Genomic DNA, 144,179 nt, shown 5'->3' with positions numbered 1-144,179 from the left:
TTTGAAGGTCCCATCTATGAAATTCGCTCCCCGTTTTATTGGTCCATATAGGATCATTCAAGTGATAAATCCAGTTTGTTTCAAACTTCTACTTCCTAAGAATCTTCGTATTTCCAATGCCTTCCATGTGTCCTTGCTCAAACCTCTCATCATCAACCGTTTCTCGGCCCCTCCTTCAGCACCTCAGCCAGTTCAAGTTCATCAGGAGGAAGATTTCGAGATTACTCATGTATTGGACGTAAAAAAATTTGCGAGGAGTTCTTCGTTTCCTCGTTCATTGGAAGGGCTTTGGTCCTGAGGAGTGTTCATGGATCAAAGCTGAAGATCTCAACGCTCCAGCTCTTCTTAAGAAGTTTTATTCCAAATATCCGGACAAGCCCGGTTCCAGGTGTTCTGTGCCCACCTCTAAAAGGGGGGGTACTGTCACTCACCAGACTGTGAGTGCTTCTTCCCGTGTGTTTAGGAACCGTGGCCGTCCACCATCCTGAGTGTCACTCACCGGACTGTGAGTGCTTCTTCCCGGACTATTAGGAACCGTGGACGTCCTCTATCCTGAGGGACTGCGCATGCGCAGCCCTTTCCAAACCTTCAGTGTATGTTCCTTTAACTTAATTGGCAGATCAGGCAACCTCCCTATATTAAGCACCTGTGGTCAACACCACGTTGCCTGATCTTGGAGTCTCATTCCCCATGAGTCTCTGAAGGTGTTCCTGTGTTTCCTTGTTTATTCAGCCCTGCTGATTCCTGTGGTTTCCAAACCACTTCTACCTCTGTGGTTTCCAAACCACTTCTGCTACTGTGGTTCCCATACCACTTCTACCATCTACTGAATCATCGTGACTGTGAGCTGATTCCTATCCGCTGCCTCCGTGCACTACAGTCTTCTAATCACTTCAACTCTACCATGTATCATTGGGACTGTTAGCTGATGCCTATCCGCTGCCTCCGTGCATTACAGGCTTCAACCACATCCACTCACCTGTTCATGATTGTGACTGCCAGCTGATTCCTATCCGCTGCCTCCGTGCACTACAGGCTTCAACCTGCAACTCGTCTGTGTTTCATCATCGTGACTGCTAGCTGATTCCTATCCGCTGCCTCCGTGCACTACAGTCTTCAACCTGCAACCCGTCTGTGTTTCATCGTGACTGTTTGGCTGATTCCTATCCGCTGCCTCTGTGCGCTTCAGTCTTCAGTCCTTGTCAACGCTCCCGTGTTTCCTTGAGTCTGCCTCCACTATTGCTACCCGCTATTCTCCGTGATCAACAGTGCCTGTTCAACTCTGCTCTCCCGTGTCCCATCGTTACTGCACCTGCTGGTTGCTATTGGCTACCTCCGTGTTCCCGCAGAGACCCGCTGCTGCTACTCCTCAGCACTACTCATCCATCTACTGCTGATCCGCTCTCCACGCTTTCCTGTGTTCCCTGCTGGTCTACCTTCCCGTGCGCTGCACCTACTAGACCACCGCTTCACCCATCCAGGGACTTCGCATCCTGCCGGCCTCCTGCCGTTCAGGTATCTCTGCACTCCTGTCTGACTGCCTCCTGAACCACGGTATGCATACTTCTCATTGACTGTGCTGTGTATTGCATACCTTGCTGGACTGTGTTGGTTCTCCTCTGGAGTGTGCTATCCGCTGAGTCTATTGCCATCATTGACTGTGTTATCTTATGCTGGACTACTTCAAGAGACTTTCTATATTGGCAGTATTGTTCAGTCATTTATACATTTATATTGTGCATATTACTGTGGATCAAAGTCAAGGTGCCCGTGTATATATTGTGTTGCAGTCTCTCCCCGTGCACCTCCTCACATATATATTCAGTAGTACAACTTGCTAGTGGCAGACCACTGACTCCTGTTTACAGTTTCACCTGTTCCAGTATCCTCTCACATAGCAGTGGTACAACTTGCTAACGCAGACCACTGACTCCCCGGATATCTCCACTTGGATTCCATTCCTTCACTCAGACAGCGGTACAACTTGCTATCCGCAGACCGCTGACTCTCATCACCTCCTCGTTTCTGTTGGACATTCCTCCTCACTATAGCAGTGGTACAACTTGCTACCGCAGACCACTGACTACCTTCACGTGTCCTTTGTCCATACAGTTCCTCGTGTATTACTACCTCCATATTGCCAGTGCTGCTAGTCATAGACTTTCCTGAGCATCTCATCATCTGCTATTTCCTGTTCCGTGATCACCCTGCTACCAGAGTACCATATTACCACCTATACTGCTCTGGTAAGCCTATCACCTGGTGATCCCTGGGTAAAGACTCCTAGTGCCCGTGACAGTAAGATCAGGCCATGACAGACCCAGATACGGAACCTACTGCTAAAGAGATGCTGCAGCATCTGGTCAGTCGTGTGGAGCAACAGGATGCTCGCCAACAGCTGTTACTTCAATGTTACCAATCGTTAACCTCCCAAGGAACATCTGGACAGACTGTTACAGCTAGTATTGAAGCTCCTGTGCTTTCCTCCGTTTCCCCAGTGCCATCCCAGGTGTCTACAGCTCCTACGCTTCACCTGCCTACTCCGTCAAAATATGACGGGGACCCCAAAACTTGTAGAGGTTTCCTTAACCAATGTTCAGTCCATTTTGAACTCCAACCTCAAAATTTTTCTACCCATCGTTCCAGAGTGGCCTATCTTATCTCATTGTTTTCTGGACAAGCCCTGGCTTGGGCCTCCCCTCTGTGGGAAAGAAACGATCCAATTCTACAAGATAGTGCCAAATTCATTTCCACGTTCCGAAGTGTGTTCGATGAACCAGGTCGTGTGACCTCCGCTGCTTCCAGCATTCTTCGTTTGCGACAAGGCTCCCATACAGTAGGACAGTATGTCATTCAATTTAGGATCTTAGCCTCTGAACTTCAGTGGAACACTGAAGCATTAGTTGCCGCCTTCTGGCAGGGGCTCTCCGATAAAATTAAAGATGCACTGACTACCCAAGAGCTCCCTTCGTCACTAGAAGATTTGATCTCTCTTTGCCATCGTGTAGACATGAGATTTCGTGAAAGAGAATCTGAGAAAACAACTTCTGCTAAAGCACCTCTTCGTTTAAACCCTCAATTTCGTCCAGTTTCACCTTCTGTGATTCCCATGGAGATAGGACGTTCCAAATTATCTTTAGAAGAGAGGAAACGAAGAGTAAAGAATAGACTCTGTATCTATTGTGCTGATTCCACACATATGCTCAGTTCTTGCCCTAAGAAATCGGGAAATGCCAGGCCCTAACTAGTTCTGGAGAGGTGAAGTTAGGGTCCCTGGAGTCCTCTCCATTGTCTATGAAATCTAAAGTCTGCGCTTTCGATGTTACGATTTCCTTTGCTACTAAATCCTTTGAGTCACAGGCATTGATTGATTCCGGAGCAGCAGGAAATTTCATTTCTAAATCACTAGTGAATCAATGGTCCCTACCAGTGATCACTTTAAAAACACCCATTACTGTGACGGCTATAGATGGATCACGTCTCATCAATGGTCTCATCACCCAGAGTACGTCTCCAGTAACCCTTCAGATTGGTGTACTACACCATGAAGAAATTTCGTTTTTAATTCTTCCTGTTACGACAAGTCCGATTGTCTTAGGCCTTCCATGGCTTCAATGTCACTCTCCCCAGATTGACTGGCGCACCCCTCAAGTTACGTCTTGGGGGCCTGAATGTCACCATCGTTGTCTCTCTCAAGTTATTCCTCTTAAAGTACAGCAATCTTCCATCTCATCTTCCTCCCCGGGACTCCCTCCTCAGTATGCTTCATTTGCCGATGTGTTTGATAAAGCTCAGTCTGAACGTCTTCCTCCTCATCGTTCTTGGGATTGTCCGATCGACCTTCTACCTGGCAAGACTCCTCCCAGGGGTCGGGTCTATCCTCTCTCGTTACCTGAAACTCAAGCCACATCTGAGTACATACAGGAGAATCTCCAGCGTGGGTTCATTCGACCTTCCACCTCTCCCGCTGGAGCTGGGTTCTTCTTCGTCAAAAAGAAGGATGGATCATTACGCCCTTGTATAGATTTTCGTGGACTCAACGCCATTACTATCAAGAATCGGTATCCCATTCCGCTGATCACTGAGCTATTTGATCGCATCAAGGGAGCTCGGATATTTACTAAGTTGGATCTTCGTGGTGCCTACAATTTAATTAGAATCCGTTCCGGTGACGAATGGAAGACCGCGTTTAACACCAGAGATGGGCATTACGAATATTTAGTAATGCCCTTCGGGCTGTGTAATGCCCCCGCGGTTTTCCAGGGTTTCATCAATGAGATCTTTCGGGACTTATTATATGTATGTGTCGTTGTCTACCTGGACGACATATTGATCTTCTCACAGGACCTGCCTTCTCATCACCAACATGTGGCAGAGGTCCTCTCCAGACTACGGAAAAACTCATTGTTCTGTAAATTGGAAAAATGTTCATTCGAGTTACCCCAGATTCCATTCTTGGGGTATATAGTTTCCGGAGTTGGCCTGAAGATGGATCCAGACAAAGTAAATGCTGTACTACATTGGCCTCAGCCAACTACTCTTCGTGCCATCCAGCGTTTTTTAGGTTTTGCCAATTACTATAGACGCTTCATTCAAGACTTCTCATCCATTGCATCTCCCATTGTGGCCTTAACCCGGAAAGGGGCTAATACTAAGCAATGGTCATCTGAGGCTCTCCAAGCCTTTCAAATCCTCAAAGAGTCCTTCTCGTCTGCTCCCATTCTGCGACAACCTGATGTGACACTCCCCTTCTTCCTAGAAGTAGATGCCTCTAATGTGGGCTTAGGAGCTATTCTCTCCCAACGCTCGGAGCAACAAAAATTACATCCTTGTGCCTTCTACTCTCGGGGTCTTCTGCCCGCAGAGAAAAACTATACTATCGGGGACAAGGAGTTGCTGGCCATCAAAGCTGCATTAGAGGAATGGAGATACTTGTTGGAAGGAGCTCGCCATCCGGTGACGATCTTCACGGATCATAAGAACTTGTCATATTTGCAATCTGCTCAATGCTTGAACCCTCGTCAAGCAAGATGGTCTCTTTTCTTTTCCCGTTTTGAATTAATTATAACCTTCAAACCAGCTGCTAAGAACAAGAAAGCTGACGCTCTATCTCGAGCTTTTGTGACGTCCTCTGATGTAGAAGAGGTTCCCAACCATGCTATTCTAGACCCCAAATGTATTTCTCTGGCTGCTTCATCCACCAAAATGCTACCATTTGGGAAGACCCTCGTGCCTCCTACTCTGAGGAGGAAAATCCTTTCGTGGTTCCATGCCTCTCGTTTTTCTGGACACGCCGGTGAACATAAGACCTTTGAGATTCTCTCTCGTAGTTACTGGTGGCCTTCAATGAGGAGAGACGTCAAAGAGTTTATTGCTTCCTGTGATTTATGTTCTCAGTTCAAATCCTCCCGCAGAACTCCAGCAGGGTTGCTGCGACCACTACCCATTCCGTCCAAGCCTTGGACCCATATTAGTATGGATTTCGTTACTGATTTGCCACCAAGTAAGAATCACAATACTATTTGGGTAGTGGTAGACAGATTTTCGAAGATGGCTCATTTCGTCCCTCTGTCCGGTTTACCTTCCTCGTCTACTCTGGCTGAACATTTCATTAAAGAAATCTTCCGCATCCATGGATGTCCGTCTGAGATTGTGTCAGATAGAGGAGTACAATTCGTTTCCAGATTCTGGCGGGCCCTTTGTAAAACCTTGGGCATACGATTAGCACTCTCATCGTCTTACCATCCGCAATCTAACGGACAAACGGAACGAGTCAATCAAGATCTTGAGACTTTTATTAGGATGTTCTCTTCAGCCAACCAAGACAACTGGGTAGAATTGCTCCCTTGGGCTGAATTCGCCCATAACAACATGTACCATGAGTCATCATCCAAAACTCCATTCTTTGTGGTCTACGGTCACCATCCGTCTTTTCCGGAATTTCCTGCCCTCCCGCCCACCCAAGTTCCTGCTGTGGAGACTGCTTGTCAGACCTTCAAAAATATCTGGTCTCAGGTCAAAACCTGTTTAAAGAAGACATCTAACAAATATAAGTCTTTCGCAGATAAGAAGAGGCGGGCTATTCCACCACTAAAAATTGGAGATCGGGTTTGGTTATCTACCAAAAATATTCGTTTGAAGGTTCCATCTATGAAATTCGCCCCTCGTTTTATTGGTCCATATAGGATCATTCAAGTTATCAATCCAGTATGTGTTAAACTTCTTCTTCCTAAGAATCTTCGGATTTCCAATGCCTTCCATGTGTCCTTACTCAAACCTCTTATTATCAATCGTTTCTCGACTCCTCCCTCAGCACCGCAGCCAGTTCAAGTTCATCAGGAGGAGGATTTCGAGATTACTGAGGTATTGGATGCAAAAATTTCGCGAGGAGTCCTCCGTTTCCTCGTTCATTGGAAGGGCTATGGTCCTGAAGAGCGTTCATGGATCAAAGCTGAAGATCTTAATGCTCCTGCCCTTCTGAAGAAGTTTTATTCCAAAAATCCGGACAAGCCCGGTTCCAGGCGTTCTGTGCCCACCTTTAAAAGGGGGGGTACTGTCACTCACCGGACTGTGAGTGCTTCTTCCCGGACTATTAGGAACCGTGGACGTCCTCTATCCTGAGGGACTGCGCATGCGCAGCCCTTTCCAAACCTTCAGTGTATGTTCCTTTAACTTAATTGGCAGATCAGGCAACCTCCCTATATTAAGCACCTGTGGTCAACACCACGTTGCCTGATCTTGGAGTCTCATTCCCCATGAGTCTCTGAAGGTGTTCCTGTGTTTCCTTGTTTATTCAGCCCTGCTGATTCCTGTGGTTTCCAAACCACTTCTACCTCTGTGGTTTCCAAACCACTTCTGCTACTGTGGTTCCCATACCACTTCTACCATCTACTGAATCATCGTGACTGTGAGCTGATTCCTATCCGCTGCCTCCGTGCACTACAGTCTTCTAATCACTTCAACTCTACCATGTATCATTGGGACTGTTAGCTGATGCCTATCCGCTGCCTCCGTGCATTACAGGCTTCAACCACATCCACTCACCTGTTCATGATTGTGACTGCCAGCTGATTCCTATCCGCTGCCTCCGTGCACTACAGGCTTCAACCTGCAACTCGTCTGTGTTTCATCATCGTGACTGCTAGCTGATTCCTATCCGCTGCCTCCGTGCACTACAGTCTTCAACCTGCAACCCGTCTGTGTTTCATCGTGACTGTTTGGCTGATTCCTATCCGCTGCCTCTGTGCGCTTCAGTCTTCAGTCCTTGTCAACGCTCCCGTGTTTCCTTGAGTCTGCCTCCACTATTGCTACCCGCTATTCTCCGTGATCAACAGTGCCTGTTCAACTCTGCTCTCCCGTGTCCCATCGTTACTGCACCTGCTGGTTGCTATTGGCTACCTCCGTGTTCCCGCAGAGACCCGCTGCTGCTACTCCTCAGCACTACTCATCCATCTACTGCTGATCCGCTCTCCACGCTTTCCTGTGTTCCCTGCTGGTCTACCTTCCCGTGCGCTGCACCTACTAGACCACCGCTTCACCCATCCAGGGACTTCGCATCCTGCCGGCCTCCTGCCGTTCAGGTATCTCTGCACTCCTGTCTGACTGCCTCCTGAACCACGGTATGCATACTTCTCATTGACTGTGCTGTGTATTGCATACCTTGCTGGACTGTGTTGGTTCTCCTCTGGAGTGTGCTATCCGCTGAGTCTATTGCCATCATTGACTGTGTTATCTTATGCTGGACTACTTCAAGAGACTTTCTATATTGGCAGTATTGTTCAGTCATTTATACATTTATATTGTGCATATTACTGTGGATCAAAGTCAAGGTGCCCGTGTATATATTGTGTTGCAGTCTCTCCCCGTGCACCTCCTCACATATATATTCAGTAGTACAACTTGCTAGTGGCAGACCACTGACTCCTGTTTACAGTTTCACCTGTTCCAGTATCCTCTCACATAGCAGTGGTACAACTTGCTAACGCAGACCACTGACTCCCCGGATATCTCCACTTGGATTCCATTCCTTCACTCAGACAGCGGTACAACTTGCTATCCGCAGACCGCTGACTCTCATCACCTCCTCGTTTCTGTTGGACATTCCTCCTCACTATAGCAGTGGTACAACTTGCTACCGCAGACCACTGACTACCTTCACGTGTCCTTTGTCCATACAGTTCCTCGTGTATTACTACCTCCATATTGCCAGTGCTGCTAGTCATAGACTTTCCTGAGCATCTCATCATCTGCTATTTCCTGTTCCGTGATCACCCTGCTACCAGAGTACCATATTACCACCTATACTGCTCTGGTAAGCCTATCACCTGGTGATCCCTGGGTAAAGACTCCTAGTGCCCGTGACACTGAGGGTCTGCGCATGCGCAGCCCTTTCAAACCTTCAGTACCTGTTCCTTTTAGTTAATTGGCTGACCAGGCAACACTCCCTATTTAAAGCACCTGTTGTCTATCCTCGTTGCCTGATCTTGGAGTCTCATTCCCCATGAGCCTCTGAAGGTGTTCCTGTGTTTCCTCGTGTATTCAGCTCAGCTGATTCCTGTGGTTTCCAGACCACTTCAACTCTCCTGTGGTTTCCAGACTACTTCAACTCTCCTGTGGTTTCCAGACCACTTCAACTCTCCTGTGGTTTCCAGACCACTTCAACTCTCCTGTGGTTTCCAGACTACTTCAACTCTCCTGTGTTTCATCGTGACTGTATTAGCTGATTCCTATCCGCTGCCTCCGTGCACTACAGTTATCAACTCACTTCAACTCTCCTGTGTTTCATCGTGACTGTATTAGCTGATTCCTATCCGCTGCCTCCGTGCACTACAGTTATCAACTCACTTCAAACTCTCCTGTGTTTCATCGTGACTGTGTTAGCTGATTCCTATCCGCTGCCTCCGTGCACTACAGTTATCAACTCACTTCAACTCTCCTGTGTTTCATCGAGACTGCACCAGCTGATTCCTATCCGCTGCCTCCGTGCTCAACAGTTCCAGCTCATCTCAACTCTCCCGTGTTTCATCGTGACTGCACCTGCTGATTCCTATCCGCTACCTCCGTGTACCTGCAGTGCCCTGCTTGCCGCTACCCTTCAGTTCTACTCGTGTCTGCAGCCTGCTGATCCGCTCTCCGTGCTTCTACAGTGTTCCTGCCTGTGTCAACTCGCCTGTCTGCATTGGATCAACGCTCCGCTGCTGTCCTCTGCTTGGATATCGCTTCTACTCTTCAGTGATCTCCCGGTGACCAGTCCTATATACTACGGCTTCCTGAGTATTGTTCCATCGTTGCTGGTCTACCTACCTGTGCGCTGCACCTACTTGGATACCGCTTCCATTTTCCTGGGACTTCGCATCCTGCCGGCCTCCTGCCGCTCAGGTATCTCTGCACTCCCTTCTGACAGCCTGCTCTTCTGAACCACGGTATGCATACTTATCATTGACTGTGCTCGTGTACTGCATACCTTGCTGGACTGAGTTGTTCTTCTCTGAAGTTGCCTATCCACTGAGACTATTGCCATCATTTGACTGTGTTACCTTTTAGTCTGGATAGTTCCTGAGACTTTGTAGATTTGTGCAGTGCTGCTCTGTTATTACTACTTTGTGCAAATCATCGTGGGATCAAGTTCAGTTTGCCCGTGTATACTCTGCATTACATTTATCTCCCCGTGCTCCTCCTCACATATATATTTCAGTGGTACAACTTGCTAGAGGCAGACCACTGATTCCTGTTTCAGTATCCTTCCATATAGCAGTGGTACAACTTGCTAACGCAGACCACTGACTTCCCGGATACCTTCACCTGGATTCCGTTCCCTCACCTAGACAGCGGTACAACTTTCTAAACGCAGACCGCTGACTTCCATCACCTCCTCGTTGCTTCTGGACATTCCTCCTCACTATAGCAGTGGTACAACTTGCTACCGCAGACCACTGACTACCCTCACGTTTCCTTTGTCCATTCAGTTCCTCGTGTACTACTACCTATATATTACCAGTGCTGCTAGTCATAGACTTTCCACGAGCATTCTCTACCATCTGCTGTCTCCTGTTCCGTGATCACCCCGCTACCAGAGTACCATATTACCATCTATACTGCTCTGGTAAGTCCATCACCTGGTGATCCCTGGGTAAAGACTCCTAGTGCCCGTGACAGTTGTCTTGTAATAGCTGTGTAGAGGGTGGTAATAGGGGAGATTAAGAGGGTGGTATAGGAATACTATAAGTTTGTCTGAAGAGGTGGATTTGCAGAGAACGCTTGAAGGTTTGGAGACTAGAGGAAAGTCTTACTCATCAAACCTTAAACTATATCAGACTCTCCTGGAAAACCCATATTGCAGGGTTATGATGTTGGCCAACTCTTGTTATTTTGGGATCCCTTAGGTGAAGTCAGAAGCCTGTCCATCCCACCTAGTGTTAAAGTAATGCAGCTCTGCGCTCAACCCGCAGATGGAGCTGTTATTGAAAACAAGGCAGGATATTCACTCCAGCTCAGTATGCACACAGAGAACGTGGCATTGGGCTAAACAAAAGTCAATCCAGTTAAATCTCAATGCAGGTTTACAATACAGACAGAACAGGCTGGATACAGTGCCACAGATTTTTCTCTCCCTGCTGCCAGCACTGCCAACCTGCTGCTGCTGCATTCCAGTACTTGTGGAAGTCCAGAGTTAGGAGGGCTGCTTTGGAGCCCATCGGAGAGGGATGGCCCAGTCATGAATATTTAGAATTTAACAGAGAACTGCAATTAAACTACTGCAGTTAAGCATGCTCACCGAACAGTCACAGAAGCCCATAAAAATAAAGTTAGTTGAATGTGCCCAACACTCCAGTTTCTGCCCTCCCCTAAGAATGACTTACTGCTCCAGAGTACCCCCACTCTGCTCTCCTGAGCATGCATGGGGATCTGCGTGTGCGCAGTGGAGTTCCACTGTGATCTTTCTTATTATAATGCACTGAAAGCCTAAGAAAAGCACCAGCCCATGCACATGCTCAGAAGAGCATGCAGGTCCTTCAGAGAAGTAAATAATTAGGATGAGAGCGGAAATTGGAGTGTTGGGCACTTTAAAAAAAATTCTCTGGGGCCCTGCAATAGCTTGTTACGTCCCTAGTAAGCATATTTTTTTGTTTTTTTGTAATTTTTCTTTATTGAAAATTTTTGCAATATAATTAACAGTGGGTTACATAAGCATTTTCAAGTAAATCTATTTAAATATGAATATGATTTTTCTTAACGTTTTTCGGAGATATAGATTAAGAGTAGCAGAGAGAAAAGAGAGTAAAAAGCGCTACCACCTGGGCAACACTAGTAGGGACAAGAAAAAACAAAAGAGAGGGTGGGTGAGGGTCAGAGGAGGGGGGTATGGAGCTATCTGATGTTGAGAGTGATTAAGAAGAAGCACTACCCGCTGGAGAAGTAGGAGCTGAGTTTGTCAGTGGCCTTATTTTCCTGCGTCCTGAAATGCGCACCAGAGACACCATGTGGCACAGTAATTTGCAAAAGGAAAATGTAAGCCTTTTTCTATAATTACATTTTTTAAAGTTTTGCCTGAACGTTGATGATAACTTGGCAGAAAGATAAAATATATTGTATGTACCCCATGAACATGTAAAAGAAATCTATAAAATCTGATTAACATATAAAAAATGTAATTTAAAATGTGAGTTTCTTCATGGACCCTGGAAAATTGGTATACAATCTTTGAAAGTTTAAAAAGGGAAAAATTTCTGAACCACACTCATCAAGTAATATACGGTAAAATGCATAAGGTGATTTGCAATGGACACACATTGTTTTATTGTTAAACAGTTTAATCAAGCTGTAAAACGTCTACACATGATGAATTTTGCATGAAAATCCCATCTGCACAGTAAATTAAGATGTTAACTTGGGAAGAACAATCTAATTTGTTCTAAACATGCAAACTCAGCAACTCTGTCCTTTTATTCTGCTTATTACATGTGCCTTACGACAACATAAATTATGTTAATGAATACTTGCAACAATAAACAAACACACAAGGACTTGACATTACACAATACTGTACAAAGGTCATTTTAATGGTGCAAATTGTGGGATAACTTTGTGCAAAATCAAAGAAATTGGTTCACTGAACCTAGAGAATGAGAGGACAGCAAAGGAATACGGAATTTAAAATTGGGGGTTAATTGTATATATCCATTGCTTGTTTGTGTAATGTTTAGCAATATGGCACAGTCATCTTTCATATTTACATTTCCTCACTAGTTTTCCTTTCATGATAGCACCAATCTGCCACTGGCATGGAAATGGCAGCAGATATATAATTAGAAAGTGTTTGCTTCAGGAGAATGTTTTAAATTATGGTTTTGACGTTTCTCACAACTAAGTCCAGTATCCTCTGCCAACATTCTTTAATTACTGCATATCTTTTGGAGAATGGGACTGGATTACCATCAGTAGTCCATGCATGAGACCTAGCTTTAAAGGCAGACTTTAAGGAATACAAAATTGTGTCAATAATCCGTTCTCCCACCAACTAATAAAACTGCAAGGGTTCAATACCTTTGACTAACAGAGTTTGAGAGCTATTCATCCCCTCATGTGCCAGTAAAAGTTGCTACTTCAGGCATTAACATACACAACATGAACCTACATAGGCTCTACTTACTATTGTTGATGTAGCTGAATGTAATGTCCTCACAGTTGTTTAACACCTTCTATACTTTCAAACATTTACAGGCGCTTATGCCTGGAGACAAAACAGCTATTGGGTTTACCAGTATTGAATGTCTACTTTTCTACTATTGAACAATTAGCTGACACTTTTTATTTGCCTTTAATAAGTAATCATACACTTCTTTGTACTGTAATCCATGACTTACAAGAGTACATTGAATTAATTTTAGCACTAGACTAAGTTGTAACATGTGACATGATGCACAAAAATCAAAGTACAATGTTGATAGTCATAAATGTAACTGTAGTTTTTCTGCTGATAGACTTGAATGTAATAAGTAGTAGATACAAATTTATGTCTGTGGGATGTGTTCTGTTTTGTAAATTCACCGTACAGCAATTTAACCTCTACCTCAGACCACTGCTTGTCCTGAAAAAAGTACAAAGCAGATGTTTCATGATTCATCCCATTCATATACTAGATTAGTAGATATATATAGTGCTTGCCATTGCAATTTTGGCTATAAATAAAAGGCACATCAAATGGTTACAAGAAGTCTTTAGAATTGTCAGTGGATTTGGCACACTGCCCCATATCTAATGTTTGCTCAAGAGCTTGTGCAGTGTAAGACACAGGGAAGTAATAAGATCAATGTAGAGATGATTTACTGTGATGCCTCATTTTATCCAGTTCACAATCACATGTGTCAGCGAAAAAGTGCTGATAATTTACAATTACTCTCCTCCATGTGTATAGAGCGCTGTACAGAGAACTCAAATCAGTCCCTGCCTCATGGGAGCTTACAATCTAAATTCCCTAACACACACACACACACACACACACAGACAGAGGGAGGCTAGGGTCAATTTGATAGCTGCCAATTAACCTACGTATGTTTTTGGAGTGTGGGAGGAAATAGCACCCGGAAGAAACCCACGCAAACACAGGGAGAACATACAAACTCCACACAAATAAAGCCATGGTTGGGAATTGAACTCATGAACCCAGCTCTGTGAGGCATATAGGCTTCACTAGGCCATAGTGCTATTTAAAGCATATGCCAACAAAGCTGTGCACAAACAAAAGATGAAAACAAACCCTGAAAGGCGCAACCTAAGACAATGGTGCTCTCGTCTCAAAGGTATTGTACACGCGAAAAAAAAAAAGATACAGCGCCAAGGTCAGTAAGCACCAAATTTCTACAAATAAGTAAGTGTAGCTAGAAATCCATGATTCACTGTAAAAATTATATTCTAACAATAAAAATCCAAAATCAAATAATGCCTATACAAATGCATTGTTGGAAAATTTTGTGTTGTTACACACCTTTGTTCATCCAATCTACTTCCGCAACAAAAAATGCACAGGGGTGGTTTTTAGAATTCGCTGTGTTAGTGTGGGTGTCTTCATAGTGTCGCTTGTGTACAATACAAGGAGTCCCCAATTCATCCCTTGGTTGAAGATTCGGATGGAGGAACTTTGCTATAAAGGGCAAGATACATTTTGTCTTCGCCCCCTGCAACAAAATGCCAATTTTGTTGCCTGCGTGGGGCCAAAATGACGTGATTCGCCCCGCCCCCTTATACCCACCCACCACATCCCACCCCCTCCTGGATCTCCTGGAGGGGCTAGAATAAAAAGTTGGCAAGTATGACATACCCACACTACTGCATATCAGCAAGATCCATCAGGGATTGTTACAGAAATGCAGAGTTTAAAGGAATCTCCACATATGATACGCTCTTTAACTTTTCGGCTAATAAGCAACAATTCTCCCATCTAGTAAATGTTAGAATTCAATATATCTGCATATGGTAAATAGTGTAATAAACAGTATCTCTTCTGGATGAAAGTATAGACAGAAGATTAGCAACATACTTGCAGCAGTCTTGTATCTGTCTTGGTGCAGACAAAGCCAGGCTAGCCAAATGAAAAACTTTCTGCTTCACTTGCAAGATTGTGCTGCTCCAATGAATCCATCAATGCAGGTCCAATGAATGTGTGTTTTTGAGGGGAAGAGAGTTCATAACCATAATCACATGCACAGTTGTATGCAACAGTCACATGCTCACTGACAATCCGTATTTGATATTAATTGATCTACTACATCTGCGACAAATATATCAGCATAATAGTGTCTTTAGATGTAAATCAGAATTTTTCCCTTGATTATGTTTAAAACCATCTAAGCATTATATTAAATATCTTAAAAAGTGAAATCTTTGCTCATATCAGATTTATTACTATCAAACCAAAAGACAAGGTAGGGAAGTAATGATCAAATTGCATCAATATTGGTTATTCTGTGTATACTGTTTGGTGTACCACTACTCCCAGTCTCCATATTCCATCAATACCTAGTTTCTAAGATATACTCTTACTACTCTGAGTACAAGACCTGGGGGTATTGAGTACCTGTGAGAATATTGCTCTCTATGGGTAAGGAGGCTTGCTATCGGTGAGGACATCCAATTACCTAGTTCTAAGAGTTTATCTGGTTCCAGATGGAGCCATATTTGTGCACTTCCCAGGTGTCCTGTTGTCTCTAAGTTCAGTTTCCTCACTTCTAATTTAACCTTTTATATTTATTATTATTTGCAACTCCTGGTAGACTCTCTGAGGTCCCACATAAATAATTCAATCTATCTTTTACATTTTTTCAAGAGGCTTGTTTTATTGCCTGATTTGTTTCTCATCCTTGAAGTCCAATCCATATAAACTTTTATTCCACATCAACAAGAATTGGATGTTTATGAGTTGTTTATCCCTGGATGAGGATCTCTCAGAGAAGCACTTGGGGTTCACTGTAAAATCTTGTTTGTATATACTTTTACAATTATTTTTATTTTGTTTCTACAAATGAATTACAGGTGATGGGAATGGCCATGGGATACTGGTTTGCCCAGGGCTACACTAAGCAATATTTTGGAGCATTTGAATCCGAGTCTGGTCCTCTATGGTCATTAAATATATGATCTATTTATTATTTGGGATGGGGGTCAGGATTAAGCACTCATTAAGCTTGCTTATCATTTGGTTGCTTATCTGAGTAGTCAGAGTGTGGGAAAGCCGATCTGACTGGTTAGAAGCCCATATGGGGTTTAGCTGCAATGAAGTACATTGATAGAGTCATTCATACAATTTATGATTTGGCTGCAGCTTTCTCGATCTCTACATAGCAGTTACATTTAAGGGGTGATAAGGGAGACAAAGCCACACAGACTACAATCCTCTTACCTACACCCCGGTTGCTCACCCGATCCCAAGGGAACACAGTAAACCGGAGGTCAAACTTAATGACCACTCCCTCCAGTACGTCTGTCTTCACTGAACTTGGCCTTGGGTACCATATCTCGAGGGTCGATGTGAGATCCTTCAACTGTTTCGGTGTTCCTTCTTGTCAAAATGTTCCTTAACTTTAATGTTACTTTATCACTACACTTTAATAACATGGTCCTAATGCCTGCATTAAACTATACCACACAGGCTCTAGGCCTGACTTGAAATGCTTTATAGAATCAATAGACTTCCCTACCGAAGCCCTAAAAGCCCCAGGGCCTTGTGCCCTACTATGGAAATGGGCCTTGTGCCCAGAAGTATCACTAGGGCCTTATGCCCCCTTTCCAACTATGGAGCCTACGGCCTATTGCCTGGATGCCGCAGGGGCCTAGTGTCCGGTGTAAGAAAGAAAGGAAACTTTATGCCGGCGAGAGCCTGGTAGAGGAGTCGCCCAATAGGGCCCTAACTTCCTCTGATGTGTTCAGGGGTCTTCTCCAAGTGTTCCCCAATCCGCTGCCATCCTCATTGCTCCATCGCTGTCTTCCCGGCGAGCCTTCAGGAGGCAGAGTCGCTCTCAGCGCTAACAAGGGGTCTCTGGTTCCGCTGTCTGTTCGCCGGCTCCTTTCTTTCTTATTGTATTCTTTTTTCTTCCCCCGGCGTTCCCTCTTGGTCACGGCATCTACTACTCCGGCCCTGGCGTCTTCTGCCTTCCTTCTTTCTTCCTCAGTCCTGTGACATCTGTTCTCCTCTATCTCCACTGCAGACTGACCCACATGGCACAGGCCACAGCTGCTTAAATAGCTGCCAACATACTGACTCCAAATGACGCCACCTTAACGTTGTGTGTCACCGAAACGATCCCTGATTGGTTCGCCACGGTGCCAAAATTCAAATGATCGAGCGGGGAGCCCTGATTGGCTCCCCTTACCAGTTGTTCCCAATAGCGGCGCCCGTCAGTCCAGACGTGCACCGAGGGACCCTCTGGATGCATCGCATCCAGGTAAGTACCTCACATACTTAGCCTAGATTAAAACTTCCTTCCCTCCCACATTCCACCTCTCAATCCTTACGCGTTTTTTCATACGCATGAGTACAACAGGTATTTTAAGCAAATAAAATGGACTTGCCTTCAACTACTACAATGTGTACAGCGAGGCAGCTAGTTAAAGGATTTTCCAAAAAAATAATCTTCACTTTTGTATTTATTCTGATTAATTTCCTGCTTAAGTTGTCTTTGGTATCCTTGGCAGCGGTATAAGCTCATAAATTCACATACATTGAATGCACCTGGGAAGTTCAACTAACTCCTTAATAAGATTTTCAAAATAACAAGCAGAATCATAAAATATGTTCATTTATCATTGGTTGCACATGGTTTTAGATGTACAAGATACTTTGTAACCACAATGTAAGAACGACTATAATGCATCTGTTTTTCTTGCAATGATAATGAACTGATACAATAGTTAGCACTTTAGAGATCAAAGATAAGGTTCCCTCTGGTAGCAATAATCAGTCATTGTCAGTTCAGATCTATTACGACTTTCATTAAAAAACAAACATTGCATCAGATTCACAAACATCGTTGTATACATCTAGAAATAACCATTTTTAGATGTTTTACACCTCAATAACTTTATTATTACTACTAGTAAACAACAAAGTCAGTTAATACTAAAATAATCTGTCATTTTTTTATTGTTGTTTACAAATACTAGTTGCTCCAATGACAGAAGCACCAGGCTGCAATTTGGGACCTGACAAGAAGATAAAATGATGAGTATTTGAATATCAAATTTGATGATAGCAGAAAAAAATAGAAGTAGCAGATTTATTTAACATAAATAGACTAGGAGGCTCGTGTAGCGTTGGACATACATTTTTTATTGATTTCAGTACTGTGAATGTGCACACAATGCATATGCTTGCATCCAAATGCAGACTCGACCATATCTAACATATACTACTCTCTAAGCTAAAAGAGACACAACAACGGTGGAAAGGGGCAGGCAAGGTAGGGCAAGTTAATGAAATTGTGACATATTCAGAGGGACAAGCACGATTCCTGCTGATGATGGGGGCAGAGCTCAGAAAATCACTGCATTTTGGCCCCACCCCCATGACGCAATGACACAAGACGTGTCATTTTTCAGCGGGTATGGGGCCAAATGCATTTTGGGATCTAATTCTGCCCACTTCACTAGGAAGTGAGAGGTTGCCATACTCTCTTGGGAGTCCGAGAGTATGAGATACACATATAGGCCCTGGTTGTCATTGAGTCCATGACCCCAGCACAGTGAGGAAGCCATGATAATTGCTGTGCCACCATGATGCCCTTTTCATATGGGCATATTGCAATGTGAGAAAATACATTTATATAAAGTATGTAAAAGTAACACCAAAATGCATGATGCATTAAGGCACTTAAAGTAATCATGAACCTTCCATCTCTGGAACAACAGAACAGTCACATTTGATGTTAATTTCTGGAGTATGGATTTAATTTTCATTCTGGGACTCAGCTAATGTTTGTCAAAAGCTTAACAGCTTAACAGCATTTGTCTTCAAACCTGTCCTTAGGCCGTACATCTGTAAATCCACAGCTTAAAATCGTAGTCTGATAACAGCTAGCAAGACAAGCACTTATAGACATTTGTTATAGAGTTCTGATGTACCTCATACATGAGGTGGGGAAGAAGCCAACACTGATGAGCTAAACATTAACCTACATTTAAACCCAGCAAGATTGAGTTTAAAGTTTGACAAATGAATTAATCCATCCAATAGGACCTGTAGTCTTTATTTAACTTATTTATTAATTTCAGTTTAACTAGCCTAGTTATTAAAGACAGGTGATAGGAAAACCATCTAACAAGCTGATACTCTGCTGCCCAACGATACTGACGAGGCGCAGTAAGGCTTACCTTATCACTTTGTTGGGTCAATCTCCATGGATATGCGCTTACATGACCCTGATAGCAGGTTTATGCTTGTGCACTAAAACTGAAGGTTTGAAATCAATAAGATATCAAAACCATCAAAAAAAATCAAACCTTTACAATAATTCACAAGGGAAAAATGGTTTATTGAAATAATAAAGCATTTTTCCATAGAATATCTTTTGTTACCACCATCCTGAGACGGCAATAACAGATAAAGCATTGGATGGGGTACTTGCTTTGTATGGGGATGCTTTTTCCAGCTAGGCCCAACAAATCTTTTCTCTACTATTCCTGGCGGTGACACTTTCATAGATAGGGAGAAGCTCTATCTCTGGTGAAAACACTAATTTTGTGCCGAACATATGGCTTTTCTCTGTTTAATAAGTAGGCCTATAACTCTGACTTCTTTATTATCAGTGCTTTACATCATATTGCATTTAGTTTATATCACAGTCAACACTGTTGTACTTAAAACAAGTGTTCAAACTCTTTGTAATTGTGTATTTGGCTCAGAACCATTCAGTGGTAATGGGCTTATTTGTCAATTTGTGGTTTTATTATCAAAGTGATAGAAAACCTATTACTTTAATTTACCAATAAAGCCTTGACGAGGCAACTGAGTGATACTTAACTTACCGCTTTGTTGGGCTTGTATGAGCGGATCCACATATGTGTGGCCAGTGGTGGGCTGGCCTGGGGGGCAGGGTGGCATCGGCCCCCCGGGCCGCTCGGTCAGGCCGCTATTAGGGCCGGGGGGTAGGCCGACCGCCCGCCCCCTGGCTGCAAAATACAATTATTTCCCCTGCGGCCACATCTGATGACATCAGATGCGGCCACATCAGCGCACAGGCTGCCGCATCACATGACAGGGGATGCGGCCGCGTCCCTTTTCATGAGATGCGGCCGCCTGTGTGCCCCCCCCGCCACGCCTCTCCCAGCCCGCGTCTGTGTGTGGCCCAGTTAAATAAAGTATTTCTTCACCTATTATCTTCTATAGGAGTGGTTCCCAAACTTTTACAGTTTGCGCCACCCTAGGGGTCTCTATAATTTTTTCAAGCCACCCATTAAAAAATCATTACAGAGCAGTCCCATTTTATAAGTAGTTGGGTCAAAATAATGTAATAAGTATTTAGGTCAGGATAGAAATACTTAGTAAGTTGTATGCAAAAATAATATACATAAATCCAAGGGAAAAAAATATTTTTATATATTTTTTTCAATTATATTTCTGCCAAAGAATAATTTACAGCTAATACTAAGAGGAATAAGATCGAACAAAGTAAAACAACATGTACAAAAATCATTACACTGAGCGCTTTCATCCTCACACTCTGTGTGCCCATTCATCCTCACACTCTGTGCACCCTTTCATCCTCACACTCTGTGCACCCTTTCATCCTCACACTCTGTGCTCCCCTTCATCCTCACACTCTGTGCTCCCCTTCATCCTCACACTCTGTGCCCCTCCTTCATCCTCACACTCTGTGCCCCTCCTTCATCCTCACACTCTGTGCACCTCTTTCATCCTCACACTCTGTGCACCCTTTCATCCTCCCACTCTGTGCACCCATTCATCCTCACACTCTGTGCACCCTTTCATCCTCACACTCTGTGCACCCTTTCATCCTCACACTCTGTGCTCCCCTTCATCCTCACACTCTGTGCCCCTCCTTCATCCTCACACTCTGTGCCCCTCCTTCATCCTCACACTCTGTGCCCCTCCTTCATCCTCACACTCTGTGCACCTCCTTCATCCTCACACTCTGTGCACCCTTTCATCCTCCCACTCTGTGCACCCTTTCATCCTCACACTCTGTGCCCCTCCTTCATCCTCACACTCTGTGCCCCTCCTTCATCCTCACACTCTGTGCACCCTTTCATCCTCACACTCTGTGCTCCCCTTCATCCTCACACTCTGTGCCCCTCCTTCATCCTCACACTTTGTGCCCCTCCTTCATCCTCACACTCTGGGAACCCTTTCATCCTCACACTCTGTGCGCCCTTTCATCCTCACACTCTGTGCACCCTTTCATCCTCACACTCTGTGCGCCCATTCATCCTCACACTCTGTGCACCCTTTCATCCTCACACTCTGTGCGCCCATTCATACTCACACTCTGTGGCCCCTTTCATACTCAAACTCTGTGCACCCTTTCATCCTCACACTCTGTGCACCCTTTCATCCTCGCACTCTGTGCACCCTTTCATCCTCGCACTCTGTGCACCCTTTCATCCTCGCACTCTGTGCACCCTTTCATCCTCCCACTCTGTGCACCCTTTCTTCCTCACACTCTGTGTGCCCCTTCATCATACTTGCCAACTCTCCCAGAATGTCAGGGAGACTCCCGCATTTTGCGAGAGTCTCACGGACTCCCGGGAGAGTGTGTCAATCTCCCGGATCTGCCCACTTCCTAGTGAAGTGGGCAGAATTAGGTCCCAAACTGCGCATTTGGCCCCGCCCCCCCTGTCAAATGACGCGTTTGCGTCATTACGTCACGGGGCAGGTCCAAAATAACATGCAATTTGGAGCCACGCCCCCCATTACGCCCACCTCCCCCAGCAGGCTCCCGGAAAACAACTTTCTAAAGTTGGTAAGTATGCCCTTCATCTTCCCACTCTGTGCCCTCCTTCATTCTTTTGCCCCTCCATTGCTGTTTCCTATCACCATTTTCCCTCTGTTTCTTTACTTACCATACCTGCCCTTTTTACTTCTATTTCTTCTGTCTTCTCTTCTGCCTTCTTTCTTCCAGCTCCTCTCTCCTGCCGCTGCTCACTGAATATGTCGGACGTGATGACGTCACGCCCGACATTCAGTGAGAAGCGAGGAGGGAAGAGGATGCTGGGTCCTGTGCGCCGTCGGCTTGGTAAGTTATTTTTTGGGTGTAGGGGTTCCCCCTGGGCACGGCACCCCTGTGACAGTGCTGCAGCACCCTTGGGAGCCGCGGCCACACTTTGGAAACCGCTGTTCTATAGGAAGACTACCGCCGTCCTTGTTAAGTAGGCTTCTCCTTGCTTTTCTTTTTTTTTGTGTAAGAAGGTTCAGATCAGGGAAAGGGCTAATCTGTCCTGATAGTACTTATAAATATAGGGATGTATGGTTTTTGTGCTGTTCATGTCATTTATAGTTCTGTGGTTTATTACTATAGTTGTGTGTCTCAAATTGAATTCAGGGGAAAGGGGTGTCTGCAATGTATGTTATACAAAGCATCTTGTCCTATATGAGCTTGTCTCTTAATTCACTGTAACACCTTATGCTGTTTAGTCTACCAAAAATGCGTATCTCCACTTCTTACATTTGCCAATTAATAATAAAACTTATGCAAGCATTATGTACTACCTGATAGGTTCATCTCCTCTATTACTATATAGGATATTAGGATGTGGAAATTGCATAGCATATAGTGACATATTTTCTTTCCATATTGTTTAATAAATAAATATTTTTGTATTAAGGACATTCACATTTGGATGCCCACTGGCCACATGCGGCTACAGTTTATAATGAATTTTACGTGGCATCAGGATCTCTGGATACTGAGCACTAAAGCTGACTGCTGGTCCATGGATTATTGTTTTATAAAATAAAACAGTAAGAGAATATGTTATTGCAAATAGAGTGGTACTATAAGTGTCAGACGTTGTCTTGAATCCCGTTAATGGGAGATCCCTACCGCTTCTTCATATTAAGTGCAGCATCAGAAAGATGAAAACCCCTTGACCCTTGATTAGAAAAGCAACAGGCAATGAAAGATTGCTCAATGGGCTGTGTACACTATAAAGGAGTATTTATAGATACAGTATAGGAATGAAATTGCATGGTAACAGCTCAGCATTTTAACAGCATGACACTGCTGTTTGATCAGGAACAACGATTCTCCATTTTGGTGATATAAGTTTTTCTTCCTTTTGAATTATTCTGAACCACAGATAGTCTGAATCAATTTCAGTTATTCAATATACAGTACATCAGTATATTTAGCATAAACTATCCTGTCTTTGATAGAGATTAGACTTGACCATATATATTGCTCAAACTCTTGTTCAGCCACATCCAAAAAGTTGGAGGAAATGGGATAAGTCCCCATCAACAAGCTTTAACCACTCTGATCCAGTAGAAGTGTGTTGGGGCCACCACTAGTATCATCATCATCAGTTATTTATATAACGCCACTAATTCTGCAGAGCTGTATAGAGAACTCATTCACATCGGTCCCTGCCCCATTGGAGCTTACAATCTAAATGCCCTAACGTACACACACACACACACACACACACAACACACACTAAGGGCAATTTAATAACAGCCAATTAACCTACAAGTATGTTTTTGGAGTGTGGGAGGAAACCCATGCAAACACAGGGAGAACATACAAATTCCATACAGATAAGGCCATGGTCAGGAATCAAACTCATGACCCCAATGCTGTGAGGTAGAAGTGCTAACCACTAGGCCACTGTGCTGCCCAGTATGTTGGTTAATAACTCTTGTCCAACCCCCAGTCAGTTACTAGAAGGGCCAGGTTTTGTGCATATCGCCTGCAAACTCAGTCTGCGCATGCTCAGAACGTGATGATACGCAACAGAACGCAGCCACATCCAAGTCATCTTTGAGCGATTATTACTACAACCTACAGTTTCAGAGAGGGAACGGGCGGGGAATGGGCGAATACACATAGGCAATGTACAGTAAGGACTCTTCCGTGCAGCCACGTCCAATCATAAATGACTACATTATTGACATGTAACATTAATGGAATATATATTTTTTTTTTCAATGCATATTTTTGAGATTTTATATTCCACATATTGTATGTGGATTGTATGTGTCCTACACAATCATCATATTCAGCTTTTGCTAATCCATGCAAGACAGGGCAGTAGTAGTTGAAGTTAAATGCTTATGAATGCACTGTTCTGTGTCCAATTTTCATTTATTTTACTGTACTTTACTTCCTTAAACTGCACCAAACCTACAAACATGTTTTCCTTTCTTTCAGCTGTTTTGCTCGTTCGAATATCTATCTGTTTTTTCTGGAAAGCGTGCTTGGGTCAATGAAGAAAGCACATGTATCAGGAAATGGCACTACTGGCAGGAAAAGCAGAGGCCGACTTCACCTCATTCAGGTTCAAAAATGTAGAGAATCTATGTGAAGTACGGACAAGGAAAGGGGTGTTCTACAAAACAGCAAAGCTCCTCCGCCCAGGTGAGGAAAGATGTTACAGAGGACAAGTGGAGGACAGAGTACGACATGTAATTATCAATGTAGGGGGTATCAAATACCGGATCCCATGGACCACACTGGAAGACTGTCCATTGACACGATTAGGAAAACTAAAAGCCTGTAATAATTATGATGAAATCATGGATGTTTGCGATGACTATGACATCAACTGCAATGAGTTCTTCTTTGATCGTAACCCTTGTGCCTTTAGGACTATTATGACTTATTTGGCAGCTGGGAAGCTGAGAATATTGAGGGAGATGTGTGCCCTTTCCTTCCAGGATGAACTTATATACTGGGGGATAGAGGAAGAGCAACTGGAGTGGTGCTGCCTTAGAAAGCTGCAGCAGAAGGAAGAGGAACTAGCTGAGGCCAAGATGTATGAAGGTGAATTTGGCACCTCCAAGGAGAATTCACAAAGTGCCTTGCAGGACAGTGGGCGCTTGGCCCAATGTATGAAGCATCTCAGGGACATGGTGGAGAACCCTCACTCAGGGATTCCTGGAAAGATTTTTGCCTGTTTGTCAGTCTCTTTTGTGGCCATCACAGCAGTCAGCCTCTGTATCAGCACCATGCCAGACTTCAGAGAAGAGGAAGATAGGGTAAGTGTGACATTGTTTTCATTCACAGAAATGTTGCTTTGTAAACTGAACTAGAAATCTGTCAATTAGAATTTAGTTGTTTGCTATGAGTTTCAGCACCTTTTTGTATAGTCATCTATGCACCGATATTCATGAACAGACCCCTTTGTTGCTAGAAGTTGTTCTACCACTCCCAAATTTGCTTGCACTAGAGGTAGAACTATACCCTCATTTGAATTGTTTTGCAGCCTGGGGTGCTAATTAATGTCTGCTTTCATGACCATATGCACAAGTTGGGATCACCACTTGAAAACAGTGGAACATCGAAGTTAGAAAATGGTGAGTGCTCCCTTCTTCAGACCATAGGCCACCTGATCACAGACCTGGGTGGTCAAGCACATAATGGCCGAGGCAAGAGCATGCCTTTGATTGCATCCCTTAATTTCCATCAAAGAACACATACTGACAAAGCAAAATGGCGGCATTTGTTGAACAGCAGGCGTGTGCCCTGGCAGATAGGAGGAGTTGGGCAGAGGGATGGTAACCATTGAGTAGTACAGAGTAGGTACACCTAGAGAAGTATAAAAACAAGATATCATTTTGCTTGCTTTCTCCAGCGAAAGCTTCCTATGCTAATCATGGCTAAGCCTGTTTAATAAGAGCTGCAGCAGTAGGTGTTCAGTTGCAATCCTCCTTTCACTGTTGCCATCTCAGGAACTTAGTATCAGAAGATAATGAAAGGAAAAAATACTTTATTATTATTTAAATAAAGCATTTTTTTTCAAAGGTATAATTATCTGGGGTTTTTTAAAAATATATTTTAGATATTTATATTCATTTGTTTATATTTTTCCCCACAAAGTGGAACTGAAAGACCAAGCCTGGGGTTTTAGTTACACTATGCTTGCATGAGCCAGCTAGCCAGGACATGTATGTAGTTATGACCCTCGATACTCTCCCAGCAAAGTGATAAGTAACGCCTTACAGCTGCCGGCCAAATTCGTCCGCAGCTTAGTATCATTTATCTGCTCCAGTGATATTTTAATAATAAGCGGCAATATAAAATCTGTGTTATCACTGCAGATCAATAAATAGGGGCCTTCAGTGGTGTTAAAGCAGTGATGTCACAAGGATTTACCAGCAGAAGGCAGTCCCTGGATAGTGCAGGAGAATAAAATAGTCCTATGCTGTCTCCTCTCTCTCTCCTGTCTACCAGTGCTATTAGATCTATTTTAACTAGATCTAGTGGAAATATCTTTAATAAATCCACTTTATATTGAATCCTTTGGTGTAGGCAAAAGGGAAGACCTTTAAAACAATTTCCCAAGTTTAAAATAAGAATAATAAGAATACAGTATAAAAGTGTAAAAAAGTTAATAAATAAAAGAAAGATATTTAGTTGTATTTACATCCATATAATTAAATGTTTTCTTAAAAATAAACAACATATAATTCACATCAAAATGTACCCCAAACCTAAAACTTGGCTTGGCATGAAGTGTCTGTAGATGAAGTAATTAATATGAATAACTGCTGTTCATGCTTGGTAAGACCATTATAAGAATCATCATGTTTGTCTATTATTATGGAAAAATCTATCTTGAGCAGAGACAATAGGAACTGTGTTTCAATTTGAGAAAACTATACTCTTCATAAATACTGTGAACACTGTATGGAGCAGAAATGTAGCTAGTGAAACGAACTATGTAACTAACTACTGAATAGTAAAAGTCATCATTAAAAACTAGAGGGCTTGTGTAGAGTTGGATGTATCTCTTTATTTTTTTGCCTAAAATATGCTTTTCTGTACTGCACGTCTACACCAAAAATGCAGATGCATTCATATATAGATTTTGTTGCTTCTTATACTTACAACTCCTTAAGACTAGAGTGTGGATGAGGGAGGAAGGGGACAGGCAATTGTAGGCTGAGTGCAGTAAGGGACAGGGTTCATGTAATTGCGACTGAAGTAGAACTGGACGCAAACTCATATACACCTGTGAGGAGTCTTCTGGGTACTTGAGAGCTGGTGCTACAAGACTCAATGATGATGATCAGCAGTATTAACTAGTTGCTTCTGATTAGCACCTCTAGTTGATAGTACTTAGTTCATTAGCATGTATAATATATTAAATGACGTCACAGCCATTCATTCATGTTACTTAATTGAGATTTTCATTTGGACTGTGGCAGGAAAGAAGATTTCTATTTCAGTTTTAAAGGAAAAAGCAACATATGTTTGTATTTAATTTAATTGCATTTGTATTTATGCATGTCAGGGCACTATTCTCCCTTGTGTATATGACACTTCATTATATATTGAATTGTATACAAATTGAGTAATGCGACATTTGCATTTACTACTAAGCAGTGGTCAAAGTAGACATTTAGAAGTTGCAGCATGGAAATTTAGAAGAAGCAGTAGGATACCAGCCCATTGATCAGCCATATCTACTAATCAAACACAGCATTAAAACCACTGACAAGTGAAGTAAATAACATTGATTATCTCAGTAGAATGACACCTGTCAAAGAGTGGGATATATTAGGCAGCAAGTGAAAGCTCTTAAAGTTGATGTGTTGGAAGCATAAGGATCTGAGAAACTTTGACGAAGGCTAAATTGTGATGCATAGATGACTGGGTCAGAGCATCTCTAAAATGGCATCTCTTGTGGGGTGTTCCCGGTTGTTATGTGCGTATTGTCGCTAACCAATAACGATTGTCGAACCTCGATTTGTGTTTCCAAAGCACAAAGATTTATTCGCAATAAGTGGAATAATATGCTCAAGCGAAGTAATAGTAAATACAGCCGTTACTTATCGCAGGCGCTCTGGATCCAGTGCAGTCATTCAATCCTGAAGTCTGGGGACAAGATGTCTGCACTCTGGATCACAAGCTGCTGCTTATATACACAATCAAATACAGTAATACAATGAAGATGGTATAGCTTGCATCTATTGGTCCGGGTCTCAGGAATGTCCAAGGGGTCGTCAATCATTGGCTGGTTCATCCTAAGGAATCCAAATGAGGGGGTCATCTCTGCAGGGGGTATGCTCTGCTCTTCCCGCCAGGATTCCTTAGTCTTAAGTAGTTCATAATTCCCTATCATTCATAACTTGCGTATGCACTCTGCGATTTCCTCGCAGAGTGAACCAAACAGTAGGATATGTAATAAGGTTCATTATGATACCACTCATGATGTTATTCCTTTAACCCATTCCGTGTATTTCACTAATATGCATGTAACTCTGATATAACATATAAATACTACTATATTTCGACATAACTGACTATGTGTTGCAACTACCAATAATGTGTACTATTTTATAAGTATGCGTGTTTGTGCGAATGTATGGTAAAAGACAGATTACTGTTGCTGCCACGTGTAGTGGATGCGTACGCCCTTTCACGCCGTAGCGTGCCCTTGTACGTTGTAGCGTACCGTATGCATCTTTTTAGACAAAGACAACCAAGTTTGCTAGACTTTAATTGAAATTACTTTATCCAATTTGCTGACTTCGACAGTTCCACCCTTTGATAGTGTAATAAACTATCACCCAATCACCGTTTCAAGTTCAGGATTATACAATACTTCTTCACAGACCATGATCTCAGTATCTGGTACCACCCTTTCAGTCTCTTTCTCAGTGTTACTCCCATGAGACCGTTTTCCACACTTCAACACAGTAGGAACACATTTGACAACTAAACCAATTGCTAAGATGACACCCAGTATAAGGAGAAGGAGCTTACCTACACTCGCAATCATTTCCTGTACCCACTCCCCCAGACCGGAGAACCATTTTGCTGGGTTCAACCATGAGAACCAACCCGCCACCTTTTCCCCGACCTCATATAACGAAGAATTATGGCTCTTTCGAAATTCCCATTTCAGCTGCAAAATTTCATCCATCTTCCGGTCTATAACCTCTTTAGGGTCATCAGTATTATTAGTAATGTACGTGCAACATTTGACACCGAACTGGGTGGCCAGTGTCACACAGTACCCACCAGTAATAGAGGTGAGATAATTTAGTACCAGTCTATGTTGCACCAACTCCTTCTTGTACGCTTGTAGCTCCCTTCCAGTATACCTGAAAGTGTCAGCATACATCTCGGTGATATTATCTATTAATTTAGCTAGGTCTTGAATATATTTAAAGTTTAATGTTCCCCGAGCGGTCCTGGTGAGATCTAGAGCAACCATAACTTGGAAACCAGCAGTTTCACTAATCAATTTTGTAGCTATGGGTTCCTCACCAGGAATCATATTTCTCTTGCCACGGTGTTCATACTGTGTGTGTATGTATGGTGGTGATGTAGTCTTGTGAATATCTAACATTTCTTCATGAGTAATAGTCATGATTTCAGGAACCAGTTTAGCTAGGAAACACAAGCCCTTGGAACTCGGAGTCACCCAGGAATAAGCTTTCCTTCCACAAACAAAATACACATCATCAGGGAGAACATAAGGAACAGTATGCCCATGAATTATATCACACAGAGTTTTGATAAAACTACCCATGCCTAGTGTCTCCATCTGCTCTAGACACGTGTCGGCATTAATGATATTTTCACATTTATCTGTAGAGACTTTTCCAATGGATACCTTCTTATGTTTGGTTATACGCCCTAACTTGTGACTTCCATCAACATTCCTACCTAGTAGTGACCTTGTGAGTCTCTCTCTAAAATGAGTGTGGCGAGCCATTGTCTGATCTGATAGGTCAGCCTCCCAATTCTCCAGGCGCTTTGCATGAGATATGTTTAGGCACAGCAAAGATCTGCCTATGGAGTATTGTCGAAGCGTCAGACTAGGGGACCTAGTGTTATTGTACCTCCCTTCTATGGGCCTCCCACCCCTTAATTCGAGTACTTCGGATATGTTTAGAGGGAATGGCACTAGTCCTATGTTATGCTGCCCTTGAGGCACGTGAGAGCACACCCAACACTCGGTTTGGTTTAGCACCTTACCCACCAGGGAGTGATAATCCTCCAAAGGATGCCCGCCTATATTCAGAGTACTGGGGGACTGGCATCGTTGGATGCATCTCTCTTCAACTAGGGAGTTGCAGAACTTGCAGATACAATACTCATCAGACAATAGCCCCTCGCACTGCCTCCTAGTTCCTGAGCTAGCAGACCTTTTCATAACCCCTGGACCAAGTTTGATAATGGGCTGCTCAGGATATCCTATTAACTTTTCTTCAGCCTCCATTTCATCCGTATCACTCCCAGAACTCTCCTCCGTCCTCCATCCTCCTTCACAAAAATAGAATGTCCTAGAAAAAGTAAAAACAAGGGAAATCCTGGAACAAAAGAAAAACAAAAACCGCCACTCCATCGCTGGAAAGATAGTTCTGAGGCAACGTCTCTGGTTCAGGTGTCTCAACTGCAGGCTTTAGGTCTCCCGGAACAGGCTCACAAGTGACAGCTCTATGTCGTTGGTCTGAGTCTTGTCTTGCACTTTCTCCGGATTATGGACTCTCCTGCAGTGGGTGGAATGGACCCAAGTGTCTCTCTCTGCAACCTTCAGTGATGTAGTACTGGTCAGCAGCACTTGGTACGGGCCTTCCCAACGGTCTGTTAAACAACCTGAACGTAGGAAATTGCGGATCATAACATAGTCTCCAGGTTCAACATCATGACAGTTCGTTTCTGGCATACCAGGTGACAGCATTTTTAGTTTTTGTTGTTGTTGTTTCAGCTGTCTACTCATTCTTATAAGATATTGTACAGTCACTTCATTATTACACTTTAAGTCGTCTTGTGGACTCACGATCAAATGAGGTTGTCGTCCGAACAGTATCTCAAAGGGGGACAGATTAAGTGGAGGTCTAGGAGTGGTTCGAATGCTGTGGAGGACCAACGGCAAAGCCTCAGGCCATGCCAACCCAGTTTCAGCCATTATCTTACCTAGTTTGTTCTTCATAGTACCGTTTACTCTCTCCACCTTACCACTGGCTTGTGGTTGGTAAGGGGTGTGAAGTCTGCTACTGATTCCCATGAGTTTACACATATTTTGGAAGATATCACCAGTAAAATGGGTACCCCTATCACTTTCAATGATTCTAGGGATACCGAACCTACACACAAAGTCTTGTACAATTTTCTTTGTAGTGAACACAGCAGTATTAGTGGCTGCCGGATATGCTTCTACCCAACCGGAAAACACATCAATACACACTAACACATACTTTAGATTCCTGCACGGTGGTAATTGAATATAGTCAATTTGTATTACCTGAAAAGGGCCGTCTGTAGGAGGGATGTGGGATGGCTCAGTTGGAATAGTTTTCCCAACATTTTTCCTCAAACAAGTAAGACATGACATTGCTTTCTTACCAGCTTGAGAGGAAAATCCGGGAGCACACCAGTATGCTCTCACCAGTTTGCACATACCTTCTTTACCCAGGTGAGTCAGGCCGTGTGCTGCTTCAGCCAGGCTTGGATAGTATGTTCGGGGAGCTACAGGCTTACCTTGTCCATCCCTCCATAGTCCTGAGGACTCTTGACCACATCCCTTCGCCTTCCAGACCGCCTTCTCCTGCAGGGAACACAAATCTTGCATTTCAATTAATTTCTGGGTGTCTAATGTCTGAAAAACCATCATAGTCTCGGTCGATACAGTCATAGGTTGCCCTGCTGCCCATTTAGCAGCTTCGTCTGCCCTGTTGTTGCCCAATGACACTGGGTCTTCTTCAAAGGTATGGGCTTTGCACTTTATGACGGCTACTGTTCTGGGTAACTGTATCGCTGTCAGAAGTCCTTTTATGTGTTGTGAGTGTGCTACTGGTGTACCTGCTGCTGTCGTAAAGTTTCTAAGACGCCAAAGGGCCCCAAAATCGTGCACTACCCCGAAGGCGTACCTAGAGTCAGTATATATATTGGCTGATTTACCCTCTGCCAATTCACACGCTCTCCTTAGTGCTACTAGTTCCGCCACCTGGGCTGAGTGAGGTGGACCAAGGGGTTCAGCTTCTACCACACCCTGATCGTCTACAACAGCGTAACCAGTACATAGCTCTCCTGTCTCTGTCTGTCTATGGCAACTTCCGTCTATATAAAACGTAAAATCTACTTTTTCTAAGGGGGTGTCACGTATGTCGGGCCTTGCAGTAAAGGTCTGATTCAGGTGTTCCATACAGTCATGCTTGTCAGTATTCTTGCCTAACTCATCATCAACCAGGGTCTCCTCACCTCCCACCCTTTGTGTCTCTTGAGACACATACGGAAGGTATGTAGCTGGATTTAAGGTGTTACATCGTTTGATGGTGATGTTTGAGGGTGCCATCAGGGCTAGTTCCCATTTTGTGAATCTAGCTGAAGAAACATGTCTGGTTTGGGCTGAATTTAACAGAGCTGATACAGCATGGGGTGTATAGATGGTTGAATTATGACCTAATACTACATCTTCGCTCTTACTTACTAAAAGGGCCGTTGCTGCTACACTTCTGAGACATGTTGGGAGTGACCTTGCCACATTGTCTAATTGTGCACTGTAGTATGCTACCGGTCTGCTAGCGTCACCATGTTTCTGTGCGAGGACACCTGCTGCACAGCCATCAGCTTCTGTACAAAATAGCTCAAAAGTCTTTTCATAATCAGGTATTCCCAATGCAGGTGCTCTTGTCAGACTATCTTTAAGGTTAAAGAACGCTTGCTCTGACTCTTCTGTGTGTACAACACGCTCTGGTTTTGAGGAAGAGACTAGCTCCTGCAATGGTAATGCCAGAATAGAAAAACCTGGGATCCAGGACCTACAGTATCCACACATCCCCAAGAAAGTACGAATCTGCTTCTGGCTCTGCGGCAGGGTCATGTGTTGTATGGCCTCAATTCTGTCGGTTGTCAGGTGTCTTAACCCCTTAGTGAGGCAGTGTCCTAAGTATTTGACCTTAGTCTGACATGGCTGTAATTTATCCTTTGCCACCTTGTGCCCTGTTTGTGAAAGATGAAGCAACAACAATTTAGTATCATGCAAACATGACAAAAAAGAATCAGAGCATAACAACAAATCGTCCACATATTGAATTAGAACAGACCCATTGTGGGGTTGAAAGGATTGCAAACAGTCATGTAAGGCTTGGGAGAAAATACTGGGGCTGTCAATGAACCCCTGGGGTAGTCTGGTCCATGTGTATTGCACTCCCCTGTAGGAGAATGCAAAAAGGTATTGGCAGTCAGGGTGAAGAGGGACTGAAAAGAAAGCAGAACATAGATCAATGACAGTAAAATAACTGGCAGACGGTGGAATCTGCATGAGGATGACAGCTGGATTCGGCACTACGGGGAATTGGCTCTCAACAACTTTGTTAATTCCCCTTAAGTCCTGGACTAATCTATAGCCCCTCCCCCCACTCTTCTTCACAGGAAAAATGGGACTATTTGCTGTACTGGCTGTATGAATTAAAATCCCTTGTTGTAACAGCCTCTCAATAACAGGATATACCCCTAGTTCCACCTCCGGTTTTAATGGATACTGTGGGATTTTTGGAGCTATCCTACCACTTTTTAGATTGACCATGACAGGGGCTACGTTTGCCATCAGTCCAGTGTCCTGTCCATCTCTGGTCCATAGGGAACCTGGTATTCCCAGCAACATCCCCTTTACTTGAGATGGACTTTGTTCTATAACAGTAGAGTGTAACATTAACCTTTGAGGGGTGTCCAATATATCCTGTACCTCATGTGCGACCTTCTCCGGCATATCTAAGAACACACCATCAGAAGTACAGTATATGACACATCCCATTTTACATAACAAGTCTCTCCCTAGCAAGTTAGTAGGAGCCGCTGCAGCCAAGAGAAACGAATGCTTAGTATGCAGAGGCCCGATAGTAACTTCGGCGGGTTTAGTTAGAGGATAATGTAACACTTTTCCCGTTACCCCCATAGCTGGAATAGTTTTACTGGTCACCTGTAGGTTGAAAGGAGAGGTTATCACAGATCGGGCCGCCCCTGTATCTTCAAGAAAAGTTTGTTTCCTACCAGATATGTCAACTATCATTGTTGGTTCTTCACTCTGACTCTCAGTTAACCTCACTGGCTGTAGACTACAGGTATGACCTGACCCCTACCGCTGACTATTGATTTCCCGCGCAGCATTTGCTGCCGTAATATGCGCGGGTAGATGTGAGTCTTCTGGTCTATGTGAATCCCTCCTTGGAGGATATCTATGTGACCCACATTTCTGTGTATTGAGTCTTTCCTTTTTACACTCTCTAGCGTAATGTCCTTCCTCGTTACAGTTGAAACACCTGATCACTTTAGGTTTCCGGTTATATGGGTTGTATGCTGGTGGTCGTGTATGCACCCCTTCTAGAGCCTGTATACTTACCGTCATTAACCTATCACTTTTCTCTTCCCTTTTTCTAAAAAGGTTCTTGTCATGCTCCACAGCAGACTCCCTAAGAGAGTCTACCGTGACGCCTCTCCAATTAGGTAATGTGGTTTGTACTCTCGTCTTTAAGTTTTCTCTAAGGCCATCCATCAGTACCCCTACAGCTACCTCTCTGTGATGTGGATCCTCACTTATGTTGGATATCCCAGTGAATCTTGCGATCGCTGTTATAGCTCTAGCAAAGTAATCTGAGGCAGTTTCACTATCCTTTTGTTTAATGGTGAAAATCTTACTCCAATTTACTACTACTGGAAAACAGATGGCTAAGTGTTTGACAATTTGTTCTATATTCCGTTGGTTAATCTCATCAGTCAAGGTGTCATCTTCCTCCAACAAACAATCTTCAATAAATTTTTGTATGTTAGTATTGGGAGGAAGACACGCCCTCAACACTACCCGCCAATCCTTACTGGTTGGTTCGTGAGCATTTCCTAAGTCTTTAACAAATTTCTGACATTTAGCTAACTCTTTTCTAGGATCTGGGAATTCAGTCATAATGGAACGTAATTCTGATCTAGTCCAGGGACAATGCATTGTAACATTTCTTAAAGGAACTACACCATCCTTATCCGGTTTCCCATTGGGAACTGATATTGTGCGGATCGGGAACGCACCCTCTGGTACACTGACTTCAGGAGACACTACAGGATTTACTGGTCCTAGATTTAGAACGCTTTCACTCCTAGTGATCACGCTACTCTCACCTATCTCAGCCATTTTCTCATACTTGCGCTGAGCCTCTAGTACACTAACGGCATGGGCAATGGCCGAAATCACAGTGGGTTCATCTTCACTTTCAGATACACTTGATTTAAACTGGTTTAAAACAGGATACAACTTAGCAATTTTTCTATTTTCAGTTTTAACAACGGCTGTACTTACCCCTCCCACCACATAAGGTGGCGGGGGCGCGCTTGCGCTGAGTTCGCCACGCTTCGCAACGGTTACATCCGCCTTGCGCGCGCTTTTCGTCACGCCTACTTCCGGTTTGCATTCGCTGCTCTGCCACATGTTACTTTCCATTTGCCACAATTTTAAACAATCATTATGTTTATTCCTCACTTTCGTTGAGGTAATCAACCATACTTTATCTTTTACGGTATTTAGTACCTCTGCATTAAAACTTCCTATTGTTGGGAAAGGCCTATCACAAGTTTTGGTCATCTTGACCCACGTGTCACAATACACAGTTGCGTATGCACCATATTTCTTACACATGAGAAACTTCGCTGAACCAATAGGGCCTTCCTTAGGCAGTACACTGACCATCTCTAGCGTATGCTTAGCACCCATGTTGAACAATATACCTTCTACCCGGAACACAGACACACCGCAATGCTCTGTTCCTTCCGGCCAAATGTGAAATACAGACACACCGCAATGCTCTGTTCTTTCCACCTAATAATTTCAACTCTGTTGCTATACTCACCGCTAGAGATCTATAATGCTCAGTGAACATATTTCCTTTAGCCGCGTTCACTCGCTTTTCTCGCCCCTGGCGAGGATCCCTAATACAGAAATATCACTGTGGGCCCCAAGGGCTATCAGCTCCTCGATACCCTGGCTCAACCACAAAATCTGCTGAGTTTATTATCGCTGGGAGCGCAAGTTAATACAATCAACCTGCCTTTCCAGTATAATTCCTCCTAGCTGCTTCACCAATTCGCACTAACGGTGCGATCGGATCGCACTGCCTACCAATACTAATTATTAGCAAACCTTGCGATCTATTGGTAGCGCTTTGCGAAAACCCGGTTTTCGCATTCGGTATACCTACCCTGTATACCGTCCTTCAGTTGGGCAATCCGCCTCGTCAGACAGCAACTGAGCACAATCCACAATAAAACAGTGTATCTACGTTACAACATCACACACTATACACCTTTTCTGCGCAGAAAATCAAAAGTTCCCAACAACAGTAATAATATCTCAGAGGCTTTCACAAGTAATTATACTATACATGTACAATAACTATCAAAACGATTGTTTAACCACGTGGCAAGTCTACCGGAAGTTCGCGTACGCACAGCAGGAAATACACATACGCTAAGCAATGCAATACAGTTAAAACGCACAATGACAGAAAAAAGAAACAGTTTTCTCTTTTGTCCCTAGGTTCTAGTTAGCGTGCCCTAGATAATGCAAAACGGACATTCGGTTTCGCAACACAGAGTAAAATTCAGGTTTTGAACACCATGCGTTCTTACGTTTATGACGCGTCTCCACCCTTTGTTGAGGAACCGAAATCCGTTGGTCTTGCGTATCATCGGCAACGAAACCTCCAAAGCTCACGAGCCCCCAAATTGTTATGTGCGTATTGTCGCTAACCAATAACGATTGTCGAACCTCGATTTGTGTTTCCAAAGCACAAAGATTTATTCGCAATAAGTGGAATAATATGCTCAAGCGAAGTAATAGTAAATACAGCCGTTACTTATCGCAGGCGCTCTGGATCCAGTGCAGTCATTCAATCCTGAAGTCTGGGGACAAGATGTCTGCACTCTGGATCACAAGCTGCTGCTTATATACACAATCAAATACAGTAATACAATGAAGATGGTATAGCTTGCATCTATTGGTCCGGGTCTCAGGAATGTCCAAGGGGTCGTCAATCATTGGCTGGTTCATCCTAAGGAATCCAAAGGAGGGGGTCATCTCTGCAGGGGGTATGCTCTGCTCTTCCCGCCAGGATTCCTTAGTCTTAAGTAGTTCATAATTCCCTATCATTCATAACTTGCGTATGCACTCTGCGATTTCCTCGCAGAGTGAACCAAACGGTAGGATATGTAATAAGGTTCATTATGATACCACTCATGATGTTATTCCTTTAACCCATTCCGTGTATTTCACTAATATGCATGTAACTCTGATATAACATATAAATACTACTATATTTCGACATAATTGACTATGTGTTGCAACTACCATTAATGTGTACTATTTTATAAGTATGCGTGTTTGTGCGAATGTATGGTAAAAGACAGATTACTGTTGCTGCCACGTGTAGTGGATGCGTACGCCCTTTCACGCCGTAGCGTGCCCTTGTACGTCGTAGCATACCGTACGCATCTTTTCAGACAAAGACAACCAAGTTTGCTAGACTTTAATTGAAATGACTTTATCCAATTTGCTGACTTCGACACGGTATGCAGGGGTTAGTACCAACCCAAAGTGGTCTAAGAAGGACAACCAATGAAGCCATGACAGGGTCATGAGCGCCCAAAACTCATTGATGCACCTGGTCAGCGAAGGCTAGCCCGTCTGGCCCAATCCCACAGAAGAGCTACTGTAGCACAAAGTGCTAAAAAAGTTAATGCTGGCTATGATAGAAGATTGTCAGAATATACAGTGCATCGCTTATGGGGCTGCATAGCCACAGACTGATCAGAGTGCCCATACTGACCCATGTCCACCGCCAAAAGCGCCTTCAATGGGCACGTAAGCGCCAGAACTGGCCCTTGGAGCAGTGGAAGAGGGTGGCCTGGTCTGATGAATCACATTTACTTTCATACCATGTTGTCACCCGGGTACTTGTGGGCTGTTTACCTTTGGAAGAGATGGCACTAGGATGCACTATGGAAAAAAGGAAAGCTGGCGGAGGCAGTGTGATGCTCTGGGCATTGTTCTGCTAGGAAACCTTGGGTCCTGGCATTCATGGGGATGTTACTTTGACATGTAATACCTGTCTAAACATTGTTTCAGACCAAGTACACCCCTTCATGGCAACGGTATCCTCTGATGGCAGTGGCCTCTTTCAGCAGAATAATGCACCCTGCCATACTGAAAAAAATGCTCAGGAATGGTTTGAGGAACATGACAGTTCACAGTGTTTACTTGGCCTCCAAATTCCTCAGATCTCAATCCAATCAAGCATCTGTGGGATGCGCTAGAAAAACAAGTCCGAGCCATGGAGGCCCCACCATGCTACATATGGGACATGAAGGATCTGCATCAGAGGTCTTGTGGAGTCCATACCTCGACGGCTCAGAGCTATTTTGGCTGCACAAGGGGAGCTTTGGAACTTACACAATATTAGGCAAGTGGTTTTAATGTTGTGACTGATCGTTTTATATATATATATACTGCCTCAATTATTCAATTATTTAAAAAAGAAACTCGCATTGGCTGGATAGTTTGAAAATATATCCCATGTTGAAGGAATGTTTTAGGTGAGGGGAAGAGACTGGGGATGGCCCAGCACCTCAGAAGTGCTTGAAACATACCCATGATTACGCTCCATGACCCCCCTGACCACGCCCATTCCTACCACTGCGATTTACACTGTCAAGCCACATCTCTACACTATGTCCACATTAGTGGTGGCATAAGTATACACAATTGTTACTCCTGACGTAAGCCTGGTGCTTATGCTAGTGATGTAGAGTTGGACGAATCTTGAATGCATATAAAAGTGCTACTTCATGCATGCATTTGCTGCATATGATTGGGGCACAAATGCATCCAACTCTACATGAACCCCAAGGTATTTAAAAACAATGGATAGGAAATGCAGAGGAGTTCAAATAAAATCCAACCAAAAAGCTACATTGCACCTTATGTGGGGATTTAATCAAGATCAAGTTTCAAACCCTTTTAAAAGCTATCAAAATTCTGTAAATCATTGAAAAAAATGTGCAAAGGTCAATTCAATAGCTAAGTTTAAAAATCTTAGAGAAGCCCACTTTCATTTCAATATGCCCATTTTCTTAAATGTAAGTGCAATTGAAATTCACCCCCAATGAAATTAATGCACGGATTGAAATGAATATGAAAAGATCCGTCTATGGAATTTGCCTTTACTAGCTTAAATGGAGTTTTCAGTTGTTTTACAAATTATCTTTCTTTTTTTAGTGCGCGTTTGCATATGCTTGGAGTCCTCCTCAGCATTAATTGGCTTTTTATCACATCAGCTCAATTTGGAAGTGAGTAATTGAGTGGTTAATTAATTGGTTAACGTTTTGTTATTATGCTAAATATTGAAAGCCCCCACTGCAATTACTTTAATTAAATATTAATAGGCATTCCATATTGAGCAATATAAAGGTTTTATAGGAAATATAAATTAACCATTTAAATAAAGACTTCTGAATTCTTATGGAAATAATGCTGCTGGGGAGCTCTGGAAACATGAAAACTAACCAAAAATAAGGGATTGTTTGTAATACATCTGACACCTCCATCGTGGTATCCAAGTGCAAGAAATTTCCTAAAGTAGCCTGTTCGGCTGGTAACAGAAATCTTAGTAAACTGAGTGACAGAGTTATTCACATTAATTTTAATGCACAAATTAATTTCAAAAGTCTTAATAGGACACCCGTAGACATAACATTGAAGTGAATGGACCTATTATTTGGAATCCTTGTACATGCATACAAGTTTTGATTAATTTTTTAATCACCATGATTTTGAACTTAAAATGTCTGAAACCAGTGAAAACATTTTAGTGATTCTACAGTGATTGACAAAATCCATTTTTATAGTGTTATCTGTTTTAATCATATCATTGAGAAATTGTTGATTTCAGTAATTTTGCAATATCTGGTAATTTTTTGAGAGACAGGTAATAGGGCAACTTGGTTTCAATAAATCTAGTCCTATGTACCACTAAAAAATGTGGTAAATTTCACTTGGATGCCCTAACACAGTGCCCTAAAAATGTATCCATTCAAGCATAACTTAGCAAAAATGGTACGACTCCTCTAGTAAATATGAGGATAAAAGGTACGTGAAGGCTTGACAGATACTGGTAGTATATTAGTAGGACTAACAGGGTAATCTGTAGACAGGACCATCAATGCCCAACAGTTTTAACGATTTAGGAAATTAGTCTTTAATCTTTAAAGCAGTTGTCACTAAAGATATTATTTTCTGAATAGTCCCAGAGCCATGTGATGCACCTGAAAGACAGCCAAAGTTTAAAAAGGGAGGTTAAAAAAAGTTGTGTTAAATGTGTGCTGTGTTAAAAGTGACCTAATTAATATGGATAAATATATCCAAGGTCATTACAAAGAATTTAAACGTGACTTAAATGTCTTTCTCAAAAAGAATGTTATCAGTAGCAATAATTAATAAATTACATTATAGTGGTTATGACTACAGAGAATTTATCCAATTGCAATCATTGTGTCAGGAATGGATTTTTTCCCTTTTATTAAGTATTTGTCGCACTAAGGGTTTAATTCATCATCATCATTATTAACATTTATTTACAAAGCACCAACAAATTTTGTAGCGTTTTACAATTGGGAACAAACAAAGTAATAAAACAATACTGGGTAATAGGTAATATAGACAGATAGAGATGTAAGGGTCCTGCTCGCAAACGTACAATCTATAGGAAAATGGGAGTCTGATACATGAGGTGAAGTTCCACACATTGCATATTGCTCCAGCCAGAATGCAGAGTTAAAGAGAGCCTAGTAGGCTATATGACCCAGTCACAGCAATGTTGGTTAGGGGCACAGAGGGTTGGAGTCTAACATAAACTATGTAAAGGGTGGTAGTAGAGTAACTTAGGGAGGTTAAGAGGGTGCTTGAGGAATATTATATGCTTGCTAAAGAGGTGGGTTTCAGTGAACGCTTGAAGGTTTGAAGACAAAAAAAAGTCATATTTTGCAAGGGAGGGAATTCCAAAGGATGGGTGCAGCCCTAAAAAAGTCCTGTATCTGGATATGGGAGCATGTAATGAGAGTGGAATAGAGATGCAGATCTCGAGCAGAATAGAGGTGTCTAGTTGGTAGATATTTTTAGACAAGTGAGGAGATGTATGTAGGTGCAGTTTTCTTGATGGCCTTGTATGTTAGTAGAAGTATTTTATATTGAATTCGATAAAAAGCAGACAACCAATGTAGAGACTGCCAGAGTGGCCCAGGAGAGGAATAATGATTTGCAAGGAAAATCAATCTAGCTGCTGCATGCAAAATAGATTGTAGGGATGAGAGTCTGATTTGGGGAAGACCAGTAAGGAAGGAATTGCAATAGTCAATGCGGGAGATGATGAGTGCATGAATCAGAGTTTTTGCACTGTCTTGTTTGAGATATGTGCATATTCCGGAAATATTATTTAGGTGTATGCAGCATAATTAAAATATAGAGTCAATGTGGGGAACAAAGGATAGTTTTATTTCATAGATCACACCTAGGCAGCAAGCTTGCAGAGTGGGATTTATGATTATGTTGTCAACAGAAATAGAAATGTCAGGTAAGTAACTTCTGTTGGCAGGTGGGTATATTATTAGCTATGTTTTTGAAAGATTGAGTTTGAGTTGGCTAGAGGCCATCCAAGATGAAATGGCAGAAGTCAGTACAGTGGACAAAACAGATGGCGAGAGATTCGGAGAGGATAGATACATTTGTGTATCAACTGCATAGAGATGATACTGAAATCTAAATGAGCGTATTAGTTTTTCAAAAGAAGTGGTACAGATAGAGAACAGCAGAGGATCTAGTACTGAGCCTTGTGGTACTTCAACTGATAAGGGAACTAGAGCAGAGGTGGATACAGAGAAATTAACATTGAAAGAGCAATTAGGTAGGATGAGAGCCAAGATAGGACAGTGTCTTGAAGACCTAGGGATTGTAGCATTTGTGTAAGGACAGAGAGGTCAACAGTGTCAAATGCAACAGAGATATCCAGGAGAATTAGAATAGAGTAATGGTATGTAGTTTTAGTAGTGATCAAATCATTGAGGACCTTAGTCAAAGCAGTCTCTGTGGAGTGTTGTGAGCAAATGACTGACTGAAGAGGATCCAATAGGTTGTTTGCAGAAAGAAAGCATGTGAGGTGAGTGTAGGCAATTCTCTGCAGTAGGTATGGGAACTGGGAGATGGAATGGTAATTTGAGAGGGAGTTCTGGTCAAAATGTTGTTTTTTTACAATATGAGTATGAGTAATCTTAGTAGTTTGAATAATGAAGGAAAGTTATCAGTAGAGACAGGGACAGATTTTAGTTAGAGGTGAAATGAGCACAGGAGAGAGGGATCTACCAATTTGTGAAGGAATAGGATCAAGAGGACAGGAGGTGGAGTAGGAAGACTAGAAGGGGATAGATAGTTCATTTGTGGGATCAAATGAAGAGAGGGTGTCAGAGTGTGCTGGGAAGGAATTGATCTGATTTCTAGTCGAGGAAGATGATACCATTTCTATTTGGATCTTATCAATCTTGTTTTTGAAATAGCAAGCAAGATCCTGGGCACTGAAAGTAGTTGGATGGTTTGGGGTGGGAGGGTTGAGAAGATATTTAAATGTGTTAAAGATGTGTTCTGAGTTGGAAGCTTGAGCAGAGATGAGAGATTGGAAGTATGTTTGGTTAGCAATGTCCAGAGCATTTCGATAGAAATTGTAGATAGCAGTATATGTGAAGAAATCATTAGAGCTACAAGAGTTATACCAATGATGTTCTGGTTTACAAGAATGTTTTTGAAGATTTTGTGTTACTTTAGTGCGCCACGGCTGATATCAAAGTCAACATGGAGTATGAAGTGTTGCTGGAGCCACTTGATCAAGGGCGGTTGCAAAGGTTTGGTGAAAATGAAGTACTGCGATATCAGGGTTGGGGAATGTAGAAATTGGGGGAGAGAAGGTGTTGGAGAGAGGTTGAAAACTGTTGAAGATTAATAGAGTTAAGATATCTGCAAGTATGAGGAGGCTTGGTAGTGTTTGAAAGCAGAGAAAGTACAGGAGGTGAGCATGTAGCTAATAAGGTGATGATCTGAGAGGGAAAGGAGTGATAAGGGAATCAGAAAATGAGCATAGTCGTGAGAAAACAAGATCAAGGCAGTGGCCATCCTGATGAGAAGAGGATTCAACCAAATGGGAGAGGCCGAGAGAGGAGGTTAGAGAGAGTAGTTTGTGAGCAGCATTGGAACGTGGATTAGCAATGGGGATGTTGAAATCACCCATGATGATGGTGGGGAAGATAAGAAATTAGGGAACCATGCAGAGAAATGTTCAAGAAATTGTTGGTGTCGTCTTGAGGGGACGATAGATCAAAGCAGCACGCATAGAGAATGGATTAAAAAAAAATGTAAATAGCTTGTACTTCAAAAGATGTGAACATGAGTGACATTTGGTAGATCTGTGAATGTGTTTTGTGGGAAGAGAAGTAATCTAACCCCACCCCCTTGTTTGCCTCCAGGTCTGGAGATGTGGGTAAAATGGAGGCCATCATGCGAAAGGGCTGCAGGTGAGGCAGTGTTTGATTGTGTGAGGCATGTTTCTGTTAATGCCAGAAGGTTGAGGTTGTTTGAGAGGAAGAGATAGTGTATGGAGCAAAGTTAGTGTGCATTCCAAAGGGAGGGCTGGATTAAGGAAATGGAGGCCCCCGGGCTAAGGGTAATGTGAGCCCCCTCCCTCCCTCGATATATATATTACAGCATAATATAATAGCTCGGCTCCTCTCATCCTGTGCGCCCCCCTCCCTCGAGCACTTACCTCCTATTCCTTGTGGTCCAGGTCCGTCCTTTCGTCACTGCAGGCTGCAGTAGGGGTTTTTCGGTCATTCCCTGTAGTGCTTCCGCAGTGTGCAGTAAGCTCCCTACTGAGGAGATCACGTGAGAGTGAGACTGTGACTCATACTAAGAAGATTACTGCACACCGTGGAAGCACTACAGTGACAGCATGCAGCGTAACATTAGCTGTTAGCTGCCTGCCGTTCTCCATGACTTGACGCCCCCGTCCCGATGAATAATGCTAGCGGTACAGAAAATGTAAAAAAAAATTTTTTTTAAAAAAAAAATCAAGTTAAAATAGTTTCAAGAGCTTCCCCAGATGCCCAAGGCTCCTGGGCTCTGACCCAGAAAGGCCTTGGGTTAATCGGGCCCTGGAGACAGTTGATTTATTTGAGGTTTGCTGGATATCAGTAGTGTTCAGAAATATGTGTATGGGAGAAGTGAATTTTGCCTTCCTCTCGATTAACACAATTAAAATTTATGAAAGGTTGAACTTGATGGGCCTGTGTCATTTTAAGCCTTACTATGTAACTATATGTACCTTGGCGAGGAGCTACATATTACCACCGTCATGAAGGAGTTAACTTATTTCCATCTACTGTCTGAGCATCAGCAGCAGGAAGGTTTTGCTGCACACAATCCTATTCCACAAACTCATCTGTCAATAATCTTTTTACTGATGTGGTCAGGAACTGTAGCGTTCAAAGTGCACATTGTGTACAGCTCAATAGGGAAGCCAACACTTCCTAATTGATAAAGAGAAATTATGTGCCGTCTCTATACTGACATTATCATGGTATTTCTTTGAGTGAAGGGAAGCCAAGTTTGCTCTGGGGATATCTGTTGTTACATTGAAGAAAGAAAATAAAAATATTAAAATTACAAAATACATTTGTTTTTAGTAACTAACTGTGTAAATGCTGAGATCTATTATGCAGAATGCTTGGGGTTTTGGTTTTTGGGTTTTCTATCATTTGGAGCAACTTGAGTTAATGACTGGAATGTTCCTATCAGTTTGAATTCCCATATTTTTCTCTACCTGTCTATTGTAAAAAACCTTTTAGTATTAAGACTTTTAAATCTGTCATACTGTGTCCTGGTCCAGAGAAGTGTTTACCCACGGAGGGGGGGAAATGGGAGGGGGGAAATTGGGTGTCCAGAGACTTCCTTATTGTGTGTCACAAACTGATAAGAACATTTGAGTCATTAAGTTCAAGGACTCAATATAACACCTGGATTTATGACCCACTACATGGACACCCTTCACACCCCACAGCAGAGTAACTCATCTTTGAACTCCTAGGACTTGTACTTTTCCATCTGTAAGGAAAACCTTTGTTTTATTACCTTAGCTTATCTTAATGATGTATCCCCCCCTTCCTGTACAAATGTCTTGCTGTAACAGCTGTTAAATGTTGTGCCTTTTCCTCAGTCATTCATTTGTAAACGTGCCTGATGAAGGGGCCTCTGTGCTCTGAAAGCTAGCAAATATAATCATTGCTTTTTGGTTAGCCAATAAAGGTATCACTCCTATAATACTTTTGTCTTTTTTGACACAAAGGTATTTAACATCACATAGACTATGCTACCAACAATTAAAACCCCAAAATCTAAAATTCACTAGGTCATATACAGTATTAAAATATTTTTCTTGGTTTAATTGACACTGTGATATATGGTCTGGTCATGAAGGTACAAAATATGACTTGTCATGAAAGGGTTAATTAATAAAGTGTTAAGGGTTTTTTTGTGGCAGTTATAAAGTTGAAAACTATATAATCTTATTGTCTTGTTGATGTCTTAATAATCCTCACTTAATAGTAATAGCAAATAAATGATTATGAAGTGAACTGCGAAACTGATTAACATCAAAGAGTTACTATATGAAAAAATAATAATTGGTAGTTTGTAGAGAACAAAAACATTTGGGACATGAAGATTTTAAACTTACAATCCTACATGGGTTTATTTTTTTTTTCTCTAGTCAACAAGTACCTTTTAAGCAGGCATCTAATAGTCACATTTCTTAGCGGTCCTCCTCATTGTCTCCTTTTCAAAATCTCTCTGGAGAGTTCAATTTATGGCTGAAAGTCACACATGCCATGTAAAGGTAGAGGGGGAGTAGAAGAGGAATGATTTTACAGTACACAAAACAGACAGAGCTCAGAGGGGTACTCCAAAACCAGCTCACATCTAGAGATGTTCACTGACCCCTGTGTTCTGGTTTTGGTTTTGGATCTGTATTAACTTCGTGTTTTGGTTTTGGATCTGTATTTTTTAGAAAAATTGTTAAAATTACATAGTTTTGCTTTTATTTTGTTCATACATTATTATTAACCTCAGTAACACTAATGTCAAGTCATTTGCAGTCAATTTTGACCACCTCACAGGTCAAAATATTATTTTCATACACTTTCGGACAAATACTACAGCGACCTGGTGGATGCTAAGCGACAGAGCAATGACTCAAACACACGGCAGTTCCTAGCACATCTAGGAAACATTGGCACACAGCAGTGGCAGAAAAGAAAGGTGGTGCAAGATAGAATTGTCCTTGGATCATGAAACCAGTTATGGTTCATTTGATCGCTCCACCTGTTTCTTGGAGTAATTCTACAGCTAATACATAGCAACAAGCGCTGACCCCCCCCCCCCCCCCCCCCCCCGGGATGTGTGCTTTTATCAGACCCAGACCAATGCAGGGTGCCAGACAATGCACTAAAAAGAGCCATTGTAATTTCCAGCGAAAAGCAAGTTCATCACTGAGCTACGAATCAGCCCCAATTCCCACAAAATTATAATATAGTTTTGTACCTTTGATGTAAAGTGCAGATTACAAACACTTGATGAAACAGCAGCAAAGTGGAAGATAATACATATACACGTCTATTTAGACATCCATGCTTACATTACTTCTGCAAGCAGCGTTGTTCTTTGTTAATAAAACTGTTGTCTTTATACCGTTCCAAAAAATTTAAAATAATCCTCTACCATTCTTTGGATGTTGATAGTTGATAGTAGGATCAGGTGTAGTTACAACAGAGGTATTACTAATTCTGGTCAATTCTTTTACAGTAGGCAAGACCAGGGGTTAAATGTATCAAGCTGAGAGTTTTCCGGCGGGTTTGAAAAACCAATCAGATTCTAGCTATCATTTGGTTAGTACTTTCTACAAAATGATAGCTAGAATCTGATTGGTTGCTATAGGCAACATCTTCACTTTTCAAACTCGCCGGAAAACTCTCAGCTTGATACATTTACCCCCTGATGTCAAAACGTTGTGCTAAGTCATCTGCATCATCAATGGGTGTCTAAGATTTTTGCTAAGCACACAACAGTATATAGCACGTGTAGGTAACATTGCAACACAGCGGATGCTGAAATTTAAAGTGGTGCAACATGGAATTGTCCTTGGGCCCTCCCACCCATCCTTATGTTGGATCTTAAAAAGAACATGCACACTTTAACAAACCAAGCACTTCAGCCACAAAAGTGTCACTTCTTGTGGCTGAAGTGCTTGGTTTGTTTGGGCCCTCACAAAACAAGGTAACAATGGGCTTAAGGCACCTAAGGTAACAGTGCTGTTAATGAACTTTACTCTGGCAAGATGTTTCTGTCATCATCCTCAGCCTCATCCTCACCCTCATCAGTTTGTATATCATCCTCACACATTATTAACTCATCACCGCTGGAATCCACCATTACAGAAGTCTCAGTATTTTGATGTATTTGGCAGGAAAGGCCTTCCTCGTGGAAGTTGAAGTTCATTTTTATGAACATCATCTTTTCCACATTTTGAGGAAGTAGTCTCCTACGCCGATCGCTGACAAGGTTCCCGGCTGTGCTGAAAACTCTTTCCTAGTACACACTAGAGAGGGGGCAGCTTAGGCAATGCAAAGCGAGTAGGGACTGTCTGATGTGTCTATTTCTATGCAATCATGAAAATAATCCTCCACCATCCATTGGATGTTGTTAGTAGGATCAGGTGGAGATACGGCAGAGGTGTCACGTTTTTTGGTCAATTCTTTTAGACCAGACGTCAAAATTTGGTGCTAAGTCATCTGCATTATTCCTGGGTCTCTTGGAAAAGCTAAGTTTTTTCCTAGCAGCAGTTGAGCGAGAAACTGAAGGAGGAGAAGCCGTCCTGTCACGTAACACTTGAGCTGTCACCTTGCTCACCATGAGCTCCTTGCATCTCTTCAGATCTGGGTCAGTTGGAAACAAATAGAAGACATAGCTCTTAAAATGAGGATTAAGCACAGTCGCCAAAATGTAGTGATCCGATTTCAAGATTTCGATAACTCTTGCATCCTGGCAAAGCGAATGTAGTACTTGATCTACAAGTCTGACATACTAATTGCCTTGTTTCATCTCCTCCTTCAGTTTCTCAAGCTGATTTTCCAAAAGTCTAATTAAGGGAATCACATGACGCAAGCTAGCAGTGTCTGAACTCACTACTTCGAATGGTTTCAGCACCTTGCACAACATGGAAAGTATTCTCCACTTTGCTTGACTAATATACATCCCCCTCCTTTGCTAATGTCATGTCTTCTGGAGTAAATGTGGATGACTTTTCGCTGTTCTTCCATCCGCAGAAGCATATACAGGGTGGAATTCCACCTTGTCACCAACTCTTGCTTCAGTTGGTGGCAGGGCAAATTCAATTGTTCTTGTAGCTGCTGCAATCTCCTACATGCTGTTGCCGAATGCCGGAAATGTCCAGATATTTTACGGGCCACAGACAGTATCTCCTGCACGTCCCTGTCATTTTTTAAAAAGCTCTGCACCACTAAGTTTATTTTGTGAGCAAAACAGGGAATGTGATGGAATTCAACCAGCTGTAATGCTCTCACAATGGCGTTTTCAGAAATGACATATCCTGAGGAGAGTCCAAGCGGGATTAGCCATGTTGCAATGACATCCCTTTGTTTTTGTAACAGATTGACTCTTAGTGAAGCTGGTGATACACAGAGTAGCCTGTCTCTGCCAAATGTGATGTACTTGGGTACATGGTGCACCCAGTGGACTGTACAGTCATATAATATTTAGTTTGCCCAGTTCCGCCTGTTCACATATCTGTGGTTAAGTGTACAGTGGGTAGAATGGCATTTTGTAGCCCAATAATTACATTTTTACGAACCTTCTGGTAGAGGTGAGGAATAGCTTTTCTAGTGAAATGTTGTTGTGATGAAATCTGATAACGGGGACACAAGACCTCAAGTAGCTGTCTAAAACCAGCTGCATTAACAGTGGATATTGGACGCAGATTTAATACTAGCATAGTCGCCATGGCGTCTGTGATCCGCTTTGCGACTGCGTGACAGCTTTCATACTTGCTTCCTCTTGCAAAAGATTGTTTATCAGTCAATTGTTGTAAACTACTAGTAGTCTTTTTCTGGGTCTTCTTCTGGGATGAAGATTGACCCCCAGCAGCAGCAGCAGTGGGACTAATGCTCAAGAATTCTTCTGAGGAATCCAGGATAGTGGAGGAGTCATCTAGTCTTACCAACATGGATGCAGGACTAACTCTGATCGCTACTGACGATATTGATGAGGACGGTGTTGTGAATGTAGATTGCAGGTGTCGGGATGTAGCTGAGAGAAGGTATCTAGCTGATGATGGACTGCTTGTTGTTATTTTTTTAGCAGAAGTTTCTGATTTTCCCAACAGCTTGCCATGAACTTGCTTCATATGGTGTAACATGGATGAGGTTTCTAGATGGTTAAGGTCCCTACCTCTACTGACTGTGGCTTTACAAACGCTACAAATGGCTAGACAACTGTTATCAGGATTTGGGAAATAATAATTCCACACATAAGTGTTGGATTTTTTGGTCTTATGTCCAAGCATGACAATAGCCTTCTTCTTATCACGTGCAAGAACTGCTTCCACCGGTGCAGGACTTACACAAACAACATCCTCATCAACATCCTTATTAGCTCCCTTGTCGGCTACACAGACATCCCCCTCATACCTTTGCAATTCCAAAGTGGCATCCTCAATTTGTGTATCACCGACTACACTTGGACTGTTCAGGCACACATCTGCAGAGATGCTGAAAGGGGCCTTCTTTATGGGTACACTATCAGAATGATCAGGATTACACATAGCACACGTGGATACACTCTCCTCAGGGATTTGTGTCATTTCTGAATCTGAACATACATTTTCCTCTAATGCCTTACTGTTTTCCTCCATCTCGGCTTTTACACGTAAAAGTATTTGGATATCACTTTTGGAGTCTGAATGACAAGGTCTTGCTTGGTCACGACTGACCTTACCAGAAGATGCCTCAGTGACAGTTGCAGAACTAGCAGTCATACAGAAAGGCAAATGCCTCATTCTTTCTTGCTACTGCATGTGTAGAATGGCATGTTAGCAGTTTTTTTTTCTGCAGATAACTTTGCCTGGATTACAGGTCTTTTGTTCTTGACGAAGGTGAAAGGTGTTTTTTTACATCTTGGTTTCCCTGACTTACAAACACTATGCACTTTAACATAGGCTTTACCAGATGACGTAAAGGGATTACTAGAATCATGACTGCTGCCAGCAGCTGCTAGGTGCTCCTGGTCTTCTGTGTACTGCTGTGAATCCATTTTGATAACACTGTACACTTTGACTGCAAATTCAGGAGACCAAGCCTGGCAGCCCTAGTATTTGTATTTCAGCAATGACAATTAGCAATGGAGCAATGTAGCTTTCCCTTTTTGTGTGTAACCTATATAACACAGTATACTTTGACTGCAAATTCAGAAGACCAAGCCTGGCAGACCTAGTATTTGTATTTCAGCAATGACAATTAACAATGAAGAAATGGAGCTCTCCTCTTTGTGTGTAACCTATATAACACCGTACACTTTGACTGCAAATTCAGAAGACCAAGCCTGCAAGCCCTAGTATTTCTATTTCAGCAATGACAATTAGCAATGGAGCTCTCCTCTTTGTGTGTAACCTATATAACACTATACAATTTGACTACAAATTCAGAAGACCAAGCATGCCAGAATTAGTATTTCTATTTCAGCAATGACAATTAGCAATGGAGCTCTCATCTTTGTGTGTTACCTATATAACACAGTACAATGTGACTGCAGATTTAACCCAAGCCTGGCAGCCCTAGTATTTGTATTTCAGCAATAACAATTAGCAATGGAGCTCTCCTCTTTGTGTGTTACTTATATAACACAGTACAATATGACTGCAGATTTACACCAAGCCTGCCAGCCCTAGTATTTGTATTTCAGCAATGACAATTAGCAATGGAACAATGGAGCTCTCCTTTTTGTGTGTTACCTATATAACACAGTACAGTGTGGCTGCAGATTTACACCAAGCCTGCCAGCCCCAGTATTTGTATTTCAGCAATGACAATTAGCAATGGAACAATGGATCTCTCCTTTTTGTGTATTACCTATATAACACAATACAGTGTGGCTGCAGATTTACACCAAGCCTGCCAGCCCTAGTATTTGTATTTCAGCAATGACTATTAGCAATGGAGCAATGGAGCTCACCTGAATGTCACTGGAAACTTTGAAGAACACTGCTACCCCTCCTCTTTCTATTCTATCTATGATGCTTCCCAACTGCTCTACAGACTGCCAAGAACTGTGCTACCCCTTCGGTGTCCCTCTGTGAAATGGCTTTGGATCGCCATGGAGGGCGGTATTTATAGAATCCAAAATTCGCGAGATCCGACGACGTAACACAATGACGTTTTGCCTCGTTTACAATTCCGAGGGCTCGCGAAATTACCGAGCCGGCTTGATTCCGTACTCGGATCTACTAGGTTTGGGTGCGTTCAGTTCTCGGGGAACCGAGCCTGAACAATCTCTACTCACAACAACATGTGTCATGTGACTGTGGTTGCCATGTTAGTCACATGACAATGTGGAGAAATAAAAATCATTAATAGCAATCTGAGGAAACAAACTAAGGAAAATTGTTAATACCAATATTCTTCGTAAAGCCTGCCACAGTGATTTATGTAAAAAACTTGTCTAATTTTTTCACAGGATTTCTGCTTTAAATTTGCATGCTAAAAATTATGACTTATCTTCATTATGTGTAAAGTCAACAATATTTTCAATAGCTAATGGAATTAATGAACTTTGTATTGCTTGAACCATTTTTATGTTTTACATTCTTGTATTTGTGCAAAATAAAATCACCTATTTAAAACATAATCCAGCAAATTGTAAATGTTATCCATGTTAAACATACAGGGGCTCAGGTAGAGTTGGATGCAAAGTGCGGTTTGCTGCATATAATATGCATTTTACCTCTGTGCATGAACACAGAGCACTAGATACGGTTGCCGCCATATGTAGACTGAGTCACTTGCGGCTCCTTGTGATTGAAGAGGCGGAACCAGGGTAGAAGGGCGTATTGGATCAAATGCGACTTATGTATACTGAGACTCTGATGTACAGGCGTCTGTCAGGAAACAGGGATCTTAAAGCTGCTCAACAATCGATGTAAGTTACTAATTGATAATGATGGTAATCAGCTTCGATGCGTCTGACTCAACACACCTTTATTAGATGTGTCTTTTTTTGGATGTAATTTACGTCTGCATTTTAGACAGAAATTATATCGCACTCTACCAAAAAAGTTTATCTTATACCTATTGCCTTTTTATGTGCATATTATTCAACAACAATATTAGACTGGCTATCATACTATAGAATTAAAAGCTCTATTGGACAGATATTTATTTTTACAAGATGGTGTGTGTTTGTCAGGGATGGTCAATGTTCAGGAGGAAATGCTGAGATGACAAAGGGCAAATTTCACGTTACTTATTAAATGATGTCTCTAGCTGGATAGCTGACTGTATCTCATGTAAAAGCCTATCAATACATAAGTGCAAATAAAGAGTTTAAAACAGCTTCTTAAATAATTTTTTACCATCACTTAACACTGAAACCCAAATGATTAGTTATGGGAATATTGCCAATAATTTCTAAACTGTTCGCTCTGCATGTATCCAAGCACTGAAACTATTTATATCATTTTAAAATAATCTGACTTATGATATTTAAGTTATTTTTCTGCACTAATACAGATAATTCATTCAGTTACTTAACAATATGGTGAGGTTCAAATGTCCTTTGACTGCAAAAAAAGCATATTGGACATTAAGCACATATTATTGTTTTGCCATGGACACTAAACCAGATGTCCATTTTGCTAACAGAATGAGATTGCATCATTGAATATAGGTGATAAAGGTATAACTTATACTAAGTTTTTGCATTTGTGTATTGTATTATGTTGTGGTGCTGTGAGGAGGTCTAGAATATCCCTCTAGGGAAAGCGCCTGTTCGTCACTGGTTCTGGAGCTGATTTGTCTAAAAAAAATGAAAACAGCTAACATTCCATACATTTCAGACAGTGGCAATAAAAGGCTTAGACCTTAACCACGTTTTTCTAGTAGTGGTCCTGATACTGCTCTTACACATACTAGAATGCCCATTGCAAAAGCGAGTGCCCAACATGGTAATATATCTTCTGTAACTTCACATGCATCACCTCACTCATAGTGTAGGTCTGTCACCTTCAAAACAGCCACATCAGTGTATGAAAAGTACACTGAGGCTAAAGAACAAATTGAGCGTTCACAGAATCTTGAGAAGAGTCTAAGGGTGTCCATAATTGTTATATATGAGTCTGACATTTCAGATTGTGACACTGAATGTAGACAGTATTATTAGGTTGACAATACAAATGTAGACAGTATTATAAGTTCAGCAATAATATCCCTAACCCTAATCATATAATACTATTTACATTCAAATTGTTGACCTAATCGGTGGTAATCGTATTACCAATTACCACAATTCCGACAAGTGTTATACCTACAAAAAAAACCCGATGGCAGAAAAACACGAACTAAATAGACGCAGACTTTCCTGAAACACGAAGAGGCAGATGTCTGATGGCACCGTAGGCTGACAGGCAGTGATTCTGACTGGATAGCTCTCCGGCACTTCAGTGTGACGTGTGTGCGACTTAGATGAATGGTAATTTAAAGGGGCAATGTCTGTACCCCGCAGGCTATGCACAATACATTCACACACCTGGAACAATAGGTAAAGTTTAACACACACACATTCACACACCTTTAGACAATAGTTAGTCAAAACACACAAACAATGACTTGTATATTTATAGAACAGGCAATAAATGTAATGTATTGCACCAATATATTGTTACACTGTTTACGGTTTTATAATATATAATAAGTTTTACAATTAGAATGTTAATAATACAACACATTTTAAATGAAACTATATTTTGTGCATAGTTTTTCTTGAAGCTATTAGATGAATATTGGTCCTGTGGATTTAATGAAAAATAAGAATTATATATTCTTAGGTTAAATCACAATTATCTTTGCAAAGAGTTGGTTGCATAATTAACAGTATTAAATGGTCATCCATACATTTGCCAGATTATTAAAGAGATTAAAACCCCATAATCACCCCAGAAATCCTTTTACAGGAGCAAACACAGTAATTAAAAAATACTCAGTAATACAGACAGACAGAGAGGTAAGAAGGCCCTGCGTGCAAGCTTGCAATCTCCCTGTTACATTATTTGCAGCAAGTTCATTCAAGTAGTTTACCAAAAGGTGGAAAATCATGTATAATAACAACAATCCAGCATCAGCTAGCAGCCGACCGGTTAGACCTCTCATACAATATTCACTGTCAACACCTTCATCATCAACCTTCTCATTAGTCCAGCATCCAATTTTCAAATGCAAACTGACTCCACTAATGCAATCCATGATTCCCAAGAGGCATCCTTGTGCACTAATGCTGCTGCTGGGGGTGACAGAAGGAGACCAAGAAGATTAAGCATAGTTTTTAAACAACATTTGTCTGTGAAACAAGTATTTGCAAGTATGATCCAGATTCCTGTTGCACAGCGGATTAGTAGAGCCATGACAGCTATGTTAGCATTGGATGTGCGTCCAATTTCCACCATCAATGCATTAATTTTTAGCAGACTAGTTGAGGTCATGTGACCATGCTATCAAATTCCATCTCGATTCCATTTCTCCCAAACAGAAATTCCTCAGTTGTACTGGGTGGTTAAACAACAAGTCATTCAGTTCCTAAAAAATGCCAAATGCTATACCACAACTTTCCATGTATCGCAAGCTCTATACACCTAACTGTTATCAATATTGAGGGCTTAATTCATTAAGGCATGCAAAGCACACATATTGGAGCTGATTTATTAAGGAAAGGAAAGCAAAAAAAATTGTAACTTTGTATCTTGTCAAAACCATGTTGCATTGCAGGGGTGGGGGGGTAAATTTAAAATGTGATGGCAGATTTATAGTTGGGGTAAAGCATGTCTAGATCAACAAATTTCAGTGTAAAAATAAAGCTCAATCAAGTGTTTGTGTGCTACATGAAAAAAAATAGCCAGTATTTAACTTATGTGCAAATTAAAAAAACTAATTTACATCCTAGCATTGTAACATGGTTTGTCCAGGAGAAAGTCCCAAAAGAATGCACATAAAAAAATATATATATTCAATTAATGTCATCTGTTAATAATATAGTCATTAATAAAAAAAAATGTTTTTCTATTTTTTTTATCTCCATAAAATACATTTATTAGGATGTTATGAATGTCTACTGTACATAATATGCATTTTTACAGTTGCTCCTGATTGCCAACACATGTTCTAGCATGTATACACAGCCGTCATCACTAATAATCGGCACTTACAGCCGACCTGTAGCTGGTGCAAGTGATACGCCAAAAAAACACGTAACTTTGAGACACTCAAAGTTTGAATCGGATGTTGCTGCACGCGGTCGGGCTTTGCTTTCCCTTCTTGTACATTGGATAGGTGCATATGCCCAGTCCCATCCTTATTCTGCCCCTGAAACCGTAGGCTGTAGTAAGGGTCCTTTGCGCTCAATGAATTAGACGCTGCTGTATTCTCTGGCGTATGGTTTGTTTCTGGGCATACGCAGAGCAATTTTACACAAAATACGGTATGTATCGACATTTACGTGCCTTGAATGAGTCAGGCCCTGAATGCTTATGGTTGCACATACCACCAACTGCTTGGAATTCCAAAATCAACTTGCACGAAAACCTGTCTTAAAAGTACATTGGAATTGTTTTAAATCAAGACACTAATTAAAGTGAAGGGACACATTAATATTGTAACTAGTGATCTGTGTTATTCGTGAAGTAAGTGACACTTCTAGCGTATGTGTTGGCAATCTAGTATTGCACTCACTAATTAGTTGTGGACTGAAGTATCAGTTACATTTCCAGATTTGTTCTTATCATTGGGCCTTTAAAACATGTTTCACCACTAGTTATTTCTTAAGAATAAATACGGGACCCAGCACGCTGGATTATACATGCATGTGATTAGCAAAATAAAGCTCTTGTTCTGGTAGCTCATTAATTGCAAGATGTAACATATAATTGACACAGTTATTCTTTTATGACATTAATGATTTCTAATTGCTGACTAAAAGAGAAACAAGCATTCAGGATTGTGGACCAATCATCAAACATCTTACAAATGGTGACTCAAAAAGCGTGCAAAATCTTTCATCTTAGATGACCATTACGTTAAAAAACAAGCATTTTTTTAAGATAAGCAAATTATTGTCACTTTTGTGCATCTTGTTCTGTTGACTGATCTACTCGCAGACACTGTACATCATATAAAAATGTATTAAATAAAAATATTTTGCATAAATGTGTTCAGATCATCTCTATGATTTGTTTCATTAGATTATGTAGGTAATATGGTCCCTTTATTGCACAGCTTTGAGCAACATGTTGGTGATTGGGAATTTAGAGCACATTCTAACCTCTTTTATCATAGAAACAGTTGTTCATGGTTCTACATGGGCCCAAAACTTCCATAAGTTAAGACATTTTATATGCCCAGGTATTTCAACCCTAGTGGGAGAATTTAGTTAGCAACAACGTTCTGAGGAAAATTGCAGCTGCAGGATTTTTACGTAAACCCCATAGAGGTGCGAGGAAAAATGAGCTCAGATCTTACTGTAGTAATGGTAAAAATGCGCAGCCACGATGAGGAACATCACGGCTAATTGAATTCCCCCCCTAGGAATGCTGTGCTAATACATCTATTTGACTGCATAGAGCAGGCATTGTAAGTGTTTATTCACTATAGATCTATTATTCTCATTACCTTTTATTTATAGAGCACCAACATAGAACTTAGCGCTGTGCATTGAAGGGATCATGATACAAACAAATAATATACAATGACATGAAATAGCAGGTAAAGATGACACTGTCCAAACAAGCTTACAATCTAAGAGGTGGGTGAATAACTTAATACCTAGATGAATAGCAATTGTAGCTGTTGACAGTGATATATGTTCATGGACACAGACTCTGCGCTAATTCCTTCCTCCAGGCAGTTGGTGGATATAGGGACTATGCTAGTTCCTGGCTCCATGCAGAGTGCCAGTTCCCAGCAGTTGCAGTTGGACATTACATGTACAGTGGTAGTTTCTGACTATAGGTAGTTGGTATTTGCAGGCAAAGCACTAGTTCTCATCTCTGGGTCGCTGGCGACCTTAGGCACTGAGCTAGTCTCTAAGTCTAGGCAGTCAGTAACTGCAGGCACAGCACGAGCTCCCAGCTCTGGCCAGCAGGGAATCACAGATACTGTGCCATATATCCTGATGAAGGCATCAACCACAAAGCACAACCAACACTTGTTTTTTTTGAATGATGTGACAAATGTTCTATTATAAAATATGCACTCTATAAAAAAGTCTTCTCTATTGGTTACACAAACCTATATGAGGTGATTACATTGTAATTATACTCTACTTATTAGATTGGCTACGTTTTAAATGATTCATGGTATACTGTGGAAGTAAATTGGTTATGACCTAGAGAAAAACAGAAATGCCAGAGAAGACCTGAATCTCTACAATGCCTCAGAAAATGTTGGCACTTAAAGAATATAAATAAAAGAATAGTTCACTAACTAGCCACAATAGGTAACAAGCAACAGTAAAAGTATCAGATTCCACTTTGCCTGTGTCTTGAATCCTGCACTGGCCAATCTTCAACCAGTCCCAGGTACCACACTCATGAGCTACCTGGTATAGTGAAAACGGCCCAGGGTACCTAGGGCTGGGGCTGGTTTTGACTGTAGCAGGGTGTCACGGTACTAGGGTACCCTATGGGTATTTTGCATTGGCCAACAAGAGTGGACTATGCCCAGGGGTAAATAGCAAATACTCCCACAAAAAAATCTATGCTTACTGGGCTGGCTACCTTCAGCCTCTCAGTATTGTAGAAGTGGAAGCATGTTACACCCAGGCAAATATCCAGTAAACTAATATTTCAAGTTTATTATTAAATGGGATAACAACAGTGAATAAACCACTTTTAGGGATAGGGGTAAAAAAAAATACAGCGATTATAGCGCTTTTCAGAAAGTGGTAATAAAGTCATACTGCAGTGAATGTTACAGTAACAAATCAGACACAAATATACAGCTTTATACTGGTTTATAAATGGCCACTGCTGGGTACCCGTCCCAGGCTTGCCTCAATGCGGTGGTGGCTTCTCTCTTGTACTGTTATCCTTCTTCACTATTTTTGAAGTGCTTTTGAAGGGCACACAGAGCCACAAAACCTGCAGAGACCCTGAGGAAGGAAGGAGATTTGTCAATCCTCCCAGTGTTTCAGTAGTCCTCTGGCTCTCCAGTCATTCCAGCAGGAGCTATTAACCATCATCATACCAGACATCCAGCTCATAAACACACAGCAGTATAAGATGGAGCTCCACAATGTTCTCTTTGTATAGATCAATAAACAGTCACTGCCCCTGCCATACTTTATATACTACACAAATCATATTGGATGTTTGAGAAGGGTAACCAACTTAGGAGAGGGAATGGAGACAACCCATCAGGACTAGGTGTGACTGAGCCAATGGACAAAGGCTTTATGAGCATTTGCATTTCATTTCTTTCTTGGCTTTGCAATGGGACAAACCTTTTTCCCTTACAAACAACATTTCATTGCTCCAACACAAAGATTATTACATATTAATGTTTAGCATCAGAGGGAAGCTCAAAACAAATGGAGCAATGAGTTATCTAATTGAGACTCAAATAATATAACAACAATACAATATAACAAATATACAGTAATCTGTAATTTAACAAATAACTGTGCCATTGGCACATTTCCACACTATTTTTAACACATACAATCAGGCACCTCCTAGGGGTAAATTTATCAAGCTGTGTGTTTGAAAAAGTGGAGTTGTTGCCAATAGCAACCAATCAAATTCTAGTTGCCATTTTATAAAATGTATTACATAAATGATAACTAGAATCTGATTGGTTGCTATAGGCAACATCTCCAATTTTTCATACACGCAGCTTGATAAATTTACCCCCTAGTGTGCCTACAGCCCAATACTGTGGTTGTCAAGCTAACCCCATCCCCCTGCCTAGCTGAGAGAAGTTAATTTTGACTCCCTGTGTTCAATGACCCACAACATGCTGCTGGCAAACTATCTTTGTTTTGCAGCCCTTGTGTCAGTGCAAACATGAATTACAGTTAACAACATAATATATACATCCATAATATATACAGGGGAGGGCTGGCAAACTTTAGCCCAGGGGGCAAGACTCGACTCAGGAGCCTATTTTAAAGGGAAAGAATGCTTGTGGCCCAGTGATCAAGCCCAAGGTAGCCCATTTTGAGACCAGCCCGGGTGGCAGTTCCCCCCCTGCCTCCCAGCCCAGCCTGCCCCTGAATATATATTATGGTTACACAAATACATAATAAATGAACATAGCTGAGGAAAAAAGGCTAAAAAGTATATGATCACAGTCTAAACTTTGTGAGAAACGAGGCGCAGCAATGGTGGTGTCAAATGAACCCCTTATTTCTTCACAAAGGACCACATTTATGGTCTTCCTGTTGTAGTGAAAACCAGCTATCTATTACTGGGACTGGGTGAGGATTTGGTGAGGGGGCATGTTGTTCACTCTTTAATGATGTGATTTGTTTCCTTAAAGCAGCAGCACGGAGAGGCTTAACAAAAGCCTAGCATAAGAAGAACAATGGCCTGTTACATATGTACCTTTATGTGTGCGGTAAAATAAAAAGTATTGGCAGTGTGTCTTTAGCTTTAAATTCAGTAAATTATGATTAGTAGCAACAAATTGCTTAAACATTTGATTGCTCTTATACATTTCAATACATCTGCTCTTCTGACCATGCAATTTGTGATTATTAGAATTGTGTTGCCTTTCTTAGATTTTTAAGTCTATTTATTTCTTCCAAGGAGCAATCTTTTTTTAAAAAATGGAATAATAAAGTAAAATAAATAATGATTGAATGTACGGTTAATACAAGAAAGACATCTTCTGGTACTCTGTGTATTGTCTACATTCCTGTGACTATCTGCTTTATACATATACCCATTTGTATAGCAAGTGCTTTTTATCTGTTTCTAACAGATGTGACTTCTTAAATAGATGTTATAATGTAACAATAAGATTATACAAATCATTGTATGCTTCTATAATAGTGCATAGCAATATCCTCTATATTTATCTTTATACTTTCTTACAAGAGTTAAGAAGCAGACAAATAGACACTGTGTATATTTATATTATCTAGCGTGGAGCTTCTTTCATGAAGTTTTCTAAAACTTTTCCGAAACGCCAACATAAAGGCCAGGGATATTTGGTATTTTCCTGATCTTGTAATTTTCATATCTGTGTATTTCTGTATATTTCATTGGTGCTGCATTACAGGGTGGATACAATTTTATTAGTGTATCCAAGGAATATTGTGTTTTGGTAAGGTTGCATAAGGTTTTATTTTGGTAGTATACTGCTGCAATGCATTGAAAAAATACCTACCTGTTCTTTCTGCTTTCAATTCTTGTTGCTGCCACTCATGTGCTAAGCTCAGTTGTGCTTGTCTGGATCCTGGAATGTTGGGTCCCTGTTTGGAAACAGAATAGGTACATGAGATATAGAAATACCAGCAATGAGTGAACACGGTAGGTCTCTATGCAGTCCGACATTAAGTCAAAACAACTCATGTTTTATTATTAGTGCACTTTTCATGTAACCAGCCCGACTGATAAAATAATTTTATTCACCTTTAATAAAAAGACCTATTTCCCCCAAAAAACCCCAACATTAATTGTAATCACATTTATTAAATAAACCTATTTCCGACCACACATTAAGAACTTGCATTCACTTTTAGGAAATAGCAATCCTTTTTCCAAAACTCTGTCACACATTTAATTAATAGCGCCCAAACCACCCCAACATTAAATGAATCATCCCACCCTACATTAATAAGACTGCACCAACCCCACTATTAAATTAAATTGCCCCACAATAACCCCACAAACAAAATAAGACCCATAAATTAGACACCACCTACCTCACACATTACATTCCCACAAGCCCCCTGTGCCATCACAAACACATTACATTTCCACAAGCCCCCTGTGCCATCACAAACACATTACATTGTCACAAGCCCCGTGCCATCACACACATTACACTACCACAAGCCCCCTTGTCAACACACAGACACACAACATTGATATACACATATATATATACACACACACATATACACACACACACACACACCACTGACATCAGCACCTCTCACTTACCTTTAGGTGCACTTCTGCTGCATAGCTCCTCACTGCTCAGACAGGAAGTGAAGTGAGCACTTCCTGTCTGAGGTCAGTCAGCAACAGGCAGCCTCACGATTAGCTGCCTGTTGCTGTTACTAACCACCAATGATTTGATCGTCGCCCCCCCTCTGACTGGAGGGAAGATAATAAGTTCTGTTTTGGACATGTTGAGCTTTAGATAGCTTTGGGACATTCATGTGGAGATAGCAGAAAGACAGTCGGTTACACAAGATAGTATAGAAGGAGAGGTTAGGAGACGAGATATAGATTTGGGTGTCATCAGCGTAGAGGTGGTATTAAAGGCCGAATGAGCGAATAAGTGCTGCAAGAGAACAGGTGTACAATGAAAAAAGTAAAGGGCCAAGAACAGAGCCTTGTGGGATCCCAACAGATAGTGAAAGTGGAGGAGAATACATATTTTTATATTTAAAAAGTATTTATGCCCTGTCTGCACTTGCAAGCTCAAATGTTCACATGTGCAATCTGTTCAACCATGCACAACTTGTTCATTGACTACACATGTGTAAGAAATTGTTGGATCAGCTGTTGTCACTTCTTTTGTAAATATGCTATGTGAGGACTTATAGCATGGTAGAGAACTTCCAGAAAAAAAGTTGCAAATCGAATATGAAAGAGGATATCAAATCGAATATGGAAGAGGATATCAAACTAGTCAGATATTATTATAAGGTGACATAAATTTGGGACAGTGTACAAGGCCATTGCCGAAACTTTGCACATCCCTAAAAGCTCAGTGCTGTCCATTGTTCAGAATTAACACACTTATCATAGAAGCTACTCCGAAGCCAGCTGTGATATTGGACAAGCTGGACGTGTGATAGCTGTCTCTAGGTCTCACAGAGTGTAAAGGTCTCAACTCATTTCATTGGCAGAATGTCTACATCTGAATCTTGATGAGAGTCCTTGGGGTAGTAAAGTGCTTGTCTTCTATCAGGGGTTGACTCCTGCCCTCCTCACTACATGTACTTGCACAGTAAAAGAGAGACACACCTAGACATATGGAAAAAGCCAGCAGCGACATTTATTAATAGCATGTGGTAATGTCTGCGAAATGGCTAGGAGAATAGCATAATATAAACTTGCTACGTATGTTGGACAACTGTACTGCTAGGCAGGCCAGCTGCAGAGGTTGAATATGAACGTTTAATTATATATGAGTAACTGAATACATTTCAAACATGAACATATTATTGAAATACAAACGGAAAATCAGAATGAGCAAGTGCATACACACACATATGGTTTATGAAGTGACAACTCCACGCATACTTCTTGTTTGCTCATCTTTTATCCAACTCTTTGACTAGCTATCTGGCAAAACCAATACATTACATAGCATTAAACAGTAATAGTGCCCAAATTAGCTATTGCACCAGCCCATTTAGGGTCAGTGCAAGGTTTCTCGGTGCCCTAGGCAAAACTTCAGCCCGCCGCCCCTCCTCTCCCCAATTCCCACTTCCTAGACCCTCACACACTTGTCATTTTGTAAAATAAAATAGTAACTCTTACTCCCTCCTAGCTGGCTGGTAAGGCTGCAGTCCAGATGCACTGCTGACCAGATGTACTGATGTCTGATGCAGAATGCTGTCCAGGCTTCACTGTTGCCCAGGAACAAACACAGGATATCTAGAGAGGAGGCTCCAAATGTTAGACTTCAGAACAAACCAAAACAAAACAAAAATCCCCTGTTACACACTACATGTCCCCCGCTGCCCACCAGCTTTTCTCACACATGCCACACATACCCATCAGCTCTTGCCACACGCTACCTCCTTTTCACCAGCTTTTCTCACATGACTCTTGCCCGCTAGCTTTTCTTTCATATGCACCCCTTTCCTAGGCGCCCTAGCCAGCTTTTTTCTCACAGGCCCTATTGCCCACAAAATTTTAAATAAACAGTTTAATGCTGTATGTGTCACATTTAGATTACCTTTGCTTATGTGTTAAAGTATTCTGCAGCCTTAAATTAATTATACTAATAGATAGCAACAGGGGAGAGCCAAATAGTGAGCAAATACTAATAAAACACATGGCTAGTCAAACCTTAAGTCCTTTAAATGAATGGTATGTAAACTGTGTGGATTTCTGAATTTATCTGCCCCCCTTTCCCTCATTTTCTGGTGCCCCCCTCTCTCTGTATCTCCCCATATATTCTGATACCCCCTATCTCTCTCTCTCTGTCTCCCCATATTTTCTGGTGCCCCCTCTCTCCCCATATTTTCTGGTGCTCCCTCTCTCTCTCTCTCTGTCTCCCCATATTTTCTGGTGCCCCGTCTCTCTCTGTATTTCTCCCTATATTTTCTGGTGCCCCCTCTCTCTCTCTCTGTTTCCCCATAATTAATTTCTGGTGCCCCTCTTTCTATCTCCCCATATTTTCTGGTGCCCCCTCTCTCTCCCCATATTTTCTGTGTCTCCCCATATTTTCTGGTGCCCCGTCTCTCTCTGTATTTCTCCCTATATTTTCTGGTGCCCCCTCTCTCTCTCTGTGTTTCCCCATAATTAATTTCTGGTGCCCCTCTTTCTATCTCCCCATATTTTCTGGTGCCCCCTCTCTCTCCCCATATTTTCTGTGTCTCCCCATATTTTCTGGTGCCCCGTCTCTCTCTGTATTTCTCCCTATATTTTCTGGTGCCCCCTCTCTCTCTCTGTGTTTCCCCATAATTAATTTCTGGTGCCCCTCTTTCTATCTCCCCATATTTTCTGGTGCCCCCTCTCTCTCCCCATATTTTCTGTGTCTCCCCATATTTTTGGGTGCCCCCTCTATCTCTCCCCATATTTTCTGGTGCCCCCTCTCTCTCTCCCCATATTTTTGGGTGCACCTTCTTGCTCTCCCCATATTTTCTGGTGCCCCCTCTATCTCTCTGTGTCTCCCCATATTTTATGGTGCTCCCTACCTCTCTCTCTGTGTCTCCCCATATACTGGTGCTCCCCCTCTCTCTCTCTCCCCCCCATATTTTCTGGTGCTCTGTGTGTTCCATCTTTTCTTTTGTCCAGCTCTGTCGCTCCATTTTCTCCAGCCCCTCTCCTTACGTTTTCTCTATGTTAATATAATTACCTTTTCTTCTTTTCTCATCTTCTTCGCTTCTTCTTTTTTCCTACTTCTTACTTCTTGGGGCCTCTGGGCTCCTCTCCACTGACAGAATTGATGTCACAGCACCTCCTCTTTTTGTATGTCAGTACTGGGGTAATGGCGGGCGGGCGATTGCATCAAACTAATCAAACTAACAATGTCTCGTTCAGAGACAATGTTAGTATGGGTGCCCGGCCACCACTACCTCAGTACTGACATACAAACAGAGGAGGTGCTGCTGCCCGGCACCCTAGGCAGCTGCCTAACGCTGCCTAATGTTGGCGCCGGGCCTGAGTTCATTGCAGGCAAGCTAAATCATATACACAGTTAGTAGAAGAGCTGTCACAGGTAGTGAACAGGCTCTGCTGGTCAGTAAGAAGGCTTATAGTAGTAGGGATAACTACTGTCAAGAAATTCAGTATGGTAGTAGGTTTAAGGAGCTAGCACTCAGGTTCCGATGGCAAAGTAGTGTCTACAATTGAAACACCAGAAATGGGCAATGGTAAAAAAAAAACAGTCCCTGCTTTTCAGTGTACTGTCAGGCAATTACACAAAGGCAGTATTAGAAGGCAGTATCAGACATGGGATCACAATTTTAATGCATCATGTCACTCCTTAAAATTTCACATTATGAAAATATAGCGTAACTGTCTAAATCAGCATTACTGTCTTGTATGTAGTACCAGAATCTTACACTTACCACACATTTTGAAAGTCATTCATTTTAAAATCCAACTGCATATAAAAAAAACAAAACTAAAATGGACAGTGCCCCCCTTCCCCCCACACACACACACATGCACTCAATGAACTAACCAGCACAATAGCCTGGGCTGCTTAACATTAAAGCAGGGGGACAATGAGCATGGAGTATACCCAGGCCCTTTCAGAAGTTCATAGAGGCTCAGGGAAACCTAAATTAAGAGCCCCCCCCCCAGCCCCTATTTCCCATTAAAAATATATTTTAAATTGATTTTAATGGTTATTCTTACTACAATTCTCAAATAAAAGTGTATACATATGGAGATGTACTGGATTATTGGAGATTTCAAATTAGAAGTGCTTTTATAGCTTTTTTCTGCAAATGCAGAAATTACTTTTGTGCCATCTCACAGTTAATATTGGGCATGGCCAGCCCATTCAATCGCTCTTGCCCCATAGTTGCGTGATGGTAGTTTTTATGTTCTTCAGCACACTGAAGATTCGCTCACCAGAAGCAAAAGATGCTGGCAAACTGAGGAAAATGTGCAAAGCAATTCCTCGAGTAAACGTTGAACAGCAAACAGCACAGTCCAGTTTCCTGATTATAAACAAACTATTCCCTTGCAAAGTTCCGAGTCACTCACCCTGGCAAATCTCAAGGACAAGTGACGCTCTCATGTGTTTTTGTGAATAGATTCATCATGCACAGAGAAAGCAGTAAGCGCAAGCGCCACTGTGCATTATGCCAGGTTAACCAATTAACATGTTTAGCTGCTAGGTTTGAACTTTTATTACTTGGATATTGCCAAATAGATAAGTATTTAAAAAAAAAGTCAGAACACAAAAGCAATAAGTTGGAAAATTGTGATCTCCCCTGCCAGTCGGAAGCCTGGGGATATTTCCCCACTAGCTCCCCCCTGGGTATACCTGCAAAAACAGCAACCAGCATCAGGCTATGCCAAGCTGAGTTAGGCACACTATAACACATAGACCCCACTGTCATAATGTAAACCCAGCCCCAGCCCAGGCAACACAGGACAGAAAACTATGCAGCCCTCTTCCTCCAGGGCAAACTAACCCTGTGCTGAATCATACTGGAGTCCTTTATGGCACCTGTTTAAAGTAAGTAAATCATTACGTACTGTGATGGAACTACAAGTCCCAGCAGGCCTGTCATTCATTAATTGCTTGAACATGCTGGCACATGTGGAGCTACAAGAGTCAGCATACCCATGATTGCCAGTGACCACTGGAGCATGCTAGCACTTCTGGAACTACAAGCACCAGCATGCCTTGACAACAAGGAGATGCTGAAACATGTAAATTCACAATAGCACCTAATATAAAATAACAAATGTTTTTATTACAATAAATAAACCTTTAAACCATTGTTTACCATTTTAAACAGCTTAATCCAAAGGGAATCTACTTCTTGAAGTAGTACATGGAAATCTACATTCACATACTAATCCAAAGGGAAATTAAAATAAAAAGTCTAATGCCACTGCTCCTTACACAGCCCCTCCAATAAATGGCATAAAGGTGAATGAAGTCGACAAGCCTTATGTCATCTAAGTGTAGTGTTTTACAAGTATGACAAATCTTTGCTCCTGACGCATCCACACACTATCACCTACAATAAATTTTGTGCACTATGCCAGTATGGTAAGTTGTGCTGCTTAGAATTACTGATAGAATTTCCCCATGTCCTTTATCTTACAAGACTTAATTGGTTGAATTTCCTCACATCCCACTGTCTTTGCAGCTTGCTATTGTAATGTAAACTCATTCAATAAGTCAACTGGAAAACAAATACAAGCTGGCTTTTGTGTACTGTAGGTAAATGACATTGGGGAAGATTATTCTAACAGTAATTCAGATAGCTCCTGAAAACATTTCTATACATACAGGGTCTGATTTAGCCGTACTGTAAACTTAACCATAGAAATACGTCTGCAAACTTGAGCCTTACGTCTGTATTTTGAGTTAGATGTGTTGTAATATATGTCAAATAATACATTCATATTTTAAATAGAACTAGAACAATTATTAACAAGCAAAAACATTTTAAAGTACAATAACTATAACATTGTAGAAATGAGAAATCGACCAGTGTTAAAAAATAATTCATCTGTCACCAGTATTTTCAGTTGGTCAATTATACTTCTAAGCATGTAATTCTTGGCTTCTAGATGCCTGAGAATGGCAATCACATCTCTAGGTGCCTGAGACTGGCTCTCTATTTTAGGGCATGCTGCCCCACATCGAAGTATGCAGTACCTGTGTAAGAGAAGAAGCAAAGTGTTTGTTGTTACAATATAGAATGTAATATTTCTTGTTCTTTCTTTAATATATTATGACAAACTTTACCTCCACAGTTCTTCCAGCACTGTTTCAAAAGTGTTTGTGTAATTCATTATGGGATTTATATAGAAATTTGATAAACATTGTTTTGCTCTTTGCATTGCTAATTAATATGCTTATTCATAAAGGCACAAATTGAACATCTTCTATTGCAAAACGCAACAAGTCTATCTGAGGGTCTATAGTACTCAAGATAAGCATGTATATCTCAAAATGGCAGCGTATTAGAAGTGGTTCAGTAAACTGTGGGTGATTTAGAGTTTGCGGCAAATGCAGCAGTAAGATATAAAATTACTGTATTTTTGGTGGAGTAAATGTAAAATGCCTGATATATGATGCTGCACATGAACAGTGAATATAAAAAGTCTACACATCCTTATTGAAATTGCAGGTGTCTCATGTAAAGCCGGATAACTCAAGATAAATCATGTTAAATAATAACCTTTAATGTGACCTTACAACCAACATTATTCAAGTGAATAACAAATAGTCAATTTTTAGGAAAAATAAGTGAAAATTAAAAAAACTACAATATTCTGGTTGCATAAGTGTGGACATTCCTAAACTAATACTTTGTGGAAGCACATTTTACTTTTATTGAAGCAGTTGTTTTGAATGAGTCTCTCAATTGCCTCCTGATGACCCTCTTTAATTCATAACATGTGTTTAGAGTCCCACGAGGGTCATTAGCTCCTCCGTTGTATTGTGTATCAAATAATCTAAGATTAGTGTATCAGCAGCCATGCAACATTCTAAAGATTAGGCACAAAATTACAAGAAGTACCAAACCCAACTTCAATATGACTGTTACTATTACTGATCCCTAGCTATGTAAGTTTTATTTGAAAACAAGTGTGATTTGTTAGTGTGTAATATTTGAAAAAACAAAAACAAAGTAACCTAATATATAAGTATGTGCTATACATACATTATTTCCATATGTTTGAGATGTGTATCATTTACAAATATATCTATTTTTTATATATATGTATAGATATCGATACATAATCAAATAATTTAGGGTGTTTAAAAAGATAAATGTAAGACAAATCCCCACATACTTGCAAACATAGGGTTAAACTGTTCATGTATTATGTTGCTCAGAAGAGGTGGCAGTACAGGTAGCTAAGTAGGAGGAGGTAGCATATGAGGAGGAGGTGGCCCGGAAAGAGGGGAAGGCAGCCCAGTTGGTGGGCAGCATCAACAGGAGCTCTAAGCTGCATAAAAAATGAAAATTATTCTATATTATCTACAATATGTGATGCCCCGCAATGTGAGGTAACACTTCTGAATGGAGCAGAGGTAGTGCCATCTTGGGCTCTGGAATTACCTGCCCCAGAATGCAGTGGAGCAGTAGAATGTCACTTAAAAAGTTCAAAAGTATAGGTTGGCTGAGGAGGCAGAGGTGAGAGAGAAAGGTATTATATTAAGGTACACATAAGGAGAGACAGATTTGAGGCAAAGAAAAGTGACATTGATAAAAAAAAAAAGAGAGAGTGCTGGAGAGATCAAACTGAGAAGAGTGCTGAAAGCAGCAGTGACAGAGAGAAAACTGTGAAAAAACAGGAGACAGAGGTAAAGAATTAAGATAGCTTTATAGAGAAAAATCAGGAGACAGATTTATTATTATTATTATTATTATTATTATTATTATTATTATTATTATTTACAATAACAATCCAACTTTCACCAAACCTTTGAGTTATAGTGAGAGCCTGTTACCCTACAAATAACAGTCAACAGCCATTTAGTGCACAGTACTTGTTAGCCAATAAACAATACAGAAATATATTAACATAGACAGTTATTGCTTTTATTTATATATATATATATATATATATATATATATATATATATATATATATATATATATATATAAAATATATCTATCCATTCAAAGGGAACTAATACTATTGGTGTCAGGATGAGAGGTGTCTTGCACATGGTTTTGAGGCAGGTTCTCTGACAAATGGGTCAGGACCGGCAATACCTTTTCACTGCCATGTGCACGCCAGGCCAGTAAAACCTGATCAGAACTCATTCCCATGTTTATTCCACCCAAGTGTCCCCCACAGACATACAGACATGTGGATAGTTGATTTTAACACTAGAGTTACATGGACCTGAGGAACCATTAACTGTTCTACTTTTACCACCTGTACAATAGCAACTATATATAGAAAGTTATTTTTAAGAACAAAATATGGTATACCTTCTGCAGGCTGGGCAGCTTTCGCTACCACATTCACCCCAGTCACACTTTTAAAAGCATGTTCTAAAGTTGCATCAAGTTGGTCACGAGCAAAGTCCCGCAGGGGAAACAAAATTGATACTGCAGACTAGTTCGTATCCTCACTGACAGGCAGTGTGGGCTCATCTGTGACGTCACCAGCCAATGCTAATTTGGACTGTCCAATGCTTCCCTGCAGATGGATACTTTTGTGGAATTCCTGCTTTGACCCCAAGGATAGAATTCTGGTTTGGCGGTTCCCAAAGATCGAGGTCCAGATGTTGTGAATTCTTAGGCGGCTCATTTAAGACCAAGCTTCTGACCGTTACATCTGTGACCGGCGTGTCCGGCCAAAACTGCTCACCTAGGACCTCCTTAAACAGTGGGAAGTCTTACCTGAGAATGAGTGGATATGGGAGTTTAGGCGCTATGGCAGCCACAACCATAACTGTTTGATTTTTAAGTATGACTTGCCAAAGTGTTCTCTCATTCTCCTCAGTTGCATGTACGCATAGGACATTCATCTTGGGCAACTGAGTAGTTATGGTTTCGGGCAAGGCAGAGCTGGAAACCTATGCAAATTTATTCCCAGAATCGACCAATTCCAAGACAAGGTTTTGGTTGATAAGCACAGTCACCCGAAACAAACAAAGACTTCATGATGTGGTTGGGACTCATGGTGCAACAGTTTGGGAAAGGAACACACAACAGTTCATGGGTTCTGTTAGCTTAGGACTTTCAGCCCTAAAGTAGCCTGGCTCACCAGAACTTCGGATTAGACACCTTTGTAACTGGACCTCTGTCCCTAGCATTTTTACCATTGGGCCTTGTAGCAAGGATTATCAAACCTGGCTTTTGACGTGACATTGGCTTTGGCACAAATGCAGGTTCTTTGTTCATTTGCTGTAGCGCATAAAACCTCTCTACTACTGTGGCAAGCTCTTCATAAGTTTGTGGGTCTGATTGCAGCACCCACCTTTGCAGACCACAGTCCAGCCCCCAGATGCAGTGATCTATCGCCAGAATTTCAATAATCCGGGTAGGCAAATTCTCCTTAGACTGCAGCCATTTTTTTTTCTCACTGGCTTGTCTTGATAATAGCGCCATTTATGATATCGCTGGGCGTGGCCTGGTCCTAAAATCCCAATGTGAGCCAATACCTCAGACTTTAGACATAGCTAATCGGAGGCCCGGTCCTCATGCAGATTCATATAAGCTTGCTGAGCTTCGCTAGTCAGATATGACGCTTGCCTCTCAGCCCAAACTTCTGGGGGCCATTTTGCCATTTTTGCAGCTCTCTCAAAGGAAACCAGATATGCTTCTATGTCATCAGTTGGTGAAATTTGCTGCAGAGCCGGACCAGGTGGAAAATTTCTGTCATGCCTCACCTGAATTAACTCTTTCCTTATAAGCCTGGTGTTTTTCTCCTCTGCCTCTGCAATTCGTAACATCTGAGCTTGCTGCTCTTGCTGTGCAGCAAGTACTTTCAAAAGGGCTCTCAAAACTTTCAAAATATTAGCATCCACTAGATTTGGATAGTGGAAATTTGCTTCACTGAGTATCCCACTTCTAACACCACTTACGGCAAGAGCACACTTTTGGTGAAACACACATGAACAAAAACTTGACATTTTACTTTGTTTTAATATCAGGTTGGTAAAGTGTTTGACACCATAAAGATTCCATACAGTTTCTTGTGACCCTAAACACTAAATAAACAGAGAGCAGCTTTCTAGACACCAGCCAGCTTTTCTAGCATCAGTCACACTGAATAGTGAAACAAATCAATCAGACATTTCACCCACAGCTCTAGCTTCATGGACAGGTGACACCCCTTTCAGCCTTCTATGAGAAAAGACACTTCCAAACCATGGGCCTGATTCATTAAGGATCTTAACTTCTTATTTTCCTATTTCAGTCTCCTTTACAAAACCATGTTACAATGCAAGGGGTGCAAATTAGCATTCTGTTTTGCACATAAGTTAAATACTTACTGTTTTTTCATATAGCACACAAATACTTGATAACTTATTTGTACACTGAAATTTAAAGTTGATATTTGTGTGCTACATGAAAAACAGTCAGTATTTAACTTATGTGCAAACCAGAAATCTAATTTGCACCCCTCGCATTGTAACATGTTTTTGTCCAGGAGACTTAAATAAAAAGTTTCTCAAGTTAAAATCCTTAATGAATCAGGCCCCATGTAAGTAAATCAGACTTTATACCATTATTCTGTCACACATATATCCTCCACCTGTTTATCTTTGAACTAGGTGCACTGTTGCACAAGTGTGTAACTCTACCTGCATCCTTTGCATGCATATTGCCAGCTAAATGCCTCCATTTGTTACTATATATATATATGTATGTATATATATATATATATATATATATATTTATAAGCACTCAAATAATTAGGGAGTGCTTATCAGAGATCATACTAAAACTGCACTGTTGATCATTAGTTAAGTCATTAACTATCACAGAGTTTATCAAATTGGATATATTGATATCATTAGAGATACCAATTATTGCAGCCGATCAGAAATTGTACCTGCCTTATGTTGAAAGCAACAGATCTCAATTATTTTTCTCGTCAGTGATTGAAAGAACAAGGTATCCTTAAAGAAAAGTGTTAACAAGTACTCTGCTTAGCTTAAAGGACTAGTTGCTACTTAAACTGCATCATAAAAGACAGTGTGCCTTAATTCTATCTGAACTACAAAGGTAGAGTTTTCTGAAACGCCTCTATTCTGGTATATTATATTAACCACAGAGACCTTTACCTTCAAGTTAGTAATACTCAATGTGTTGTTAGGTAAAGGCTATTGTCAACCAACAGAAGCTCGCAGACTTTCGTGTTCAAGCTGTCATCTAACAGGCCTGGATTCTTAGCATACACCACCGCAAAAATAAAATGAGAACTGTGTATATGTATATATATATATATATATATATATATATATATATATATATATATATATATATATTATACTGCTCAAACTGTGAGCAGTACATAATAATTGAACATTTCTATGCAATCATTTATTTAAGTTTTTAATTTACTGTGACGTTTTTACCCTTAATTTATTATCTGCATAAAAGTTCAGCATATCCATTCATTGTTAGGCATTATAAAATATTCAATTATTATTAGGAGGTTTAACCTATTCACTTACTTATGTATTTATCCAAAAGTCAATTCTGGGAACTACCGGTGAGTCATTGGACCATTTGCAGAGCTCTTGGACCATTGGACCATTCTGCGGAAATCACTCACTGCGCAATTAGTAGCGCTATATAAATATCTGATGATATATATATATATATATATATATATATATATATATATATATATATATATATATATATATATATACATAAATATTTTGGGTCATATTTTGTTGCCTAAGAGCAAGTTAAATAAAAATCTCAATCTCAATTGCTCTTCTGGCATCGGTTTTCATTTAAGTCTGTGTACTGCTTGTGGGATCTTTGCCTCTCTGTCATGGTGGGTGCTCTACCAGGTGCTCTACCAGGTTCGGCGTGTCAAGGTGGAGCAAGAGAAAGGAAGGCCAGATCAAGAACTCACCCGATAAAGGTACCACCTCTAACCTTAGAACCCTGCAATGCCATTCGTCACCCTCTGGGGCATCACACAATACATAAATCTCATATGTTGCATGGATGACACTATGCATTACCTGACAAAATAGTGCAATTTCAGATATAATCATGTATTTAACATTTTCCCCACCAGAAGTGCAGAATAATTTGTCCCCAGTAACTGCATTTGCTTCAATTACCCAAAAAACTGTTTACAATTTCAAATAATTGCCTTTGTACAAAATACTTTACTGTACATGCCTATTACAAATAAAGGTCACCAAATAATTATAGCCCTTGTGGAAAAGCAGTGTTATCATTAAGAACTTCAGTGCTATAGGACTATGGGGACATGTTTGTTGTGTATTTGTAATGGAACATGTTTAATTTGTACCTTTAAGCATATTCATCAGCAATGCTGAAAGACAGAAAATCACTTCTGAAACAGCACTGGAAAAACTCTATACTTGTGCCTTGTTATATTAAGAAAAGAAAATAACAACACTATTACTGTACATGACATATTGTTCCACTAAATACTTGGCATCTTCTAACACACAGGTCCTGGAGGCAGCAGTGGAGACAGTCAAATTGAGCCGGCAACAACAGAACAGACCAGACAAATGCTATGACTGCATCTTGTAGCCTAGCAAAGGGCACTTGTAGCCATGAGATGCAGTCTTTCTAAACTAAAAAGAGATGTTGACCACCAGGATTTAATTTGTTATGTTTGCTTTTGTTATGTAATGTTATTAAATTTTATAGTTTTATCCTATTCAAAATCTGTATATTACATTCATTTTTCATAATGAGCTAATATAATAATGCTATGCTATGCTTTTGCTTCCAGTAACTATAAATCAGACCCTATCTTGATTACGGCTGAAAATCTTTACCCATGGTACCTATAGTGCAATGAAACCAAGATTATTTGTTTTTCAGTTGACTAATTTAATGAATTTACATTGCAATAGCTAGAACTGGGGGATGCGAGAAAATCAAGCCAATTAAGTATTGTATGCTAAATAAAATGGGGATGGGATCCAACAGTAATTCTAAGTAGCATAACATACCTTTTCATCATCATCAGCTATTTATATAGCGCCACTAATTCTGCAGCGCTGTACAGAGAACTCACTCACATCATTCCCTGCCCCATTAATCTTAATTCCCTAACATGCACAAACACAGACCGAGAGAGACAAAGGGCAATTTTACAAATTTGCCAACTTCCGGGAGACTCCCGAAATTCGGGTCATCCCGGGAGTCCCTTGTCAAAATGACATGATTCACAGAGAATCGCGTCATTTTGGCCCCGCCCCCTCGAAAACCGTCATTTTACTCGTGGGAGCGGGGCCAAAGTGATGCGATTCGAAGCGCCCCGCTCCCTGCCACCCATTAGTCACGCCCCTATCCCGGACGTCGCCTACTGAAAGTAGGTTAGTATGCAATTTCATAGCAGCCAAGTATTATGCTTTTGGAATGTGGACGGAAACCCACACAAAAACAGGAAGAACATACAAACTCCACACAGATAAGGCCATGTTCGGGAATCAAACTCATGATACCAGTGCTGTGAGGCAGAAGGGCTAACCACTAAGCCACCATGCTACCTTTCAAAGTCATCCCTACATTATTTGAGGTTGTACGTATACACATAGGTAAACCGAGGGGGGATTTCCTAGTGCCTAGTAACCCCCCTCCAAGCCTGGGGTACTGTATAATTGAGGTGGCTGGACCCTGTCCCCGCTTCACACAGCTCTGCTTGAAAACAGTAGTCCACGCAGCACTGCCCATGTATATTATGGTGATAGGAAGAGTTGGAGAGCAGCCAAACACTGTCTAAAATTATAGCCACACCCCCATACATGCTGGTCACGCCCATTGGCGGCGTGATGTGGAAACCACCCTCTACAAATCCTGAGTTTGCCCCTGATACATACATTGTATGCTCATTTTTCTAAAACTTAAAGCTACATCTACACTTAGGTAGATGACATAAGGCTTCTCCAGCCTCATTCTATGTAATTTATTAGCATGGCTCTGTAAGGACCAGTTGCGTTTGTCTTATATGTTTTTTTTGTCATTTTTTTATTTTCCTTTGAAACACATCGTGGGTAGAGATTCACTGTGCACTATTTCAGGAATAAGATTCCCTTTGGATTTAGTTTAATGAAATGGTAAATTAAACTGAACTGCAAATAAAATAAATTTAATTTAGATTTTTTGAAACCTCAACAGCACATTGCAGTGTGTCTCCTTTAAGCGCCATGATATGTTACATGACAGCCTGACTCGCCTTGCTACATCTGGAATTGCGTGTACTGTTCCTTAGCACTTCACTATTTCCTTGTCAGTTTTTCTATATGTTTATTGAGAAGTCATTTTAAAACAACTGTATTTCAGAACAGATAGGGCTTTCATTAAGCAGCATAGTGGAATAAATATCTCTGGTGAGTATACCTGCTATATGCAGGAAGCAGCTCTCAGTACTACATATTTTATATTGAAACCATACATCAATAAATATTGATAGTGAAGAGCCTGGGTTTAGAGACTATGGTATTATGCCTGTTACTTTACTCTGCAAATGATAGCATGCCTATAGAGATTTCATTTTATGAAAATGTTGTCTCTGCACATTAGTGTCGGCATCAAATATGGCTCTGCACATTAGTGTCAGCATCAAATATGGCTCTGCACATTAGAATTGTCATCAAATATGATTAAGCATGTTAATCAAGGCACAAGGATATAGCTCTGTACATATTTTTGGAACTAGATATGGCTCTGTAAAATAGCTTTAGCAACAAATGTGGTTCAGCACATTAGTCTACAGACCAGGTATGTCTATGCATGTTAAACCTGGCACCAGTTATGTTTGTCTCTGTAGACTGCCCCAATTAGTTCTTTACTGATTACTGATTCTTTACTGGGAAGTTGCTGTGTAGGCATATGTAGTCATCGGCGGAGGAACAGTGAACTTATAACTAGACAGGATCTGTGAGGCAATGAGAGAGACAGGCAGAAATTATATAACATTATGGCAAGTAATATGGTAAGATACCGTTTTAAGCTATATATAATACTATACACTATCACCTCATTACCCACTATCACATCCAATATCCACAGTGAAGTAAGTATTTGAAGAAAGTACATAGCCCTCCATGGTCTATGCACACTACCAACAACCTGCTCTATTGCTTCCTGTACAGGTGATTCCTAACAAATCATCATAAATGGTGTGAGAAGTGTGATATTTTTTTTTCTATTTTGCATGCTTAAATTAGACTAGAAAGGAGACCCATGAAGTATGTTTTAAAAGCCTTGGTTAATGCAATTTTTGTTCAACAGGTACTTAATCAGTGCCTAGTAAGCCAAACAGCAGCCTAGTATGAAACTACATAGCAGATGCTGGAGCAAGCAGTTAGAGACAGAGCTATAAATCAAGAAGATTTAAAGCTCCAACTTATTAACTACACATCTGGTGCAAACCCAGTATATTTTGCATAGTCTGTTGCAAAATGTAGGAAGTGGGGACTCTAGAGTGGTAGCATGGGCCGCAACAATATCTTTTGGTTATTGGTACTCCCGTTATCGCATCTGAACTCGTCTGGTAAGGACTAATCACTTATAAAAGGAAGCTGCTAAAGATTATGTGGAAGCCTATCTCCAGATCTTTGAGCCTGTAGCCCTGTGAGAGTCCTGGATACCTGCTAAATGGGCCTCAATTATAGATCTTTCTTAATCGTGAAAAGGTGTTTGTATGGCACCACAAATTGGAGCTTTCAATTATATAATACCAATCTGGTTGGAATATAGGTTGTACTTAACTCCCCTAGGGGATGTTTAGATCCAAAATGGCATTTGGCCCTGCCCCCGCTGAAAAAATGATGCGTGTGCGCCATTACGTCACGGGGCAGAGCCAAAATGGTGTGATTTGCATAGCCCCGCTCCCGAATTGCCCACCTCCCCCAGGCAGCTCCCGGACGCCGACTTGAGAAAGTCGGCAAGTATGATTTATTCTCACATGGTGAAAGTATTAATATTGGAAAATAATTTTTTAGATTTACTTCACTATATGTGATTATTTTTCATTTTAAGTGAAACTATCACCCCGGATTTGGAGGTATAACGTTAAGGAAGAAAAAAAGAAGATTACATCTTATAGTTTGGACTTTCTATGCAGGTTGTATAATGCCTTTTGTGACTATTGACTTTGTATGACAGAATCTAGCGCCAATATCTATCTTTTATGGTATTTGCAATTTATGGATTAGTAGTAAACCCCTTTCTAATATCAGCTCAACAAAATCTAGCATTTGGTGACCATGGAGAAAATCTCTGCATACTTAAATAACAAGTTTCACAAATACACCTAAATCTGGTGTAATTGGTTCATTATGACATCCCATTCCCCCCAAAGAGACCCATCCCAAGTCTTTTCAGAACTCTTACTGTAGTCATGTATTAGTGTTAGTTCAATAGGCAACCATTTGCATGAGCTAACCTAAGTCTTTTGCTGTAGGTGAGTGCTTCTTCTCTCCATGAGACAGATTTGCAGGTGTCTTTTTCTCAGTTATAATTCCCCTCCCTGTCCCTTTCCCCCTTCCCTTCCCTTTCCTACCCCTTCCCACTTCACACTATTACACATCCAGATAATCTCATTCTTGCACTCTTTACCAATGTCGTTCACATGCACAGGCCCTTGACATACTACCGTATTTATTGTTCTATTCTGAATAGATGGATCTGCTGTTTTGTACCTCTTGCACAGCTTGTTTACCTGCTAGCTTGCACATCTGATATCATCCAATATACTGGCAATTGGTATTGTTGTTTTCAAAAATCATAAATAAAGTTATTGAAAAAATTGTATCTTTGGACAATATATTTTAAAAGAAACATATAGGCTAATACAGAGTATGTGGTAGAATCTGGGTTAGAAGCAGGTAATTTCCACAATCAAAACATAGAGCCAGACTTGCTTCTGCCTGAAAGTTAAAGTATTAACAATCAAGTCACCGTTTTAAATCTTAAATTCTCAGCAGGAAACTTTGCATTGTGTCAGACAAGAACCTAAGTTTCAAAGGTTTAAGTTGATATAGCAATTGTAAAAGGGGTTAACATTGAAGGGAAACAGAAAGGCCCTGGATCCTACTTTATTCTAGAGATATTCACTGACCTCCGTGTTCTGGTTTTGGTTTTCACTTTGGATCTGGATTAACTTCGTCTTTTGGTTTTGATTTTGGCAAAACCACCCTTGCGCCTTGTGGTTTTGGTTTTGGATCCCGATTTTTTTTTTGTAAAAATCACATATTTTTGCTTTATTTCCCCCTACATTATTATTAACCTCAATAACACTAATTTCAAGTCATTTGCAGTCAATCTTGACCACCTCACAGGTCACAATATTATTTTCATACACTTTCAAACAAAGACTACAGCGACCTGGCTGGATGCTATGTGACAGAGCAATGACTCAAACACACTGCAGTTCCTAGCACATCTAGGAAACATTTCCACACAGCAGTGTCAATAAAAAAAGTGTTGCAATTAGCAATGGAGCTCTCCTCTTTGTGTTTTACCTATATAACACAGTACAATGTGACTGCAGATTTAGAAGACCACGCCTGTGAGCCCTATTATTTAGATTTCAGCAATGACATATAGCAATGGAGCAATGGAGTTCTCCTAAATGTCACTGGAGACTTTGAAGAACACTGCTACCCCTCCTCTTTCTATTCTACCTATGACGCTGCCCAACTGCACTAGAGACTGCCAAGAACTGTGCAACCCTTCTGTGTTCTCTGTGAAAATGGCGCTAGATCGCCGTGAAGGGTGGTACTTATAGAATCCAAAGCTTGTGAGATCTGACGACTTAACGATGATGTTTTGCCTCGTTTTCAATTCTGAGGGTGCGCAAAAGTACCTTGGATCTGCTTAGTTCGAGTGTGTTTGGTTCTCGGGGAACTGAGTCTGAGCATCTCTACTTTATTCTAAGAAATTACTTGCTGTATTGGATCATTGGAGAACGGGATTGTTACTACAGTACTACAGAGGTTCTTCTGTTACAGCATATGCGAACAGAACAAGCAATATTGTACGTTGGTTGTAAGATTACTTTCCCCCAACCCCCCTTAAAAACTTCCTTGATAGGACTTTACATAATTGAAGAGACATTTTAGTACATTGGTATGAATTTGGTTGGACCTTTAGAGAAGTCTCCCTGAGAATACCAATATATACTGGACCTTGCTGATTAGGTTACTAAGTTCCCAGAGACCTGCAACTTAAAAGCATTTCCACCAATGTTATAATCAGAGAACTTATACAAATCTTTTCAAGGGCTGACTTACAAGAAGTAATCAGGGGCACTGAGCAGGGGCACCTCCAGATTAAAAGCGTATGCAAGAAGTTTATAGGCTTAATAAAATTAAAGCTATATGTACTTCAGTGTATCCACAACCGGATCGTCTTCTGGAGAGTTTGAATTAACACTGTTCCCTGCATTTGGTGCTTTCAGTTACTTATGAGCTGCAGTGCAGTTGTACTTTCTCTTGTCAATTTATGGGAACACCTCACTATAAAAAACCCTCACTTGCCATGTACTGAGGCCAGTTATATCGTTAGACTAGCTTGCTCTTGGTCACTGTATTTGGTGATCTGTTCCTTCTTGTCCTTGGCTCCTGTATCCTGACCTGTTTGCTCCTATCCCTACACTGGATCCTAAATCCTGTCTTATGTGACCCTGTTCCTGCATCGGTTACTGTTTAAACATTTAATTGTATCCAGATTTCTGGACTGAACCATACAGTTTTGCTGGTTCTAGTTTTGCTCATTCTAGACACCTTGGACCTGGTTGCTACATTGACTTTGTTTCTACCTTGCATTGCTTAAGAAGGTGTTACCTTGCTCCATAAATATCTTCACTGTACTAGTTCATGTTCTGCATTGCCTCAGTCTGCTGTCATATTCCTGCATGATTCCTGTCTTACCTTGTGTCTAGTCATCATACCAGCACAATTTCAGTGACTGTGTGTTTATTTCCTGTCTGCTTGTGAACTGCTTGTTTGAAAAAACTCCATATTGGTTGTAACTGTAACATACCTTGTTAATCCTCTGATTTATCTGCAACATCAGTGTTATTTAATACTTTTTGATATCAGTCTTCTAGATAGCTTCAGTGTTTAGATAGTGAAGGAAAGCAACACTGCAATGTTCAAACACAGTTCCCAGAGGATTCTGGGTGAAGCTCCTACTAAGACCCAGCAGGCAGATCAAAGTAGCAGTTTTTCAACAAGCTATCATTAGCTATGCCCATATATCTATGGATCCCAATCTCTACTCTAAGCCACATTTCCTCCTCTTTCTTCAGCTGTGCCCTCTTTCACTTGAATGGTAAGCTCTCTAATAAGCAGGGTCCTCCATAACATTTGTTTCATGTCTGCATTTATTTTATCTGTCTTGTATGTCCCTGTTTTATGTATGTCCTGCTTTCTCTACTGTATGGCATTGCGGAGCACTCTACGATAATAATAATAATAATAATAGTATACATCAAAGTTCTGATGAGTAGTATAAACATATGACAATTCACTAAAACTGAAGCAGCAATGATTATCCTGGTACAGGATTACTCCAGCAGAAGTACAATCATGGCCAAAAGTTTTTAGAATGACACAAATATTATTTTTCACAAAGTCTGCTGCCTCAGTGTCTATGATGGCAATTTGTTTATACTCCAGAATGTCATGAAAAGTGATCAGATGAATTGCAATTAAATTCAAAGTCCCTCTTTGCCATGGTAATGAACTTTATCCCCAAAACAATATTTCCACTGCATTTCAGCCCTGCCAAAAAAGGACCAGCTGACAACAGGTCAGTGATTTTCTCGTTAACACAGATGAGAGTGTTGACGAGGACAAGGCTGGAGATCGCTCTGTCATGCTGATTGAGTTAGAATAACAGACTGAAGCTTTAAAAATAATGTGGTGCTTGAAATCATTGTTCTGTCTCAGTTAAGCATGGTTATCCGCAAGGAAATATTGTAATCATTGCTTTGCACAAAAAGCAATTCACAGACAAGAATATTGCTGCTAATAAGATTGCACCTAAATCAACCATTTATCGGATCATCAAGAACTTCAAAGACAGAGGTTCAATAGTTGTGAAGAAGGCTTCAGGGCACCCAGGAACATCCAGCAAGCACCAGGACCATCTCCTAAAGTTGATTCCGCTGCGGGATCTGCCCCAATCTTGGCTAGTCCTGACTACTCCTACTCTCCTGTGTTCCCTGTTGACCTGGCTTGTCTGACCTCTTTATTTGGATTCTCCCTGTGCATTGATTACCTTTGGAAGCTACCGACCCGGCTTGTCTGACTACTCTCCTGGATTCCTAGCTGTGTACCTCCATAGCTAGCATGTTACCGAACCGGCTCACCTGGCCACTCTTGTACCTCGCTATATGGCTCAGTAAAGGACCTTAACCTGCGAGTCTCCTGCCACAAAACCCATACCACCTGGCGGGGGTTCCTGGAGAAGACCAGGGGACACGTTAGACTCCGCACCTTCTGCTCGAGCTGCGTCAACGTTTGCAGGTACTCCTTGTGTATATTGTGACACTTATGTGATATATGTTTATCTAAATCTATTAATTTAATATCTATCGCTTATGAAAATTGCTTTCAAATGGATACTTTTATCACTACTATTATACTTAAAGTATATTAAACTACTTTAAGAGCAAAAATCAATTATATTGAATGCAATAAACTGCTCCACAGAGTAATTAATATAACTATATACAAAGGGCCTGATTCAGATTGACATGTATGCCCATTGGTGTAGCGATGTTTGTGGTTCTTCCACTGCACATATTCAGAAAGTGAACGTATGCAACTACAGCTATTCAGATTTCTGACTTTATTGCACTTATGACGCCTTATGCCTGAAGAGACGTGACAGAGGAGGGAAGACTAATTTATTCATGCACAATAAGGGCATGTTCGAGCAATTGTATATGGATTCAGACGGATGTAGTAGTAGATACAACTGAAAAAGTGTTTATTTTTGTGGGTACTCAGGGTGTACATAGTGGATGATATGATGATGGCGAACACCCGAACTAACAAACCAATTGTAATTAGGTTTGCGAATGATTCGCAGACACTTATTGAGACTTTAGTAGTCGCTTGGCCATAGATAAGGATTTGCAGAGCATGTTGAAGCAAAGATAAAAAAATATATATATATTTTCGTACGCACGTCAGGAAGTTGGTCCTGCAGTATTAGCCAAGTTATTCAAGTTTAAAGGATGCTTCACACGAATTGCATTTGTAGCAATTTTTACATGTTCGCAAGTTGGGTGTAAGTGTCTGTTGTCCAGTGGAAGCATCTGCTACTCGTTCAGACCTGGATGCATCTTCAACTATGAAGATGGCCTATATACACAAATACTTGCATCTATCTCAAATTACATTTGGCTTGTGTTCCACTCTGAATCAGGGCCAAATACTTTTGGAGTGAAACTGTGTACATAAGTCTTGGTGCATATTGGTCAGACACTGGCCTTTTACATCAGAAGTTTATGTTATGGAATTGAGGAAAGGATAGTTTGGAGTTTTCCTCTTTCAGATCTGAACTTACTCTGGATTTAAATAATATACTCAAACTTTTATCAAATCTTTCAAATGCATCACTAGATATGGCGCTAAGATGTTCCATTGTATATAACTTATTTATTCTTCCCACTATAGACTATGGCAAGGAGACAGTTTTCAGAGATACACAACTAATTTAGATAGATAGTTATGAGAGAGGTAAGTAGGGAGTTAGACCTGCTTCAGTTATAACAATAGGTTCTGAGATGTTTGGGCATCATGATTTTATCTGCATTTGATCACTACTTCACAGTCAGACAGACAATTTATTTCAATCTCTTTGTGTCACCTTCCAACTACTTCACTGTTGACAACTGTGATTAGTGACGAATATTACCAGCAAAACACTACCATTCAAACAAGAAAACAAAATGTCACTTTCCCAGAACGCACTTCCCAGTACAAACTATTACACGCCGTACACATATTTGTCTACTTATGGGACCTGGAGAGAAGGTCCAAGTGGCAAATGTGGGGGTGACAGTATGATTTGCATCATCACAGCTCACCCATTACTGTGCAAAAATGCAAATTGAGTCATCATACAGTGGGGGCCCAGTCCACTTCCAAAGTAAATGATGGGGGATCCTATAGGGTGACCTCTCTCCTGGGACTCCAGGAGATCTCCGTGAAATGTTAGACTCCTCCCGCAATTTGTTAAAATCTTTGTCAAGGTCTCAGATTTTTAACAATTGAAACGCGTTGGTGGTAGAGAGCAGACATCGGGAACAGAGGTTACTTACCACACATATTGTCTGAGACACAGGAGCCAGCACCTTATAGTTTCCATCCAGCGAGAATCTGCGTGTCTGATTATATGCTTTTTTACCATCTGATTGTGGAGGATTCATTCATCAAATAAGGAAAAAAACACTGCATCACAGGGAAAATAGAGACTTATATATATTTTTTTATTGAAATAGAGACTCTTTACACATGTTGATATTTTGAACAGATTGTATAGCGCTGTCTTCCATCTAAATTGTGTGCTTTTAGTATCTTTAACAAATATAACCATTTCCTAAAACTATCCCCGGCATTAAATAATTCATATTCAAATGTAATATATAGCCCTCCTCCCCAAAATCAGCCCCATATTCAATTAATAGCCCCAAACCACCCCAGCATTAAATTAAAGGTCCCATCACCTCACCTTAAATTAATAGGCCCCACTATTAAATTAAATATACCCACCAATAAATTAAATTGCCCCATCATCGCCCCACAAATAAAATAGCACCCATTAAATAATTAGCCCCCCACCTGCACTCCACCATTAAATAGCCTACCTCCCACACTATATTAAGACCCACAATTCCATCACATATTATATTAACAACCTCCCCCCCTCACACACACACTATATTAACATAGCACACATAGGGAGGAATTCAATTCAGCCACTTTTTTTAATTGCAGATATATTTGATTGCCGTTTCTTTCCACTGTGTAGGTGCATAAATGTATTTTTCTGTCTGTGTAGTATATTCTTTATGTTGAAAAATACAAGCAGATGCTTCAAAATGACATTAATTGCCAAATACCTGCATGGTGCACATGTACATTGTGGAGCCCAATAATCGGAGCCTACAGAGAAATATATTAGCGTTGCTATATAACCTGGGAACCGGAATCCAGCATATATGTGAATCTATGCAAAAAAACTGTACTACAGCATAAATTACTGCATTTAATACAAGGACAGGGTATACCAATTCTTTGTTTCACTGTGTAGCCAAACTATTTTTAATGCTAAAGTTATTGTACATCTTTTAACTTGCGTATTGTACAAACAAGCATTTACTTTCATAATGCTAAAATTCTACTTTATAAAGAGAAGAGCACTTGCCACCTTCTATTCTTTACAATGTGCAAATTGCATAATTAAGTGAATATAACTGTAATTACTGCAAGCATAAATGGAAGGGAAGCATAAAAACATTTTATGCACTCAGTAAAGCAAACAGACATATGCTGGCTGCTAAATCTTTAGTTTTAAGATCATCTGCGGTTAGGGCTTAGATAAGTACTGTAAAATATACAGTAAACATGAAACCAATACAAATGACAGATATGTAATGGGTTTGCACAAAGCCTCTTTCTGTCTAATTACTATAGCTCGTTATCTAAGTGGACTGAAAGCCTTGGTTTCCTGGTAAAAAGGAAGTAGGCTCAGAGCAAGCATCATTCCAATTGTGAGGACCAAGTGTTCTCATTTAACTCTAAACTAGTGTCAGTGCAGATCACCTCTACTAAGTTCATCTGTCATCTATACACAGCTGTACATTACTAGATAAGTAACAGACAACATATAACTGAACATAACATTTACATTTATGGTGTTTTACAACTGTATGGTTATTTCTGCCTATCTTGAGTACAGCATATTATTTGTGTGGAATGTTGCAATTTTATGCATTGCAAAGTGAAGCCATTCTTGTTGATATACAAGACAGCCGTACATGATAGAATCCAGATTGGGGGTCAATTTTAAGAACAGCTAAGTTGCCCTCTGAGTCATGTAGACTGCTTAAGAACTGCTGTCATATCCTTTCCGCTCATATTTAAGGCACAATATTAAGCTCTCATGAGCTGGGTCCTCTCTGCCCTTTGTCTCATGTGTTGACCTCACATGTGCTTTTTATGTCTCCTTGTATGATTTGTTTGTTGCATGACTTGTTCTGCCGACTGTCTGGCGCTGCAGAGTTTTGTGGCGCCTTAGAAATAGATAATGATTAAGATATATAGTTTATTTATATAATGTAACAGCATGCAGTACCTCAACTCTGAGTGACCACATGAGATCAGATTCCCAGTATCTTTTACCCACACCAACACCTAACTTAACTCTTTCACGTAGGCCAACAGTGTATGTATGCATATGCAGTCATTACATCTGGTAGTGTGGCCAGGAACCACACAGTGCAGTTTCAGCTCCTACCAATGCATTACATACTTTTGTGTTTGTAACAGGAAATTCTTATGACTATGTTAAATGCATGGAAGCCCACTTATGAAAATCATTCAACATTGATCCAATAGTAATTATTATAGTTAGTATTAGATCATACATACCAACTTGACAAAGTTGGTTTCCGGGAGAGGTGGGCGTGATGGGGCGGGGCTCCAAAATGTGCATCATTCTGGGACCAAACGCCGCGATTCACCAGGAATCGCGGCGTTTGGGAGCTAATTCTGCCCACTTCACTAGGAAGTGGGCACTTCCTAGTGAAGTGGGCAGATCCGGGATATTGCCACACTCTCCCGAGAGTCCGGGAGACTCTCGCAAATGCTGACATTCCGGGAGAGTTGGCAAGTATGTATTAAATCCAATTGACATTGGGCCTGAGTTAAGGAGACCAAATGATCTCCAAAGTATGTACTAAGCTAGTATTTCGGTTGATTATAAACATAAAAAACAATTAAAAGTTGACATATATTCACTCCCCTAAAAATAGAAAACATTATAAAACTTGTATTTAGAAGTGTTGTTAAATAAATGTGATAAAAAGTGATAAAATAGTAATGTACAGTTATTTACATCTGTGCTGCAGTTTCTGTTCCTACAGTCTCTGCTTTTGCCATGATGATGTTTTGCTCTCTCTCTGAGTGGCACTGTCTTGTCTATATTGAGATAACATTTTATAACAGGCTCAGACAACACCCATGGGCCCAAAGCAGCTCACTCTCTAAGAGTAAACCTCCGTACTGCCTTTTCCTTGAAAGGTGTACCATTTCCTGTTGCAAACGTGGACACATACTGTAGCCTGGAGAGTAGATTTCTGATTATAGGAAGCCCCTGATAATATAAGTGGTACAGAGGGGGAGGAGTGGTGGCAGATGTGTTGTTGCCATGACTCTGAATTATTAATGATACTGCTACCTCCCATAGTTGTTCTATAGGGGACAGACCCTGGAATTTCGCTCCTTCCTGGTGGGCGGCTCCTCTAGCCATCTTATTATATGTCTTGTGGCTGACAGCTCTCGTCCCTAAGCGACTCAAATCCCTTTCTGTCAGCCTAGTGTGCACCGTCAATCAGTGTAGGGGGCTGATATGCCCCTGCACTGTGATGTTCTGACTGGCTGCCCTTCCTAACCCTCTCCTTCCTTTACTTCCCCATGCCCACACACTCTATCACCTGTGCTCTTCTTATTTCTTCTAAGCCTATTTCTCAATTTCCTTTTCCTCCCTTCCTCCCTACACACCCTTCTGTGCTGCGGGATCCATGACGGTGGCATGTTTGGATTTAAATCAATGTAAAAAAGAAATCATATTATATAAACACTATGTGGCCTTTTCATTAAACACAGAAAAGCCCTATCTCCAGAAAAAAGGCTCCCTCAGCAAAATGCATTCACCAGCAAAAGTTTACCAATACAATGCAAGGGAAAGCATATTTAACAAGGACCACAAAAGTACACGTGTTAACGCAATCATTCTTTAGCTATCGCCATTTCAGGATGGCGCTAGAAGAAGGTAATGAATGGAAAATGCCTTAAATATAAACATTTTTTCCAAATGTAAATATTTTAAAATAATTATTTGTTTAACTTTTTTTCTATATTTTTATAAAAAAAAATCTATATATTGTTTTTACACTATGTGGAACTGTGAGTTCAAACCTGAGCTTTCAGATCCACAGTGCATGTCTGAGATGCCTAGCTGGGTCACGCATAGGTATATGAACTGTATCTTTTCCGCTCCTGGACAGTATGCAGTTGAGAATACAGGTAAGTGCTCGTCTCACACTCAAGTGAGCTGGTCATCCCATCTACAGGCTGACCATGCCCACTAAAGTGCCCCACATATGAGAAGTGTGATCATGCTACATAGAGCATGGCCTCTTCCACTAAAAGCACCCCTTTGATGTCATCTGCACCTGCTGCTGGTACACACAGCATAGAAGGGGCACCTAATAAGGTAGCACATTTCCTAACTGTCTTATCCTTCATGCCCCAGTCCGACACAGTTCTATAATAATGAAAATCTTTTGCTTTGATTTTCATTTTTCTGTAAAATGTGACATATAAACAAAGTAAAATGTTTCTACACCACTTCTATGTAATGGACATGAAGTTTTTTAATAGGATATAACATGTGTGCTCTTTTCACTGCCTCTCACCTCCAGCATGCTTTTTTAACTATGTTCTCCTGTTCAAATATGACTAGAGGTTGTCACACAATGCAGATTTTCAGCTCTTGTAGCTGATGCATGCAACATACAAGGGTAGCTGAAAACAAACTCTATTCTACACCTGTCACTTGAACAATTAGAAGCTGCTAAAAAACTATTTGGATAGTTTTAAGACATCATTTTTCTGTGTTTTCCCCTAGCAATTTCTTGTGAAGGGTGAAACACTCTAATGTGACACAGCTTGTCTACAATGATGCTATGGCTTTCTTCCTTTTGTTGTATTCTCATCAGAAAGCATATAGAAAGAAGCAGCTGTGGATGTTAAGCAGCACTATTTAAATGATCCTTTGGTTTGTCTGAAATCTGCTACCAATGCCCATTATATGCAGCATGGTTTCACAGTAGTTAGCTTTGTTGCCTCAGAGCGTTGGGACCATGGGTGTGATTCCAACCATATCACCATCTGTGTGGAGTTTCTATGTTCTCCCCGTGGTTGTGTGGTTGTGTGGCACTCCACTTTCTTTCCACAGTCCAAAAACATACTGGTAGGTCAAGTGCAGTGACGGAACCACCATAGGTGCAAAGGGTGCTGCCATTACTGGCCTTGAGGTGAAGGAAGCTCAGCAATGATGGATGTAAATGATTAAATATTCTCTTTAAAGTAATTTGTGATATGAAGGTGCTATATAAATAAAGATTAATAATAATAATAATGTTCAATCTATTTAGAATGCAACCGAAGAAAAAGAAGGAAAAAACACTTGAGGTTTTTGCAGTAGGCAAATCTGTCATGTCGGTGCTACCCCTACACTCCCTCTCCAGCCTTTAAGTGGTTTTTATTTAACGTGGGTGAATTATAACTGTCCCCTTTGGCTTTGTTCTCTGTGTGTATTCATAACTGTTTGACACTGGAAACGGTGCTTGGTCGGTAAGACAGAAGACAAAAATGTTGTATTCAGTAAGTGGACTGTTGAGGGAAGAGGGGATAGTATGAGTTGTTCCTTGTTTGCGATATAGTATCAGTAGGTGTATGAAGGAAAGTATGGCCAGATGCTGATGTTTATATATGATAAATTAATGTGCATGGATTTGGATACAATCATTTCTTTTTGTGATTTGTTATAGGGGAATGATGTTCACCCAAGGAATAGTACTTAAAGAAATCCTTATGTTGCCTTTCTGGCTGCCCTACTCCTGGTGTTGGCTGAGGTGGCACTAACTGTCGAGTAAAAAAAAAGAAAAAAAATTAAAATTCAATTGGAAAGACTAAGTAATCACCACATGATAAAAGTACATATGTTTTGGTCATCAGGAGATTAAATACTACTTTACAGGAAGGAATAAAGAAAGAGTGTACATCATTGCTGTATCTGTATTTATTTTGCTGTTTGTCATATAAAGATATTCTATATCTATTAAAATATGTATTGAATTTACTTTGGAATGGGTGTTTTTCTGGTGATAATGTGTGATAGAAGATTTGTTGTTTGAGTATGTTCTAATTTATTGGGAAGGGAAGTATGAGGAAATTAATACTGAATAAATAGAAAGGCAACTTGAACAAATGTTTGTGTGAAGGACTAAGAGGGCATAGTTTAAAACTAAAGCTAAAAAATATTATTTTAAAAATGTTGATAAATATATTGCAAATAATATTAATAAAGTATTGTTTAATTTAATATTTCTTGCTATTGCCATCATGAGATGGTGATAGTAAAAGAAGGATTTCTGCGGTATTTGATAATCTTTGCTTTTAAATTCCTCAAACATTTGTCTTTCTCCTCTCTCCTTCCCAAATCAGAAAAATATCATCAATATTTCTGAGCACCATTACTATGTGGTCAGTATACTTATGTTCTTGTCCAGGAATACATGTTTCCCCAAGTGAGGTACAGGTTGGCATAAGTTGGTGAACATGTTGTACCCATTGCAGTACCTCGGATCTGTAAGAACAATTTCTCATAAAAAATAAAATTATTCTTCATGAAAACAAATTCCAATGATTGTATAAGGCATTTTTGAGGTCTCTGTTTCTCTTCATTTCAGAGAATTATTTGACTGCCTCTCTAGATCTTTTACATTTTTTTGTGGGACAAATATGATTCAATAACCATAATGCTAAATGAATCATACAAAACTCACTAATACCATCATTATGGTACCAGCAATGAAGGAGAGTAATGTGATTAGAATATCAGAATTATTATTTAATAATTTGTTGAAAAATATCCTTAATTATTATTGAATTTCTCATACTCAAATATATCACAAATTTTATCCAAACATGTTTATTGAAATAATTAAATAATGTAGAGGATTAGACCTAAGTGGGAAGGGTAAAATGGAAGCTTGAAGGGTGCTTTAGGTATAGCGGAGTCCTAAAAGCATGTTACCGAATCTGTGGATAATAGGTTTTCATTCTGTCTTGGTTTGAGGTGAGACTGCTGCCACAAATGTATGAATAACTGTAAAAGAATGGAAAGGAAAGAACCACCCTTCTGGAATTATGCTTTTTACTCCATGATCTATAATATAAACACAACAAATGTTAATATATTGACCAAAAACATATGCAAAGTGTCAGAGTGGAATCCAGATAATGCGATTATGATTGGATTTAAAAACAAAAAAAATCGGTTTCTGCCCTGAAAAGAGCACAACAACAAAAAGCACTCCCGCTTTACTGCTGTATACTTCTACTAGCACACGATAATGTGCTATAATAACTGTACATATCTAAAAATATAATATTAAACAGTTAGGGACAGGACTTTAGTTGTGGCAGAAAAGGGACATATAGGGACTGCTGAGAAGAGAGATTATATTGATATTCATAACAAGCTTTAGTACATACTTGCCAACTCTCCCGGAATGTCCGGGAGACTCCCGCATTTTGGGTGAGTCTCACGGACTCCGGTGACATTATGGCAATCTCCCGCATCGGGCAGAATTTTGTCCAAATCGCCGCAATTTAGCGGGAATCGCGGCGGGAATCGCGGGACTAAAATAACTCGATTTTCGGGGCCCAGCCCCCTGCTCACCCACCTGGCCCACTGCAGCTCCCAAATCATACTTGCCATAAGTTGGCAAGTATACTTTAGTATAATAGGTGGATAGCAAGGACATTATCGCAAATCACACATGTAGTAAGATAGCATGAGAAAATACCCCCATTTAATTATTAAAGCATAAAATCATAGAGATAATATCTGTAAAAATGACACACGAAAACAACTCAAACATTTTAATGGGTAACAGATAAGTTTTAGCTGTTCCTTATGAGCTTGTGTAAGATTGAATCTTAATTTTAACTAATATAAGACTGAAAAACGAAGAGCAGCTAAGAGAAAGTTAAAAATGCAACTTCAATATAGCTGCTCATTATAAAAAACACACTGCCATTTCTTTTGCCCAAAAATCTGAACGCAGTGTACAAAGCTTTGTCACATTGACTTAATTCAAAGTGTGCAATTAAAAATTGCTACATTTTTGAAGACTAAAACTTTCCCTGTTTAAGCACCATATAAATAATTTCAGTTAAGATCTAAATGGAAGGCTGATCTTGTCTGTAAAAATATATATTTACACTTAGAGCCTGATTAAGATCTGAATGTAAATAAACATACTTTTTAAAGATTCATGTTTTCATATGAGCAAAAGCATCTCAAAAGGATGTGCATAATTTTATGTCTGTATGCCCTTATTGTACTGCATTTGCAAGTGAACCCCTTGACTAGCCTATCCAAAGGCAAGAGACCACAAGTGCAAGATACAGCTCTAAATAGGGATGTACGTTTTGCACATGTGCAGTGAGACAATTTGCAAATTCTTAGGGCTAGATTTACTAAGCTGCGGGTTTGAAAAAGTGGGGATGTTGCCTATAGCAACCAATCAGATTCTAGCTGTCATTTGTAGAAATTACTAAATAAATGAAAGCTAGAAACTGATTGGTTGCTATAGGCAACATCCCCACTTTTTCAAACCCGCAGCTTCGTAAATATACCCTTTAGTGCAGTGGTTCCCAAACTTTTGCAGTTCGGGGCACCCTTAGAGTCTCCAAATTTTTTCAAGGCACCCCTCCAAAATAATTACTGAGCAGTCCTGTTTTAGAAGTGGTTGGGTCAAAAAATTGTAATAAGTATTTAGGTCACGACAGAAATACTTATTTAGTTGTATGCAAAAATGCCCCTCTACATCCAGACACTCTGCCCCCTCTGCATCCAGGCACACTGCCCCCTCTGCATCCAGGCACACTGCCCCCTCTGCAGCCCCCTCTGCATCCAGGCACACTGCCCCCTCTGCATCCAGGCACACTGCCCCTCTGCAACAGGCACACTGCCCCCTCTGCAACCAGGCACACTGCCCCCTCTGCAACCAGGCACTCTGCCCCCTCTGCAATCAGGCACACTGCCCACTCTGCATCCAGGCACTCTGCCCCCTCTGCAACCAGGCACACTGCCCCCTCTGCAACCAGGCACACTGCCCCCTCTGCATCCAGGCACACTGCCCCCTCTGCATCCAGACACACTGCCCCCTCTGCATCCAGATACACTGCCCTCTCTCATGTTGCCCCCTCTGCCCTCTGTCACGCTGTCCCCTCCTCTGCCCTCTGTCACGCTGTCCCCCTCCTCTGCCCTCTGTCACGCTGTCCCCCTCCTCTGCCCTCTGTCACCCTCCTCTGCCCTCTCTGACGCTGTCACCCTCCTTTTGCCAAGGTGAAAAGTTACTCATTTTTTTTATTTTCTTTCCTTAATGAATTAGACCCTCTGAGACTATTATGCAGATTACACCTCAATTGTTCTATGGTGGAAATTCTATAACAGAGGAGTAATGGAAAATTTGTCTTCACTTATGTTTTTGAATGATCTACTTTGTACTTCATATCCTATAACATTATATTGCCCTTTGTCTGTGCCTTTCTTATGTTAATGAGTAAAAGTAGGCATGATTTAGAGAACGTCACAATAAAACATCAATTTTATAGAATATCTGTTTTCTAGTTATGGAGTACTGAGTTGGAAAAATATATATAAAATATTTATAAAAAGTAGGAAATGATTATAAATTGTCACAAAACTTACCTGCTCTATACTCCTGTGCTGCTGATTTCGTCTGCCTCTGTGTAGGGGTCTGCACTTGCTGGTTTGGGCGGTCACATGATCGTGGCTGGGAGGCAGCATATTCAAATCTGCAGACTATATAAAGCTCACTCTGACACTGCAGCAGTGTCAGAGTAATAGGTTTTCCTGCTAGTCTGACTACTCTTTGCTACAGAAGCTGAGATTACCTGTGCTTCTCCCTTGGCTTGTCTCTCTTTTTGTTAACCCCTTGTGTACCAGTCCTTGCTTGTTTTGACCTCTCTGTCTCTTGGATACTAATTTTGTACTGCACTATTGTCTGCGTACCAGATCCCGGCTTGTTATTGGACTTCCCTTCTGCATACTGTATACCAGTTCTCGGCTGGCTGACCTGCTGTCAGATTTCCCTTTCTCTCCGCTGTGTTACGCCTAGTGGCTGATCAGAGTGCCACGACCTGCGTGTTTCCGGCCGCAGCAGTCCCTTCCGTCTTGCAACAGTTCTTGGCGCAGACCAGGGGACCTGTTAGACTCTGCACCTCTGTTTGGCCAGCGCTAAACCAGGTTAAAACGTGTAGCCATCATCCCAGGGCTCTCCGCCTGAGACAATCATTCCATAAATTAATGATTCTAAAATCATTTTTTTCTTAAAAAAGCATGAAAAAACTACTGTTATAAGGGCTAAACATTAGGTTTAAATCCCAATCACTTTTTAATATAATTTAATTATGTAATTAATAGGTCTATTTCACAAATATTTTTTTCATTGATCATTTGTTTATACAGAATGACAAAGATCAATAATTACCACTATTGCTGATTACTCCTCTTCACCAGTTATCACAGGTAGTATCCTGGAGAAAGAACAAGGAACAGACGGTTGGCATGGAGATCCAGCAAAGCTGAGTCTATTACTGAGAAGCAGTGTTACCACTATACAGCTGCTAGACAGCAATATCAAGTATAAATAATAGAGGGGAAAAGAACTGAATTAGCAAAAAAAAATCCCCAAATACTAGTGCTAGGGATATAATCATGGGACCTGCTTGTAGAATAACAACCCCTAGAAAGTCCTAGTTTTGGCTTAAGCCTATCCATCTCCTAATTAGGACTGGACCATTAGATTGATCGATCACACAAACTTGATCATGTAAATAAAAAGTTCTTTTTCAGATACTTTGTTGTGTAAGGCAGAATATTTTTTTTGATACAATGATTCATTTACATCTTACGTTATAGTTATGTAAAAACATTTGTGGAAAGTAAAGGTGTGTTCTAATGCAAAATTGCTGCACTGCACATGCGCTTATGTTGAATCAAGATTTACAGTTGTTGTTATCTTGCACTTGTGGAGCTTTGTACTAGGAGTGACGTTAATGCACAAACATAGTGCAGTAAGGGCGTGCGGATGAAACTTAAGTCTGCCCCTTTGGGATGTGTCTTATTCTGAATTACATGGATCTTGAAATACAATAGTTACAAGACATATATTTGCACTTACATAAACCAGGTGCAAGTTTAGGAAATAATGATGATTGTCGCATCTTCACTCTTAAGATGCATGAAATTCAAAATGCAGACATGGACACTTAACTAAATCAAACCCAAAATGAGTAACGGGTAAGTCTCAGCCTATCTATTAGCCACACCAAAAACTCTATGTTCTGCTGCTTTGGCATTCATGAAACAAAGCAGTACATAGGATAACTACCAGTGCCAGAACCACAGAGGGCACAGGGCCTGGTGGTGCAGGGGGTCTGGAAATGCTGGTGTGACACATGTGTCACTAGACCTTCCTCCTGCAGTTACACTATTAGGAGAACTTTAACTAACACTGTAAGTGGATTAGAACCAGGATAGGGAGGATATCAAATGAATAAAAGGCCTATATATGGCAAAAACACCCATTTTCATATATAATATGCCCTATCGGAAGAAAAGTAGTGAAGAGGCAGCTTACCTTTTCTTGGTTCTTCCTCTGTAGGGTCTGTGCATGCTTGACTCCTTCTCATATTAATATTAACAATGATAACTACTTTTATGTAATTATTTATGTATTGATGAACATTAAATCTGGGAGATTTTTAATAGTTTCCCAGAAAAAATATATTTCACATGAGCAGATTTTTCCCTAGAGGACAGCTAGGAAGAGATCATTTTTGCAGTGGCAATAAGGCTGGGCGGAAGTTATCTGTGCAGGACAGCGCCAATGAAAGTTGCTGCCCTAGCAAGGAATAATTGATAAATGGTGATACTATATTTTCTATTACTGTGTTAATCCAAAATACAAAATAGGCCTGTAAGTCACACTGTTCTTCTTCTGTGCTCTACTATTGCAGACCATGGTGATCAGAGGTAGTGAGGAGGGGAGGGAATCAGGCCGTGGCCAGGAGCCACTTTTTCTGCCACTGCTAGGACTGTGCTGCCAGTGGTGAGGTTCCTACCTTACATCATGGGAATAATAGCACTAATAAAGAGTTAACAACCCAAAGCAGGTCCAAATAATTTGAGAGGTAAATGTTAGGTGTAGATTAGTATTGTCAGTATGAAGTCATTATTTTATTTATGGGAATCATCACCATCATCATCATCACCATTTATTTATATAGCGCCACTAATTCCGCAGCGCTGTACAGAGACCTCATTCACATCAGTCCCGGCCCCATTGGAAACTGAAAGCCTGTGATGTGTGCTATTAATTTATCCAGTGGTTATAGCAATAAAAAAAAGTGTAAGATGCATGGTTCTTCAGAATCTCTATGTCACAGATTTAGGGTATTTGCTTACTGATTTTGGCACTACTCACCCAAGAGGTGCGGAGTCTAACGTGTTCCTGGTTTTAACATGGGACCCCCGCAAGGAAGTGTGGTCTTAGCTGCGGGAACACGCAGGTCGCGGTCCTCCAAGGGAGTAATCAGTGAAGCAGTAGATGAAAGCGGTGTCGTACAGGCCGGGTCCAAACCGTGAATTCAGGAGATGTCCAAGGAAAAGTCCAAAGCCGTAGTCAGGGTAGCCGGGTCGGGGTCAGAAGCACAGGAGGGAGAATCAAATATCAAGCCGAGGTCAAGTTCACAGGGAGCACAGAACAGGAGTAGTAAGTAACAAGCCGGGTAATACACAGGAAGCACTGGAAACGGTACACAGGAACGCTGGAGCTAGAATGAGACCTATAAAGCAGGTTCTTATGATCGGTAAGAACCGTTACTGGATGACATGAACCTTCAAGTAAGTGTCGCCACTCCTCTAGGGCAGCCTTGATAGCTAGTAACTCTTTGTCACCAATTCCATAATTCTTCTCGTGGGATAAAAAATTTTTGGAAAAGAACCCGCAAGGTAAATGAGAAACGTTTTTGGATTTTTGGAAGAGTACTGCCCCAACACCTATAGCAGAGGCTTCAACTTCTAGAAAAAAGGGTTCAGATTGATCCGGTTGAGAAAGGCCTGGAGCAGATGACAAGGCCTGTTTCAGAAGATTAAATGCCTTTAGGGCGTCTGAAGACCAATTCCTGGGGTTGGCTGATTTTCGTGTCAGCGCAGTTATTGGTGCAATAATGGAGGAGAACCCTTTAACAAATTGTCTGTAATAGTTGGCGAATCCAATAAACCTTTTGATGGCCTTGGTGCCCTGGGGAAGAGGCCAGTTGGTAATGGCAGACACCTTTAGTGGGTCCATGCTTAATCCTGCTCCGGAAACAATGTACCCAAGGAAAGAGATTTGTTCCACTTCAAATATACACTTTTCTAATTTGCAGAAGAGTTGATTAGCTCGTAATCGGAGTAAGACTTCCTTAACGTGGTGTCGATGGGAGGCAATGTCTTGGGAAAAGATTATGATGTCGTCCAAATAGACAACGACGAAGTGATATAAACAGTCTTGGAAGATTTCATTAACGAAGGATTGGAATACTGCGGGGGCGTTACTAAGCCCGAATGGCATGACTAGATATTCGAAATGTCCGTCCCGCGTGTTAAACGCTGTCTTCCACTCGTCTCCTTGACGGATCCGTACTAAATTATATGCCCCTCTGAGATCTAGTTTGGTAAAGATGCGGGCTCCACTAATCTTGTTGAAAAGGTCCATAATAAGGGGTAATGGATAACGGTTCTTAATAGTAATTTTATTTAGTTGGCGATAATCTATACACGGGCGTAAGGATCCGTCTTTTTTTTTTACAAAGAAGAATACTGCTCCGGCTGGTGAAGATGATTTTCTAATGAACCCTCGGGCTAGTTTTTCAGATATGTATTGTGACATAGCTTGGGTCTTTGGTAAGGACAGGAGATAAGCCCTACCACGAGGAATCTGTTTTCCCGGAATTAATTCAATCGGACAGTCCCACGGGCGATGGGGTGGAAGAATCTCTGATCTTTGTTTGGAGAAGACGTCCTTAAAGGCTAGATAGACCGAAGGTAATGTACAGGTTTTAGAATTCGTCTGAGTATGACAGACTTGAAAGCGGGGTGAGGAGATACATTGCTTATGACACTGCGGGCCCCAGGAAATAACCTCCGCACGAACCCAGTCAAATTGAGGAGAATGGTTGCGGAGCCAAGGAAGACCCAGTATCAGTGGGTTAATAGACTGTGGTAACACTAGGAATTGGATCCACTCTTGATGTAAGGCTCCTACCAACAATTGAACCGCACTCGTGATGCTGGAGATGACACTGTTGCTGACACGGTTACCATCCACGGCAGTGAGGGTAAGTGGTTGGGGCAGATCTTGAATGGTTAATTGGAGCTCTGAAGCAAGAGAGGCCGAAATAAAATTTCCTGCGGCACCGGAGTCCACGAAGGCAGAGATTCGTTGGGGTCATTTAGTGGTCAAAAGCTGAACAGGCATGAGAAACTCGAGATTGGAGGTGGAGTAGGGAGTGGAAACGGTGACTCCTAAGGCGGCCTCCCTCTTACCGTCTAGGAGGAGGCGTTTCCCGGTCTCTTGGGACAGAGACTTAGAACGTGACCAGACTCCCCACAATATAGACATAATCTCTGCTTGAACCGTCTCTCGCGTTCTTCAGACATTAGCCTAGAGCGGCCAAGCTGCATAGGTTCTTCTGTAGAAGATATTGGATTTTGAAATTGGGGAGCCAAACGGGGAGTCCGTCTTGTAGAGGACCTTTCTGAAATTCTCTCTCTGAAACGAAGATCGATCCTGATACATAATGAAACGAGGGCGTCCAACTCCGAGGGGAGTTCTCTGGTAGCCAATTCGTAAGACCCTGCCAGAAGGAAGCAATGAGGGCTTCATTGTTCCATCGACGCTCAGAGGAGAGGGCCCGAAATTGTACGGCATACTGCCCGACAGACATAAAACCTTGTCGCAGGGTTAAGAGGCTAGATGCAGCAGATGAGACTCTGCCCGGTTCGTCGAAAACCTTCCGAAACATGTCAATAAAAGCCGCAGAGTCCTCCAGCAAAGGGTCATTGTGCTCCCATAACGGGGAGGCCCAGGCCAGGGCTTGCCCACTAAGTAGCGAAATTATGAAGGCTACCTTGGTACGTTCCGAGGAGAATGCTGAGGAGTTACACTCAAAGTGAATGGCACACTGGTTAAGGAACCCTCTACATCTTTTTGGATCCCCGTCAAACTTATCTGGGGAAGGTATTCTTAGTCCAGTAGTGGCGGCTAGAGGGGCAGCAGGAGCCGCGGGAGCCACTGCAGAGCGAGAAGGAGCCGCAGATGGTGCCGTAGGGGGGGTTTGTCCCGCCCGTAGAGAGTCCAGGCGAGATAGGATTCCCTGCACACACTGGAGTAAACGAGCCTGGTCTGCCTCCTGCTGTTCCACTCGGCGACCCAGGTGGATAATGAGATCCCGAGTTGTAGGTTCACCTTTTCCATCTGACGTCATGGCCAGAGTATACTGTCACAGATTTAGGGTATTTGCTTACTGATTTTGGCACTACTCACCCAAGAGGTGCGGAGTCTAACGTGTTCCTGGTTTTCACCAGGGACCCCCGCAAGGTAGTGTGGTCTTAGCTGTGGAAACACGCAGGTCGCGGTCCTCCAAGGGAGTAATCAGTGAAGCAGTAGATGAAAGCGGTGTCGTACAGGCCGGGTCCAAACCGTGAATTCAGGAGATGTCCAAGGGAAAGTCCAAAGCCGTAGTCAGGGTAGCCGGGTCGGGGTCAGAAGCACAGGAGGGAGAATCAAATATCAAGCCGAGGTCAAGTTCACAGGGAGCACAGAACAGGAGTAGTAAGTAACAAGCCGGGTAATACACAGGAAGCGCTGGAAACGGTACACAGGAACGCTGGAGCTAGAATGAGACCTATAAAGCAGGTTCTTATGATCGGTAAGAACCGTTACTGGATGACATGAACCTTCAAGTAAGTGTCGCCACTCCTCTAGGGCAGCCTTGATAGCTAGTAACTCTTTGTCACCAATTCCATAATTCTTCTCGTGGGATAAAAAATTTTTGGAAAAGAACCCGCAAGGTAAATGAGAAACGTTTTTGGATTTTTGGAAGAGTACTGCCCCAACACCTATAGCAGAGGCTTCAACTTCTAGAAAAAAGGGTTCAGATTGATCCGGTTGAGAAAGGCCTGGAGCAGATGACAAGGCCTGTTTCAGAAGATTAAATGCCTTTAGGGCGTCTGAAGACCAATTCCTGGGGTTGGCTGATTTTCGTGTCAGCGCAGTTATTGGTGCAATAATGGAGGAGAACCCTTTAACAAATTGTCTGTAATAGTTGGCGAATCCAATAAACCTTTTGATGGCCTTGGTGCCCTGGGGAAGAGGCCAGTTGGTAATGGCAGACACCTTTAGTGGGTCCATGCTTAATCCTGCTCCGGAAACAATGTACCCAAGGAAAGAGATTTGTTCCACTTCAAATATACACTTTTCTAATTTGCAGAAGAGTTGATTAGCTCGTAATCGGAGTAAGACTTCCTTAACGTGGTGTCGATGGGAGGCAATGTCTTGGGAAAAGATTATGATGTCGTCCAAATAGACAACGACGAAGTGATATAAACAGTCTTGGAAGATTTCATTAACGAAGGATTGGAATACTGCGGGGGCGTTACTAAGCCCGAATGGCATGACTAGATATTCGAAATGTCCGTCCCGCGTGTTAAACGCTGTCTTCCACTCGTCTCCTTGACGGATCCGTACTAAATTATATGCCCCTCTGAGATCTAGTTTGGTAAAGATGCGGGCTCCACTAATCTTGTTGAAAAGGTCTATAATAAGGGGTAATGGATAACGGTTCTTAATAGTAATTTTATTTAGTTGCCGATAATCTATACACGGGCGTAAGGATCCGTCTTTTTTTTTTACAAAGAAGAATACTGCTCCGGCTGGTGAAGATGATTTTCTAATGAACCCTCGGGCTAGTTTTTCAGATATGTATTGTGACATAGCTTGGGTCTCTGGTAAGGACAGGAGATAAGCCCTACCACGAGGAATCTGTTTTCCCGGAATTAATTCAATCGGACAGTCCCACGGGCGATGGGGTGGAAGAATCTCTGATCTTTGTTTGGAGAAGACGTCCTTAAAGGCTAGATAGACCGAAGGTAATGTACAGGTTTTAGAATTCGTCTGAGTATGACAGACTTGAAAGCGGGGTGAGGAGATACATTGCTTATGACACTGCGGGCCCCAGGAAATAACCTCCGCACGAACCCAGTCAAATTGAGGAGAATGGTTGCGGAGCCAAGGAAGACCCAGTATCAGTGGGTTAATAGACTGTGGTAACACTAGGAATTGGATCCACTCTTGATGTAAGGCTCCTACCAAAAATTGAACCACACTCGTGATGCTGGAGATGACACCGTTGCTGACACGGTTACCATCCACGGCAGTGAGGGTAAGTGGTTGGGGCAGATCTTGAATGGTTAATTGGAGCTCTGAAGCAAGAGAGGCCGAAATAAAATTTCCTGCGGCACCGGAGTCCACGAAGGCAGAGATTCGTTGGGGTCATTTAGTGGTCAAAAGCTGAACAGGCATGAGAAACTCGAGATTGGAGGTGGAGTAGGGAGTGGAAACGGTGACTCCTAAGGCGGCCTTCCTCTTACCGTCTAGGAGGAGGCGTTTCCCGGTCTCTTGGGACAGAGACTTAGAACGTGACCAGACTCCCCACAATATAGACATAATCTCTGCTTGAACCGTCTCTCGCGTTCTTCAGACATTAGCCTAGAGCGGCCAAGCTGCATAGGTTCTTCTGTAGAAGATATTGGATTTTGAAATTGGGGAGCCAAACGGGGAGTCCGTCTTGTAGAGGACCTTTCTGAAATTCTCTCTCTGAAACGAAGATCGATCCTGATACATAATGAAACGAGGGAGTCCAACTCCGAGGGGAGTTCTCTGGTAGCCAATTCGTAAGACCCTGCCAGAAGGAAGCAATGAGGGCTTCATTGTTCCATCGACGCTCAGAGGAGAGGGCCCGAAATTGTACGGCATACTGCCCGACAGACATAGAACCTTGTCGCAGGGTTAAGAGGCTAGATGCAGCAGATGAGACTCTGCCCGGTTCGTCGAAAACCTTCCGAAACATGTCAATAAAAGCCGCAGAGTCCTCCAGCAAAGGGTCATTGTGCTCCCATAACGGGGAGGCCCAGGCCAGGGCTTGCCCACTAAGTAGCGAAATTATGAAGGCTACCTTGGTACGTTCCGAGGAGAATGCTGAGGAGTTACACTCAAAGTGAATGGCACACTGGTTAAGGAACCCTCTACATCTTTTTGGATCCCCGTCAAACTTATCTGGGGAAGGTATTCTTAGTCCAGTAGTGGCGGCTAGAGGGGCAGCAGGAGCCGCGGGAGCCACTGCAGAGCGAGAAGGAGCCGCAGATGGTTCCGTAGGGGGGGTTTGTCCCGCCCGTAGAGAGTCCAGGCGAGATAGGATTCCCTGCACACACTGGAGTAAACGAGCCTGGTCTGCCTCCTGCTGTTCCACTCGGCGACCCAGGTGGATAATGAGATCCCGAGTTGTAGGTTCACCTTTTCCATCTGACGTCATGGCCAGAGTATACTGTCACAGATTTAGGGTATTTGCTTACTGATTTTGGCACTACTCACCCAAGAGGTGCGGAGTCTAACGTGTTCCTGGTTTTCACCAGGGACCCCCGCAAGGTAGTGTGGTCTTAGCTGTGGAAACACGCAGGTCGCGGTCCTCCAAGGGAGTAATCAGTGAAGCAGTAGATGAAAGCGGTGTCGTACAGGCCGGGTCCAAACCGTGAATTCAGGAGATGTCCAAGGGAAAGTCCAAAGCCGTAGTCAGGGTAGCCGGGTCGGGGTCAGAAGCACAGGAGGGAGAATCAAATATCAAGCCGAGGTCAAGTTCACAGGGAGCACAGAACAGGAGTAGTAAGTAACAAGCCGGGTAATACACAGGAAGCGCTGGAAACGGTACACAGGAACGCTGGAGCTAGGATGAGACCTAATACTCTGGCACTCTCCATGTGCCAGAGTGAGGCTTTTATACAGGTGCAGTCCAATCATTGGCGGTGGTGACGCTAAACACCACCGCCGTAGTTACTAGGAAGCGTTCCGTTGCCTAGCAACGGAACGCGCGACTGCTGATCCGGAAGTACGCTCGGTTGCCTGGCAACCGAGCGCTCTGTCACAGAAGCAGACGTCCGTCTCTGTGCGGCAGGCATAGCACGGAGACGGCGTCTGACACTCTACAGCAGCTGAAAGGTCCATTTGCCAAACCTGTCCAGCCACACCTTTAGAGGTCCTCTGGTGGATCATCCAGGTGATAAAAGGAGGTAGCTCCTCAAGGTCAGGGAGATAAGATACGTATGGCCACACAGCAAAAATGAGCAAAAAATAAATGGCCTGAGCATTCAGCTGGAATTAAAATCCCTGCGATGTGCCGCCGGACATACGGTAATGTCTGGCTGTGCTCATTTCCGGGTACTACCTAAAAATCATTGATTTTCCTGTGCACCTCTACAAGATGTGAGGAGCAATCAGCAAATATACATCACTGCAGAGTGTCTTCACAACCGGTCTGGTGGCACTCAGTGGCATATCACAGGGACATGATTTCCCCCTCTTTGGAAGTGTGACCGAAACTATTAAAATAGTTGATTCAACTCCCTAGGGTTAATTTAAAAAAAAAGTCTATTTTCTGATACCACACAAAGGCTCTAATAAGAGGTGAGATCGAGTTTCAGCATTGGCTGGAATTATACTTTGAATGCCTACTAAACAAACATTGTCTGCAGCTCTGTACAGAGGGCAAACAGCAAAACAGTATATGGTATTACAGGAGAAAATACTGCGATCATTAGGAATATTTACAAAAGTCGAAATAAAGTCTTTTGAAAATAAAAATGGAAATCATAAATAACATGAACTATTGACTGTAATCACATAGTAACTGCCCAAAGGAGAATAACACTATAAGGATGTGTATGCAAATGTGTAAATCACAGGGAGATTAAGAAAATGTTGATGCGGACAGCTCACTACCACAAATACTAGATGGGTTCATTCATTATGTTAATAGATTCAATATGCAGTCATTTGTCTTGTGACTTATCCGCTGCCCAGTGTATGCGTAGGCATTATGGTAATGCATTATTTGCAGTATAGTGTTGGGGATATGAATAATCTCACATCAGTCTCATCACAGAAATTTAATTTTGGCCTTTCTCTTGGTTGAACTGTATAGTCAGGTTCATAAGACCTGAGCAAAGCGGCTACCAATACAGAACAGGTTGGCAGTCGTTAATCAAGTCTGATGGTATACAACTGACACCACTTGAAGTCAATAATTATTAATGATATAAATTACAAATTACTTACATGCTTAATCTAATGTATCAAGTGGACGTGTGAGGTATTACTACAGGTAGAGTAGAATGTATTCCTGTGAATGCACACAATGTTTTTTTTTGTTGTTCCTTTGCAATTAACATCCTAACAGCTATTCACAGGGAAACTAATCAGAGATCTTTCACAAGATAGCAGAATTTATCTATAGCCCTGGTGCACTGCTCTTTACAATGACATATACTTCATCTGTATGTACAAGAAGTATGGTAGGAAGATGTAGCACAGAATGCCATATCCCTTTATGCCAAATGCTTCCGCCACACTGTGTGTTGGCATGTTCAGCCATCCAATGGCAGAAAAAGTAAGATCATGATAATTAGTAACAGTAGGAGCAGTATAGTGGGCACATCCCTTGTATGCACTTCAATACCAAATATCCAAATATGTTTTGCCTAATATTCCAGGCCAATTTTAAATGTTTCCCTAAGTTCCTTTATGGAAAATAACTTTATTATTTTGTAGTCTATCAAAGTAAATTGCACTTTCTTGGTACCATATTGGAATAACATATATATATATATATTAGATTTAATTTAGATCTGAAGAGGGAAAAAATCAAAAGTATAGAAGTATAGACCAGTAAACTTATTTGTATGCGTTAGTGTAACCCCAGAAATACAGAGGATATAATACATCTAAACATCTTTATTGAAATTGCCTATGAACTTGATTTTGAATATGATTGGGTAACACTGAACACAGCTACAGCCCCATTATAAAAGGATGTGGACACTTATGCAGCCAGTATATTGTAGGCTTTTTATACTCACTCATTTTACCTAAAAAAAAGTTTGTTTTTTACTTGAATGTTGCTGAATGCAAGGTCACATTAAAGGTGGAAAAAAGTCCCATATGATTTATCGTAATGTCAGCCTATACATCACAAACACCTTCAAATTCAATAAAGGTGGGTAGACTTTTTATATCAGCTGTAAACTGTTACATTTATTGGATGACATCTAAATATTTTAAGGATTCCACACCCCACCACCCCTAAGTTGAAACATTGGGCCTCATTTAGTTGGAGAAGAACCAGATTATGAGGGGCACAAGGGCGCACCCCTGTGCACTTCAACTCCAGGGGGCCCCTGGCATCTACCATCCTTTGCTGTAGAAAGTTATTAGCACCATGCATTTTTAATCTGCAGTCCGAACAGCAAGAAGTGTACAGTGCAGTGGAAGAACGGCTGTCACATCTACAGGTAACTAAGAGAACAATGAGAGAGGCGTGGAGGTGGCTGCAATGAGAGAGGCATTGAGGGGGCTGCAATGAGAGAGAGATAGAGGGGGCTGCAATGAACGAGACATTGAAGGGGCAGCAATGAGAGAGGCATGGAGGGGGCTGCAATGAAAGAGAAATGGATGGGGGAATGGGGAGCAATGGGAGAGGACAGCAATGAGAGAGGCATTGAGGTGGCTGCAATGAGAGAGACATGGAAGGGGAAGCAATGAGAGAGGTATGGAAGTGGCTGCAATGTGAGAGACATGGAGGGGGCTGAAATGTGAGAGGCATGGAGGGGACAGCAATGAGAGAGACATGGGTGGGGGGAGTAATGGGAGAGGACAGCAATGAGAGGCATGGAGGTGGTTGCAATGAGAGAGGCATTAAGGGGGCTGCAATGAGAAAGGCGTGGAGGAGGCTGCAATGAGAGATGCATGGAGGGGGCTGCAATGAGAGAGAGATAGAGGGCGCTGCAATGAGAGAGCGATAGAGGGACTGCACTGAAAGAGACATTGAAAGGGCAGCAATTAGAGAGACATGGAGGGGGCAGCAAATAGAGAGACATGGAGGGGGTCTGCAATAAGAGAAGCATGGAAGGGGCAGCAATGAGAGGGACATGGAGGCGCAGCAATGAGAGAGGCATGGAGGGGGCTGCAATGAGAGAGACATGGAGGGGGCAGCAATAAGAGAAGCATGGAGGGGTCTGCAATAAGAGAAGCATGGAAGGGGCAGCAATGAGAGGGACATGGAGGGGGCTGCAATGAGAGAGGCATGAAGCGGGCTGCAATGAGAGAGACATGGAGGGGGCTGCAATAAGAGAAGCATGGAGGGGGCTGCAATGAGAGATGCATGGAGGGGGCTGCAATGAGAGAGAGATAGAGGGCGCTGCAATGAGAGAGTGATAGAGGGACTGCACTGAAAGAGACATTGAAAGGGCAGCAATTAGAGAGACATGGAGGGGGCAGCAAATAGAGAGACATGGAGGGGGTCTGCAATAAGAGAAGCATGGAAGGGGCAGCAATGAGAGGGACATGGAGGGGCAGCAATGAGAGAGGCATGGAGGGGGCTGCAATGAGAGAGACATGGAGGGGGCAGCAATAAGAGAAGCATGGAGGGGTCTGCAATAAGAGAAGCATGGAAGGGGCAGCAATGAGAGGGACATGGAGGGGGCTGCAATGAGAGAGGCATGAAGCGGGCTGCAATGAGAGAGACATGGAGGGGGCTGCAATAAGAGAAGCATGGAGGGGGCTGCAATGAGAGAGGCATGGAAGGGGCTGCAATGTGAGAGGCATGAAGCGGGCTGCAATGAGAGAGACATGGAGGTGGCTGCAATGAGAGAGGCATGGAAGGGGCTGCAATGAGAGAGACATAGAGGGGGCAGCAATGAGAGAGACATGGAGGGGGCAGCAAATAGAGAGACATGGAGGGGGTCTGCAATAAGAGAAGCATGGAAGGGGCAGCAATGAGAGGGACATGGAGGGGCAGCAATGAGAGAGACATGGAGGGGGCTGCAATGAGAGAGACATGGAGGGGGCTGCAATAAGAGAAGCATGGAGGGGGCTGCAATGAGAGAGGCATGGAAGAGGCGGCAATGAGAGAGGCATGGAAGGGGCTGCAATGAAAGAGACATGGAGGGGGCTGCAATGAGAGAGGCATGGAAGGGGCTGCAATGTGAGAGGCATGAAGCGGGCTGCAATGAGAGAGGCATGGAAGGGGCTGCAATGAGAGAGGCATGGAAGGGGCTGCAATGAGAGAGACATGAAGGGGGCAACAATAAGAGAGTAATGGAATGGGCAGCAAAGAGAGACATGGAGGGAGGCAATGAGAGGAACATGAAGCAGCAATGTGAAAGTATAGAGAGGGCAATGAGAGAGAAGCAAGGGGACCATGAGAGAGAAGTAAGGGGGACAATGACAGTGCTGTAGTTTGGAGCAAATGTAGCTTAACAGCTACAAATTTGCACCTGGACAAACCAAGGGGTACAATTCATTTTTGCAAGCAGGGGAAGTACTGCCTGCTTTTTCATGTCGCATAAACATACTAGGCAGCTTTAATTTTTACACTGTGATTTACAGTTGATCCTAGGACGCAGCACTCCCAACTCTGTATGTGCATTTTAAAGTTTCTTCCCTGCAGCACAAAATAATTTTGCCAAGGAGGAAAATTGTGCAAGCTGGAAATACTCCTAACTCTAAATGAGGTCCTATATGTTTTACCCTTTATTTGCATAGAAATAGCAAATGTTTAAATGCAATAAAACATTTATGTTAATGTTAGAGTGGGATACAGCTTCTCTGGAGACCAAAAGGGCTCTCTTTCCTCTAAATAAACCCTGTTGATAATGTCATCAAGGGTTCCAGAGTAGGGAAAAAAAGGAGAGCAATAATTTTCTGCAGTGTTATGTACAGAACACTGAGCATGGGCAATCTAACAGTTCCTGGTTAGTATTCATAAATTAGCAGCTGTTAGTGACAGCCCTGTTCATGTGTTGGCAGCTTTTAATGCAGCCGCTCCTCACAGATTTCACCAGGACGTAACTGTATTGCATGGTGCACTTAGCACAGCAGGTAGCTACATTCTGGTGAGCAAAGGGGTTAAAGGACCACTGCAGTCTAAATTAATAATCCACCCTTCCCCTTCCCTTCTTGTTTTAAGCTACCTAACCCAATTACACATATTAGTATCAGGAGCCTACTGTCTACTGGTTAGCAAGCATGCAATTGTGCTCTTATACTGACCGAGTTGAAATGCCCTCTCACTCTGGTTTTCAAAAGAGAAGAGCAGGCGATAGGGGAAGTCTTTCAGACTGCCTATTCACTCTGATTGAGTCCTGCAGCAATATTTGTAACAGTATTTTGTCAGTTAAAAGCTAATACTTTGTTTGCAGCCATCATTACACTGCAGACTTCCATCTGAGAATTCCCCCAGTATTGCGGTTGAACTTAACCATACTCTCTGTCTAAATGAAGCCCTGTACAATGGGAGAATGATAGCAGGAGTAGGTAGCTTAAGATGGGGGGAATGTTTCATAAAAAATATTTAGACATTACTGGTTTAAAATCTTGTCTATCTTGTTCACACAAAGGGCCTAATTTACGAAGTGTAAATTGACCGAAACACAGAACCATATGGGACATCATGCACCTATATATATATATATATATATATATATATATATATAATGATATTTAACTTTTGTGGAGTGTGACATTATTGAAATTAGATAAAGGGGCAGAATGAGCACATTTTGGTGGGTGTTCCTTGCTTAGTTGCATTGTGCAAAGCCATTTTCATACTGCAAATATTCTTGACTGTTTAACCTGCTCAGAGGTAGCATAGATTGGGTCTACTATAGTCCTATACTTTTCAAGGGACACATTTTGCACCTTTCAATTGAATTTCAGCAACTGCAATACTCACTGCAATGTAAAAATAGACTTCAAACATAGTAAAGTACCAAATGTAGAAAAGACAAACCCAATGTCTATTCAGTCTGGATTATTTTAAGCCATAAATAATGCTTAACCAAGCAATATTGTAGTAGAAAAATACTGATATTATTTCATATTTATACCGAGGCACTGAAGTGGTAATAAATTGTATTTGTGACGTCTATACTGCCTCCCCACTAACCGAAGCGCACCTAGTTTGCGTTAGCATGTTCAAAAACTAGAAATTAGGTGTGCAGCTTGAGGTGCACTGGGCAGACCATCTTGATGAACTGCTGCAAAACCAAAGCGTGATTTATGATAGTTATTTAGTGCAGGGGTTGGCTGAGCTGGGGGGCAGAGGGGGAATCTGCCTCCCGGGTTAGGTTCTTAGTGGGTGTCCTTGTGCTGGGTCACTGGACTACATGCATTTTTTTCCTTGAAAATGTTCCCAGTAGGCTGCTGAGCCAAGTCTCGTCCCCCCGGGATAAAATTTGCCAAGCAACAAGCCTCTGATCCAGTGTGCTTCATAAATCAATTCACAGTATCAGTGAGTTGGGTGTGAAATGATAAAACCAGATACAATGTGGACTATTTAGTAGCACATTTCAATCAATAAAACCCCTAAATACCCAAGCCCAAACAAGTCAAGAAAGTATGTAGTTTCACATAGTATGAAAATACAAATATATATACTATGTGCCTAAGACATTAAGGGGAAAAAAGCAAAAAAAATGAGTAACTTTGCACCTAATTTAGAAGCACAGAAATAACAGATAATACCACTGGATACACATATGGGGCCTGATTTATTAAGGAAAGGAAAGCTAAAAGTGAGTAACTTTGAACCTTGGCAAAACCATGTTGCAATGCAAGGGATACAAATTATTTTACACATAAGGAAAATACTAGCTGTTTTGTCATGTAGGATGCAAATACTTGATAGCTTTATTTTCACACTGACATTAAAAGTTGATCTAGTCCATGGCCTACCCCAATTATAACACACTTTAAATGTATCTCCCCCTACAATGCAATCTTGGCTTTGCCAAGGTTCAAAGTTACTCACTTTTAGCTTTCCTTTCCTTAATGAATCAGGCCCCATATGTGTATCCAGTGGTATTATCTGTTATTTCTGTGCTTCTAAATTAGGTGAAATTGCATTCTCTGTTTTCTACAGGCAGTTATGATTAGTTGGTCTTGTTATTATGCCCCAGAGATTTGTATTGTGTTTTCAGAAACACTTTAGTAGCATGATATTATCTGCTCATCTAAGTGCTTGTTGTGGATATTGCATTGCATACTGTAATGAGCATGTGAGGTCAGAATTTTGACAGTTATGGATTTAGAGAGGTTAATTGGACTGCAATAATGTATTGGGGAATGTAAATATTGTGCCTGCTTCATCCTGCGAGATGGGATCTTCCACATTAGGGGTGCTTTGGTAATTAATTTATGTTTTAATTGTACATCAGCAGGACTTCCTTCATTATGGGGGCATATCAGGGTAGGGGTGAGTCATTCAGCTTCCCCTTGCATTTCTGTATTATTAATAGTTGTAGTAATAATAATAATAATAATAATAATATTAATAATAATAATTCCATTTTTACTTATATAGCGCTTTTATCCCAATAGGACACAAAGTGCTTTACATTTGCCTAAAAAAAAATAATGCAAAATAAACATGAAGGGTAAATAGAGTACAGAATGAAGGGGCATTAATGAAATGCTTGAGTAAACAGGTAAGTCTATAGTCTGTTTTTGAAGCTTGGTGGTCTCGCAGACTGTACAAGGCAGCGGGTTTCAGAGAGTTGGAGCCGAAAAGCTAATTAATAGATCACTGATACTAGTGATCTATTGAGCTATCGTGGGCAGCACAGTGACACATTAGTTAACATAGCTGCCTCACAGTGGCTGGTCATGAGTTAAAGTCCGACCAGGGCCCTATCTGTGTAGCGTTTGTATGTTTACCCCGTGTTTGCCTGGGTTTCCTCGAGGGGCTGCAGTTTCCCCCCCACACTTCAAAGATATGCACAATAGGTTAATTGGTTATTGACTGAAAATGGCTCTAGAGTGTGTATTTCAGTGATAGTGTGGCAGGGACTATTGAGAATGACATATTACAGTGCTGTGTAACTTGGTGGCAAAATATAAATAAATCATAATAAATAAATAAGCTAATGCAGCGGTTACCAAAGTATGTGCCGCGGCGCCCAGGGGTGCTGCGGCGCTGTCACAGGGTTGCCGCAGCTGGGAAAAGAAGAAAAAAAACAACAACAAAAAACAACTTACCAATCCGGCGGCGCCCAGGACCCAGCATCCTCCCTCCTTGCTTCTCACTGAATGTCGGGCATGACATAATCACGCCCAACATTAAGTGACATTCAGTGGCCCCTGGATTGCAGAGGGGGCACAGAGTGTGTGGATATGCAGAGGGGCACAGAGTGAGGGGAGATGCAGAGGGGGCACAGAGTGAGGGGAGATGCAGAGGGGGCACAGAGTGATCAGAGATGCAGAGGGGGCATAGAGTGAGGGGAGATGCAGAGGGGGCACAGAGTGAGGGGAGATGTAAAGGGGGCAGAGTGAGGGGAGATGCAGAGGGGGCACAGAGTGTGTGGATATGCAGAGGGGGCACAGAGTGTGTGGAGATGCAGAGGGGCCACAGTATGAGTTAACTGTAAATTATTCTTTGACAGAAATATAATTGAAAAAAATATATAAAAATATTCTTTTCCCTTGGATTTATGTGTATTATTTTTGCATACAACTAAATAAGTATTTCTGTCCTGACCTAAATACTTATTACGTTTTTTTGACCCAACTGCTTACAAAACGGGACTGCTCTGTAATTATTTTGGAGGGGTGCCTTGAAAAATTATGGAGACTCTAAGGGTGCCGCGAACTGCAAAAGTTTGGGAACCACTGAGCTAATGCTAATAAATAGTGTGAGCTAGCATTAAAACACTGTTACAAATGATCTACTGTTGTATGAATTAGGCCGCCTTGCACAGACGGCCCGCTCCATGATGTGGCAGTCTGTGCAGAGTGCCAATGACATCATCAATGGGTGTCACTGGCGTTTTACACAGAGTTGTTTCCCACATGGAGTAGCAGATGTAGGAGCTGTTGTGAAAAGTGAGCTCTCCTCCACCCAACACCACATCAAGTAGGGATATGTAAGGGGAAGGTTGGGGCACAAATGAGAACAGGAGAATGGTGAACAAGCATATGTGACAAGGGAAGGGTCACATATGTTCCCCAATATTATCCCTTTGTCACATACAGTGGGAGAAGGGGCAAGCACTACTGTTCATTGAATGTCATGCACATGTCCATTAAATTCATAAAATGCGTTTGTGTCCTCTTGTATATAGAATTACTGTGGACTGTAAATGGTTGGTGGACAGAGAAGAACACACATATTCTATATAAATCAGCTGCAGTGGAACTACATGTGCCAGTGTGGTATGCTGGGAAAGGGACATATGAGTCAAAGGCTGTCATGGACAGGACATTTTAACTAGATGTAATTTTTTCCCTATTTTATGTATATAGTAGATCATACTTGATCACTCTGCCAGAATGTTTGGGAGATTCACACATTTTGCTGTGAATTTGCATCCTCATGGCCCCACCCCCTGCGTTGTGTCACAATTCACGGCATTGCCCAGCAAGAGCAGAGCCTCGATTATACAAATCGTATTATCACAAACCCGTACTTGGTCCTTTACTATACTAGATATAGAATTACTGTAGTGGAAACATGCATCCATCTCTAGCTGCCTTAATGTATGTGAAACACCATTATCTAAGCACACTTGTTAAGCGGTAGTTTAGTACTGTGTGGGTTGATCATGCATATGCTAATGGCTGGCACTCCCACATCAGTGGCGCACATGTTCAGGGCCCTCTTAACCACATTACGGGCCCCCAGGCAAAGCAGTGCTCCGGGGCCCCTATATATATATATATATATATATATATATACACGTAAAAAAAAAAAAGAAGTGATATGTGTATGTGTATATATATATATATATATATATATATATATATATATATATATATATCACTTTTTTTTTTACTTTTTTATTATACTTACCTTGCGGTCAGCTGGCGATCCGGCTCCCTCCCTGGTCTCCTCCTCCGTGTTGCACTCCGCAATGGATGTCGGGCGGGCATGATGACGTCATGACCTACATGCAATGCAAGCGCCGCATCTTCATTTCTAGTAAACATATTTGTGACAGACTTTGTACAAAACATACTTACTTGATATGCTTACATGCGGAATAACTAGGCAGTGAAACTTTGTGGTATATATCTGAGGGTACACTAAATATAGTGTCTAAATTTAACTTTGTGAAATAAAATAAACTTGCATGATTCTTCCTAGTTTTTTCCCTACTTAAAGCCCATAAATTAAACATATTGGGCCTAATTCATAAAGTGATATAAACGGCGATTTTGTGTGTATCTTCCACAAAATCACTCATATGCCACAGAACTAGGGATGTGCACCGGCGACTTTTGAGGTCTCGTGTTTTGTGTTTTGGATCCGGATTTTCGTTATTTTTGAGGTTCGGATTTGTCTCGCAAAACACTTGATGAAAGGTCTCGGTTCGGATTTAAGGTATTGGATTCGGATTTTTTTTGAAAAAAACATAAAAAGTTTAAAAATCAAGTTTTTGGGCTTATTTTCACTCCTAGGCTATTATTAACCTCAATAACATTCAATAACAAGCATTTCCACTAATTTACAGTGTATTCTGAACACCTCACAATATAGTTATTAGTCCAAAACGTTGCAAAAAGGTATCTTTCTGGACTGCGTAGAGGAGTGGGTCACCACAATATATATTAAAAACCCTGAACTTTTATGATTCGCACCAATAATTGTACCTGGACTGCGTAGAGGAGTGGGTCACCACAATATCTTAAAAACCCTGAACTTTTATGATTCGCACCAATAATTGTACCTGGACTGCGTAGAGGAGTGGGTCACCACAATATATTAAAAACCCTGAACTTTTATGATTCGCACCAATAATTGTACCTGGACTGCGTAGAGGAGTGGGTCACCACAATATATTAAAAACCCTGAACTTTTATGATTCGCACCAATAATTGTACCTGGACTGCGTAGAGGAGTGGGTCACCACAATATATTAAAAACCCTGAACTTTTATGATTCGCACCAATAATTGTACCTGGACTGCGTAGAGGAGTGGGTCACCACAATATCTTAAAAACCCTGAACTTTTATGATTCGCACCAATAATTGTACCTGGACTGCGTAGAGGAGTGGGTCACCACAATATCTTAAAAACCCTGAACTTTTATGATTCGCACCAATAATTGTACCTGGACTGCGTAGAGGAGTGGGTCACCACAATATCTTAAAAACCCTGAACTTTTATGATTCGCACCAATAATTGTACCTGGACTGCGTAGAGGAGTGGGTCACCACAATATATTAAAAACCCTGAACTTTTATGAATCGCACCAATAAATGTACCTGGACTGCGTAGAGGAGTGGGTCACCACAATATATATAATAAGAAAACCACCAACTTGTTTGATTCGCACCAATAAATGTACCTGGACTGCGTAGAGGAGTGGGTCACCACAATATATTAAAAACCCTGAACTTTTATGAATCGCACCAATAAATGTACCTGGACTGCGTAGAGGAGTGGGTCACCACAATATATATAATAAGAAAACCATCAACTTGTTTGATTCGCACCAATAAATGTACCTGGACTGCGTAGAGGAGTGGGTCACCAGAATATATTAAAAACCCTGAACTTTTATGAATCGCACCAATAAATGTACCTGGACTGCGTAGAGGAGTGGGTCACCACAAGATATATTAAAAACCCTGAACTTTTATGATTCGCACCAATAAATGTACCTGGACTGCGTAGAGGAGTGGGTCACCACAATATATTAAAAACCCTGAACTTTTATGATTCGCACCAATAATTGTACCTGGACTGCGTAGAGGAGTGGGTCACCACAATATCTTAAAAACCCTGAACTTTTATGATTCGCACCAATAATTGTACCTGGACTGCGTAGAGGAGTGGGTCACCACAATATATTGAAAACCCTGAACTTTTATGAATCGCACCAATAAATGTACCTGGACTGCGTAGAGGAGTGGGTCACCACAATATATATAATAAGAAAACCATCAACTTGTTTGATTCGCACCAATAAATGTACCTGGACTGCGTAGAGGAGTGGGTCACCACAATATATTAAAAACCCTGAACTTTTATGAATCGCACCAATAAATGTACCTGGACTGCCTAGAGGAGTGGGTCACCACAAGATATATTAAAAACCCTGAACTTTTATGATTCGCACCAATAAATGTACCTGGACTGCGTAGAGGAGTGGGTCACCACAATATATTAAAAACCCTGAACTTTTATGAATCGCACCAATAAATGTACCTGGACTGCCTAGAGGAGTGGGCACTGGGCACCACAATAAAATATATAAAAAACCTTCAACAGGTCTGCATTACACTACACATACGGCTGCTCCTCCATCCTCTCCATCATATACATGTTGGAGTTTTAGCGTGTGACAAGCTCTTGTTTTTGATAATGTCAGTGCATTTTGAATATTTTTCAATTTGCCCCACACCACTGAATGTACTTTATCTATGATACGCATCTATCTATCTTGACTGCGTAGTGTGGTGGCCCCGGTACACAATTTGGTACCGAGGCCACAATATAATTAAAAAACCCTCCACGTGTCAGAATTCCACCAAACAAGTATCTGGACTGCGTAGTGGGGTGGCCCCGGTACCCAATTTGATACCGGGGCCACAATAAAATAAATACACCCTCCACGTGTCAGAATTCCACCAAACAAGTATCTGGACTGCGTAGTGGGGTGGCCCCGGTACCCAATTTGATACCGGGGCCACAATAAAATAAATACACCCTCCACGTGTCAGAATTCCACCAAACAAGTATCTGGACTGCGTAGTGGGGTGGCCCCGGTACCCAACTTGATACCGGGGCCACAATACCTCCTCCAAACATGCTACAGACAATTCGTCATTGAGATCCCATCAAGTATGTTAAAGACAGACAGGGTCCAAGTGTTATTAGTTGACTTTGTAAAGAAAAAAACTGTCCCTGTTGCACATAGTCGTGCAATGAAGACTTACTTTTTCATTTAAAGGCACGATCTTTCAAGTGTAGTGTTTGTAAGTCTAAGTCATATTATACTTTTGGTAAAATTGGTTTTTTTTGTTCCTCTTTATGTTAATTAATTAGTAATAGAATTAAAGTAGGAAATAGAATTAAATAGAATTAAAGTAGGAAATAGAGTGGTATAGAGTTGTAGTGTGGTATAGATAGAGTGGTCCACACAATATAATAATAAAACCCTCAACTGGTCTGAATTCCACCAAACAAGTATCTTGACTGCGTAGTGTGGTGGCCCCGGTACACAATTTGGTACCGAGGCCACAATATAATTAAAAAACCCTCCACGTGTCGGAATTCCACCAAACAAGTATCTGGACTGCATAATGGGGTGGCCCCGGTACCCAATTTGATACCGGGGCCACAATACCTCCTCAAAACATGCTCCAGACAATTCGTCATTGACAGACCCCAGACAGACAGGGTCGTAGTGTTATTGTTTGACTTTGTAAACCCAAAAAAATGTCCCTGTTGCACTTGCACATAGTCGTGCAATGAAGACTGACTTTTTCATTTAAAGGCACGATCTTTAAAGTGTCAGAAAGAGAGAGAAGACACAGGAGAGGAGAGTTGTAGCTGGGGACCTGGGGTGGAAGCTCCCAGGCTCCCCCAGCATTGCCTGGAAGTCTGAGCGTGGTGTCAGATCCTGAGGCTGAGAGTACACAGAGTGACGTGTCAGAGCACAGGAGACATTATCCCCGCAGAGGAGGGATGAGCTGCAGTTGAGAGGTCTGTTGTTGAAATAGGACATGCACACTTTAACAAACCAATCATTTCAGCGACAGGGCCTACCAAACAACTTTGACTGAAATGATTGGTTTGTTTGGGCCCCCACACCAAAAAAGCTATTCATCTCTCCCTGTACAGACTAAACAGGCTCTACTGAGGCAAGATGTCGTCCTCATCCTCAACCTCTGATTCCTCTCCCCCTACAGTGTGTACTTCCTCCTCATCACACATTATCAATTCGTCCCCGCTGGACTCCACAACCACAGGTCCCTCTGTAGTATCTGGAGGGCAGTGCTGTACTTCATTGAGGAATTGATTATTCATTTTTATAAACATCATTTTTTCAACGTTGTGAGGAAGCAACCTCCTTCGCCGCTCACTGACCAGGTTCCCCGCTGCACTAAAAACTCTTTCCGAGTACACACTGGAGGGGGGACAACTCAGGTAAAATAGAGCCAGTTTGTACAGGGGCTTCCAAACTGCCTTTTTTTCCTGCCAGTAACAATATGGACTGTCTGACATGTCTACTTGGATGGTGTCAGCAAAGTAATCATCCACAATTTTTTCTATTGTCACAGCATCCAATGCAGCGAGAGTAGACATGTCTGCAATGGTTGGCAGGTCCTTCAGTCCGGACCAGATGTTATCAGCATCCCCGCCAGTGCCTCTTTTGGGAAAACTGAGCTTTTTCCTCGCAGCCATAGATGTGGAAGAAAATGAGGGTGGAGCTGTTGGCATGTCACGGTCCTCTTCAGAGGACAATCTCCTGAGCAGCAGGTCTTTGCACCGCTGTAGATTTGTGTCCGCCGGAAACAGAGACACAACATACGCTTTAAACCGAGGATCGAGCACGGTGGCCAGAATGTATTCCTCTGACTTTAAAAGAGTGACCACCCTCGGATCCTGGCAAAGCGTACGAAGGGCTACATCCACAAGAGCTACATGCTTGCTGTAATCGCAATGGCTTACCAGCTCCTCCCTCACTTTCTCCAGCTGCTTCTGCAACAGCCTGATCAGGGGAATGACCTGACTCAAGCTGGCAGTGTCGGAACTGACTTCTCGTGTGGCAAGTTCAAATGGCTGCAGAACCTTGCACAACACGGAAATCAGTCTCCACTGCGCTTGACTCAGGCGCATCCCCACTCCTTTGCCTATGTCGTAGGTGGCTGTGTAGGCCTGAATGGCCTTTTGCTGCTCCTCCATCCTCTGCAGCATATAGAGGGTGGAGTTCCAGCGCGTCACAACCTCTTGTTTGAGGTGATGGCAGGGCAGGTTCAAGCTTTTTTGATGTGCCTCTAGTCTGCGGTAGGCACTGGCTGAATGCCGAAAGTGTCCAGCAATTTTGCGGGCCACCGCAAGCATCTCCTGCACACCCCTGTCACTCTTGAGGTAATGCTGCACCACCAAATTAATGGTGTGGGCAAAACATGGGACGTGCTGGAAATTGCCCATATTTAATGCCCGCACAATGTTACTGGCATTGTCTGACACCACAAATCCCCATGAGAGTCTAAGTGGGGTAAGCCACTGGGAGATAATTTACCTCATTTTCTCTAATATGTTGTCAGCGTTGTGCCTCTTATTAAAGCCTGTAATGCACAATGTTGCCTGCCTTTGCATGAGCAGCCATTTTGTAGATGCTGCTACTGATGCAGCTGTTGCTGTTGCTGCGGAAGGGGATGCATCTACCCAGTGGGCTGTCACAGTCATATAGTCCTTCGTTTGCCCAGAACCACTTGTCCACATGTCCGTGGTTAAGTGGACAGTGGGTACAACCGCATTTTTAAGAGCACTGAGGACACTTGATCGTACTTCTCTGTACATTTTTGGTATCGCCTGCCTAGTGAAGTGGAATCTCGAGGGGATTTGGTACCGGGGACACAATACCTCCATCAACCCTCTAAATCCCACTCCACTGATGGCGGACACCGGGCGCACGTCTAACACCAACATTGCAGTTACAGCCGCAGTTATACGCTTTGCAATAGGGTGACTACTATCGTATTTGGTGGTCATGGCAAACGACTGTTGGACGGTCAATTGTTTGGTGAAAGACTTAGCGGTCTTACGACTTCCCCTCTGGGAAGATGACCGACTAACAGCAGCAACAGCAGCAGTGGCAGTAGTAGGCGTACCGCTGCAGGATTCCTCGGATGAATCCCGTATTGAGGAGGACTCAGTCTGGCTGGTGACTTGGGCTGCAGGACTGAATCTGATGGAGATTGTGGAGGAAGTTGACGAGGAGGGTGTTGCTGGTGTGTATCCAACTGGACCACGGGATTTAGGTGTCCCTGTACCGATGAGGGTCCTAGCCCCAGTTCCTGAACTAACCACTGAACTATGAAGGTTATTCAGGTGACGTATAAGGGAGGATGTTCCTAGGTGGGCAAGATCCTTACCCCTGCTTATTTGAGCTTTACATAAGCTACATATTGCCATACATTGGTTGTCTGGATTTGGATAAAAATAACTCCAGACCGAAGAGGTGCATTTTTTGGTCTTCTGACCAGGCATGACGATGGGCTTTTTCATCCCATGGACATCAGCTGTTTCCCCCCCTGGTGCCTCATTTACAATAACCACATCACCATCCTCATCATCAAGTTCCTCCACAGCGCCAGCTACATCATCAATAGCCTCCTCCCGAGCCACCTCTTCCCGTACAGTGATGGGAAGGTCAGGCTTGACAACCACCAACACCCTTGGACTCGCCTTGGGGATTTGTGATAATTTCTCTTTAGAAGGCAGAGTTGTTTGCTGTTTTGTTGCTGACAGCATAACTCTCTTCAATTTTTTGTAGGGGGGGGGAGGAGGAGGAGGGCTAAGATCCGTGGGTGAAGCTGAACCACTAGTCATGAACACGGGCCAGGGCCTAAGCCGTTCCTTGCCACTCCGTGTCGTAAATGGCATATTGGCAACTTTACGTTTCTCCTCAGATGATTTTAAGTTTCTCTTTTTGCTACTTTTTCTTAACTTGGGCTTTTTGGATTTTACATGCCCGGTACTACGAGATTGGGCATCGGGCTTGGAAGACGACGTTGATGGCATTTCATCGTCTATGTCATGACTAGTGGCAGCAGCTTCAGCATTAGGAGGAAGTGGGTCTTGATCTTTCCCTACTTTATCCTCCAAATTTTTGGTCTCCATTATATGTAGCACAAGATACTGCAGAATGTGTGAACTTGGTAATATTGCAGTACCAATGGACTTATACTGCTGGATTGGTTTTGCAAATTTGGTTATAATTATTATATATTTTTTTTTTTTTTTTTTTTTTATTTTTTTTTACTTTTTTTTTATTTTTAAAAAACTTGGGAATAGTGGGGAAATAACTATGCCCTTAGAAGCACAGAGCACAGGACACAGCACCACTGGACTGAACAGGACACGGCACAGGACCCAGCAGCACTACGGAACTCAGCAGGACAGAGCACAGGACACAGCACCACTGGACTGATACTGCAGAATGTGTGAACTTGGTAATATTGCAGTACCAATGGACTTATAATGCTGGATTGGTTTTGCAAATTTGGTTATAATTATTATATATTTTTTTTTTTTTAAATTTTTTATTATTTTTTACTTTTTTTTTATTTTTTAAAAACTTGGGAATAATGGGGAAATAACTATGCCCTTAGAAGCACAGAGCACAGGACACAGCACCACTGGACTGAACAGGACACGGCACAGGACCCAGCAGCACTACGGAACTCAGCAGGACAGAGCACAGGACACAGCACCACTGGACTGATACTGCAGAATGTGTAAACTTTGTAATATTGCAGTACCACTGGACTTTTACTGCTGAATGTGTGAACTTGGTAATATTGCAGTACCAATGGGCTTATACTGCAGGATTGGTTGTGAAAATTTTGTGGTAATTAAAAAATATTAAAGTAGTTTTTGGTATTTTTTAAAAAAACTTTTTTTTATTTTTTTAAACACAGGGGAATATTGGGGAAATAACTATGCCCTTAGAAGCACAGAGCACAGGACACAGCACCACTGGACTGAACAGGACACAGCACAGGACCCAGCAGCACCACTGACCTCAGAAGGACAGAGCACAGCACACAGCACCACTGGACTGATACTGCAGAACACAGCACAGCACAGCACAGCACAGCACAGCACAGCACAGCACTAAACAGCACAGCACAGCACAGCACTAAACAGCACAGAACTAAACAGCACAGAACTAAACAGCACAGAACTAAACAGCACAGAGGACCACCTAACACACCCTCCCTCTACCCTGATCAATGCCCGAGTGAAGATGGCGGCGACTAGCGGGGAATTTATAGGATCCGAGTATCGCGAGATCCGACAACGGGATTATGAGTCAGAGCCTCAGTTTCACTTTTGAATTTGGCGCCAATACCCGGATCTGTCTCGGATCCGACTCGGATCCGCAACGTTCGGGTGGGCTCGGATTTCAGAAATCCGAGCGCGCTCATCCCTACACAGAACGCAGTCACATTTGATTCATCAAATGGAGCACAGTCAGCAGAGTAGTCAGTATGGAGAGCTGGGTCAGATACATTGGAGCACAGTAAGCAGAGAAGTCAGTATGGATAGCTGGGTCGGATACACAGGAGAACAGGCAGCAGTGTAGTCAGTATGGGTAGCCGGGTCGGATACACAGGAGCACAGGCAGCGGAGCGGATGTCCAGAAGCAGTGTTCTACAAGCCAAAAGGTCAGACACAGGGAAACACCAGGAAGCAGCACAAGGGTACACAGGGAGAGCCAGACACCAAATGGTAACTTGTTGCACAGCTGCAATGTCAAGGTGAGCCTTCTATCCTCTGCAGTTTGTATATGCCGCCTCCCAGCTACGATCATGTGAGCGCCTGAACCAAGAAGTGCTGATCTGTACACAGAAACAGAGGAATCAGCACAGGAGCAGGTAAGTTTCTAACAGGGGCCTATTTAACAAGCCCCTATTTCCCTGAAAACTGCCATATTTCTATTAATAATTATAGTAAATATAGTATTGCATACAGCAAGAACCGCATAGCCATAGCATATATACCCAAATTCAAATGGAAACGTTTCTTGAGATCCGTATGTACGTGAATGCGGACTTACGTGCGTGTAATTTACATCCAATTTTAAAAAACACAAAATGAATTCCCATTGTGTTCCAAGATGAATCAAGCAGCACAAAGTGCCCAAAAACTGTGCGGTATTGGACACTTTATATGTAATTTGGAAACTGTGGGCCGGATTCATTAAGGAAAGTTAAGCAAAAAAGTAAATTTGCACATTGGCAAAACCATGTTGCATTGGAGGGGGAGCTTAATTTAAAATGTGGGGACAGATTTATAGTTGGGGTAAATCATGTCCTAGATCAACCTTAAATTTAAGTGTAAAATTAAAGCTATCAAGTATTTGTGTGTTACATGAAAAAGCAGCCAGTATTTTTGCTAAAATAAAAGCTAATTTGCACCCCTTGCATTGTAACATGGTTTGTCCAGGAGCAAATTTACATTTTTTTTGCTTTTCGTTCCTTAATGAATCAGGCTCTGGGAGATGTACTAAAGGCCAAATTGCACATAAAATGTTTTTTTTAAATGACAGTCATACAATCCATGCAATTTATGAAACAGCACATCAACCAGAAAAATGGCAGGTTTTATAGAGATGGTTCTGACAGGCGAGAAAGTTCACATCTCATGCTGTGTGAGCAATTTTGTCTGTCAGAATTGTAAAAAATAAATTAATAAGGAAGTAAAAGGTAAAAAACTCCCCCCCCTTCCTTAACAGCACATGTTACTCAGCATCGGGCAGAAACATACGATCGGGTCCCTGCACCTAGAGATGACACAATGCTAAGCAGAACTGGGCTCCTCCTGGTACCCTTGGCCTGTGGGTACCAGGGTAAGATTGTAAAAACAAAGAGTGCAGGCACCTGTGTCATAAGTGTACATTACAAGTGTTATGGCCCACTTATAACTGTAAGAAATATTTCATAGTGTCCTCCTAATTTTATAAATAAATTGTGCCATCTAACTTTTATAAATATATAATTGTGCCCTCTTAGTCTTAAAAATAAAGAATGAATATGACTTCAGTATTATTTGTAATGTTATTGCCCCCATCATTTTTTCTGTAGTGTATCCATTTAAATGGTTACCTGGAATCAGGGCCGCCTTCAGGGGGGTACAGGGGGTACCCTTGTACCGGGCCTGGGCTCACCAGGGGGCCCGGTGGCACACTCTTACCAGGGGGCCCGCTATCTTCAGCCTGGCTGTCACTGTGACAGCCAGACTGAAGACAGCAGCGAAGACGCCAGCATTAACTCCCGCGTGAAACGCATCCACCTACAGGAAGTTCCAAATGCCGAACTTCCTGTTGGTGGAAATGCGGGACTTAAGGTCTGAAGTGTTTCTTCCTAATAGTATTAGGGGAGAGGGAGGGAAAGAAACAAACTTCTGAGATGTAGACCCAGATTACGGCAACCGCATCCAAACTCTACTGGACAAGCACAACGCGTCTTCTGGAAAGAAGGTGGAAGATTTTAAACGACAATATAACAACTTTTCATCAAGTGATATTTTATATATTTCTCTAATTATTATCCACGGGGAAATAGAGTGGGATTCACGTGTTTATATTTATGGAAAAGTATTCATGGGACTATTTCTTTTGAATTCTTTACCTTAACGTTTTTAAACAATATCAATCAAGTGGGGAAAAATAGAAGTGACTTAATCCAGTGAATTAATAAGCTGCGCTCTCAGGAATAGTGGTTTAGTCCAGAGATCGGTTGTGAGGTGCCTGGATGCTGAGGAGTCAGTATTATTCCTGGGATAGTAAGTTATGCAGTGATCACCGAGGTATCTAAGGATGTTACCAAGCTATTCTGGCATTAGGTAGCATATGATTTCTACTTGCAGACTGTCAGCTCCCTGTATGTACTATATATTGGGAATATGGGAAACTTCCTGCTTTCAAAGAGCATATCCCAATAAGAATTGCTGCTTAGAGGTGTTCACAATCATGACCTATCACTTGGATAACAAGCTTCCTCCAGGAGTTTCACTGTCATTAAAGCTCACATCACTCTTCCTGCACCCGGGTAATATGACGCTGCCTACCCTACCACCGTTGCTGCCCGCCCTTCACGGCCGTGGGCTGTAATTTGGCCACTTTCAGCCCCATCCCAGCTTCTACTGACAGCATGCCCCTGTCACTGACCAAAGTGCCGCAAATGGCTGTCATTGAAGATCAGGAGTTGCTTAGTGCCAGCAGGTTAGCGCTCACTCCAGTACAGCCTGTCATGTGGTGAGACAGCATCAGCTCTTAGCTTTACCCAGAGATGGCAGTGCCCTCTAAAGTGGCACTTCTTTTGCTGCTTCTCCTGTTATCCACAGATGTGATGACTGTATGATATGAAGTGCCCATATTGTCTGAAGGAATGAAGTACTGTAAAAGTCCAATGAAAAATGCCCTGATTGGCTCTGAGAAGTTGTATATGATCACCTATAGACTAGCTCTAATGACCTGGCAGCTTGGGCAAGTGAGGACAAACATCACTTGTCAATCAAGTGTGATATTACAGTGTGATCCCCTTATTATCGCATTCCCATATACAGCTTATCAAGAAAAGTGATTACAGTGTTACACTGCTGATGTATTACTAGAGTCTGACTTTAGTAACTCAAGAAAATTTGCCTAAACTACTTTGAGGTATTGCAGTGCAGTGAGACAATTTTCTAAATTTTTTCTCTGTACACCACCACAGTGGATTTGAAGTTAAACAATGGAGATGCAATTGAAGTGCAGACTTTCAGCTTTAATTCAAGGAGTTGAACAAAATATTTTATGAAACATTTAGATATTGAATTTTTTTTACACAACCCCCTATTTTCAGGGACTCAAATGTAATTGGACAAGTTAAAATAAAAAAAATGTTCATTTTTTAATACTTGCCTGAAGTCTGGAACCCATGGACATCACCAAATATTGGGTTTCCCCTTTTGTTATGCTTTGTCTGGCTTTTACTGCAGCTGTCTTCCGTTGTTGTTCATTTGTCTTTTTTCCTGTAGCTTTTTCTTCAGCAAGTAAAATGCATGCTCAATTGGGATAAGGTGATTGACTCGGCCATTGCAGAATATTCCACTTCATTGGCTTAAAAAAAACTCCTGGGTTGCCTTCACAGTACGCTTTGGGTCATTTCCATCTGTACTGGGAAGTGCTGTCCAATCAACTTTGTTTAATTTGGCTGAATCTGAGCAGACAGTATATCCCTATAAACTTCAGAATTCATCCGACTGCTTTTGTCTTCTGTCACATCATCAATAAACATTAGTGACCCAGTGCAATTGGAAGCCATTTGTGCCCATGCCATGACTTTGCCTCAAGAGATGATGTGGTATGCTTCAAACAATGAGCCATTCCAAGCCTTCTCCATACTTTTTTTCTTCCCATCATTCTGGTACAGGTTGATCTTAGTTTCATCTGTCCAAAGTATGATGTTCCAGAACTGGCCTGGCATTTTTTGACAAAGTCTGTTCTAGCCTTTCTATTCTTGAGGCTTATGAATGGTTTGCACCCTGTGGTGAACCCTCTGAATTTGCTTCCATGCAGTTTCATCTTTATGGTAGACTTGTATATTGATATGCCTACCTCCTGGACAGGTTCTTCACTTGGCTGGATGTTGTGAAGGGGTTTCTCTTTACCTTGGAAGGGATCCTGCAATCATTCACTACTGTTGACTTCCGTGGACATCCAGGCCTTTTTGTGTTGCCGAGCTCACCATTGCATTCTTTTTTTGGCCATTCCTAAGATTCCCACTATCTCTCTGCTGGATTTTTTTTTTTTATAAGGATAGCCTATTTCACTTGCACTGAGAGCTCCTTTCACCGCATGTTGTAAGTTCACGGCAACAGCTCCCAAATGCAAATGCAACACTTCTTTTGAGACAATTGGCCAATTCCATTTGGTCCCTTGAAACAGAGGGGACTACATGTTAAACAGCTGTAAATCCTAAACCCTTCTTCCAAATTGGATGTGAATACCATCAAATTCAATCTAATAATCTGCACTTTAGGCCAATATTCATTATATAACTATAACATGATTATGTTTTGGTAAAAATTGTGTCAGTTTCCAAATATATGCATCTAACTGTATATCGTGTATGACTTTCATATGTGATACTTTACCATTTCACTACTTTAAGCTAATGGGCCTATTTATTAAACATAGAAAATTCATTGCTCTGACAAAAACGTGTGTTTTTGGCTGAGATAGGGCTTCTCTATATGTATCAAAGGTTACCGTTGTGCTATTGTTGACGGTAATCCCCTTCAGCTAAGAGATTCACCTGCTCTCTCTGGTGAAAGCTTCCCAATACAAAGCATAGGGAAGCCTATTTAACATGGACTGTGGTGTGTACATCTCAGGATAACTATAGCAGAAGATGATAATTAAAAAAAAATATTTTTTTTCTGTTTTGTTTTTTTCAATAAGTGGAACTGAAAGTTCAGTTCATGGCTTTCAGTTCCATTGCAGCTAGTTGGTTCACGCACAGGGCCGCCATCAGGGGAGTACAGGGAGTGGGCCCACCAGCTTTGGGCCCAAACAAATTTATTAGGGGAGGGGGCCTCTGCAGTGAACTAAGGGAGGTTGCGGGAGCAATTTCTAGGCAACAGCTCCTCCTGAGATGTGAGAGTTGGTATGGGGAGAGACCTCTGTGTGTAATTAAGGATGCACAGCAGGCCCCCTTGTAGGCAGCATGTCTGCCTCCACTCCCTAGATGTCTGGGCCCCACAGCTGCCTCCATTTGCTTCAGCCGCAGTCACCCAGGTGCCCGGCTCCCGGACAAGAGAGCTGCGACAAGGCTCCCTGCATCATCGCTGATGTCATGTAATCAATAACATCACAGCCCTGTCAATAGAGATGAACCAAAAGGAGACAGCAATAAGATGCAGAGAGGTAAATAAACTACTGCAGGGGTTAGATGGATCCGGGATGGGGTTGACTGTAGAGAATGGGGTGGGGGAGGCAAATGTAGGAGGGAGGCCCTGCCTGTTACATTTTTACTGGGCCCCACAATTTCTGGTGGCAGCCCTGGTAACGCATGCCCTGAGACTGGCCCAAGGAATCGGTAAGTAAAACCTTACTGCTCCGGGTCAATATTTCCTGGCAGTATACTCAGTTGCTCAGCTGCTCTGGTGATATTTTGATACTAAATTGCAGTGATAATAGATTTTGTATCACTGTGATAAGCGGAAATAGAAATCCTGTGTTAATGCTACAGATTAATAGAAAGAGATCTAAATCTCCACAAAATGACACTTAAAATTAGTTTGAATAGTGCAGTAACCTGTGTTCTGCTGATATATTGCCTCTTGCGGAAATCAAGAGACAAATCTTGAAAACATTAACCAAAATGCAAAATAAGTAGTTATTTTCCTTCTCAAAATCATACTAATTTAATGCATCATAGACCTGAGTTTATTTTATTATGTTAAATTGCTTTAATTGTTTTTATTGTCAGATTTTTTTAAGCTGGTATTGTTTTATTGTAATCACCACGGGAAGGGTAACAGCTATACAATTACAGGAACTGTCAAAACCTACTGTGAAGAGCAATTGTAATTTTATGGCTTCAGTACAGTGGTAGCGGTAATTTGAGGCAGCACTACTTTACTAATACTACGGTAGCAGGAGTATGATTAGTAATCTCTGGGAAGCATGAAGCAGAACAGGCACTGTTGTAATTTAATTTTGTCAACTAAGCTTATTTCCTTGAAGAACATGGGTTATGAAATACTACAAGTTCCTGGTGACATTTTAACTTGCAAAATCAAATAAATATAGTGTAAATGTCTAACATATATTTAAAGTGAAGGTAATTTTTTCCAAATGTAAATAAGGAGCCTGATTCAAGTCTGAACCAAGTTGCGGTTTAAAAAAAGCACACGGAACGTAGTTCTGACCGTATTCAAATCGTAGCAGATCTCAAGATGCGTTTGAATTTGAATGTGCGTGTAAGTACGCTCTGCCTAAACTTTACATGCCGTTTGTAGACAGATAGAACAGACTGCAATATGTGCAATATAAGGTCCCATTATATGTGTTCATCAGAACACAAAAAATATTACAATATAAAATAAATTAACATTTATAACCACTATAATCATTAATAAAAATATGGGCTGTAAAGATGTTTCATTTTTTTCTGTTTTTTTTTTTTAACATACATAAAACAAAATGCTTTTAATGCGTACTGTACATATAATGCATTTTTTTTAGTGTATCTTACATACACATGTTTTGTGCTAGCTAGTGGCATCCATATATGTAATTTTCTAAACAAATACTATGCCCTGTCAATCATCACTATTAGTTGGCACTTACACTTTTACTATAGTTGGTGCAAATAATACAGCTGAAACCAAGTGAGAAACTTGAATCGCCCACATCTGTGCCAGAACGCCCTCAGCACGCCCTTATTGTACATTGCCTAGGTTAGTCCGCCCCTTGACTCTCCCGTTCCTCCCCACAAGTCATAGACAGTCATATGTGTCATTTGCGTTTGGAGATGAATTGCATGCAACTGTGTTCATTGGCATAAAGTCCGGTTCTGAGCATGTGCAGAGCTACGTCCAAACATGAATCAGTGATTTGCTAGAGTTATATTAATGCAAATAATTATGACAATTTGCATAGTCCTTGCCTCAAAATATACACTTTCTTGACAATGTATCAAAATTAATATATATATAATAATAATAATATTCACTATTATTTAATGTTACAATTTTGTATCATGACTTCTAACCCAACAATCCAACACCAAATACAAACTATTATATAAATAGGAAAAAATATATCAACCTTGTTCTTCAGAAATGTTCTGTGTCATACACAAAGGTGGGAGCATGGATGTCACAACAACTTAAAATTACTGTATTTTCAGCTTTTTAAACTGTATAATATCCCATCATGACACTGTCCCAAAAGATGTATAAAGAGTTGTAGCTCTTTGTAATAAAGTGAAATGTCAACTCAACACCATTATCTTCTGGAAAACACCCTTGCTTTAACACCCTTAACAATCTGAAAAATTAAAGCATTAAAGAGAATAAAATACATTTTGAGAATCTTCTGTTCTGTTTATTTTACAAGTAGAGGGTTAAATTTTAACAGTATAATGTTCAGAACACTCATGGGGATCAATGGTGATAATTTCCACACAGGTAGTTCTGGTATGGTAACATTGAATACTGTGTATGGACTTCAATGGAGTACTATCACCATTGGCAGGATTACGGAGAAACGGTAGATTACTATATTAGCATTAACATAAAATAGTTTTGGAACATTGTTGATAATTAAGAGTCTCCTTTGCAATTACAAATCTACAGTAGCCTATATAGTAAGCAACTAGCAACTGGCTTTGATCTATTTAACGCAAGTTAGACAATGAAAGTAAATGACTGGTCACTAGGGGTTAATGCATATTTGTACAGAATTGTATGGGTTTTTTGGCACTTTTGGCCAATTTAATATACATTTCCAATCGTGAACTGTGGGCATCAGAGCAATCGGATCAATTAATAACACAGACTGATAAAGCACAGTCACTATCACGTCTTTAGCTGACAGTATACGTCTCATCAAGCCAGTGGCAGGATGACAAATTATTCAATTGGTTTCACTATATATTTATCAGCTAGCTGTAGGGTAGTACAGCAATGCTCTGATATGCTGTACCAACTACATTTAAAATTATACATGACGGCTGTCAGCAAATTCTTGTGACCTTCTCTGTCTCATTGATTTTCATGAGCCTCACAGTTTTACCTGAGATTTTAAATTCAGAACTGGTAGATCTCGCTCAAATCTGACATTTGTGACAGTCTTTGGCTCTGGCTACAGTACTTTAACTTGAAGTGTATGAGGAAGAAAGTTGACATTTTGAGGACATTTATTATCTGAGATAGTGATGTCAAGGCAACATAGTACACAGTAACTAAGGCAAAGTGAGGGTGAGGGTGAGGCTTTAGCATAAAAAATGTTTGCAAATTGATATGACTTTTACACTTTTTTCTGCAATTTCCTCACAATTTAAAAAAAAAAAAAAACAACAACAACAAATAAAATGATAAAGGACATACTAGAGATCATTTACAAAACTGAAATGCACAGTGCAAAACTTCTTGGTGCAGTGTATGTGGACAAAACTGGCACTATCACTAGGTAACCGGTCAGATGTCTAGGGTGCCAAGGTTTAGGGGGCACTTGGAAACCAGAATATGTGACATAGTAACATGGAGGAGCAGCAGCTAGTAGCTTCTTACCTTTGAAGCTGCCTCTAGCTGTTACTCCATATCAGTGATGGACTGGGGGTGTGACTACTGGGCTTTGGTGTCACAGTCCAATACTACACTGAAAAGTCTGACACAGGTGCTGGTTGTGATGCCCATGTCACTTGCTCCACATAAGGTATAAAGGAGAGGTGGCAAGGGGTGGAATACACCCAGTGCACTTCCACCAACACTGCATACTGAATGGTCTGTTCACTTTAAGGTGTAGGCCTTCCCTCCGCTCTCTGGAGATGCCTCTGAATTCTGGAAGTGCGCATATGAGATCAGAGAGGCAGGAAATCCTCCAGAGGCATACTGTCCAAAATTGTAAAAGTCATACTCAAGTACAACTTCATGTCACATTAGTCCTGGCAAAATAGGCCGCCCTCCTGAAAAACGCCATGATGATCAAAAGTTGCGCCCTTTACATCATGCTGAGAATCGAATCCTTGAGCAGCTGGAATATGATGACAAAAATAATGTTACCACGTTCCCCATACTTTTCTCACAGACTTCTGGTCCCAAAAATAGGCGAGTATAGTATTTCAATAACATTCATTTTACAGTTTTTCTGCTAAAATATTGTCGATTTTGTCTCATTTGTGGCTTAATTCAATAATTTTCTTTCTCACAGCAAACAACAGCCTTTAAAAATGCACCTTTTCCATTCCTTTGTCTCATTTCAGTAATGTTGCTAAATAAATGGAAATCTCATTACTGCACTGTTCTGAAAAAAAGCGCTTACTCGTCTGTTACTTTGTACTTTGCTAGAATCTTTATTTTTTCTTACTTTCCAGTTAACATTTTCAGTTTAAAAAAACAGGACACACCAGCCTTGATCAATCCACAGTTCAGATTAAAAATACAATGAAATTGTGTGAGCAAGAAAATGCTTTAAAAAGCACCAATGTAAATGCAGTGTCGGACTGGGACATAAAGGGCTCATATGGGATTGCAACGGTATAGGCCCATGACAGGGGGTGTGGCCAGCCTCCATAGAGGTGAGACCAGACACTAGAGGGGGAGTGGTCAGTTCATGAAGGGCATGGGCAGCACGGTGGCCTAGAGGTTAGCACTTCTGCCTCACAGCGCTAGGGTCATGAGTTCAGTTCCCAACCATCTGTGTGGAGTTTGTATGTTCTCCCCGTGTTTGTGTGGGTTTCCTCCGGGTGCTCCGGTTTCCTCCCACACTCCAAAAAAAAACATACTAGTAGGTTAATAGGCTGCTATCAAAATTGACACTAGTCTTTCTATGTGTGTGTGTGTGTGTGTGTGTGTGTGTGTGTGTGTGTGTGTGTGTGTGTATATTAGGGAATTTAGACTGTAAGCTCCAATGGGGAAGGGACTGATGTGAGTGAGTTCTCTGTACAGCGCTGTGGAATCAGTGGTGCTATATAAATAAATGGTGATGATGATGATGGCTAGCAGCATAGTGTAATATATAAATAATGCAGTGTGTATAAAGAGTGCATAGTCTAGGCCCCACCCCTTAGATCTGGACAAAGTCTTGCCCCACTAGAATCAGAACAGTTGGCAGACTGTCCTGCTCTCTCCTACCTGTTCTTGCAATGTTCACTACCTGCTACTGCTGATGTCTTAAGCTCAGTTGCTGTCTGGACCCTGGAATGTTGGGGTCCGGTTTTGAAAAAGGCATATGTACATTTAATATGGAAAGCCTAGCAATGAGGGCACACTCTAGCCCCCTTTCCCAACCAATCACAATGTTAAATCAATAGCTCTCACATTTAAACTGTGCATGTGAGTGTGAAAAGAACTAGGCCACTCCCCTACAGCAAGAAACTTGCTTTGTTGCGCACACCTTCGACAGAAGTGTACACTGCCTGCTCAAAGAAGTGTGACATATCTCCACGTAGTATATATTTATAAATATATATAAAATGTAGTATTCATATAAAAATATATAAAAAATTACTATTATACACTGACGTTAATTATTGGCCGATTTAGCTTTGCCCACACATTTCTCATGACACATGATTGCAAGTGGATAATATGTTACTATCAGTGCACTGATATATGTTTTTGTATAATGTTTTGATTTGAGCTTTGTTTATTAAATGTGAGTTTTATTGACTACGTGGATTCAGTCATTACAGGTGTTGCCGGTTATCTCAGCGCTGAATACAGTTTTTATCTAGTTGCTTTTCAGAAGTCATAGGTTCTTCTCAGCTGTGAGGTAACAGACACATACCAAGTTATTATTCAGATTTCAGTGTTACAGCGCTGAGAATTTCTCTCTTTTTCAGCTCCTCTGCTTTACCAGCAGCACAACACTTACCTCTCAGTGGCGGCCTAGGTGATCGCATTATGGCCCCTCCCCCTAGTGAAAGGAGGCGGGGCCATCTGACAGTGGGACCTACCGGGTATTTCCCCGAGACCCCACCAGACCAACCCGACACTTTGTAAATATATGTGGAGTTTAAAAGTGAATTTATTAAATGTGACAAAATGCTGATTTTGGGCTCTTATGTCATAATAATGTCAGTATTTCTTTGTGACAGGTTGGTCCTCAATGCACTAACTTTCTTCTTTTCATTTTTTAGGGAGAATGTTCCCAGAAATGCTACAATATGTTTGTATTAGAGACTGTTTGTGTAGCATGGTTTTCCTTGGAGTTCATCCTGCGATTTATCCAAGCTGAGAGCAAGTGTGTATTCTTAAGAACGCCACTCAACATAATTGACATGATGGCCATCTTGCCTTACTACATCACTCTAATAGTCGATTCACTTTCAACAGAAAAAACTGGAGGAACAGGAAATAGTTACTTGGAGAAAGTGGGCCTGGTCCTTCGTGTCCTCCGGGCTTTGCGCATCCTATATGTCATGAGGCTAGCAAGACATTCTCTAGGACTCCAGACACTGGGTCTCACAGTAAGAAGGTGCACTAGAGAGTTTGGACTTCTCCTGCTTTTTCTGTGTGTTGCCATGGCCCTGTTTTCTCCTCTGGTGTATCTGGCAGAAAATGAACTTGGTGCCAAGCAGGAATTTACCAGTATCCCAGGGAGTTACTGGTGGGCAGTGATCTCCATGACAACAGTCGGCTATGGTGACATGGTTCCTCGAAGCATTCCAGGACAAGTGGTGGCACTAAGCAGTATACTGAGTGGAATTTTACTGATGGCGTTTCCTGTCACTTCCATATTTCACACATTTTCACGCTCTTATACTGAGCTGAAGGAGCAACAACAAAGAGCCAGCAGGCAGCTACATAGACTAGAAGATAGAGAACAGTGCACTGATGTTGACTAGAATAGTTCTTCATACAGTTTAGTATCTGATGGGCCTTGAGCTTTACAAGCAGTATCAGTCAGTGAAGTGAGCAATGATTTCCTACTAGTTTGGTGGTAATAACACTGTACAACAATTTTTATCACAATATAACAATTAAACATCTGTCCAATTTAGGTTTTGGAGTTTGTATCGCTTAAAAGGGTATGAAATTTCCTCATGTTAATTAAACCATTACACTTGATTATATGCTGGTGAAATACAACAGATCAGTTTAATTTTATTATTTTCAGAATTTAGAACAAGGTTTTCATGACTCAAGGACAGGGTTGAGAACATTTTGGCCAAATTATAGAAACTGGACTGACTTTGCTGTAATCTTTTGTGTACTTTTAAAATGTAATTATTTAAAAATGTGTTTTTTTTTCATTTCTTATGTAAAAGCTGTTTTTGAAAAAAAAAGCTTTAATGGGAATTAAACATGTATGTATTGAGATAAATATATTTGTATGTGAGAATTCTGTAAATTAATTTATATTTTCACATGCTAATATTATTTATTTACTAAAGAAAATTCAGTTTCCAGGTTAAGTAAAATTAATAAAAGGTTTATTCTCCTTTCTCCAACTTTTTTCTGTTTTAAATAAAAAGTTGCTGTACAATTTTATGAACATGCTGAATGCCTAATTCTGCAGAAGGGAAAAAGAGATTTGGAAATAGAGCTATTTGCATAGCTTTCATATTTTATGTGCTTTGTGTTTAAAAATGGCGTTGACCAGTAAACTGCCTTCCATAATTTTCTGATTTGTTGGTAAAGCAGAAGTACAGAGTATCCAAGCTACATGTGTTAACATGGAATACTAACAAACACACAAACCACTGCCACCAATGAAATGACAATTATGGCACTCTGTGTAACCATGTCAAAAAGAGGCATATTTAAGCTAGTGAATCTATGGGATAACGCTCCTCCAGCATTAACAAATGTGATGCTCTGTGAGCTTATAAAATAAGGCAGTGAGCAGTGGCGGAACTATCATTGGTGCAGCAGGACCAGTGCATCGGGGTCCATGTAGATAATAGGGCACGCTGAATGGGTAACTAGCGAGCTGTGGGCCTGGTTCCCTCCTCCCCGCTTCCCTGCACCGGGGACCACAGCTCACTAATTCCACCTCTGGCCTTAAGCATAAAAAAATGATTGGAAGTTACCATTTTTTACTAATTCATTGACTTCAGGGACATTTGAGGACTGCAAATCTTTTCCTTTATAACTCTTTGTAAATAGGTCTTTCAGAGGAAGTCATATGCTACAAAATAATGATGTTCCACACGTGACAAGGTGAAACTTTTGGGGGAAAAACATTTCTTTACAGCACTTGAATGAAAATGGTGTCACCAGCAAAGGACTTAAGTGTTGATTTGAGGTTTCAATACTTTTTTCATACAGTGGAGGAGTTCAGTTTATAGAGTTAGAAGCTATGCCCAGGCCAAGGTTAGTTATAGAACAAATGGAGCCCAAGATGGAAAAGGACCTTTGGCAACTCCCCCATCTGCAAATCGGCATCTATCACAAAACAGTGCTTTCAGCATTCCAGCTATTACGTTTATTTTGCACTGTACTTCTCAATAGGAAGGATAGTTCCAGCGATCTAATGTCACATGAACATATGATAAAAATACATAATGACTCTTCCATGACAAATAGCTATTCCAAAGTAAATAATAAAAACAAAAAGTACCCACACTAAAGATATTCCTGCAACTTTCCTCGTTAGTGAGTCTGATGGTAATCAATTTATAGTAATATTAGTTATCACACGTGTTGCTAGGGGTGCTATTAACTATAAATACAGCTGATTATTGGCACAGTTGGTTGACAACATTACTTACATTTATGATGATACTTTTCGATATGTAGCTAAGGAAATGCAAGTATAGAAAACAGTTGGTACAACATAGGATGGTGCTAATTTATTTAACTTCAGTAAGTGGTGGATTTTGCGTTATTCTTGAAACAAAATTTGGTGCAAAGTGTTGCAACTATATAATAATGAGATAGACAACCTAGCGGAAGTAATTGATAGAATAATGGATGAAATTGCCCAGTTAAAGAGAAATTTTGCCAGGGATCACAGCACAACTTCTGCCAAGATCTGCTAACCTGGTTTTCAGGGTTAGGAGAGTGGGCAAAAAATATATATTTTGCCTTCGGCAGAGTACTTCTTCTGGTATTAGCTTTCCTGGTTATTATATATTTGGTAGTCAAATGTTTACCATTGATGGCGAAATGTTGTAAATCCATAGGAAACCAGGTGGACCAGACAAGCACTGAAATGATGCATGATGATGTTCAGCTTGAAATGTATTCTGTAAAGAGAGTAATGGGAAGAGTACCGGGTTTTGAAGTAGATTGTGTTAATACCAGGCAATCATTATTTTATGATCCCACCTTACAAGTAATATTATTATGCTTTTATTGCCTTCAAGTGACTTATCCTGGAGATCAGAAGAAAGAAAGCGCATTATCGAGTGCATTATGGACAAGCCTATGCCAATACAGGATGTCTCCCCACTTCACGACTATCTACAGAAGAGCAGCATGAAGATCATTATCCATTTTTGTTTACATGCTTAGCTTAAATAAAAAAAAATTGTAGCTAGACCGAACTTTCTAATAGGGGCAGCAAAAGGTTTTCATCTCCCAGTGAAAATTTTCAAATTTCAAAACGTACAAATCTAAATTTTAATAATCGGGATAAGTTTTTAACCCTGTATCCCACGGTCAGGATGTAATTTATTTTCTCTCTTTATTATTTCATCCTCATTACCATCAAAGAAAATGACATTGGATGTCACATTTTCATTAAATTGGAAATGTAAATTTTATGAACCAATATTTTGATGCACATTTTTGTTTTTAATAATTTTGTGATAATTATTATTATTATCAGAGGGCGGACTGTTAAAGTGTAGTAAAAGTCTAGCCCTATTCAATGCTTGGTAAAATATGATTGCTAAGCTATTGCTTCAGAAAGTATATGCCACAAGATATAGGGACTGAATGACACTTACTGATATTTGCGCTGCTAAGCTTGGTTGCGCAGAGTCTAAACACACTCCCGGTCTTCGCCAGGGACTCCTGCAAGGGAGTTTGGAGTTTTCTGCAAGGGACATGCAGGTCGCGGCCCTCCAAGATAGCTATCAGCGAAATGGATGGTGAACAAATATGCAGATGTGGTAGTGCAGGCAGAGGTCAAACCATGGTACCCTTAGATTGTACGCTCCTTTGAGCATGGTATTCTCTCCTCCTGTCTTCACCACTGTTAACTCTGCTCTCCAGCTACTTAGCCCTCCTCCTTGAGGACCCTCTTCCCCCCATCCCCTCTCGCTCCCTCCTCTCCCCTTGGGGGTCTCCCTGTCATCCGTGCCTTCCCTCTTGGACTCCGTCGTTGGCAGACCTTCCCCTCTCCCCTCCCCCGCCCTCTCTAGCTGTGCTTTGAGCTCACTGAGTTACTGTGCTTATTGTTTACTTACTGTGCTGTCTCACCTTGTATTGTAATTTCGTTTGACCCTAATGGTACCAAAAGAGTAAGCAAATCAGAGTCAGCAAGCCAAAGGTCAGATACAGCGGGAGCAGTCAGGCCAAACGGAGATCCAGGAGCAGAACCAGAGGAAGCCAGGTAGGTACACAGGAGGTCAGCCAGAGAGCAGGAGAACAGGCAGGAACAGTGGAATCCTCCTATTGTTGGACAGTGGATTCAGCGATCAGAACAGCTGACCGCCGTCAGAAGCCGAGAGCAGTGACCGTCCCTGACTGCCAGGGAGAGAGCGTGGTCGGCGCCTGACAGTATATGAATAAATTACTTACTAATGTAACTGATATGAACAGTTAGGTGCTCCTAACACCCCTTCATTGTACTCTTTTGTACCAATCTGGCTTCATTTGGAATGCACTGTTTGTAGTGGCCGGTAATTGAATCAGATCCGTTAGCAATATTAGATAAACAATGCCATGCCATGTATGTATCTGTTCTCATGTTACTTGTAAACAGATACAGCCTTCCACTTAGGCAATACTAATGCAAACTGACGTTCTCTGATATCAGGTCCCTGTAGTGAATGTAGTGTCATGTTCCTCAAGCATGCTGTAAAAAATGCAGATATCATCCAGGTAAATAAAGATTGGTGTCTCCAGAGATCACTAAACAGAGAATTTACATATGCTGGGAAGATGGCTGGTGCACAGGCCGAACTATGAGATCCATTATTTGTAATGGCCATTATTTGTGCTGAATACTGTTTTTCGCAGGTCCAGTTTGGTGAAGACAATGGTCCAACAGAGACTCTTAAAGAGTCAGGGTTCAATGGTAGAGTGTACTGATTGTTGATAATGATTTATTTGATTCTCATTTTACCATAAGAACCCTGCACCGTTCGTGGGCCTGGACTGTGTGATGAACCTACACTCCAAATTCTCATGTATATAGGTAGTCATGGCTCTTGACCAGACTCAGACTGTGGGTATTTCCTGACGATTTGTGGCATTGTGCCGAGTAGAAGGTAGATTGGGCAGTCCCATTCTCCTTGGGGTGGTAGTTTCTCTTCCTGCTTTTTGTGAAATGCTGCGTTGGAACTCTTCAGGCAGCAATTCTGGTCCAACCTCTTTCGCCTGGCATGACTTGTCCCACTCCTGTTTCATTTTAGCACTCCAATCAATCATTAAGTTGTAATGCAGCAATCTGTTTTGTCACTATTCACACCTTAATTTACCAAGAAAAACTCTCAATAACCCTAATTAAATAGTGCTACTAAATTAAAAAAAACCTGCATACAACAAAAATAGCAGTTATGCACATCTTGCTTTCATAATAAGGAAAATAAATGGTTAATTTAGGGTCAAAGTAACAATTTTTTTTATATTCTGTCATAGTTCAGTTAAATTAAGAACCAGCACACCATTACAATTTCAGCAGATTTCTGTATTTAATCTTTTAATGTGTGTTTATTAAGATATGACTGTCCCAATTTGCAGAGCATAAAAGGTGCATGACTTCCAAAAATGTAGGTGTGGGTTCAGCAGAACTGGGTGATTTTTTTGGTGGATCGTGTATGAGGCTTATTTGTGCCCCGATTTTGTTTTTTAAATGTTGGCAGGTATAAATTAAGTGCCGACTGAATTATGTTACAATTAGACTGTGATGATCACATGGATAAAAACTGTACATTTGAGTTCTTGTGATTTACTGTGTTGCACTACTGAGTACTTATAGGAATAGCATGCAATTTCTATAGAAAGTAGAGAAATTGAATGATTGGCATATTCATACATGTCCTTTTTAAAATGTGTTACCCTCTAGCCCAGGCCTGTTCAACCTGCGGCCCTCCAGGTGTTGTGAAACTACAAGCCCCAGCATGCTTTGCCAGTAGACAACCAGTTGATAGCTGGAAGGGCATGCTGGGACTTGTAGTTTCCCAACACTTGAGGGCCACAGGTTGGACAGGCCAGCTCTAGCCATTCCTGTATACCCCCTTGTGCAGTGGGTGACCACATAGGTTCTCTGTCATCCACAAATAAGGATATGTAGAGCCTGCCACATTTGTGCTTTACAATGGCTCCTAAATCTAATTACATTGGTGAAATGACATCATTTGGGGGGAGTGAATCTGATAATTCACAATGCTGAACCCTGAACTGATAATTGGGTCCACTTTTTGGATGTTAGAGGTCCTGAAGAGTTTCCACAGCATGGTAGTCATGGTGATGAACCCACTAAACAAATATGGGCCCTAGTGGATTTATCAAGGGTGCTTGGGGTATGTACCAGGATGTGGGGGTTGGGTAGCAATGCCATGTCGCCCTTCCAGTCTGAGGCTCCTCTCATTACCTGACATCCCCAGACCCCATCTGAGGCCCCCGCTCTGCTCTCAAATGTAAGAAATGCAAATGTCCAATACATTAAAATGTATTTTTACAATGTTTACAATTAATGTAAGGCACTACGGCACAGAGGAGAGTTAATGCCTAACGCTGAAGCTTCGAATGGGTTTAGAAATGTGAAAATGTATATAGTTTAAAACATGTATTTAAAATAAATTTACGTTCAGCTCACCATGGTTGTCCAGTGGGGATCAAGGCTCCTCCAGCAGTGTTATGCCGCTACTCCTTGGCGTCCCCAATCACACTAGAGTACTGAGGGCTTCAGCAGCCAATTTAGATTTGAGGGTGAAGGCAGACCCTGGAGCAGGTCTCTTGGAAATAATTTGGGTGGGAGATTTAAATAGGCTGAATCAGAGTGGGATGTATGCTAATTTGAATATCGCATCTTGATTGAAATTGCTCTGCACATGACCAGAAAGTGGAGATATATGTGGAGAGGTGGGACAGGGGAGGGAAGTGGCGTTCAAACATTGGTCAAGTACAGTTAAAACGTATTTACACAAATGCATCTCATACAGACCTGGCGAAATATACATATATGCCATTTAGGAGGCAAATCTTGCTGATGATGCTGACTTATCATAAACTAGTGCGTGTGCTGCTGATGTACAGGCAGATATACCTCAAAATGCACAAGGCTCTGCACATGAGCTCGGCTCAACACTGGAATCACTGTTGATCTAGCAGCATTCATTCTGTAAGTTCTCCTCAGAATAGGTTTTATTTTGTCTGTGTAAGCCCCTCCTCTTCCTTTGCATATGCCATTCTCTCTCCCTTTCCCCTGTCTATGCCAGATGCTTCCCTTTGCATCTATGCAACCTGTCTTCCCCACCCCTCTCTGTGCTAATCTCTCCCCTTCCCGTCTCTGCTATTATCTCTTCATCTAACTACCTATGTGTGCTACTGTCTCTCCCTATGTATGTTTGTTCTTTTCCTTCTTTGTGTGTCTCTCTAATTTTGTATGTGTACCTCTGTCTCCCCCTATGTCCATCGTTGCCCCCTCACTCTTTGTGTTTCTCTGTCTCCACACTGTGGGTGTGTGTCCTTCTTCTTTCTCCCTGTGTGTCTGGTTGTCTCACTTTACCCTCAATATCCATCCTCAACTGTCTTCAACCATTTGCCTCCATCATGCATCTTCCCCTGTGCCCCTCACAACTCACTTTTCCTCTTGCCCTGCATCGTCTTCCGCTTCACCTTTCATTTTCCACTTTTCCCTTCTGTACACTCCTACTTTCCCGCTCCTCATCTGCTGAAGTTTATGATGGAGTTTCAGTGGCTATTGATGCAATGTGGACGAACGGAGGAGCAATGTGAATGAACAGAGTTTCCAATGCCACATACCTGAACCCAAGGATGGCAGGTAAGCACAATATTCTGATTTTATTCATTTTGCTAAGCAACTGAATAGCAAACATTTGATATATTATGTGCTGGCTTTGTGGGTGCTGTAAGTGGTTGAGTCCCTCAATATTTATGCTGTTGCAGCCACTAACCATGTTTATAAATAGCTTTATTTCATATGGGGGTGGGGAGGGTGACGTGAGCAATCTCTATTATTTTAAAAAGTTGGCTTTAATAAAGTAAAAATTAATAATGGTAAAATAATTCCAATGTCCAGATGGTCAAATAAGGTTGATAGAGATTTAAGTAAGCTAAACAAGAAATATGAAATATAATAGCAAAGATACAATCACCACCAAAGGAATCGCAAGCAGCGCACAGCTGACTGTCAGTGCTGAGGCTTTCACAAGAATACCTACTGTCCATTCCCAGGTACAGTTTTTAATACTTTAGGATCAAAAGATTTCTGACACCTATTACCATTTTGAATGCACTGAGTTTCTGCACATAACAAAAACACTGAGCCACTTAGTCTAGAGTTTCGATTTTAACAATTGTAGCTTGCTTGACACTGAGAGTTCTGAAAAATAAAAAAAGAGCAGACAGGACACCGAAAGTCCTTACTTTCAAAGACTCACACAACCAAAAAAACTTCTGGATAATCAACTCTTTGCCACGATGGAGAAGTGTTCATTCAACCAGTGTAGAGTGAGCTTCTAGGGACAATAATTTCAGTACAGGGCATCGAAATTGAAATATAAAAGTTCACTGCTGTTCTCATTTGGCTGGTGCCTAGAGGGAACAAGTCGAGGTTTGTGAGGATTATTAACTACTATAGACATTTTGGTCCTGAGTCATTAAGGAGAGCAAAGCATAAAAAAGGAGTAACTTTTGCACCTGGGCAAAACCATGTTCCATTGGAGGGGGAGGAAAATTTAAAATGTGGGGACAGATTTATATTTGGGGTAGGGCATGTCCTAGATCAACTGTAAATTTCAGTGTAATAATAAAGCTATTAAGTATTTGTGTGCTAGATGAGAAAACAGCCAGTATTTAACTTATGTGCAAAATAATAAACTAATTTGCACCCCTTGAATTGTAACATGGTTTGTCCCAAAGAACATTTACTCTTTTTTTGCCTTAATGACTCAGGCCTTTTATCTGCAATATCTCTATAGTCCACCTTATAACTGCCTTGACCAAACAGGGCACTCTTAAGAACTCATGAAATCCCCCGTCACAACAGTCTTTTCACACTTTGAAAAGTCTCTTCTTATTCCGATCCCATCCTGACGCCTTAACACTCAAAGTTAATGGATTCAAAATTGGAGCAGGAGAAGTGCTATCCCAGACTGAACACAAGGCTGTCCTTCACCCTTTTGCCATCTTTTTAAAGCGGTTCCCCTTCTCCTGTTGCGGGAAACTGGAAGCTACTGGCCATCACCATGCCCTCGTCGATTGATGGAACCTTTACGGAGGAGGCTAGATCCCCACATCTATCATCACTGAGCACAAGAATCAGCATTATATTCAGGAAACAAAGAGATTGGATTCTCAGCTGAATTTATGGACGCTATTCTTAACCAAGTTTGACTTCGTTATAACATACCAGCCTGGATCCAGCAATGTCAAGGCCAACACAATCTACTGGCAGTCCTCTTCCAAATAATCTTCCATGAAGGGTGAACCATTATAACTCCAATATTTAATCTGGCAGCAGTCATATGTTCGGAGTTGTAGGACAGGATCCAGGTTGAAATGGCAGTGCTCATCATTGTGACCAATCCACTCAAAGGCAATAGGTTTGTTCCTCCTCACTGCAAGTTAGTGGTCCTGCAATGGTAACATGGCACACAATTTGGCAGGGCATCCTGGCATTAGGAAACCAATCTATCTCGTCCTCTGGGAATTCTGGTGCCTGACTGTAAGGAAAGATGTCACCTCTTTCATCCAATCTTGCACTACCTTTGCAGACATCAAGGTGCCACAGACCCTGTCCTTCAGACTCCTGATGCCTCTGCCCATTCCAAGATAATAGATGGATTTTACTCCAACAGTAGAGGTAAAGTGTCACCAGGAATACCTAATTCAGATGATTATTGACTCAGCAGATCTTGGAGAGGAATGTAGTACCTAGTGCTCTGGAAGGGCCTCAGCCCTCAGGACTTGGATTAAGTTGACTGATTTTCAACCACCTGTTCTGCATGCCAAATTCTTCAGGCTGCAGCTTGCTAAGCCCAGAGTCTGCTCCTAAAGGGAATGCACTGTAAGGATCTGCTGCAATACCAACTACAGATGACAAGTGGCTGTGCACCATCAACACAGACAAATGCAACATGTTAGAATCCACTACAATACTAGTTACAGGTGGTCGGTACCAGTGCACCATCAACACTGACAATTGCACCTAGCTTTTCACTTTGCATGAGCAAAGTGTAAAAATTAGCTTTTAAATTGGTGCAAACTATACTAGTTGCCTTTTTATTTACTTCATCCCTCACAATTCTACATTCTCCAACTCATCAACTTTGACTTCTTCCATCACAGTTTTACCAGCTCCAACCAATCAACTTCAGCTTTGTCCCTCACGACCCATCTTCTTAGGACTTTGCAGCTTGGCTGGGCATAGTGTGTTTCTAGTGACCACCTTAGCCAAGTGGTTCTCTCTTGAGGGTAACCAGCACCATTGCACCATTGCATTTCTCAATGTACTCAAGGCATCAATGGGTGCACCTTTACAAAGGATCACGAGGTTGGCTTCTGTGTTTGGTATGTTTGATATGTGTTGTTGCCCTGTTTGTAAAAATTTGCATGGTATTTTTTATGAAAGTTGATAGATATAAATACCTATATTATTAAGAATATCTGTCTAGGGATGAATATTTAACCATGTAACAGCACTTCTGTCGCACCAGGATAAGGTATAGTGTAGCCAGATAAAGAGTCATATCCTACCTGTTAGATACAAGGGACACTTTTAATAAGTCAGCACGGGTTAATTAGCCAAGATCAACCCAAATTTTGTACCTAGTTTATTCCTGCTGAACCTAAACGTAAACTCTTATGTGCTCTATAGACTGTTCTGAGGCTGTAGATCAAAACAAGACAAATTTCTAAGGGAGTCATAAAAATACCTACTGGGAAAATAGAACAAACATACCTCTAGTGTAGTACATCTCATGTAGTACTAAAATAAAATAAAAGTGGAAAACACTTTCCAGGTCATCCCCCAGACATTTTGCAACTCTTCTCATCACACAAATGAAGACTGACAAGCTAAGGTTTCCACTCCCTTTGACACAGGAATGACCTTATCAAAGTGTGTCATAGGTGGTTAAATGACCACAACACCTGCCTCCAATATTACCCTTAAGGAACCCCCTTCCAAAATAAGAGTCAGAAGATGTAAATCTTGGTTCTTATTTCCTCCTCTTATTAGTCCCTGAAGCAACTCTGAAGGGGTGTTGACAGTGCTGACAGTTAAGTTTGAGACTTGGAGCCATGCAGATATTGAACTGCATACAATGTAACCTGTATACCGTATACCGTTGACTCTGTGTTTGGCTAAAGTTCTCATGAAACCTATGGAAACACAACATTTTTCACCTACAGTCTAAGGGCTGCAGAGCTAACTATCTAAATTGCCCTGCACAATGTGAAGCAGGTAGTGGCAGCAATTCCTCTCATCCTGTTGGAGTACTGGTATAAATTGTTAATATTTCACTCTGAGTGATCCAGCTGATCCTCAGACCAGGGAATGCGTGTATTGATAACTGTGCAAATGA

At 41.5% G+C, this 144,179-nt stretch overlaps 1 protein-coding gene across 1 annotated transcript; it reads left to right on the top strand.

Moving 5' to 3' along the window:
• Positions 1-23,879: 23,879 nt before the first annotated feature.
• LOC142158860 (voltage-gated potassium channel regulatory subunit KCNG2-like) lies at positions 23,880-133,605 on the top strand. The gene is made up of 2 exons (XM_075213188.1): positions 23,880-24,703; positions 132,429-133,605. Exons 1-2 carry the CDS (start codon positions 23,945-23,947, stop codon positions 133,134-133,136), a joined length of 1,467 nt encoding a protein of 488 aa, XP_075069289.1. The 5' UTR covers positions 23,880-23,944; the 3' UTR covers positions 133,137-133,605.
• The last annotated feature ends 10,574 nt before the right edge of the window (positions 133,606-144,179 follow it).

This window comes from Mixophyes fleayi, chromosome 5, assembly GCF_038048845.1.
Source record: "Mixophyes fleayi isolate aMixFle1 chromosome 5, aMixFle1.hap1, whole genome shotgun sequence".
NCBI classification, from domain to species: Eukaryota; Metazoa; Chordata; class Amphibia; order Anura; family Limnodynastidae; genus Mixophyes; species Mixophyes fleayi.
The sequence above is the reverse complement of the archived record's forward strand: the minus strand, read 5'-3'. Positions and strand labels throughout refer to the sequence as shown.

Coding starts and splice junctions, on each gene's coding strand:
- LOC142158860 (XM_075213188.1), top strand. CDS start 23,945: ATGTATCAGGAAATGGCACTACTGGCAGGAAAAGCAGAGGCCGACTTC. Junction 24,704..132,428: donor TCAGAGAAGAGGAAGATAGG/GTAAGTGTGACA, acceptor TTCATTTTTTAG/GGAGAATGTTCCCAGAAATG.